This window comes from Andrographis paniculata, unplaced genomic scaffold (assembly GCF_009805555.1).
Source record: "Andrographis paniculata isolate CXL003 unplaced genomic scaffold, ASM980555v1 Contig43END, whole genome shotgun sequence".
Classification (NCBI taxonomy): Eukaryota; Viridiplantae; Streptophyta; class Magnoliopsida; order Lamiales; family Acanthaceae; genus Andrographis; species Andrographis paniculata.
This window is the reverse complement of record NW_026137577.1, coordinates 737,687-881,865: the sequence shown is the minus strand read 5'-3', so window position 1 is coordinate 881,865 and position 144,179 is coordinate 737,687. Positions and strand designations below refer to the sequence as shown.

Genomic DNA, 144,179 nt, shown 5'->3' with positions numbered 1-144,179 from the left:
TAGTGAGATGGGCATACCCGTGAGTATTAGCACTATCTGTTCGAAGATGAAATTCAAGAAAGTCATGAACGCAATAAGTTTTTATATATATATATATCACGAAAGTAACGTAGAGCGGATTTATTTTACATCATATTGGTATTCATTTAACATCATATTATACATATGAATACAACATAAATTTATTGGTTATCCAACAAGTTGGTGGTCGTGTTAGGTGGTATTGAATTATAACCAAAATTGACAAAAAAATACGGATATTCAATAGTATGTTGTGAAACTTTAATTCTACATTATTTATCAAATTCAATTGTTATTTGCATAATTTTTGGAAACAAAAAAAAAAAAAAACACACACACACAAAAACAAAAATATTAAAATTATTTCATTTGGGTCAATTTTAGATTTTATTGTATGTGAGAATAAATATTACTCCCTTCGTCCACAAAATAAGTATACATTTACTTTTGGCGCGGGGATTAAGGAATAATAGTATTTTAATTATAGTGGGTAGGTAAAAGTAGTGAAATGACATTTTTGCCCTTACTTTTTTGGTATAAAAGTAATGATGTGATGTAAAGTAGGGGTATTTGTGGAAAAAATGGGGTATTTAATGAAATGGTTACTTTGTAATTGGACGTCCCAAAATAAAAACATGTATACTTTTTAGCTGGACGGAGGGAGTATGTAATATTTCCTGAAAAATAACTGTCATATTTCATAAATTAATTTAGATTGGATGCATGAATGTATTTTGAACCGAAAAGTCAAATTACTCAAAATAGTGAATACTTTGTATGTAGAGAATATTGCATCATATTGTAATTTATTGAACATCATTGAAGAAATACACTCTAAGTCTACTTTATTATAAAACATCATATTAATAATATGATGACATCATATTTGATAGTACTTATCGGTAAACTATTACCTAGAAATATAAAATCACGATTAATCGTGGTTTTAGAAATCAAAATCAAAATCGATTTTATTATATTATATAACAGACACCACAACATATCAAAACTTAGAAGTTTTGACTTATTTACAATTCAATCTTATTTCTCCTTAAATTAATATAAAATCTAAAACAACTTAAGAGTTGATACGACCTTTAAATCAAACCAAATCTAATTATTTTATCAATTATTTTAACATCAGATAATCGTATAGAATAAATATCTCGTTATATGTTGGGTAAAAAAGAGATTAGTATTTACCTATACAATGTTAATGCTTAATTGACATCATAACTTTATACTACGTATATCAATTCATTATACTATGTGTATAATAATTTACAACGGTGTGTATCATTTACTTCTCTATGCGATGATTACTGGGCGAACGCATCATTTTCAAACCACGATGATGCCTACAAATCCTATTATAATTACGCACATAGTCGGGGGTTTGCTCTGCAAAAAAAAAAAAAAATGTAAAAAAAATCAAAAACGGATCCAAACAAATAAGTACATCTACTTTTGTTGCAAAAAAAAGGGTACAAAACCATAGTAATATAAGATAGAAATCAAACAACAATATTGATATAAATTTGAGTTATCCATAAACATAATAGTTCCATCTACCATAAAACCAATACAGACAATTTCTTTCATCAAGCATCTAAACACAAAGTACTTACGGTCGACATCCCAATAGATTATTAACTTTAAGATTGGATCTACACACATACGAATTGGATTAAAAAAAAACGGAAACCCCTAAAGCATATTCCTCTTATGAAATTCCTTAAGCATGATCCTGGGGACACACGAGACTTATATGTACTTAGTTTTTTGGCTTGGGCTTCACCGAGGGCTCTGGAAGTAGATTCTTTGTTTTGGCCATTGACGGCGGCGGCGGCTGTGTGGTCGATGACAGAATTGGAACGACTGCGGCGGGGTGGCTGGGAATCGCAAAGGACGGTTTCAATCCGGCGGAATTAAGACTCGGGTTCTTTTGGTAGACGATGGGAGGTGAACGAAGGCGGTGGTATGTAATCAACGACGGCGGTGTAGCTGGGAGATTCGCGACGGGGTGATTTCGTATGCGAGTTAGGGCTGTGTGAATTTTTGGGGAGTGGGGTTTTATTTTATCTAGTAAATAGTTGTATATGGTTCATTATAGAAAAAAATTATTTAAGGAATATTCTAAAATTTATATATAAAAAGATCAATGCGAGATTATGATGTTGATTTTCAAAAATAATTTTGTTAAATTAGGTTAAATTTGATTTGCGATTAGGTTTAGAATTTTTAGAAATACATAAGTCAAACTTACTCAATATAATGAATATTTCACTTGTAAAAAATGTTACATCATCTTTCGAATTTGTGAACATCAAAATAATATAATATATGTTAACTCTATTTTACCTTAGACATCATAATACTGATAATATGTCAACATGTGTGAAATATATGTACATCATTATGTTTTTCGAATGTTTTTATTTATAAAGAACTTAATTGTATATGTTTCTAATTTATGTAGGTTAATATTTCCAATTATAAAATAACTAGTTAACATATTTAACTATTTCTTAATTAATTGAGATTTAATTACATCATTCCAAAATTCCTATAACACCCTCGATGAATAACAACCATTAGATCGATAGAAATTTTGATTGGACGGCCGCGATAAGTTCAGGATGGTCCTGAATCTTATATAGGGTCAGGAGGACACCAACCGCTTTATTTTGAAATGACACTCACTTCATACTTATATATGTAATTATTTCTTAAAATATCCAATTTATATTTTTAAAATTATTAAGAGTTATTGACTCAAAGTTATCACATTCCCACTGCATATTATTCGTCGCTTTTAGGAAATGGCGACCGAATATTTGAGTTAGACTTTTATAGCATAATTTTCCTATAGAACCAATTGTGTGTTTGATCTCATTCAATTAGTTGCTAGCGAATTCAACTAACTGAATATGTTAGTTATTTTTATTAAAGTATTTTGTAAAACAACTTGGTGATATTAGTTATTTATAACTAAAATAACAATTGATGATATTAATATTTATTTTTTTTAAATTTTCGATTGTATTCGTTGCGGTTTAGTATCTTTAAAAATTTTTATTATTAGTTATTAAAATTTGTGAAAGTGTAAAATTTGTATTATTGTAATTTGAGGAAACTAATACTCCTTTCATCTGTCAAATTTATACCAATTCTTTTTGTAATTTACAAAAAAAGTAGATATAAATTTGGTGGACGAAAAGAGTATATTTTATTAAAAATATAAATATTTTGTATTGAAAATTATTTAAAATGTAAAAAATGATAAATCATTCGTATATATTTTTTTATATGTTAATTATTGATTACTTCATTATTTTATTATATTTATAATTTTCTATGAATTTATTCTATTTTATTTATTTTTAATATAAAATTTATATAATACTCACTCTATTCACTTAAAAAATTTTTTATTTTTTATTTTAGTCTATCAACTTAAATCTTCTCATTTTTTTTAGTAAAGTTACATCTCATCTAAATATATAAATACCTTCACTTTATCATTATATTATCACTTAAGCACCAATAAGAAGGCAAAATTGTCTTTACATACATCATTTCTACTACACTCCAATAAAGTACTAAAAGAGTATTCTTTTGTGAGTTTAACCATAAAATTTTACTATTTATATTTTTTTCTTCAAAAATAGCAAATCAAACAATTATTATTATTTTTATATTATACTACAACACTAATTTATATTAAAAAACATCACGTCAATATCTATTTATATCACATTAAACAACTATTCAAATTCAACTTTTTACTATTAAAAAATTCAAACTCACGAACAAACACACCCAATATACCTAAATTTGTGTGCCAAAAGTAAACAAAAAATTATTAGTAGACGGAAGGAGTAAAATATTTTATATGAAAATAAATTTATAATATTTGTTTTTTAGTTTTGACTTAGTATTTTACAAATATAATAATTTACACGTAAGAAATTAATCATTTTAGATTTTTAAAACTAATTGAAATTATAATTTATAAATAAAATATATTAAAATAATTAATAAATATTGCAATAAAAATATATTAATATATATATATATATGTGAATGTAATGATTAATTTTTAAAGACAAATAAGACATGAAAAAAAAAATTAGTGAAAAAGTCATTCTAAAATATTGGGATATATAATGTTTCAAAAATTAGTTTTTTGGTCCAATAAATTATTTTAATAGACTAATTTACTAAATACTTAAAGAAGATGTTCGGTTGGTTAAGAATTAAAAATTATTCAATAAATTAAATTCTTTTTAAAAAGCTATTTTCAAAACAACATCGAAGGCTTGAGATTTTCAAGTGATTTGGTTATATTACTACAGTAATAATCTTAGGCTAATAGATTCCATGATTATCCATTCTAGCAATCTATCTACTTAATCTTTACGTAACTTTTTGGTCGGAAAATCTGCCAGATTTTCTATTGACTTCAACTAGTCAACAATCAAAACTTTATTGTTGATCAAATGTCTTATAATGTTATATCTACGTCGGATATGTCAGGATTTACAAGTAAATTCTGTTGTTGCCATTGTTATCATAGCTTAGCTATCACAATGAATAATCACTAGAGGTACTGATTTAGTCCAATATCAAATGTCATCTAGAAAGTTTATAAGTCATTCGATTTCTTCACCCGCTTTACTTGAAGTGATGAACTCCTATCCCATAGTGGATTGTCTAATACACATTTGTTTTTATGCATATCCGCTCGTAGACAATGAGTCTTTCAATCGAATATCCAGTTAGTATCACAATACCCTTCAAGTACTAGAGGATATCTCATGTTGTGTATGGCAATATCGAGAGTATATTTCATATAACTCAAGACTCTCACTAGCACCGTTTCGTGACTTAAATTGCTAGTGTAACGACTCAACTTGTTTACGTGACAAGCTAGGTCATGCCTTTTACAATTTTTTAAGTACAAACATTCAATTATTCTACCACATTCTTATTGAGCTACAAGGTCTTCTATATTCTTACTCAAGTATACAATTAGGTTCATTACCATTTTTGTCGGAGTGTCATTGAAAGCATTAAAATTTCTTTGTATTCTTTTCATATAGTAGGACCAAGTTAAAAATTTTTCATTTTCACGTCCTAGAATTCACATTCCAAGAATAATATGGGTTATTCTCATGTCTTTTATGTCAAAATTTTGACTCAGTGTATGTTTACTCTCATTAATTAGGCTAACCATCTGTAATCATGATTAGTAAGTCATCTACATATGTATAGACTACTTAAAACTAAAAGGTGTTTATTTAATGTAAACATGTTGTCAAATTCATTAATTTTGAAACAATTTGATAACATAATTGTATCAAATTTCAAATGTTATTGCAAAATTGTCATTTTTAGTCCATGAAGAGACTTTATCGATTTACACAATTTCTTTTCTTAGTCTTGAATAACAAATCATTCTTGTTATTATATATATATTTCTTATTCTAATTCACCATTCAAGATTGCAGTGCTTACATCCATTCGTTGAATCTTAAGATTTTTTAATGTTGCAATCGAGAGAAGTACTTGAATATATATTATTCTAGTTCCTCGTGAATACATATTGAAGAAGTCAAATCTTTCGGTTTGTTTAAAGCCAACAAGGTGGGATTTATGCTTATAATCAATAGACTCGTCAACTTTGAAATTTCTTTAGATCTATTTTTTTAATCTGTGAGTATATCAGATAACACCCAAATATGATTCTATATAACACAATTTATTTCACTGTCTATTTTTTTTCTTCCAAAAAGAAACATTAAGACTAGATAATCCTTCTCAATCAACATTGGATATCAATATATATGTAAAAATTTAGACCAAAAGTTTTATTAACTCTTGTCCTTTTTTAAATCTCAGTTTTGTAGCCTCACGATGAGGACTATTAGTTTTTTTTTCTTTTTACCCATTTTCACCTTGTAGTTCTTCATATACAAGTTTAAGACTGAAGTGGACACTTTTTTTTTTTTTTTTTTTTTTATATTGGTAGACATTTCAAAGACACTGCATTCCTTAATTCTATTGTAGTTCGTTCGGTCATCTCAAAGATGTCCAATTTATGAACTATAATATGATAGACATTACTCTTTAGTGCGTATCCAATAAATATACAATTTATCATCTTTGGGTAGGTAGAGACTTGTCCAAAAGGCAGAACTTTTATTTTTGTTGGATACCCCACACTTTCAAGTATTTAGAAGTTGGTTTCTTGTCTTTTCATAATTCATAAGGAATAATTTGCACTTAGCACTATCTCTCCTATAATTGACAAGGTATTTATCATTTTTTTAAGTATTTGATTATTGCATTAACATCATTCAATTGAGGTGAGTAATGAGTCATTTTTTGATGAATTATATTATTTTCCTTATATAATTTCTCAAATTGTGCTACATATTCATCACCCCTATCACATTGAACAATTTTAAATTTATAGCCAAGTTGATTTTCAGCCTCACTTGAAGTTTTTTAAGGCTTCAATTGCTTCATATTTTTTTTCCCTTAATAGATAAATATAGCAATACTTTGTGCAATCATCAATAAAAAGATGAATTAATTTTTTTCACCTCTAGTTTGGACAAATTTTAAATTACATACAACAATGTGAATTAATTGGTTTAATATTTTTTTCGACATAAGAAAATTGTAACGTAGTCATTTTTGCCTTCACATGAATTTCACAGCGGTGCTCGACACACAACTATTACATCTAGTTTGAATAAACCATTAGTAAGATAAACTTTAGCTAAAGATATCTCATATTTTGATCAGATAAATTTATCAGCTACAAAGATTAGTTTAAAACCATGTCTTACAAATAGCAAATCAGATACAATAATTTTCTAGATATTAGACACGTGTAAAATATTTGTCAATGTTAGCTTTTTGTTGGAGATCATTTTTAGCATCACGTTTCCCACATCTTTAACCTTGGAAGTCACATGGTTTTCTATGTACATCTATTGTTCTTTAGTCTCATTATATATAGAGAAACTTGCCTTATCGAAACAAATATGATAAGTGACTCTAGTATCAATTAACCACACATTTGGATTCTCAACATGATTAGTCTAGTATACCATAGTAATAAGATCAACATTTATGAGGTCACAATCAATTATGTGGTACATCTTTATGAAGTGAGAACATTAATTTGTCTTCCTTTTCTTAGACAACATATAGTCATTCCCCAGGTGTCCTATTTTCCCATAGTAAAAAATAGTTACTTTTCAATTTGGATTGTTTATTACACATATTGGAAGACTCTCCTACTAATTTGGCATTGACGATAAATCTCCATTTGATGTTGTGCACTTTTCTATTGTCCTTCTCGATAGGATTCGAAGAAACAAATCTTCAAGTCATACCTGCTTCAACTAATGCTTTAGCCCGGGTTTGAACTTGCTCCAACTCTGGGACAACTTTTCCTTCATCACATCAGTGATGAACGATTTAGGTAGCACATTATGTTCGTCGAAATCATGGTAGACAAAACGATGAAATTTTCCACATGTTCAATGATCGAATAACTTTCTACTTTTCCATTGTCCATAAGCTGGTCAAAAATAATTATTTTAAACGCAACATACTTGGACTTAAATTTATTTTTTAATGGAACAACATAGCCCTTTAACAACCTTAATTTAATGATATACATTATATAATATAATAGAAATATTATCAGAATTATCTCGTAGGCTATATAGATTTCATGAGCCCTAATGCATCATAATGGGTGAACCATTAAAAATATTCTAATGTTAGATTAGCATGGATTTGAGTTACTTTATCGGTATTAGTAGAGACGATGACAGTATTTTCGATAGCATTAACGATCTTGTAAATTTGCTCGGACAATATCCCACAATATAATATTAGAAAATATAATATAATTTATCTTGAGATTTTTGGAAAATAAATATACTATTGCAATGCAAAATAATAAATTAAATAATAATAAATAATACAATAAAATTATTAACAACAAAGTAAAGAGATGCTTTCGAATTGGAGGATGTGCTACCAAGAACTGAAGAAAAATTGGATATATGGAGAGGATATGCAATTTAATATAACAATATATTGCGGGAGGGCTGTAAAATGAGGAATAAAGTTGAGGCGATGACATTCTCTGACTGCAAGACAACTTACGATCCGGTAGTGCCTCAAGTAGTGTCGTATTGTCTTCAAAGGTAAAATGATTTTTGTCTCCAGTTTAAGTAGCATCATAATATATCGGAGCTTTAACAAACAAAATTAAGGCTATGAACTAAGTTGTGGAGGACAAAGATGCTACGGAAGAAAGATAAAAATGCTACGGAGAGACAACCAATATATTGCATATAAAATAACGATATGTTTGTAGCAAAATAGAAAAAATATCTTAAAAGGGGAGGAAGATATATACTTGTTTTTTGTGCATTTGACAACCGATCAACTTTGACAAAAGAGGACAACACTATTAATAGGAGAGCTTCACCAAGGAAGTTATAAGACCATGAATGACATGTTAAAAATACCAAATAATGATCATAATATTCAACATATAACTTATGATATACTGACCATTATTTGAGCTATGAATGCTATATTTTAAAATTCAAACATAGTCATTGTGTAATATATTACACATGCTTATATATAATTTCATAATAAACTTGGGCTTCATGATAAAAAGTCATATTTCACTTGGGCCATGAAAATAAATATGTAGTTTCACCAAGGCAAATTCAAACATCTGATTTCAAGCCTACGGGCATGACCACAACTCACTTTGAGCATATGCATAAGATCAAAGTTAAATTTATTCTAGTTCAGGTTCAACTCTAATCCACGGACTATGGGCAACACACACGCGTGTGTGGCTTTTCTTGTCAAACACTTTATAGCCTCTGTACAAGTTCGATTTAGTCTAGTATAATTAATTCACTTATTAATTAACATCAAGTACTAATTAACTAATAATTCAATCAGTTAATTATTTTTTCATAGCCCATTACATTTCTCACTTCAAAAATATCATCTTATGTATTTATTTGGGTAAATTATTTTTTTAGTTCCGTAACTTGGACCCCTTGTCATTTTAGTTCCGTAAGTGGAGCATGTAGCAAACTAGTTCCATAAGTGAAAAATTTTCGTTATTTTAGTCCTCCGGCGCCAGAGATGCCCGCGTGGCTCGCCGGAGGTGACGTGTCCGCCAGGTGTCGCTGACCTGGCGGACACGTGGATTTTTTTATTATTTTATTATTTTTTAAATTTTTTTAAAATTTTTCTTAATTTATTTTAAATTTTATTTGTATTTTTTTTATTTTTTTATTTGGTCCAATTAAAAAAAATAAAAATAAGAAAAATGAAAAAAAAAAAAGTAAATCCACGTATCCGCCAGGTGTCGCTGACCTGGCGGGACACCTGGCGGACACGTCACCTCCGGCGAGCCACGTGGGCGTCTCCGGCACCGGAGGACTAAAACAGTTAAAAACTTTTATTTATAGGACTAGTTTGCGACAGGCTCCACTTACGGGACTAAAATGATAAAAGGGTCCAGTTACGGGACTAAAAAAACAGTTTACCCCTTTTTTATATAAAAATTGTTTTTTTTAAAAAAATGATAATAAACAATTTTAAAACATCAAATCATAAATATAATTAATTTAAAAAATATATAATATTGAAACAAAATACTATATTATAATTTATAGTAAATTAAAATTTAAAATAAATAATATTGTATTTCAATTCAATTAGCATATATATATGTGAATGTAAATGCTCAATTTTATAATTTGCATACTGTCATTTACTAACAAATTTATTTTAATAAAAAAATAATGTACTTTGTATCGGTCAATATTTATCAAGATTTTATCTTTATCATCCGTATTACATATAAATAAAAATAATTAGAAAAAAAATATACCAAATAAAATTATATAAGATGTTTAAACTATGTTTATGCTAAATATTTATACTTAACCTTCAATATCATTTCCATCCGTTGATTGATTACCGGCTTTAAAATTTATACTTGGTAGATCTCCGAATACAAAATGTCTACGTTGTTGCTCTATAAATTCTATATTTCTGCTTCGACTCTTTTTAATTGTTTTCTTTCAAGAGTATCTATCTCATATTCATTTATGTTAAAAAATTCATCTTCTTCCTCATTAGAATCATCTTCCAAACGAATGAAATTGTGGAATGCTTCTATTTTTTTTTATATGCTGCTCGCATACTTTTTTCTTAGATTAAGTGTTTTTTAATAACTCCCTTACACATTTTGGAGCTCTAATACATGCTTCAACTTGATCCGTAACATATGCAATATGTTGTTTCAATCCCAATAATTTCACTGTAAATAATTATTCCACAATAATTGTATTTTGCTTGTTTTCTATAGTTGCTAACATTAGTAGATTGATCTCAACCAATATATTTATGTAATATCATTTTACATAAACTCCGCAATTAAATAATACAATTGTTAAAACATTTAATATTTCATTTATTAATTGAACAAATTACACATATTCTCTTATTAATAAATCAAACTTATACAAAACTTAACTAGATAACTACTTCGTTTATATAAAAAATCTTAAATTATATGCCTTAACATATATTAATTATTTTAGAATATAAAACCTAAGCCTAAACCAATTATATTCAAATTTATAATTTTAAATTCTAAAATTAATACCCGAGTAATTATAAATTAATAATGAAAATTCATATTTTAATATATTTTATTTATTAGATTTAAACTTGAAATATATATATTTATTAAAATTATATATATAAACAAAGTTTGATTCAATTTTTATGTATTGATAATTTCACAATTACTATAAAAAAATTTATAAAAAATATAATTTTATATAATAAATTTACAATAGTACAAATCTTGTTTAAAAACAATTAATTTTAAATAATAAAGTTATAAATTATTCTAAAATATTAATTTTAATAAAACTCAATTTATATAGATTATACAAAAATAAAATACAATCTGAAATAATTAAACATATCCATTAAATAAACAAATTAATCAAAATAATTTATCGGTAATTTCAATCCACAAATTAAGTAAAATAAATTAATGTTATACTGTATTTATAAAAAATTTAAATTAATTAATATAATAATATAGTAATTAATTACGTAACACAGACTTTCTTCCTCCCCAAATCTTCAACAGGGCGATGGACTGTCGTTCATCCTCAACACACCGATCGGCGGCAGACGCAATTTTCTTTCGACACAACACCGATAATTTTTCTTCAATACGGACGAAATTTCTTCTCTAACTCTTCCTCGATGCCGAAGATTCCCGAAATCCACCTTCCCAATCCCAAATCGACAATATCCAAAACCCACATTTTTCTCCAACCTACGACGAATAGAGAGTAGAAAATGTGTAAGGAGAAATATAAAAATGATATTTAGATAAGATTTGTATGAAATATTGGATATTTTCATTGAACCGAACGGCTGAGTCGGACCGGACTCGGCTGATCCGGCGAACCATGATATCTATCTTTTAAAAAAAATTCAAAATTAATACTTCATCTGTCATCCAATTGCGTGCTTATTTGACCGGACACAGATTTTAAGAAAAATAGATAAAATAAAAAAATTTACTTTTTAAGGTAAAGAAAAAAATAAAAAGTCATATTTTTTTTTACTAAAAAAAGAAAATAAATTTAAATAATAAAAAAAGATAAATTATTTTTTTAGTCCCGTAACTGGACTCCTTTATCATTTTAGTCCTGTGTGGAGCCTGTCGCAAACTAGTCCCATAAGTGAAAAAATTTCGCTGTTTTAGTCCTCCGGTGCCGGAGACGCCCGCGTGGCTCGTCGGAGGTGACGTGTCCACCAGGTGTCCTGCTAGGTCAGCGACACCTAGCGGACATGTGGATTTATTATTATTATTTTTTAAAAAAATTTTAAATTTTTTTTTAATTGGACCAAATAAAAAAATAAAAAAAATACAAATAAAATTTAAAATAAATTTAAAATAAGTTTTAAAAAAAATTAAAAAATAAAATAAAAATAAAAAAATCCATGTGTCCGCCAGGTCAGCGACACCTAGCGGACACGTCACCTCCGGCGAGCCACGCGGGCATCTCTGGCGCCGGAGGACTAAAACAACAAAAAATTTTCACTTATGGGACTAGTTTGCGGCAGGCTCCACTTACGGGACTAAAATGATAAAGGAGTCCAGTTACGGGACTAAAAAAAAAATTTACTCTATTTATTTTATACTTAATAGATTGCATTTAAAATTATTTTTTATTTAAAATATCATACTCCCTCCACCACAATTCAAAGTATTTTTACCATTTTCGTCTGTCTCACTCAAAAGTATTCATTTATTAGTTTAGAGAAAAAAATCATACAATAATACAAAATTCCCTTTAACTTTTATTTAAATTACAAATATATCATTATACATTCAATTACTTTACATAAAGTCAAAGGGAAAAAAAAATATCAAAACCTCTTACACATTTTACTAACCAATAAATACTAGTATTATTTTTTAATTTATTACAAAATCTCAAATGACCCCTTTCAATTGAGCGGAAAGAGTATTAAATATTTCTTTATATCACATCAAATAATTATTTCAATTGAAAATTTTATTGTTGTCAAAATATACCAAAACATACAAAACAGAACTTTCATATTTTCGTTTTGATCGATTCACAAACTTATCATAACATAATTTTGAATATTTTGGGGAAGTGTTGCATTACATATGTTCAACGGCTAAAAAGATATGTGATTCTTGTGAACTTTGAAAATTTTGGAGAATAATAATAAACATGAGGATCCTTTTATACTGATTTATAAAATGAAATAAGTATTTAATATAAAGTAAACTGTTTTTTTTTTTTTTTTTTTTTTTTTTTATCTCGTAATTAGACTCTTTATCATTTTAATCTCATAACTGAAGTTTCTCACAAATTAGTCTTGTAAGTGAAATAATTTTGCAATTTTAGTCCTCCGGCACCGGAGATGCCTAGAGGACTAAAAGTAAAAATTCACGTGTCCGCCAGGTGTCGCTGACATGGCAGACATGTGTCCTCCGACGAGCTACACGAGTGCTATGTAGGCATATCCGATAACGGAGGACTAAAATTGAAAAAAAAAGTCTATTTACGAAACTAGTTTGCGATAGACTCCAATTACAGAACTAAAATGATAATGTGGTCCAATTACTGGACTAAAAAATTAGTTTACCCAATAATAATATTTATTTTTTAAATTATTATTATAAATACATTCTGGTAAATATAATTTTAAAATTTATGTAAATGGAGCCTTAATATTTTTTAGGACGCCCTTAGCTAGCTAAATTGATATAAAATTGTTAATGGATGTCAAATTAATCACTACAAAAAAATAATATATTTGTAACGGAATTCCGTCCCTAAAGCTCACGTAGCTAACGTAATTCTATTCATAATTCCGCCTCTAATGTCATTAGTAATGGAAAAAGTAGATTTAGAGACAAAAATGTTTTGTTTCAAAAATGATTTTTTTTTTGTAGTGAATGAAATTGAATTATATATGAAAAACAAATTTCAAATTTAATATTACATCATCATTGAAATATGTTCTTAATATTTTACAAAAGAAATAAAAACAAAATTGGATGACGAATGTATTTTTTATTATATTTGAATCTAGAACATAATTGAAATTGTTGATGCTGATTTCAACAATTTAAAGTAAAATCCGAAAAAATTAATTTCGAACTTGACTACAATAATATCTGAAATTGTAAATTCCTAGACACCGTACAGAATATAAGAAAAATAAAAGCAATAGATACTGAAAGATAAAAATGATGATCTCCAACGCGAATTTCTCTGAAATTGATGTTGATTGAAGATGTCTTTTGCCAAGTGCGAGGTGCCCATTATACACCTCCCAAGTCGGTTATGGGATCGTGTACGCCGGATTACCGGTCAGTTGCAACCGCCCTGAGGAACCGTCTTGCGTTTGCAACTGCCTGAGGAACTGCCTTACGGTTGCAACCGTCTTTACTGATTGTTCTGATGCTACCAACCGACCAGACATGCTACCGACTGGTGGATCGGTCCCCTTAATTGGTGTGTGGAAACTCATCCCCTTTTTGGGTGTTTTGATGCTACCAACCGACCAGGCTACCGACTAGTTGATTGATTCCCTTAATTAGTGTGTGGGAAGTCCACCCCCTTTTTGGGTTTGTCTGCGGGCCCAAGTTTTTGAGTCCATCTATAGGTCCAATAAAACCCTAAAATATTTTAATACCTAACGTAAACAATACAACATGATTGGGTAATATTTATATTTTCTCATAATTTAGTAATCATTTATAATTATTCCATAATGTGAAACAAACCTATTTGTGTTTTATGGAATTTTGTACAAATCTTTCAACAATCGCTTCAATTCTTGAGCAAATTTTTCATTATCACCTCGTAAGAAAATTTTCATATGCTGTCATATCCTTGTTGACGATAGAGTATATTATATTATCCTTCTTTCACTTGTTTAACAACTACACAACCACCTACCATTTTGTAGTACATAAATCAAGATCTAACATTTTGTACCCAACATTCTAGGACTTAAAACATTTTTCTCACATAATTCTTTAACAATTTTTATTTAACAGTATACCTTACATAATGTATTAGAAATATTATTAATATTATCTTGTAGGCTATATAGTGGTCATAGACCTATGAAGTGTCACATAAAAATGTAAACCATAGGAAATATTGACATACCAAGATTGGACCAACATGGATTTGGATTACTTCATCGACATAATTGGTGAAGATCATGATGGAATTTCAAAATCATCAATGGTGATGTAAACTTGCTCAAACACCATCTCACAATGTAATATTATAGAAAAGTAATTTATCTTGCAATTGTTGAAAAATAAGAATAATAATGCAATATCAGCGGGGAGATGCTTTTCTAGAATAGAATATATGCTGTCGAGAAATAAAAAATAAAAAAAAAATAAAAAAATAAAAAAATAAAAAAAAAATTATGTGCATAGAAAAAATATGCTACATGAGGTTTGTTTTATTATTATTATTTTTATTTCAAATAGAAAATTTTAGTATTCAATCCAAACAGTTTATAATAAAAATATATTATTTTATTTTACAAAATATTATATTAAAATACTATTTAAATTAAAATACAAATAAAACACTAAATGTTTATTCCCTTGTTTTGAATGAATTTGTTTTTTTTATGTTAAATATGAAAAATTGTGTCCGTAATATAAAATATAATGTTGTGTTGAAATATTGATTTTTTGTAAGCAAATAAAATATATATATATTGTGTTTATAAGAGTATATTGTATTTTTTACTTCCTCAGTCCAGCTAAAAAATACACTTCTATTTTTGGAGTGAAGTTGAAAAAATAATACTCCCTCCGTCCCGCATCTCATGTCCATATTTCCATTTTCATCAATCCCATTTATTTTCACTTTTTTTTTTTAAAAAAGAATTATACACTTTAATATTATTTTTAAAAATTTTGTTTATAATTTTTTTTAATTCTAATTATACTAGTCAATTATCTTAATCTAATATTAATCTATAATTATTTTTATTATACTATAATTATTTTCACTACATTTTTAATTATTTACTGATTATATTTCTCCTAAATTTCTGTGTTTACAGTGAAGCGGACAAAATATCCGGGACGGAGGGAGTAATATTTAATTATAATAAATTGTTAAAAGTAGTATAACAATAATTTTGGCCGTGGTTTTTGATATAAAAATAATGATGTAATGATAAAATAGAGATATTTGTAGAAAATGTATTTTAAAAACGATTATTTTGTAATTAGACAATAATAAAAATATGTATATTTTTGTAAGTTGAAGGAGGTGGTAGAATATTTAAAATAATTGTGCCAAAATAGTAAAATTTTAAATTGAGTAGATATTTTGATATAATATTTTAAATAAAAATATTAATTTTTAATATAATATAAAAAATAAATATTTAATTTAATATTTGAAAAAAAAAATCTAAGACCACGTCCGATATATACCAGAAATGATGTCTCCATCCCGTGTCCCACTATATATCAGCTTTATCATCAATTCAATCCTTACAAATTTGACCAATTTAGGATTGCACCAAATTTGTCACACATGAATGTACGTAAGGTTTGTATGGTCCTTTTCTGTTACTTAGCTCTTGTTTTCATTAATCTATTATTTAATCTTAATAGTTTTATATTACTATATTTATTTCAGTCCCAAAATATACAATTCAATCTCAAATACTCTAAAATTTGAGCAACAAATAATACTTCCTCCGTCCACACAATAAGTATTTTAAGTATAGTGGATAGGTAAAAGTAGTATAATAACATTTTTGCCCTTACTTTTTTGTATAAGAGTAATGATGTGATGTAAAGTAAGAGTATTTGTGGAAAAAAGTGGGGTATTTAATGAAATATTTACTTTGTAAATATTTCATTAAATATGTATACTTTGTAGCTGGACAGAGTGAGTAATAAATAAAGATTCGAGATTGTACGTGCTCAAAGATGTAATTCGAGAGCGAGGAAGTAATATACAAATACCAATTTTCCAAATTTATTAATAGTACTTTTGTCCGGCTCTAAGGGTCTCATTTATTTTTTATGTGTTATTCTTTGAATATTAATTATTATATCAAAACACAGTACAAATTAAAAAAATATTGCAAAAATACTTCTATCAGTATCTTATAATACTAATAGAATGACATTTGTATAAAAATTTATACAAATATAAAAATATTTTTATTATCAAATATAATGAATGACGAAATAATGTACAAATACCAATTTTCCGAACTTCTAGGCAGGTTTTGTTTTTCCTCAAGTAGCTTTTGTTGCTCTGTTCCTGCGTGATTGTATAGAATCTAGCAATAGTTGCATTATATTGTACTGCAGATGAAATCAAATTTTGAAAACGAATTATCTATAAAGAAAAAAAAAAAAAGAAAAAAAAAAAAAGAAAATGAAAGGTCCATAAAATAAACAAAAGAAAATAAAATTTAAAGATGAATTAAAGAGAATGTATTCAATCATGATTTTATAGAATTTTGATAAAAAAAATTATAAAAAATTATATAGCATAAAATCTGCAGATATTTTGATGTTATATAAGGGATATATAACTAAAAATATATTAGTGAATTATAATCAATTTTTTTTTGAAAATATAAATAATATTATTATCATAATAAACATGTATCATTATATCTTTTAATTTCTTTTAATTATCGATTATAATATCCGTTAACTTATATTTATTTATTTATTTAATTAATTATTTTTTTAAAAAAATCGTAAATTATGTTCTTGTTGGGACTGGGCCAACTGATTTATTTTTGAATATTCTCCAAAAGCCTCGTAATAGTGGAGTTCATTTAGGATTTATAATAAGGTGTGTAATTTTCTTCGTTGGGTTTGCACCCCGACAGTTTTTTGATTTTATTTATACATTTATTTTTCTATGTAAAAACTTTACATAGATAATACTAATAATAACTAATAAAAATATAAAAAAACTAATTTGAAATATTTAATGATAAAATAATACTAAAAATTATAAAATTAAAAATATTAATATACAATTTAGTCTCAATATAAAAAACTCATCAATTTTAGTCTCAATATAAACAATTTCAATCAATTTTGGTCCCATTATAAACAATTTTAATCAATTTTGGTCCCACCGTTAAAAAACTAACGAAAATTGCTGACATGGACATGACGGAGGTGACGTGGCAGTCGAATATAAATCCATAAATAATTCAATTAAATATATACTTTTTATAATTTTAAAAAATTTATTGAAATCTCAATTGAATAAACCCTCGAAAAAAAAAACAGATTTTTTCTACAAACGCCAACCAAGAGGAGAAAATACTATGTATTACAAAGTAATGACATTTTCTTTTTTTAAACTGTTGCCGATAATTGCCGAATAAATTTAGACTTGTCGAAAACGAAATCACTTGAGTTCCTTAACCTCCTTAAGAAATTGATGTGGGATTGAGACAATGCAACTGCAACTAAATAACATGAAACCAAATCTAATCCGATGAAATGAATATAATTCCGGGAACTGAACTGAATTGAATAAGCTGAAACATAAAGAAATTGGAAAGACACAATAGATTGAAATATAACGAATAAGCTGCAAAATAAAGGCAATAAAATTCGAGGAATTAGAAATGCATTAATAAAATCAATTGCTGAATTGAACAAGACTTTAAAGAAAAGGCAAGAAAAAGAAAGAAAGAACAAATAAAGAGAAGGAAAAAAAAAAAAGAAATTTGAATTTTGTTGGTGCTGGCCATCTCTTTCTTTGATTCCTATACCCGTATGTATATCTCTATTTTGTGCTAACTTTCCACTTCATCCACTACCAAATGTGATCAACTCTTCATCCAGCTTTCATGTTATTTGGGCAGAGCTACTATATTGGGTCTTGGTTTATCTATTTTGGGATTTGCTCTTTTTTTTTTTAATAGTAACGTGTGAATCTGCAACCGCTATCTCTCAGGTGTATTTTGGGTAAACTCCGACCAAACTTAATAGCATGTAAACTACGCTCAACAAAGCAAATCATACTAAACAAATTATGTATAACAAATAAGACCTGAAGGTGTGAGAGTTTAAATCCATGACCTCACCATCACAAGTCCATCCCACACCACCAGTCATCATTTATGGGACCCATTTTGGGATATTTTATTATTTTAGTGATAACACAAACAAATATATATATATATATATATTTCTTTATTGATTTTGTTACAGAAATTCTAGGAAATCAAGAAGAGACAAACAAGGATACAAGAACATAAAAATTTGGTAACCAAGTTCGATCATAATGATCTACGTCTGGGGGCGCTGCAAAGTCAGAAATTTTACTATAAAGTACACAGATACATGTTAAAGTGAGAAGATATGAATATTTATAGGCTAAGCCTATGCCAATAATATCTAAATCATATCCCTAAATTTTAGGATATAGTCAGGCTTCATATCCTAACAATCTCCCATTTAAAGATTGATTTCATTTTCTACTTCAACATTTTACTTCATTAGCAACGACAACGCCAAGCCTCCTTCTTCACTCATCAAGGCCACTTGAGGTTGAACATAACCTCAATTCATCTAAGGTCACCACCTTAGAGTGTCTTTTAGGATTGTTCATAAATCGGCTTACTACTTCCACTGCATGTGTTTTCCACCTTAAAGGTATCAAAAGCATCATATTCACGCTTAAGGAAATATACTCATACCTCCCATTGTAGCGTCGGCAATGAACGCGTGTAGTACTATGAGCCTCCAATGGTCGATACAAGAGTTAGTCCCCAGAAGTCCGTTTTGACCAATTCTAATTTTTCCTTTTCCAAGCCTCTCCCATCTTTTGAGAACGCCACCTTTCGCTGCTTTTCAAAGATACAATCCTCACATACTCCAATATCGACGGACTTGAGACCTGACAATCCTCCCTTTGAAATGAGCTCCCTTATCCCCTTCTCGCTTATGTGGCCGAGACGAGAATGCCATAAATTTTTATCATTATTTTTAGCCATGGAACCGATTCCGTATTCCATGTTTTTCGTCATGTAGAGAGTTTCATCTCTTCTCCCTTGGGCCACCACAATGGATCCTTAAGTTACCTTCCACGACTTAGTTTAAAAAACTGTCGAGTAACCTACCTCATCCAATTGTTCAACGGAAATCAGATTCTGTTTCAGACCCGGAACATGGCTCACGTCATTCAGTCTCCACTCCCCACCATTCGGTGTATAGATTCGAACCATCCCTTTACCTACAATTTTCAGTGTCTCATCATCTGCAAGATAGACAACACCAAAATAACCTATGGTATAGAATTCCATGATTCCCGAATCACTGTATGAGTGGAATGACGCTTCTGAGACTAAAATCCATGACTCAATTGGACCGCTGACGCTCAGAATCAGTGCATTGGATATCTCCTCCGCTGCGTTTGCCAAACCCTGATCCTTCTCCGGCGCCCTGCACTGTTGTTTCAAGTGCCCTATACAGCCCAACATACCACCTGACTTGCATCTTCCTTGTCCTTGTTCTTTGGCTTCAACTTTGACCATTCTTGATCTTTACCCTTTCCTTTTGCCTCAGATCTAAATTCAGTCAAGATATTCTCCCAAAGAGTTAGTCGAACCGCACTTATCGTCTTCCTGTCGATCTTCTTGTATTTGGCTTCATCCATGTCTTCGGGTTTCTCTTTCAATACCGCCTCTAGATCTTTACCATACATGTAATCTTCTATATGCATATTTCAGAAACCGAAGTTCATACTATTGAATACCTTGACAGCATGACGATCACTCATTTTAACTCTCACAAACAAACCCAATGCTCACTTGATATGAGAGCACATCGGATATCTCCTCCGCTGCGTTTGCCAAAACCCTTATCCTTCCCTATCCACCTTGCACCGCCTATCACAAAGGGACCCTGACCTACAAGAACTGTCAGAACCGACCCAACACCGCCACCGCCAGGAGACTTTCGACACAAGGCACTTCCATAGGTCACAAGGGATTTCCACAACCACAATTAATATCTGATGCCTCCCAATCCACCTTACCAACGAACCAGGCTCTGATACCACTTGTTACGAAAATTTCAGAAAATCAAAAAGAGACAAACAAGGACACAAGAATTTGGTAACCCAGTTCGATCAGAATGATCTACGTTTGGGGGCGCTGCCAAGCCAAGAATTTTACTTTAAAGTACGCAGACACATGTTAAAGTGAGAATACATGGATATTTATAGGCTAAGCCTATGCCAATAATATCTAAAAATCATATCCCTAAATTTTAGAATATAATCAGGCTTCATATCTTAAAAGATTTCAATTTAAAATTAATACTAGTATTATTTATTTTATAAAATTTTTAATAAAATATATTATTTTCTCTCACAAAATATTATTTAAATAAAATTTCAAATTAACACTAACCAAACAAACCAATTGTATATATCGATATGTAAGTGTAACTCTTGGGGTGTAAGTGTGTTTATTTATGGAATTTTTGTTTTGAATAATAAATTTTTGAATTGAAACAGTTATTTAATGTGATATATGTTAGAAAATTACTATATAGTGAGAATATCAAACAATTATCGAAAAATAAAATTCAATAATAAAAATAATTTAGCAAAATAAATTCGATAATCTCGTCGAATCAAGGTAAAAACTTCTTTCCGAAAAACGAATATTTCTTGGTAGTGTCTCCGGTTCGTGGTGTAATATTTCAAAAGATAAAATGATGTATCGTACCCAGATTAGGTGGCAACCTAATATTCCGGAACTCCGACAAACTAAAATAAGGAAACTTGAACTGCATCGGAAGGTTAGGACGAAAGAAGAGTTTCCGGAATATATAATCGGGGAGAACTGACCGAAAACTTTTCCGGAAATAGACAAGGAGAATAAGAGAGAAAGATAGGGAGGTTTGCTTTTGGATTATATTGAGAGGGTATGGAGAAGGTTTTTTATAAATACTTTCACTATGCAGGGCAATAAATGCCCGAGTCGAAACCGTCAGTAACTGACAATGATTAAATATCGGTAACGTCCAGTCATAAACACTAGGCTTAATTTCAATCATAAAAATAATACTCCATCATTTTGTCTTTAAGTGTTTCGTTTACCTTTTTGCGTCATTGTACTTAACATTTAAAATATCCTTATATTTGTATAATTTTTTGTACAAATGTTCTTCTATTAGTATTATAAGACACTAATAGAAGCATTCTTGCAATTTTTTCTTAATTTTTACTACATTTTAATATAATAATTAATATTCAAATATCAACACGTAAAAAGTAAATGAGACACTTAGAGTCAGACGGAGGTAGTATTTGAATTTTTAAAATTTCAAGTAATCATGTATGCATGCGTAGAATTTTTCGGGCTAAAATAATTTATCATTTTGTATTGGAAAAAATAATATTTGAATGGAGTCCATTTCATAGTTTTCGTGTCCAATCCGGACGGACAACGCCCGTGTGGCTCATTGATACAAAAAAAAAATCGTGGCTATGTAATTTGTACAATTTCACAGGGAATTTATATTTGAAAACCAGTGGGTGAATGTTTATAGAAAAGCGGTCAGATATAGTAAAAATTGTGGTTGTAGACCCTGAGTAGTTATCACAACTATTTATACTTTTTTTATTGGTGAGTTTCCAAGTTGAACATAGGGATTTTAAGTCATGAATTTCGAAAGGTATAGATCTTGAAAAAGCGACGAAAATTGCAGTAAAGAGCGGATCCAAATTTCTAATCTATCAAAAGTGGTAAGTAAAGCGGTAAAGGAGTGAGTGGAAGCGAGCGAAGCGGAGGCGTGTGATGAAGTGCCAGCGGTAACCGAGTGAATGGGACATAAGCGGAAGCAGTAATCGAGTGAGCGGGACATGGATGAATGAAGGTCACCGAGTGATCGGGACATAAGCGGATGGCACAATATGTATATGTATATATATATAAGCGGCGGAGGATGAGAGAGGGGTGTTGTGTCTGACTTGTGCGTTACTAAATGGATAGATTTCCTTAGATGTAATGAACGAGCGGTGTAAGTGTGTTAACAAAGATATATGTATATTACGGAAGCGATAGAAGGAGATAATGTAATTATATAAACTGGAATGTAAAGAATTCTTAACACTGGAATTTGACGTTAAGGGATTTACAATAAGACTTCAATGACACCCAGAATCGGAGTATTATAAGAAAAAAACCCTACTGTCACTAGAAATTTCTGTGACATAATAGACCATCGTCTATGTCCCATTAATTATCCCAACTTGTGCCTCATTAGTGACTTTACCCTTTTGTTACCTCTTTTTAATCAAAATTGAATTCAGAACAGTAGTTAAGCAAGTCGACAAGGCTCCTGCGTACTTAACTACATTGAACTACCTTGAAAACGCTTTTGGCAAAAGACAAGGCTCAGATAATCAATTCTTCTTATGCTCTAAACCAGTGAAATGAAATTCTTTAAATTCAAAGTTTATATAAGTGCGGATAAAGTGTGGAAGAGATGTAGATGAAGAACTGAATGATATTTCATTACTTACTACTAAAGTTGGAAAAACTAGAACTACAAAGCTGTAATTGAAAGCAGTAAGCTAATCTAAGAAAGCGATAAGGACTTGGCCAAGAGAGAAGGGAAATCCCTACTCCCTTGGCCATTCTTGTGGAGAATCCCCTTACAAGGTTGGAGCTCTCAAAGACAGGAAGACAACTAGATTACGCGAAATTTAATTGCTAAATACTCCAAAGTCGAAGTTATTTACATAGAGATATCTGGCCCTATTTATAGTAGGTGAACTGGAATAGTTACAAGCAGTTGCTGGGCAGTTCCAACCGCTAGGCAATTAGGCGGTTGATGGCAGTTATTCTGTTGAAGCAGTTGCTAGCCATAACTCCTAGGTTGCCCGCTTCACTTGCATCGGATTGTAAAGGCTCAGATCTTCCTCGCTTGCCGGAGGGCTGGAGGGCATCAGCGCAACTAGGAGTGATTGGGCTGGCTGGAATGGAATGGTTGTACTGCGGCAGTTAGGACACTTCGTCAAAATTTGCTATCATTCTGCAGCAGTGGGTGTCTGGGCTGTCGCTTGCAAGCGAGAGAAACTGCCGCTTGCAAGCGGTGGAAGCTACCGCTTGTCTCCCTTGCCTTAGTCTTTTCTCACTGATGCAATGGTCGCTTGCGAGCGGTGTTGGTTGTTGCTTGCGGGGTCTGCCTTAACTTTTCTAGCACCAAAATACTGCTTAAAAATGCCAAAAATCGTTAATAATCTCAACAACGACTCTGGATCATGCCAAACGATATAGATCAATAATGTATGCATTAACAAGTTATTATGATGGTTTTGTTATAGAAATTCAAGTAATACACAGTTGTATCAAGCAAAGAATATGCTCATATTTGGAGTCATCACTCACTGACATGACATGCCTTAGCCAAACTTTATGCCCTACTTATAAAGTTGTATTTAAATACAATTTATTTGTGTTACAACTTCTAGTAGGAGATAAATAATTAATTAGTTAATTGTCCTTTGAACACTCATAGTCCAATGACTAGCTGTGACACCCGGCTCGCAAACCACGCAAAGTCAAACATGTCGGGATCGTAGATTAGCCCCACATGTTAACATTGGTCCTTTCAATGTGCTTCTGTCCTCACTCACATGCACCTTGGGAGACTTTTCAGGGGGTCACCCATTCTCAAATTACTCTAGGTGTAATACCCCCATAGTTAGGCCGGTGTTATGCCAACTCCCGTGGATGAGCTGGTGCTAGGACATCCCAGGTTGAATAGTAATTAAATGGATTGAATAAACTACTCATGTCAATAATATGTACATTCATTTTCGGGAGCCCTACTGAAAGAACTTTAGAGTTAAACTTAACTCTAGAGTAATTTGAGGATGAGTGACCCTTAAGAAGTCTCCCAGGGTGTGCGTGTCTGAACACAAAAGCGCGCTGGAAAGACTCGTGTTGACCTATGAAGTCAGTCTGCAATCTCGACACGCCGGCTTTGTGTGGCTTGCGGGCCAGGGTATCACACATCGGCTCATCCATACTCCAAAGTTGGCTAATCAATAGCTAAAATCCGGAGTATCACACTAACCCAAGTCCAAATAGCTTATATTAAATCCAAATTAATCCAAATAATTTGGTCTATCGACCCGTAACATTTTCATTCGATTGATTGATTTTGAATATTATGATTTTAATTTAAAATTAAATTTCACCGATTAAGTAATTAATCGATTTTTCAATAATATATATTGATGTGATATTTTAAATATAAAAGTAAATTTTAATTTTAAAATATAATAAATGAAAAATAAGTATTTTAATTTTGGCAAAATTGTCCATAACTCGAAACATGCAATTATATAAGGAATTTATGGTAGGATCGAACCAAAGACTTAATCCTCAAGCGAGAGATGTCTTACCGTTTGATCTAAAAGGGTTTGTATTTTTCAATTTCAATTTTGGTTACCATGGTTTTGGTTAAAAAATTGTTGGTTTATATTTATTCAGTTTTTTATTTTTTACTTTTTTTATAAATTTGTTTTATTTATTCTATTTTGGTATTTTTTTTTGAAATAATTTGCATAAACTTACACGTAGTATAATGTATTAAATATTGCCTTTGTTCAACTCGAAAATTCATATTTACTTTTTCACTTAAATTAAAAAAGTATGTTAATAATAATTGATAGATATAATAGTATAAAGATCAAATTGTCCTTATTTTTAGATATAAGTGTATAATAAAATAAAGGTAAAATGGTAAATACTTGTAAAAAAAAAAGAGTAGTTAATGGTAGGGTCCACATTTACTTAAAAAAAATACAAATCTTTAAATTCGACCAACCAAAATAAAAATATGTAAACTGGACGGAAAGATTATATATTTGCATCAATAGTTCCAAGTTGAGTCCATGAAAAGTCATCTAAATCAATAATCCATGAGTTTGTAAAGTTTTAAAAGATTTATATAAATCAATAGGAAGAGTCGGTTCGGTGGAAGTTGTTCATTTTCACTAAACTCGTAAACATAAATGATGACATTTGGCAAATAAAAAAGTTTATTTAATAAATAATACTCGTCTATCCCAATGATATGGGTTATTTAGAATTTTATAGTAAATTAAAAAATCACAATACTTTATTGGTTAGTGAAAATATGTAAAATAATTTTGATATTTTTATTTTTTATACTTTATGTATAAATTAATTATATGTATAATAATATATTTGTAATTTATGTAAAAATTAAATGGTATTTTGGTATTAGTGTGTGATTGCTTTTTATTATAAAAGAAAAGAGACTTTTGAGTATAAGATAAGAGAATGAGAAAAAAAAAATACTTACGGAGATAATGTATTAAGAAATTCATTAGTAAAATATAATCATGATATTTAAATTGCTTCTTCATTTATCATGACAAATAACTATTTTATATTGATTTTTATTCTTTATATTAATAAAAAGATAATTTGAATTTAAACTTTTTAAGCACATAATTGAATTAAAATTACCAAACATTTTTCTTCTTCTTCCTGAAGAATATATATTTTTTTGTTTCATCTCCTTTCTTCAATAATTTTATTCCAAGAAACTTTGAATAAAAATCAATACCAGTTTGAGTCTTTCTCACTATAAGAAATTATCAATTTTGTAATGAGATTTTTTCGTTCATAAATTCACTTTTTTTGTTACTAATGATATTAGAGACGGAATTATATATAGAATTACGTTAGCTACGTAAACTTTAGGAACGGAATTCCGTTACAAATATACTATTTTTTTTGTAGTGTCTATCGATGGGTTTCGTTGCTTTATATAGGTGGAAGTTATTTGTAAACAAAACATTGATTCTATTGCCAATATTTACAATAAGGCATTGCATTGTTATAAAGGTTGGCGTTTTCTCCATTTGCTCTTGAAATTTCCCCTCTAATTTTAAAGGCAATGTCAAATATTCTATTGAAAGAATTTTAATTCCCCACACTTTTTTTTTTTTTAGTACAATTGCTCAAGGAAGCTTCCAGACAAATAATTGATCTTATTACACAAGACAAAATAATGTAATGATCATATGATGGCTGTGCTTCTTAGCTGGAATTGATTCGAGAGTAATGTATTTATGCATATTTTATTATAAAATGAATATTGACTTAAACACTACAAGTGAAGTTGCTGTTTAGTTTGATTTAGATAACTAGGATGATAAAATTATAAGATGTCTGTGAATCGAAGAAATAAAGCATAATTTCTTTTTTTTTTCCTTGATATTAGAGCAAAGAAGGAAGAAAAGAATCAATATGCACGAGAAAGCTTCGACTATTTATTCAGTAATCGAGTTGGGCGTTAAATAGCCACTACAAAAGAAATAGCAGTTTCAAAAAAGTCTCAACAGACTCAACAAGAAGACCTATTCTACCGGTCACTTATTATGCAGAAAAATAAATAAAAGATCCACCCATAAATCTCGTTGACCCTTCAATCCCTCCTTTAAACTGAATGCGGCAGCAAGTAGTTTATCTTTGTTGCTTCAATCATTCCAAGCATTTTCTTCAGCTTCACGAATTGCTCTACCTTTATCGGCTTCGTCAGAATGTCTGCAACCTGTTCTTGTGTTTTGCAATACTTGAGTAGCACTAATCCCTTATCCACTAGCTCTCTTAGAAAATGGAACTTCACATCTATATGTTTGCTTCTTCCATGAAAAGCAGAGTGCTTAGATAATTGAATAGTCGAAGTATTATCACAATTGATCACAGTACCTCTTCTTCCATTTTCACCAAGTTCTTCAAGCAAGTTTTGAAGCCATATGCATTGACTTGCACAGTATGCAGCTGATATGTATTCGGCTTCTGTGGAGGACAATGATACTACAGGTTGTTTCCTTGAAGACCATGATACAGCTCCTTTTCCAAGCAAGAAAACATAACCGGATGTACTTTTCCTATCATTAAGATCTCCAGCAAAATCACTATCCGAATATGCGTCCAATTTACCTTTTCTTTCATTGCAGTAGAAAATTCCAAGCTGAGTAGTTCCTCTAATGTATCTCAATATCCTTTTTGCTGCACTCCAATGAGTTTCTGTTGGAGAGGACATGAATCTACTGATGAGACTAACCCCATATGTTATGTCTAGCCGAGTAGCGGTTAGGTACATGAGACACCCGACAACTTGTTTGAACATTGTTGGGTCAACTTTTGGACCTTTCTCATCCTTCAAAAGTCTTGTTCCTGGCACTATGGGGTTTGCTACCACATTACTGTTTTCCATTCCAAAACGAATCAGCACCTCCTCTGCATATTTGCGCTGACAAATGAAGATTCCCTGATCATTTTGTATAACTTCGATTCCAAGAAAGTACTTCATTCTTCCCAAATCAGACATGTCAAACTCACCCATCATTGAACGTTTAAAATCTTCGAGCGTAGCTGGATCATTCCCTGTGTAGATTAAGTCATCAACATAAAGACTTACTATTAACCGTTCACCTCCCTCCTTCACTTTAATAAACAAAGTGTGTTCATTTGTGCATTTCTTGAATCCTTCACGAGCAAAGTAGGCTTCAATTCGACTGTACCAAGCCCTCGGCGCCTGCTTAAGACCATACAATGCCTTGTGTAGTCGATAGACTTTCTCTTCTTCTCCTTGCTTCTCGAATCCCATTGGCTGCTGCACATACACTTCTTCCTTGATATCTCCCTGAAGGAATGCACTCTTGACATCAAATTGAAGTACTTCCCACTTGTTCTTTGCCGCTATAGCTAGAATAAGCCTGACGGTATCCAAACGAGCTACTGGGGCAAAAACTTCTGTGTAATCAATTCCATATTGTTGCGCATATCCCTTAGCCACTAATCTTGCTTTGTGTTTCTCTATTTCTCCTTTTTCATTTAACTTTGTTTTGAACACCCACTTCACTCCTATAGCTTTGGTCTCCTTTGGTAGTGTGCACAACGTCCAAGTGCCATTCTTTTCAATAGATTTCATTTCCTTTGCCATTGCTTCTTTCCACTTCTTACTTTTCACAGCTTCTTGAAAGGTTACAGGGTCATCTTCTATCATCATCATGACTGTTTCGTCCTCAGATAGTTCTCCCCCAGAAACATAATCCACCATCCATGTGGGAGTTGTGCGTGGCCTTCTTTCCGGGGCACTCGGACTAGTGCATTCCTCCTCTTCTCCTGAACCTGTTTCTTCTAATGAGGTTGCTGATTTTTCTGCTGGTATTGTGCCAGAATTACTTTCTCCTTCCGATGAGACGTCAACTGGCCTTTTCTCATCATCTGCGTCACCATTATCTCCACATGTAATTGCATTTGGGATCACCTCAGCAGTACCCTTTTTCCAGTTCCAGCCATTGTTTTCTTCAAAAACAACATCTCTGCTGATACATATTTTGTTTGTTGTCGGATCAAAGAGACTGTATGCTTTAGACTCCTTGCTAACACCAATGAATATGTGAGGTCTGCTTCTGTTATCCAATTTTCTTCGTTTTTGATTTGGAACGTGTACATGTGCTAGGCAACCAAATACCCGAAAATAATCAACTTTTGGTTTATTGCCACTCCAAGCTTCTTGAGGCGTCATATTTTCTACAGCTGACGTTGGGCATCTATTGAGAATGTGAGTGCACCAATTCACGGCTTCTGCCCAAAACTCTTTTGGCATTTGTTTTTTATCCAACATAGTTCGAACCATATTCATTACAGTCCGATTCTTCCGCTCGGCGACACCGTTTTGTTGAGGTGTGTAAGCTGCAGTTAGTTGCCTGTTGATTCCTTGGTCTTTACAAAATTTGGCAAACTCATTTGAGTTGAATTCACCTCCTCTATCTGTTCTAAGACAGAGTATGCTTGTTCCGGCTTCTTTTTCAACACGTACTTTGAAACTCATAAAGACATCAAGAGCTTCCGATTTCTGATTCAAGAAATACGTCCAAGTTTTGCGTGAGAAATCATCAATAAAACTCAAAATATACCTCTTGTTGCCATTTGATGTTGGATTAATGGGACCACATATATCTGAATGGATCAGTTGCAGCTTCTGTGTTGATTTCCACGCGCTCCTTTTTGGGAAGCTCTCCCGATGTTGCTTTCCTACCAAACAACTTGAGCATAGCTTTTGTGGAAATTTTATCTGGGGCAACCCTTCCGCCATTTCTTTAGTTGATAAAGCAGTCAACCCTTTGTAGCTTAAGTGTCCAAAACGGCAATGCCATAGGTGTGACACTTCTAAAGACTCAGCCTTCATTAACATGGGGAATTGTGTTTCCATTTCAGCAATGAAATAGAACATCCTGTTACCACTCATGTCTGAGTTCATAATCACTCCTCTCTTTGGATGGTAGACCTTGCATGTTCCATTCTGAATTAGCACTGACAAGCCTTTCTCTTGAAGCTGTCCTATACTCAACAAGTTGGTTCTAAGTTCAGGTATATAATATACATTTGAAATGACCTGAACATACCCGTTTACTTTCATGCGCACACTCCTTTTTCCTGTAACTGCAATGCGGCTATCGTTCCCTAATTTCATAGTGTGTTTGAAATCCTCGTCCAATTCTGAAAAACACTCCCGATTACCACTCATGTGGTTGCTGCATCCAGAATCCAGAAACCATACCTCATCTCTCGTGGCCTTGTTCCCTTCAACACATGCCATAAGGAGCAATTCTTCCTCAGCATCAGTTTCAATGAAGTTTGCCTTATTTCCCAAAGTAGGACACTCATATTGGAAGTGTCCTAATTTGTGGCAATTATAGCACTCAATGGTCGCTTTGTTTACCGGGTGCCTCCATTGTCCTTTTCCTCGGTTGTTTCCTGTCATACATCGACCTCTACCTCGACCTCTTCCTCTGAAATTTTCATTTGTCACCTTTAGTACTTGTTCTTCCTCCTTTATTTTCTGCGAAATTTCTGTTCATGTACAACTAAAGAGCTTTGTAGTTCATCAACACTTAGATGATCAATATCTTTTGACTCTTCAATGGACACCACAATATAGGTGAATCTCTCGGTGAGGGTTCGCAATATTTTCTCGACGATCTGAGTATCTTCCAAGCGTTCGCCGTTGTTGCGCATATTGTGGGCAACCAACATCACCCGGGCAAAGTACTCTGTGATTGTCTCGCTCTCCTTCATTTCGAGAATTTCGAACTCTCTTCGCAATGCCTGTAATTGAGATCTTTGTACCCTTTGAATTCCCTGGTACTTTTTTCTCATTGATTCCCAAAGTTCCCGAGCCGTCTCCTTCTGAAGAATTGTCTTTAGAATGCTCTTGTCAATGGCTATGAATAAATAATTCTTAACCTTCAGATCTTTCAATTTCAATTCTGCTCTTGCACTTTTTTGTTCATCGGTCTCCTTGGCTCCTTCTGCAGGTTCCGTATAGCCAGGATCGATAAGATGCCACCATTCTTTTGATCGGAGTAGGTTCTCCATCAGCATCTTCCAATGGTCGTAGTCGCCGTCGAATTTTGGGATCGTCAGTAGGTTCTGCCCTTCATTCGACATCTCTCTCTTTTCACTCGTGTATTCCTCATATTCTAATCAAACTTGCTAACTTGGCTCTGATACCAGATATTAGAGCAAAGAAGGAAGAAAAGAATCAATATGCACGAGAAAGCTTCGACTATTTATTCAGTAATCGAGTTGGGCGTTAAATAGCCACTACAAAAGAAATAGCAGTTTCAAAAAAGTCTCAACAGACTCAACAAGAAGACCTATTCTACCGGTCACTTATTATGCAGAAAAATAAATAAAAGATCCACCCATAAATCTCGTTGACCCTTCACTTATATGCTCGTATGAAAGAATTTAGTGTGAAATAGTGAAAAAATATTTATAGTAGAAAGCAACAAATTGGAAAATGATATTATTGTTCTTGTAAAAGTGAAAAGAACAATAAATAATTTGCAAAAAAAAAAAAAAAAAAAAAAGCAATTATGAAAAATAAGTTCTTCAGAAAAATCTTTAGAGAATTGCAATTTTTAATCGGAAACATAATAATTCTTTGTGTGATCCGAATGATGCTCATTTGTTATGTTCACAATGCGGATTTATAGAAGAGTATGTAATTGAGTATAGTACTTTATGAAATGCCAGTATGCAACTCACAAAAGCATATAAGTGGAGTAAGACCATTACTCATGGAGAGATAGATTTGGGGTTCACGGAAAGAGACGCAATTGATGAAACTATTCAAAAAGGGGGAAAAAAAAATTGACGGCGGTGATGCAATGGTTCAATAAGGAAAAAATTAATTCAAGAGTCATACTTTTATTGAAACATGGAAGTAGTTGATGATGATATCACGATGTTGAACTTGTTTTTTTAGAGATTCTTATTGTCTAGTTGATTATGCTTACTTAGGGGATGTCTTACTTTAAACAACACGTCTCGTACAAATAGATATGGGTTTATGGGTGCCCCTTTCATTAGTATTAATTATCATAATAAGAATATCATGTTTGATTTTGCATTTTTTACAGATGACACACACAGATTATTTGAATGACTATTAATATATTTTTTAGACTATGGACAATCGCTAAACTAGCGTGATTTTCACCGATTAAAGTTAGGCAATGATGAATGCAATATAATGTAGGTTTCTTGATACTTGTCACAGATTATGCCAATGACATATTGGAAAAAAAAAAAAATGCTCTTTTACACTTTAGAAATTTAAATAGTGATGTAAAGTTCAAATCTTTGTAGAAAGAGTACTTATATTTCTGTAAATATGAAGATGAGTTTAAAGCAATATGAAAGATAATTTTGGTTTATTATAGTGTTGGAAATAAGAAAAATACTAAGAAATTTAACGTTAAATATATTTAAAAGAGAACAAATTTCAAATCCTTCAAAAACATATACAAGAACATTTGATTTAGAATTCTATTGAGCCAAATCCATCCAAACCAATAGTCCCTGATGTTTCCCAAGTTTGTGTTCATTAAAGATTTGGTTTCTCAATCATTTTTCTTGGACTAATTAAGAAAGTAACGGAGGATGCTAGTCAACCTTATATTTTTCTTTTATTAGAAATATCTGATGCATAAATTGTTAAACAATTTCATCTGAAAAATATAAGATGAAACTAATGCATGAACCTTAATTCTAAAAAAAAAAAAAGATAAATGAAAATTAATCACCTAAGCAAAGGAACCGAATTGGAGAACATAGATATTTATGGAGAAGGATTTGGTGCTGATAGTATAAACATCAGCACCCATGCTGATAGTTTAGAAAAATAATTATATTAACTAATTTTATTTATAATATAATTAATCTAGTTATGTATGCTAACATTAGCACTAATCAGCACTCAATCCCGTACCTTTATAACATAGGTACAATCATCACCATATATATACACCATCAAATGCATAAGAACAAAACTTGGAAATATTAAACCAACAAAATTTAAACCTAAATCTACAAATTCCTACCAAATTAAAAAAGATCCACCAACATTAACAACAATAACCGTTATAGTTGGTATCTCTAATGCATTACTTTTTTTTTTTTTTTTTTTTTTTTATCTCTTTTATCCACATCAATATTCAATTTATCCGTTATAGCATCATCACTTTTACCTATTATTTTTACAATATTATAAATTTGATAATAATTATTCATCTTTAAATTTTTATTATCAAATAATATATAAATAATATTTATTAGTATATAATATTATACTCTATCCGTCTCATAGGAAGTGTAGTATTAATTATTATATCAATATGCCGTACAAATTAACAGGAAAATGAAAAAAATACTTCTATTGATCTCTTATAATACAAATATGATGACATTTTTGAAGTAAATTATACAAAATAAATGATATTTATAATGTTAAATACGATGACGCAAAAGACAAATGATGTCATTCTTATGGGTTTGATGTAGTATTTTAATTTTAAAATATTAGTTTATATAAACTATAATAATATTATGTAATTTTTTTTTATATTATGAAATATTAATCCAAATTTATAAAATTAGTGGCATTTAAAATTTGGAATTATTGAAATAAACTCGAATTAATAAATTGCCACAGTAATTTTTCATTTTCGATAATTTTGTTAAAGAACTAGTTGAAAGTATATGAAAATTTAAAAAATTTAAAATATTGAAATTGAATATATAAAAAAAATTGAAAAATATGTAGGTGCGTCGTGATCTTTTAAAATAAAATTGAGTTTGTATTTGTATAGATAAGTTATTGATAAATTTAATTTTTTTAAAGTTAAAATTTTCAAATTTTCAAGTTATAATTAATTAAACAATTATTTATTTATTATTTTTGTAGAAGTAATGACTTCTTCATCAATGCAATATATGATTATTAAAAGCATTTCTTATTAGAGATAACAAATCTTGTTATAATAAAAACTGAAAAAGTAAAAGATGATGGAGAAAGTAATGGTAACAAATACTCGAATAATAATAATAATAATAATAATAATAATAATAATAATAATAAAAGCAAAACAAGTATCGAATGAAGTAACTGCGTGTTAAGTAGTCATGCATCCAAGATCCACAAAACCAAAAATGTCACCAAACTCTACTTATATTATGACTAATTTTTATTGTGTTAATTATGTTTAGATTATTAAATTTTATTTTTTACTATCTAACTAATTCGTAAATAATTTTGGTATTGAAAATCTTCAACATAAAAAAACTAAAACAAACATTACTTCTATTTTGATTTTATTTTTCATCCAATAAAATAAAAAATAAAAATTAATACTCTATTATAAATATTATTTAAATTAAATCAAATTAATTAATTATCTCATTCAACACCTTTTAACTTGGATAAAAATAATACACAAATAAATAAATCTTGTGATAGTAGAGTATGTTTTGTAATGCCTATATACAGGCCTTTATTTTGATGATTAATAAAATAATTTTATAATTTTTCTCCAAAATTTCTAATATGGTATCAGAACCTATTTTTCTAATGTCATAGATATAGTCTACCAACCTACGTTTCTTCGGGTACATTCAACATGGGATGTACCCGGAGGTCGTCTAATTTTGAGATTTTTTCGACTCTAATTCAGTTTAGAGCATTGTTTTTTGCTTTGCACGGTAGAGCGGCGGCGGCAATGGCGGTAGAGCGACGGCGACAACGACAGACAAGCAACTGTTATTTTTATTTGCGTCTGTATTCAACTTTCTTACCAAACTCAAGTTGGTTTCTGTTATACCATTTGAGTTTAAGGGGATGTTGAGATATTTAAAATTTTTAGTACTCCCTCCGTCCCATAACAAAGTATCCATTTTTCCTTTTTAGTCCGTCCCATAACAAAGTATCTATTTCCGTTTTTAGTAACTGTACTTTCTACCTAACATTACAAATATCCTTACAATTTACAATATATTACACAAATGTCATTACCTTTATATCACACATACTAATAAGGTTATTTTAGTCATTTCTACTTTATTCCTACTATATCCCAATATAATACTAATATTTCTAAAACCACGTGTAAAAAGCAAATGGATACTTAGTTTCGGGACGGAGGGAGTATTTTATTTAGTATATTTATATTTAGATTTGGTCTTATTCATAAATTAGATTACTTATATTTGAGTCTATCGAGTTTCTAACAAAATTATACAAATATAAAGATATTTTTAATGTTAAGTACAATGCCGCAAAAGGTAAATGAGACCGTTAGAGCCGGACGAAAGCAGTATTAAATTTATTTTAAACTACCAATATAATTAATTACATAAAAAATAATATAGTAAACTGTTTTTTTAGTCCCATAACTGGACCCCCTTATCATTTTAGTCCCGTAAGTAGAACCTGTCGCAAACTAATTCCATAAGTGAAAATTTTTCGCTGCTTTAGTCATCCGGCGCCGGAGACGCCCGCGTGGCTCGCCGGAGGTGACGTGTCCGCCAAGTGTCCCGCCAGGTCAACGACACCTGGCGGACACGTGGATTTATTTATTTATTTTATTTTTTTAATTTTTTTTAATTAGACCAAATAAAAAAAATAAAAAAATGCAAATAAAATTAAAAATAAATGAAAAATAAGTTCTAAAAAAATTTAAAAAAATGAAAAAAAATAATAAAAAAAATCCACGTGTTCGCCAGGTGTCGCTGACGTGGCGGACACGTCACCTCCGGCGAGCCACGCGGGCGTCTCCGGTGCCGGAGGACTAAAACAACGAAAAATTTTCACTTATGGGACTAGTTTGCGACAGGCTTCACTTACGGGACTAAAATGATAAGGGAGTCCAGTTACGAGATTAAAAAAACAGTTTACCCAAAATAATAAAATAATATTATAAATCACTATTAGTAACTAATTAAATATCATTATTTTAAATATAGTTTACTAATAAAAAATCAATTATTCTGAAATGGAGGACTATGGGTGTGCTTGTTTTGTGAAATTGTTGAAAAAAAAGAAAAAATTTTTGTACATGAAATACAATGAATTATTGTATAGGGAATATAAAAATAAAAATGTATCTAGTATATTAATTTTTTTGAGGAAATATGTGTGAAAAAACAATAGAAATAACAAAGCCTACATAATTAGATTACACTCTATTATTTAGTTATTAATATATTTAAATTTAATTATTTTGAAAATTTAAGCTGCATTTAGTCCGATCCTATTTGTATAGGCCCAAACACAAATTTTCAACCTGTTTGGTTGATTCAGTTAGAAGATTTATCATACTTGCTTATTTTATTTATTTATTTATTTATTTATTTATTTATTTTTATAATATGAGAATACGGAAACTGTTACCTTCTAAGTGTGTTTTGGATAAACTTTCGGCTAAATATAATAGCTTGCAAATTAGTGTTTATTTTTTCATATTAGTGAGGAATAGGGTTGTAAACGAATCGAATCGAAACTAATATCACAATGTATTCGATTTGTATTCGTGAAACTGTTTGAACATTCGATAAGTTTCTAATATTAAAGTGTGATTCGTATTCGATTCCAAATAGTATTTGAATTATTTGGTTCGATTCGAATATTCGATGCGATTTTTTGTTATTCTTTCTTGACATCAAATATTCGATTTGAGATTCGATTCATTTTTTATCCAATTCGATTCAAAACTATTTGATAAAATTTTTTATAAAACTAAAAAAATTGAACATTTCATTAAAAATACTACCATATACCATTTATCAAATTTATTAAAATAACATTTCAAGCTTCTTCCCTCCACCATTCACAAAATTCATCAAAATAACATTTCAAGTTCACATATCCAATACTTCAAGTTCATTAAAACAAATAAAAAAATAATTAAAAAAATTGTTATTAAGTTCATCAAAATAATTCTGTAATTTTACAACCATTCACTATCCATCACATTTGCAAAACAGACTCTTTCTTCGTCCTATTAAAATTAAATTACATTAGAATATGAATTTATAAAAATATTAATATATGCAATCACTTAGCTTCATTTTAAAATTTTAAAATTCATAGAACTTACATGTTTCATATTTCATAATTCTATAAAGTTGACTTTGTGACATGTCGCGCAGTCAATCAAATATTTCACCTAATCCGTAATCACAATTTAATGTAATACAGGGGAATGGATCGTCTCCACAGGGATTGTGTGATTCACTCTTTCGTATTCTAATGCAGTAAATAAAGGGGGATTTTTCTTTTATTATCTAATTAAAATAAAATAACAAAGCAATTAAATTAAAGGGAACTGACTATCAAGGGGATGTCTGGCTCAAGGGATGATGCAGTTATGACATCTGTGTTTTATCATAAATTCAATAAAATTAATTCTTATTAAAGTATCAATAAATTGGTTATAGTTATCAACAAGCTCTGACAACCAATTTTTCCTTACAGTGTAGGTAATTAAGGTACGACCGTTAACTACCCCTAATTAAGCAAATAAACCTAGGTGCGCCCATAAGAATATTGCCTAACCGCATTCCAATCTAGAAAAACCCAATTCAAAACAATTACTACCTAAGAGGAGCAATTAGATTTGATTGTCTAACCCCCGGGAAGGAACTATTCAACCCGGTTGTCACCTATTCAAGTACGAATACAATTACGGATATCCTACCTGAATTGACTTTAGATTATCAAACTAATTTAAATATCGGTACCAAAATATTCAATCAATCTAACAATCACAAACGCTATTCTCAGAATTAGACAAATATTGATAATAAAAAAGAACTTTTATAAAGAAAATCAAGAATCTCCAAAACAAAAGAACCGAAACATTATTACCCCTCAAACCAGAAAAGTGTCTACTCCATAATCAAATAACAAAGAACAAAAGAGAAGGATAAAGTCATAGTGGGAGGTCTTCTCTGTCGATTTGCTCCTGCGCGGTCTATGAATCTGTCAGTCTCCTGCTCCTGTGCGTTTCTACCCTAGCCGTTCTCTCTTGCCAAATAGGCATGTCTTTTTCTTTGTTATTTGATTTTTGCCCTAATTATTTTGTAGATGGGCTTTTGAGCCTTTAATTAATTTTATTTCTTTTTTCTGCCAATTATGCCAAATTTAATATTTGTCCACTGCACACAACAAATAAACAATTCGCATATAAATTAGGTAGAATCCAATCAAAATCACCCAAATATCGCATATGATATGAATATAAAACGCATGCGATTTCTAACTATCACTTTGCGTGCTTCCCACGGTTATCAATTTTGCAAACTGACGTAAAGTTATTCTTCCTCCTAATAAAATAAAAATATATTAGAATATAATTTTATATAAATATGAGTATATGTAATTATATATCAATTAAAAAAAAGAACTTACGTGTGTCATAATTGGTTTTTTTATTCCATGAAGTTAGCGAACCCAATTTGCTCCATAAATCAATACTTCAATCATATTCTAGGATAACTTTGAATGATAATGATTTAGCACTCGAGTTCCTGCACTGAACAGAGCTTTTGATGCCACCGTACTGATAGGAATAGCTAACACATCACGAGCTAACTTTGATTAAACCTTGAATTTTAATTCTTGAGATTTCCACCATGCTAAAACATCAAAATAAAGTAGCTACACTAACATCTCCATATTGATATCTATAAACTCTCTCCTCTAAGTAGATATCCAAATCTGATTTAAAAGATCCATCAATTTCAACATGCATTCAAATAATCATCAAACATAGCTAACACATCACGAGCTAACTTCAATAAAACCTTGAATTTTAATTCTTGAGATTTTCACCATGCTAAAACATCAAATCAGTAGCTACACTAACATCTTCATCTTGACATCTATAAATTCCCTCCTCCAAGTAGATATCCAAATATGATTTAGAAGGTCCATCAATCTCAACGACATTCAAATAATTATCAAACATAGATAAATCAGAGGGAATCAACTTTCCGTGAGATGTCAATTTTACAACAACATGAGATGTTTCTGTAATGATATCCTTCTGAGATTTCGCATGATCAACTTCAACATACTCAAAATACAAGCTATATAATGCATTATGAACCTTCATCACATTAGTACGTGCATCACTCTCATCATATATATTATACTGAAAACAAACTTAATTAACCTCATTTTGGATCTAGGACAAGTATCGCTCAAATAGCCATTAGAAGGTGGCAACATCCGCAATATTTGTTAAACTTTTGTTTTATCTTGTGAATCATCACTTTAATGAACTCGTCACTGTGATTTTCTTTATAATTCAAGACATGTTTCACCCTCCAAATAACAACAAGATAAAATTTGAAGTAGGATAATCAACTCCAGAAATTACATGAGTAGCTTCATAGAAAACTTATAATATGTCAATAACATCATTCATGTTATTCCAATCATCAAGGTTAGAACAACAAGTGTACAATGACTCTCTTTGTTGAAATATAGGGAATGCATCATTAACTCTAAATGCTTCAACTAACATTTCATATGTAGAATTCCACGAGTTGGACAATCAATTAACAATCTTTTAACCGATATTCCCAAATGATGCACGACATCAAAAAAATTTCTCAACTTAGACTCCGACTAACATATAAATCCCATACTATTTTTGACATCTTCAATCATATGTTTAATCTCAGAAAGACCATCTTGAACCACAAGATTCAATATGTGCAGTACATCGAACATGAAACAAATGAACTTCCAATGACAACTATGATATATATATGTGTATTTAAGTGGTTTCTTATATATTACATGTATGTGGAGGAGGGAGAGGCCAAAAACTAAGAAGTCACTTTTGGAGCTGCCAATGTGAATCGACAAAGTGGTCAGTAACACACATAAAAAATGTTTTGCACTTTTGACTTCCAAATGTCTGTAATAAAGGATTTATTGACATATTTCAACATCAAATACAACTTTTTCTTCTCTATTTCATAAATATTAATAACATTCTTTTTTGCCATAACATGAGAAATCTTCCGAAATTGTGGTTGGTTTATACTTAGCATATAAGTAAAACTATAGTTCTCCATAACGTTAGATGGTTGCTCATCAATCAAAATCTAATGGGCAACAACTTCTTTTTGCTTCGAATGATCATATCTACCATCTGACAAAGGATTTATCTCAATTTTTGATTGGATGAGCTGAAGTTGCAATGTTTTTTGTTTTCCATTATAAAGCTTCTTTTGCAAGCACCTCCTCAAGTGATTCCAAAGATGAGATATTGTACCTGACACGGCCCGACTGTGTATAATTATAACTTGTAAGCCGACCACGTATAATTATGCCCATAATAATTTCCTTAGCCACAAATTTTAATAGAGAACCAATGGTTCAGAATATAGGTGAAAGAAGGGAGAATAAAGAAAAAAGGATAGCGCAAAGAATGTGAATTAACATGGATAATAACCAACCACGAGAAAAAGTCTCGGACCTGAAATCAAAACCATAGTTAAAATACAAACAATAGGCTAAATCCCGCTGCAAAGGATTGGAAGTCACGAACCAATGGAATCACTCTAAAGACCCGATTTTAAAGAATGGAGGATAAAGAAGAAAAGATAGTGCAGAGAATGTGAATTAATATGGATGATAACCAACCACGAAAATAAGTCTCGAACCTGAAATCAAATCATAGAATAAAACACAAACAATAGGCTAAATCCAACTGCAAGGGATTGGAAGTCACGAACCAGTGGAATCACTCCAAAGATCCGATTTGACATATCTAAAGGGGAGGAAATCACATCCTATCACTAGACAAATATTGAGAGGGAACAATAAAGAAATTTTATTTAAGATTGACTATATTCTATTACAATGATAGGCAAGGACCTTATATAGAGGCCCTTAAGAAAAAATAAAATGCAACAAATAATAAATGAAACAAACCAAAATGTTAGCCTAACTATAATGAAACAAATAATAAGGAAAGTTCTAAATATAAAATTATACTATATAGAAACTTATAGTAAAAGGTAGTATATAATAGGGTAACTTTGAGATTCTTCCATATTCTGTTGTCTTAGTCTTGAAGTCCCGGTTCTTGTGATCTTGGCCTTGGGATGACTCGGCTGGGTGACCTTTGAGTTGGATACAAATGAATTTTAATGTCTATCACAATCATCTTCAATAATCATTTTTCGGAGCTTGGACGGCCGTGTCAGTACCCAATGTTGATTTAGCCAGAGAAGTCTTACAATGTATACATTGAAATTTTGTATTTCCATCATCCAAAGCTACTTCAATAAAATCTGTATAAGCTTTTGAACATTTTTTTCTCTTTTTCTTTTCAAAATAATATTTCTTTTCCTCGCCACAATTTTCTTTATCACTTTTTCGATCATGTTCCTTTTCATTATCATTCTCTTCGTTAGTATTTATATTTTCTACTTGTCTGGCTCCATCACTGTCATTCAATGAAAAATCACCTCCACAAAAATCATTCCCCTTCTTTCGAATACTATCTTCTCGAATGACTAATTCTATTTTATTTGAATTCTCCATAATCCTGCAATATAAATTTAAATGCTTAGATAATATAGAATTTTGTTGTAAAAATAGAAAATATACAAATAAGTAAAAAAAATGCAAAATAACATAATAAAAAATAATTAAGTAAAAAAAATAAAAAAAAATACCAACCTAAAAACCGGTGGGAAAGTTGTTGATAAATTATTGGAAAACGGAATGATTTAGTTTAATATTCTGTTGAAAAAAAAAAGAAAAATACACATTAATAAAAATTTTAAAGATAAAAAATTTTTATAATCAATTTGTTTTTTCGAGACTTTGATTAATATAACATAGGAAGTTCTTTTATCCATATCGAATTCAAATTGGAAAAAAAAAAAAATAACAACCTAAAAGCTAAGATAATGAAAAAATATGATTTTTATGAACTAAATAAAAATAGGAAGTTATACTCTGAAATAAATAAAGAAAAATACAGATTAATAAAAAATACTACAAAATAAAAACACTACCAAATAAAAAAAAATAACAAAAATAACAAAAAACGAAAAAGAAAAATAATGATTTTACTAGTCACTAAAATAAAAAAAAAATATGTCAATGAAATAATCAAAAATAGAAAAATAATTACCGTCAATATAAGAGAGCAAACAAATAGCAACCACATTGTTGAAAAATCAAAGAGAATGTAGGAAAACAAAACGGGAGAATATAGGAACGATATGACATATTTGACAAATTAAAGTTTTTTATGGTTTGCAAGTAAAATTGGTTGACCGCAGTTACATATTTTGAATTTATTATTTTTAAAAATTATATTATATATTTATTTGTGTAGAATTTAAATTGTAATATTAAATATATTTAATTAAATATATATTACTTTACAATATATATGGAATTATTTATGTTAATATATTATTTTTATTCATATTAGTTATACATTTTTTTTAAAAAAATAATATTATAAATAATATTTTTTTATTTAATAATTAAAATAAAAATATTTAATATGTATAATATATATAGTTGAAAATATATAGTATTATTTATGATCGAATAATACTAAAAAAAAAATTTTTTCAAAAAGATTAATCTAAAATAATAATACTAAATATATATATATAATATACATAATTGAAAATATATATTATATATTATCGAATCGAATATTTACGAATATCGAATCGAATATTAAAAAATTTATATTTTTTTATTTGACTAATATTCGAAACAAATCGAATATTTATAGTTGAATCGTAAATTTTCGCATACGAATATCAAATCATATTTTTTCTAACAATTTTAATAGTAATTTTTTTATATAATACTCTATTTTTAAAATTTTTTTTTTACATATTTAACACTTATATTCTTATTATAGGTAAATTTATAATTTTTTTAATCTAATGTTTTATTTATTGTTTGAAATTTGTTGTATTAAATTAATGTAGGAACAAAATATATTCTTTGTCCGAATTTGATATTTGTGTAAGTTTTATATAAAATAAATTTAAAACATTTTAAATAATTATATTTGAATAATATAAATAAATAAATAATTGATTGATTCTTATTTTATAATTTTTATAAAAATTAGATACTAATTCATTTCAAATAAATATTAAAGGAATGATTGATAAATTATTTATTTTATTTAAATATACTATTTAAAATATTTTATAATTTTTATTTATATAAAATTTGTATAATTAAATACTCCATCGTCTCTTTAATAAAGAATCAATTTACTTTTTGCGCCCTTAAAAATATTTTTATATTTTACACAAATATCATTGCATTGCATTTGAATTATACAATACTAATAGAAATATTTTTATTTTCTTCTTTTAATTTGTATTACATACGAATATAATATTAGTATTCAAAGTTAAAAATAAAAAAAAAACAATTAGATACTCCTCCATCCCATTGAAATGTTGTCATTTTCTATTTTCTTCCGTCCCAAAACAAGGTTACTATTTCCTAATTTAGTAATGGTACTACCTACCTAACATAATAAACACCTTTCCAACTTACATTATATTACACATGTCATTACTTTTATATTACACAATATTAATAGGGGCATTTTTGTCATTTTCACTACAACCCATTATAATATTTATATTAAAAAATCTACGTGCAAAAAGTAAACGGCAACCTTGCACCGGGACGGAGGGAGTACTTAATTATTGAACGAAAGTAGCATATATTGATAATCAAAATCAATTCCGAACGAAAAGATATTTTTGTATATATTTTAATTTAACTTTAATTTTATACTTACTCCGTATCATTTGTCCAATTTTTCTATTTTCGCCTGTTTCACATTATTTGTCTTTTTTTTTTTAATTTTTTAAAAAAATATAATTATAATCTTTAATCACATTTTAAAATTTCATAGTTAATAATTTTTTATTTATTTTAATTAAACTATTTAACAATCTTATAATTATTTTTATTATACTATAATTATTTTATTAATATATTTTTTTAATTATTTATTAATTACATAATACCTAAAATTTTGTGTCCTAACTAAAGTCCAAATATTACAGCTAAAGAGGAGAAATTAGCTGGCACATAGATAGTAATTTGTTATTACAGTAAAAGATATGAGTATTATTGGTGTGTTTGTTTTGTGAGATTGGTGGAAAAAAAAATTATATGAGGTATAGAGAATTGTGTAAGGAATATAAAAATAAGAAAAAAAATTATTTTTGGTCTCATTAAATATCATAATTATTAATTTTGGTCTCGTTAAAATTTTTTTATTAATTTTGGTCCCACTCAAATGAAAATTTGTCAATTTTAGCCCGACTGGGACTGAACACGGCCGTATTGGCTTGAACACGGCCGTGTTGGATGACTCAGAAGGTAACTGGGCGTCCGAGGCCGCCAACACGGCCGTGTTGGGCTCAACACGGCCGTGGTGATTACTATGCACTTCTGAACACGGTCGTGTTCTTGTCCGTGTTCTGAATATAGTTATGTTCCTGCCTATGTTCTCAACACAACCATATTTTTAGGCCATATTTACGACTTTGTTCTCAACACAACCATGTTTTAGACTATATTCACGATCATGATTTTAATATAAGTATATTGTAGGCCATGTTTATTATTATTTTTACGTCTGGATTAAAATTATTTGATATATATTTATAATTCAATAAAAAATTTTTTTATATTATTTCATAATATAAAAAATAATTAATTTTTAATATTTTTAAAATATAATTGCAAAAAAATTATAATAATGCTTCAGGTTGACAAAGGAGGATTTCATTGCTTGATCATTGGTTACCTACTCTTTTTTCTCTGGTTTCACCAAATAGAGTAGGTTGTTCAGTCAAAATATGAGCTCACTGGGTTTTTGGGGTGAGATAAATTGCTTTTGATCGTAGCTGTGCTGTCCAGGGCTGACACTTTGACCTTTCAAATAAAAGGATAATATTATATTTTTTTTTGTAATTATTTTTTTAAAATATTAAAAATTGGCTATTTTTTATATTATGAAAATAATTATAAAAAATATTTTTGTTGAATTATATATATCAAATAATTTTAATCCAGACGTGAAAATAATAATAAACATGATCTACAATATACTTATATTGAAAATATGATCGTGAACATGACCTCAAACATGGTTGTGTTGAGAACATGACAACAACATGGTTGTGTTCAGAATACGGGCAAGAAACACAACCGTGTTCAGAAGTGCATGGTAACAACACGGTCATGTTGAGCCCAACATGACAGTGTTGGTTGTTTGGGACGCTCAGTTACCTTCTGAGTCATCCAACACGATCATGTTCAAGCCAACGCGGCCGTATTCGGCCCCAGTCAACCATCTTGAGACTAAAATCTATAAATTTTCATTTGAATGAGACAAAAGTTGATAAAATTTTTTGAATAAAATCAAAATTAATAATTATGATATTAAATAAGACTAAAAATAATTTTTACTCTAAAAATAAATGTAATGTATTAATTTTTTATTTATTTATTTATTTTTTTTGATATATTTTGGAAAACCGTGGGGTAAAAAGTAATTGTAAAAACAAACCCATTCCAATTACTAGTTTCCTCTTTCCTCCGCCCACCTAGCTTGACGCCTTGCTCAGTCTTCGTCCCTTCACCTAGTCTTGCCTTGAAGATCCTTCCATTCCATTCCATTCCTTCCAGCACCATCTGCATATCCTTCTTCTCGTCTCCTACATCTCTCGCGCGCGGTTTGGCCCTCTCCTCTGACCCACTTTTCCTAAGAAATTAAGGAGAACACCCTTAGGCCTTCCTTAGATGATCTCTGCTCTGCCCATTGTGTAAACAGATCTGTGAAATTCAACAGCCACCGTGTCGATCCACGTCTTTTCCGTGCAATTTATCGCCCCCACGGCCGACGACGTCCCTCAACTGTCGGAATAACTCACTAATCTCGCCGAATTTTAAGGGAATTGGACTCCGTCGTCACTCAACAGGTTTGGCCTTCGACGGGAGACGCAATTCATTGCGATGGGCGTGTCTCCTGCTTCCGCATAGCTTCCCGATCCGAAAGGAATACCCTAGGTAAGCGTTTTGTTGTTTGTATACGAAAACAGATTTGGCATGAATTGAATTGAAGAACTCCTGTGATACTGTAGCCAAATTTTAGCTGAAGCAGCAGGTGTCGTCTATATATCTATATGTCGCCATACTTGATGCAATGTAACTTCGGTTGTACTTGTTTGTTATATTTCTATGTATATTGTTGGTAGACTATATCATACTCCAAAATCTGTGTTCATCTTTAGTAGATTGTACTAATATAAATGTCATGAATGAGTTGATAAAGTGATTTTTTTTATTATTATTTTGGCACGAGAATTTACATAAGTAGTATTAAATAGAATAATTTGAAAGAAAAATGTATATTTATTTGAGTAATGTGATCGAATAAAGTGTGGGATAATGATTAAATATATTCAATTATTTTATATTTTAGAAATATTGGAAGATGTTTAGGGCAAACCAAAAAGAAAATATTGCTGTTGGGAGTATATTAGACACAACACATATCTCCTTTTTAAAATTATCGACGACGAGGCTGTTGGTAGACTATATAATATGTAAACTAATGATGCATATTCGTTTAAGTTTTTAGATGAGATCGTCATATAACATATTTGATTAATACTTTGTTCGATTGGTTGTGGTGCTTCATGTAGTGTATGATCAAAAGCTCACTGCATCCGTAGGGGGTGGCTGGTGAATATACGACCATAAGGTCATGTGTTCAAATCGTCCCAAATTAGAAATAACAGAAATAACAGCAAGAGATTTGCGACGGGAAATGTTACATCATGGTGCACGGACTCCAAATAAGCGGGTATCTACGAGCTTGTAACACTCCTCTCCTTTCTCTCTCTATCCCTACTCCATAACTTTGTGCTTATTCCGCTATAGATGCCTAGGAAAAGGGATAACATAGCGAGGTACAGTTACCGAACGGCATGCGCTTTGACGTCCATTATGTGGCATCGATTTTGTGACGGGGAGTTAACTTCATCGTCGATTTCCCTGGAAATATGGGACCAAGTTTCTGCACAGCTGTTGGCCGAGACGGGCCAGATGTATTCGGTGAAACAGCTAAAGGGCAAGTGGAATCGACTTAAGGCCGAATGGATGGTCCTACAAGATCTATTGCAGAAAAAAACGGGGCTCGGCGTAGACCCGGAAACCGGGATGGTCGATGCGTCTACCCAGCTTTGGAAGGAATGGATCCAGGTAAAGAAACAACAAAAAAGTCTTGAGTTTCTATAGATGTTTTGGAGTTTTGGAAAATTTTGGTAGTAATAAAAAATTAAGTATTTGATGTAATATTTGGTGAGATTATAATAGTATTTTGAAAAAGTTTGAGAGTAGATAAATGAAAATGTTTTCATTTTCTCTTGTTTGTTTGAGTAAAAAAAATGGAATTTGAGGGGAGAAAAATAAAATTTGTATACCTAGTATTTTTATTTTATTTATTTATTTTACTATTTAATTTTTATAATTTTTTAAAAAATATATTATTCCGATTTTATAAAATTCATGTCAAAATTATGATTACTTTATTATTATTTCAAAATTACTAACTAAACATGGCAATATTTATTCAAAAAATTTTACTTCATTGAAATTCTCTTTTATTGATCGTTTTCTGTAATTGATTCATTTCCTTATTTTTTATTCTGTAGTATACAATCTCATTTAGATTGATTCATCCAATTTTTTGTTTTTTGTTTTTTTTTTTTTTTCTTTTGCATTTGTCAGTATAAATTCTCATTCTATGTTCAATTTATGATGTTTAGAATTCTTTTATACAATTCCATTCTCTTCACCAAACCTTGCAAAAATATTTGGATACATAGAGCCTTAAATATTACTTATACACATCCTATTTTTTTGATAATTAAGTTCGCATATGCTTTGTAGGCTTATCCAGCGTACGCACATTTGCGCACGCGGCCGTTCCCGAACTACCACCTATGCAGCAAAATGTTTGCGAGCGATACCGAAGCTAAAGAACATGCACTATCTTATATTCAACAGAGATCTCGGGAAGCCGAGCCATCGGGTGCTGATGTGCCATCTGGTCCTGATGATTCTCCTATGGGATTGGGAGTCGAGGGAGGTGGCCCGGGCACAGGTGCAGAAGCAGGCAACAATCCTCCGCCGCCTGTGACTTGGGCTCGGGGGCCTGCGACGCGGAGTGGCCGGCGCAATCGGTGGACTGTCCAGCAGGAGAGGCTGGACGAAGAGGCGTCCACTGTCCAGCCAAGCCACGAATCGATTTCACATGAGCAGAATGAACGATTTAGGGTGGAGGAAGCGAGCCTTGATCGAACGATCGAGGCTTTGGAAAGCATTCCCGACATCCCGGACGAAATGCTGTTTAGAGCGCATGATAAACTAGTTTCCCACTCTCGTAGGCGACTGTTTTTGTCGCTCTCAGCTGAGAGGCGCCGGAATTGGGTTCTTTCATTACTCGATAAGTAGTCTGGACCATCTTAGTTTATGTTTTCGCGCACATGGAACGATTTCTTTGTTTACTTTGGTTATCCTTGACCTTTTATTTTATGATGTCCTCGGCGATGTTATGATTTGGAGGCTGATTTCGTAACTGAGTTGTTTGTCGGATCTCCGATAGAATATAGAATTTGGTGTGTGATTCTTTTCTATTAGCACATTTACAAAAAGAATGCTAAGGTGATTGGTATTTGTTAACAAATCAAAGCAATGAAATAAACTAACAATTATATTATGGGGAGTGAGGAACGTCTACACTCCGAGTGTCATTTATTGACAAGTATTCTGGTGTGCAGAGGGCATCGAGTATTAACATGACATGCCATAATCACAAAGGATCTACTGCATAAAGCAACACATGAACAAATTTTAGGAAAGTCACATTGTTATCAAAGGAAAACTTTCATGAATATTAAACTAGCTCAAAAACTGTAAATCAGAACAATAGCTCAAAAGTTGTAAATCAGAGCAATACAACCTAAACAATGATCATCCAAGATCATAGATCATTAATGGTGCTTTCCAAATACCTCGTACACCAGTTATCAGTTATGAACCTCAAGAACTCACAAAATTAGGACAAATATTTACGAAAGAAGGAAGAGCGAAAGAAAGAACTAAAAGCAAAAGGTTAGTGATAAAGAGATGAGGCGAAGTGAAGGAATAATCGATACGGAGACCGATTAGGGAGCGAGAGAAGCGTGGACGAAGCGAGATGGTTCAAGTAACTATTAAAGAGTGCTCTGTGTGTGAGAGGATGTGTATGGATGTTGGTGAAGACGTCGATGGCGTGCACGGTGAGAGCCGTGTGTGAAAGTAGGGCACAACAGCGGCGGAATCAGAGTGAATGGATGATCGTGAGTGATTGCTGGTAAAATCAGCTAGGTAAATACATATATATATGTGGATATTATCCACAAGGAAAGAATAGGGTGGGCTCAGCTCAGTAACTCATACCTGGACCAAGAGTGAGGTGAATGCTAGGTCCAATTTTTAACACCCCTCCTCACTCGAAGGGCTAGCATTAGCAACCTGAAACAAATCAAAAAACCTATTAAGAGTACAAAGACGGTAAAGTGACTTATTGTCAAGACTTTTTGTGAGTAAATCAGCACGTTGCTCATTTGAGGGAGTAAAATGTGTCGAAATGATGCATTTGGAAGTGTAATCCCTTACCATGTGGCAATATACCTCAATGATAGCAGTAGTATTATCACAATACAACTCAAGAGCATGCCCATGATCAATATGTAAATCACGAAGTATGCCAAGAAGCCAAGTTACTTCCGCACAAGTTTGGGCCATGGCTCTATATTAAGCTTCAGCAGATGACCGAGACACGGTCGACTGCTTCTTGCTTTTAAAAGAGATTAAAGAGCTCCCAAGAAACACACAGAAACCAGTTATTGGCTTTCTAGAAATTGGGCAAAAAGCCTAGTCCGAGTCACAGTAAGCTTTCAAGGTCAGATTTTCATTTTTAGAAAATAGAAGTCCTTGCCCAGGACACCCTTTTAGGTACCTTAATACCTTTAGGGCTGCCCGCTTATGAGATTCCTTGGGCTTATAAATGAATTGACTCAAGACTTGAACACTAAAGGCTATATCAAGACTTGTTAGAGTTAAGTAAATCAACTTCCCAACCAATTGTTGATAACCAACAACACTTAATATTAAAGGATTAGCTTCACTAACAACATTATCAAGCATTATCAAGTTTTAGATGTTGTTCCATAGGAACTAACGATGGTTTACATCCCAACACTCGAATTTAGAAATTAATTTAAGGGTATATTTTCGCTAAGAGAAAACAGTTCCTTTATGATATTTACTAGCCTCTATTCTTAGAAAATAGTTCAAAACTCCTAAATCTTTGATTTTAAATTTTCCATTCAAAAACCTTTTGAACTCTGTGATCTTCTCAACATTATTTTCAGTAACAAGGATATCATCAACATAAACTAGAGCAATGATAATCATATCAGCTTCAGCTTTAACAAACAAAGAATAATCATGGAGAGACTGTTTGAAGCCAAATTCAATCATTGCAGATTTTAATTTCTCATTCCACTGCCTGGGGCTTGTTTCAAACTATACAAAGACTTTTGCAAAAGACAGTGTTTGTTTTGGAACATTTCTGAATACCCCTCAGGCGGCGTCATATAAACTGTTTCATGGACATTACCGTGTAAGAAAACATTGTTCACATCTAATTGAAAATTTTCCCAACCATAGCTAATAGCAACAGAAAGAACACACCCAATAGTGGGCATTTTAACATTTTGCAACAAGTCTAGCTTTATACCTCTTAACTGTTCATTGAAATTGTATTTTATTTTAAACACCCATTTACACCCAATAGGTTTTCTATCCTTAGAAAAAATACAGAGTATCTAGGTTTTTTTGTTAGTGAGGGCTTTCATCTCAAAATCCATAGCTTCTTTCGACTTAGGATCGAGGATAGCTTTTTTAACACTTTGAGGTTCAACTGACTTATCTAAATTAGTTGGTAGGCACAGGCTGTCATTATATAGATCAGCTAGATGATGACACACTATACTAATGGTGCTTTCCAAATACCTAGTACACCAGTTATCAGTTGTGAACCTCAAGAACTCACAAAATCAGGACAAGTATTTGCGAAATAGGAAAAAGCGAAAGAAAGAACTAAAAGGAAAAGGTTAGTGATAAAGAGATGAGGCGGAGTGAAGGAATCATCGATACGGAGACCAATTAGGGAGCAAGAGAAGCATGGGCGAAGCAAGATGGTTCAAGTAACCATTAAAGAGTGTTTTGTGTGTAAGATGATGTGTATGGATGTTGGTGAAGGCGTCGATGGCGTGCACGGTGCGAGCAGTGTGTGAAAGTAGAGCACAGTGGCGACAGAATCAGAGTGAATGGATGATTGTGAATGATTGCTGGTAAAATCAGCTAGGTAAATACATATATATATATATGTGTGGACATTATCCACTAGGAAAGAATAGGGTAGGCTCAGTCCAGTAACTCATACTTGGACCAAAAGTGAAGTGAAGGCTATGCCCAATTTTAACAGTATTCGGAGTGACATGAAAGCGAGTTTGAGAATTGATATTTTGAAGATTTTTGCAATGAGTATGAGATTTCACATGAGGTTTTTGGAGAACAATAGAATGTTGATGATGACGAATGACAGTGGCGAGATCCGTATATAGATAGAAGTCATAATTCTGATATCATATTAATAGATTGTCAAGGTTAAGCTTAAAGAAATATATAAATTGGGTTTACTTATGATCGAATACACACTATACATCGTATGAATATTGCCGTGGAAAGAAGTCAAGAGTGCAATAGTACTTCTACATTTTTGGATGCAAATGTCATATCTTAAGGGATAAAAATTCGTTAGAACAAGATTGATTTCAAGTCGGATGAAGAAATATTTATTGGTTAACCAATAGTTAAGCTTATCATGTATTTAAGGACAAAAAAATTATAGTAGGAGATTTGAAGATGGAGTTGAATCTAATGCATTGACGAGGAGGTCATATCTTAACAAAAAATCAAAATTCCACCAAAAATATTCTTGATTATGAGATTGTTCTAAAGAAGAAGGAACAAAAGTCCAAAAAAAGTGTTGATAAAATAATTGAATTCGGAAAATATTTCAGAATTGGTAAATACTATTCAATTGATGATAGTATTGGAGATTCCAAAGGAGACGAGTTACAAAAGAGGTATATAAATTGACCTATGACACATGTTGTTCTTAATTATTTTATATCTAATATTGAGCCAAATAATATTGAAGATGCTCTTAGTGATGAGTTATGAATTGTCGTAATGCAAGATAAGTTGCTTTAATTCATATGAAATATGGTTTGGAATTGGTTGAACTACCATCAAACATCAATATTATTGGAACAAAGTGGATATTCTGAAATAAAATTGATGTTAAGAGGAATATTATCATAAATAAGGCGGGATTAATAGAACAAGGATACACTCAATTTGAAGGTTTGGATTATGATGAGACCTTTATGTTTGTTGTTCGAATTGAGGTGGTTCGATTGCTACTCTTTGTTTCTTATACCTTTGAATTTACCTTGTATTAAATAGACGTGAAGACGGCCTTTATGAATGGAGGGTTGAAAGAGGAGATATATGATGCTCAATCGAAGGGGTTCGAAGATCCAACACATCCGAAATATGTGCACAAATTGTACAAGATGCTTTATGGATTGATGTAAGCACCTAGGGCATGGTATGATAGCCTTTATTTTTCTATCCTTTTGATAAGAATTACATTCAAAGGTGATAAAGACTTTATTTACTCGAGAGGGAATGTTATGATTGCCTAAGTGTACGTGGATGACATTGTCTTCGAATCAATATCTAATTTCTAAAAGATGAATTTGTTGCTTTGATGTCTAAAAAGTTTGAATTGCCCGTGATTGGAATGTGAATTACTTTATGAGTCAAAGTATGTATGCTAGAATATTGTGAAAAAATTTAGTCAGGACATGATTGCAGTGTTATCCGGAAATTTTTGGTACAACATAAAAAAATATCGAATGATGCATCTGGAAAAATAGTTGATCAAAAGATATATCGAAGATTTATTGGTAGTCTATTATATCTTACAACTAATAGTCTTGGAATTTCTTTTAGTATTGATGTATGTACAAGATTTCAAGCCAGTTCAAAGGAATCTCGTTTGGAAGTCATCAAAAGAATTCTATGAATGTTAAGGCCACTTCTGAATATGTTTTATGGTATTCATGACATTTATCATTCACATTAGTTAAATATATTGATTCCTATTGAGAAGACTATTGCAATGATAATAAAAGCACTTCAGAATGATATTCTTATCTGGGAAACAATTTTATAAGCTGGTTTTTAGGAAAAAAAAATTGGAGGATTATGGCGTTATCTGTTTTGATTTATTTATTTATTTGACAAATCCAATAAATCAATATTTCAAAAACTCCAGACCAACATAGTTCAACAAAGTATAGTGATATATGGTACCGTTTTATATGAAAATTATTAAATAATGGTACTAATCTATGTTATATTCAAATCAAGGTCCAACATGCCAACATTCTGACCAAGACATTAACATTGACCATTTCAAAACTCTCAGGTGTGATTTGGGTCTTTGCACTCATCACAACTAAAAGGTCTATTCTACCGTAAATTTGTAGTAGTTTATTTTATACATTCATTACGTAAATTGATATTTGATTGGGAAAATGTGAAGAAAATAATAAATGAAGGATATATGTAAGAGAACTTATTCTAGACATATAACATTTGCCTATGAAGGAACATTTCTCAAATTTGCTTAAATACTGATTTGTTTCCTTTGTGTTGTTGAAATTTTGATTAGATGATAAATGACATTATATACTTCAAGTGGTGCATAAATACACCAATACTCTCATATTCTACATAGTGAAATATACTAGAACTAGGAGGTAAAGAGATTGTGAGATTATTATGGATGAATTGTATTCTTATCTTTAAATAATAAATTTATTTTTTCCATCTCACATAATTTGATCTTATTTTCCTTTTTGGATTGTCCCAGATAATATGCCCATTCTATTTTTTTTGGACACTGATTAATTATATTTATATCTACTAATTATAAAATTAAAAATTCTAATTATACTAATTTACCCCCCACCTACACACCCACCCCACCACAAATTACACACATTATCTCATTCTCTTACCTATACACCCCAATCTCATTTTTCTCTTTATAAATCTTCTTCTCATTTCTTTGATCCGTTGAACCCGCCAGAGTCCGTCGCCCTCTCTTGCGGAATCAGTATCAATTTATGCCGAATTGCCCCCCTCCGCCATGGATCGGGCCGTCGGAGTCCATTGCTCTCTCACTGCCGCTCCTCATCGCCCTCTCCGCCGTACCCTATCGTTCTTTTTCCGCCATCCTTCTCAAATCTTAAATGTGAGTCATATGGTCTTTGCCGCAACTGTACCTTTTATTTTATCGTGTTTCATTCTTTTGACCATGAATTTGTCCAAAAAAAGGCCGTCAGAGGGAGATCGATTCACCCTTGTTGGTCGAAGTTCAAGCCGCCTCCGATCTGTACCACAACTCCGGGTATGAGCTGGCAGTGAGTGATGGTGACAGACATTGGGTGCCAGACATGGAGGAACCATTTGACTTGGACTTGGATGTTGATTTCTTCGGTGGACTTCACGGACGGAGGCCAACAACACCTCGACGTCCATTTTTCCAACCATAGAAGAACGCTGGGGATGAAGGTGGTCCTCCGATGTCACCGAAAAATAGAGATATTTGGGGGAAGTTGGGCTATGTTCCTGATTTGGAGGACGAGCATGATAAAAATTACATCCCCACCCCTTCCCGATTCACATTACCATCGCATTCAAGTCCTCCATAAGGAAGTTGGTGAGATCCTTCCTAAAACTTAAACTAGTTGAACTTATATGTGGGTTATCTATTGTCTGTGGGTTACAAATATTAGTAGACATGCAATTCATGACTTCATTAAGTGTTTTAAGCATGAATTAGTTTTTTTATGCCCTGCTAATAGTGTTTTTTAATTCAAAATTATTCTTGTTAATACAATCATGCCAGCGATGTTCACTACTTTGTTTTCCAAATTACGCCGTGGCTATTTTGTGTTTTATGTATTCTGTTTGGGCATAATTTTGTTGCTATTTTCTAACATCTATTCGTAGAAAATAATTTCCACATACAAACTAAATTTGTTAAGTACTAAATTGAGGTAAATTAGAGAAACATACATTTTATTCATTGCATTTCATTAAATGCTAAACACTTTTGATATTTACAGCTGTATTAATGAATCATTTTCAGACAAAAAATATCAAAATATTTTCATTTAAGCCACCCAATATGTTTACACTGTAAGCCGGAACATTTTTTTATAAGCTTACTAAAAACACAAATATTTACAAAAAATATGTTTAAATCATATTCCTATCTCTAATATCCTAAATCAACAATTACATTTTCAATCCCATTCATATATCCTTTTTCCATAAGATATTGAATGCATTCGTGAATCAGCTCTAGTGGAACAGTGAGCTGTGTTAGCAGATTTCTGTTTTCTAACTAAACTATCTTTTTTAAATGTGGTCTTTTGTACAAATTATCTTATTTTATCTTCATTACTTCAATCAAACAATTTTGTAAACCTAAAAATACCTTATTCAACGTTCTGGTGTTAATGCGTTAAAACTTGTTAGAACTGTTTCAACAAACTCTTCCACATTCTTGCATGCCTTTTTTGTTTGTAAACTTTGAATCACTCAAAATCATCCTTAGTCGTTGACATTCATATATGGAGAATTAGGTAGTTGTTGATTGAGAACAATATGAAAACCATATCTAGTTGCTGCATTTATGAATTCGGCATCACCCCCCTTAATGTGTGGCTTCGCAATTTCTTGCTAGATGAAAATATGTTTAAATTTATGATGTCACTTTTATTTGATTTCTAGGATAATTCGCAAAAGAATAAAACCGGGATTAATTAGATCTTTGAGCTGTAAATGTCTATAGAATGAGATGCGACAGTAATGACAAGAAAATGTTAGGTCTTCTACTCTAATTAAGATAGTAGAAGACTTCCATAGTTAGTTTTCTTACTTTTAATGATGTTGAAAACTAAATTTTTTTTTAACCTGATTAATCAAATCGTTTCTTATAACTTCTTTTGTTACGGATTGTATTAGTTCTGTTTCTAATGTGTCAGTCACACGATTTTTGCTTGACTGCATTGCTGGAACTTTTTCAGTAAATGGGGAAATTGAGATTTTTCCATCAAACAAAAGAGTTCCATCCTTGTCCCATATTGGTCGCGAAACAACACACATAAACGTAATCTTACAATAAATTTTTTACTTTTGCATGTTTTGTGTGGTTAATTTTCTATTGTGGTAAAATAAAATCGATGGCTAGCCTTGGACATATAAAACCATTTTTCATTGATATGAACTATGTTTTCCATACTTTGTAATTGTGCATTTTCAATGCATCGAAAACAATCTGGAGCTTGTAAGGGAAAAACATAACCTTGGAAATTTACTAGCATGTATAAGTTTTGGCTTAATCGTACTTGTATGAGCTCAAATTTGCTTTTCTATAACCCATCTATGCACCGTTGACTTTGAGCATTGTATTCCATTTGCTAGGGTTCTGATTGAGGATATCTACAGCACAGACAACCTCTCGATTGCCGTAAAATCGGGTATGATCTTGTTTTTTCTGACAATATTTTTTTCCTATACGAAAAAAATATCCTTTCTCTTATAAAAATATACGAAATAGATCTAAAGTTTTATTAACAAAATCGAGTTAAAATAGAAATATTAGACTTGTTTTGGTTAGGCTAAGGCCCTAACCACTTAAAACAGTAAATCGACACACAATCAGACAATCACAGCAAGAAATTAGGCAATCAAAGAAAATATATAACCTAACTATTACAACATACACTCGTGACTATTCAACCGAGGTACTCGAGAACCACTCACAAAGTGAAGATCGAAGTTTTAGTAACTTTGGTTTCACAATAGCCTTTACAAAATTATTTTTGGGCGCAAAAATTAAATGCATAAATTAAAACAGACACAAAGTAGTAAAAATGTGAGTTCAGGGGTTACCCTCGTAGCACAACAACAAAAATTTATATTCCTACAAAACAGTAGGAAATAGACAAACAAAAGACCTATTCTCTTTTGTAGAAAATAAGGGTTAGCCAAAACTAAAATTCACAAAAAACAGAAACCAAACACAAAATTTGTTTCTCTTCTAACAAATTGTTAGAATCCCCAAAACAGATCGAATATAACACACTACCGACCAAAAAGGAACACTAACAAACAAGACTTAAAGATTTGAAGATTTCAAACGAGATTTTAGTCTGAAACATATAAAGATCTTCAAAAAATATTTACCAACTTTTAAGATTTACAAAACCTTTTAGATTTTGACTCCCAGTGAACAAAATCTATACAAAACAGAGGCACTTTACCCTATTTACACCTTTTATTTAAAGGAGGTTTGAAATACAAAACCCGTTTATTAAAAGTAAAACGGTTTTGTAACAAACTAACCAAATTTAGACTCAAACTTAACCAAACTACATAAATCTGTAGCGATTAAGTCATGTTTCAACACAAATCGCACATAACCGAGGCTAAAAAGCACGGATCGAGTGAGATTTTGGCCGGTATCCAACAAATCTACTAGGAAAAGAATCGAAACACCAAAAAAAGTTCGATTCAACCAGATCCTTTCGTAGATCTAAAGACTTACAGCAAAAAAACCTCAAAACTGAAAATATTACTCGATTTCGAAAACGAAAAAACACCAAATAGCTCTGATACCACTTGTAATAGAAATGTACGAACAAGATCTAAAGTTTTATTAAAACAGAAATACTAGACTTGTTTTGGTTAGGTTCAGCCCCTAACCACTCAAAACAGTAAATCGACACACAAAATCCACCTAATTAACGACTACACACTTTTAACCGGCCCAAAACTAACACGACTCACACAAAATGAACCCCCTCAAGAACATACAAGGCGAAACAAACAAAAATAAAAACGCCTAAAGGTTGAACGAGCCCTTTGCGGCTACGAACAAAAAAACAGATGGTGAAACACCGCGCCACAAGAGCTCCACAAGTTACAGGAGGAAGGCGCCGCTAGAAACTGCCGTGAACTGCCGGAAACAGTCACCGGAAAAGGTAAACATAGAGGTTGAGAGAGAGAGGCTAGAGAGTGGAAAAGTTAGAGCGAGAGAGTGTGAGGGAGAGATGAGAGAGCTGCACCCTCTCTCTCTATGTATATATACTCAAGGTAAGTAGGGACGAACGGCCAGGATCAAGATCCATAATGGACGGCCAGGATTGCGTCTAGCAAAAGACGCGGATCCTAAGCGGGTCACAGGCACGGGTCGCGGGCACTGATTCAGGTAAGGGTGTGAGTAAGCGGGTGCGGGTCTGGCGGATCACGGGTTGGCGGGTGCGGGTCGCGGTCAGGACCAAGGTTTAAAGCGGGCTGCATAATTAAGTGTGTGTCTTATACTGGGGTGGATCTAATTGGATCAAAAATTCCAACACTTGCCTTTAGCTTTCTTCTCTTCGACTGATTTCCAATGCCTTGAAACAATTTTCTAACTGCAATTAAATTTTTTTGCAGTTTCAAAAAAGACTCCACACCTTGGCTGACCCGAGGCATCACATCTAGCAGAAATAAATGCCACGAGTTTAATGTGATCTTCCTTTGTAAGTGAGGTTTAGACATTTTGATTCATGTAATCTATTCGGGTGAAGTTTTAGGAGAGGGTAAATTAAAATATATTTTTTTAATGATTTATCTATAGGTGTTGATTAGGAGGGAATATTTTTAGGTGTAAAATTAATTGGGGGAATTTTTTTTATCATGCGTTAATGTTGATAGTGATATTTTGATAAAAATGAGAATTGCTTTTTAGGTGTAATTTTATTTGAGATGGAATGATTTTAGGTTGTGTTTTGGTGGGATAATGATGTGTAATGTTACACATTTTGTGGCTTGTGTTAATTTTGGAGAATTATTTTTAGGTATATAATAGTGAGAAAATTATGTGTCATTTTTGCTGTAATAAACTCCCACGTGAAATGATGTAATTCTACAGCTTTTCAGACCAATTCTTTGACTCATGGCAGTTCTTTTTTTACCATTTTTTTTCCTTAATTATTCTAACACTACCATTAAACATATCCCTATATTTACTAATTATATCCTGACCTACATTCTTGAGTATTTTTAGAGAAATTTCTTGAGAGGAAACCCATGTATATTGAGTGTAGGAAATTAGGAGAGATTTCTCTTATTTCATTTGGTTGAATAACTGTTAGTTGGTGCTTGAGTTTCAGAAGTTATGGATGATATTCGAAGAAAACCCAGTTTGCCCGATGGATGAATGATGGTGAATCTTGAAGGATTTGGCGAGGCTTTCCACATTTGAAGAAAATTCATCTCGAATTAACAACAAAAAACAATGCACAAATTATAGAGGTTGACGCTTGCAATTTAGCCTTTAAAAATGTTGTACTTGTATTTGGTAAGAGAGACAATAGTATTTTACTTGTCAGTATTTGTTTGATTGCGATTTGAAATGAAGTATTAATTGAATTTTTATTTAAATATTATTTTAATATAATATTTTTTTTAGATTGTGTTCTTTAGTGAATTTTATCCAAATTTTATTATTTTTTTATATTTTATTATAAAATTATTGTACATTCAAAATATTACATTTAAGCGTCTATTCAAAAACTTTTTTACTATTAAAAATCCAAACCTACAAACAAACACACCCTTATATTTTAATTAGAAACTATGAAGAATGAATAGCGAGTGATATTTGAAACTCAAATGACAACCAAATACAAGTGTCTGGAGTTTATTTATATTTTCTTGTAGTTTGCTCTTGCCTATTTCCCAGTAGAATGATTTACCTCGCCTGGCCTCCCCTCTCCGCCAATGTAGGCCTTATTGTGGACTGAACTAAGTATATATATAAATCTTGTGTTTGAATTTCTTCACAATTCTAAGTGTTTATACTATTGTGCACATTTTATCCAAACGATTCAGACATGTATGAACACTAACAAACTCATGGTGTTTCTTTTGTTTATTCCACTTATTACTTTTTAGATTTAGAGTCGGGTTGTTTTTGTCCTCAACTTGCATAGTTTGGGACAGACAATATAATGACAAAAAAATAAATATATGATATAATATTTTTTTAAAGTATTAATGTAGATGAAAAATACCACAAAAGTGACTTTTAATATGGGTAGACAGAGGGATCTACTATAAATTTTTCAAGAATCTAAAATAAATTGCTAATTGTTTGTCGAGATAATCATTTAATTTGTTGTTGCAACAAGAAATACCATATAAAAATCTACTTTCATATGATAAAGCCCTAGACATCATTCAAGAGCTTGCATCCCCCGAAGAAAGATGGCCTTGCTCGATCAATGATTTGACGCAATCATCAAACATCTCTTCGAGTGATCGGAATTTCATTCCCAAGGCCTTTAGCTTGAAGACATTCAGATCATAGAATGGTCTTTCGAGGTTTTCGAACCTGAAACATTCATGCATCCTTGTATCAAAGGCAACCTTGGCATTTAATAAGAAATTTTTGGTTATATATAAATTAAACTTTTGAGAAACCAAAGAAGTTGTGAACAAAACAAACATACATGCTTAACCTATTTGTCTAAACTTAAGTGATATCCCCTACGAAGGTTCTTTGCCATTAATTTAATTCCACATCTAGTGAACACACACAAGTGTTCTTGGTCAATTTATTTTTAAAATTTTATAGGAATCTATGTTTTTAAAAGAAATGCCAATTTCATGACCAAAATAAATTTCAAGACGAATTATGATGGAATAATTTTGATATATTATTTTTTCAAGGATCGACCTTTTTGGAATGGGTAAATTAGGATAGCGAGCTGCTAATATTGCGGTGAGCTCATCATTGTCGACGACAGTTGAGCTGCAAAGATATCGACCTTTCGCGCTTTCATTCTCGTATAAAAGAATGTGTGTATATGCAACATCATCGATGTGAATGTATCCCATTCTTCCATGCCACTTAAATTTCTCGGTTTCACCTGATGTTTTTTTTAGCGGTTAAGACAAGAAGAAGCATGCATATATAAAAACACATTCGAAGAAAATTGAATGTCAAAAAAAAAATCATTTTTCATTTTCTCATAATGTAATAAATTCAAATAGCTATCATATCGTAATTTAATTAAGGTTGGTACAAAATACATCATAAGCTTTAGCTTTTTTATTTTTATTTTATCCTGGTAATCATTTGCAATAATATTTTAAGTGTTGTTTGACTCCCATTTGTAAATTAATAAATAATATGTATCCCTAATAGTTTGTGATTTTAGATAAATCGGTTATTAATATCATTTACCATGATACCAGAGCTTTAGATGAATCTTTCTTAATGACAACCAAAAAGTTGACTTGTTATTAGCGTTGAGTTCTAAATTGTGCAATTAAATTCAATATTCATTATATTACAAAACTAAAATATAAAAGCAAAACACTTTTTCTCGAGGATAGTTTCATGGCAAGAAATGTTAATGCACCTTTAAGCAGACCGAGAACATCGGATGCAGTCGAGCATAAAATAGGCGGCAAACTTGGCCCGATGACAAATGAAGGAAGAACAGTCACCAGATCGATGTTATTGTCCTCACAGAATTCCCACGCCGCCTTTTCAGCTAGAGTTTTCGATAATACGTACCATATCTAACATCAAAATAATCACTCACACATAAGACAACACTTAATCAAAAAAAAAAAAAAAAGTCCCTAAAGAAAATTTGTTTCATTACAAGCTATGTAATAATCACATACCTTGAGTGTCTCACACAGCTCCTCTGAACTCCAAGAAGATTCATCCAACTCTGCATTAGATGCAAGATCATGTCTTACCCTAACCGTCGACGAAGATGAGGTGAAAACCACACGCCTTAGCGAAGGATTCTTCTTGCAAGAACGCAGCACGTTGAGTGTGCCATCTATAGCCGGTTGTAATATTTCCGCCTAAAAATACATAATAAATCAAAATATAAGTAAATAGAACCAAGACTCCAAATATATCCCTCTCAAAATACATGCTTCTCAAATAAGGACTCTTGTTAAAAATAATCGTGTAAACCTTTATGTACTTTTAAAGTTTCGATTTAAGTTTGTATTTTAAAAATAATATAAAATTGAATTGATGGTTTTGATGGAAAAAAATTGATAAATAATAGTTTATCAGAATCTGATCTTAAAAGAAACCTAAACCCCAAACTCATCAAATCCAAATCTTAAAATAAACACACACATTTTAGGCTTGTTCACTAAACAATTTTTTCTTGATACTATTGTCAATGAATATTAATAAAAAAATACAATATATACGCATATCATAAATAATATGTATACTCTATTACTTCACAAAAATTAATATTCATCACAAAATATTATTTTTATATTATCGATATAATTTTTTATACCTCACATAAAAAAATACTTCAAACTAAAAGACTAAGCAAACACACTGTACCCTTTGTTTTTGTTATTCTTTTTAGATAAAAAATAAAAATTCCAAATTTGGAGAAACCTAACCCTAAAATGAAATGAGAGTGAGAAAATGGTGGAGAAAGAGTAAGTAAAGGGTGTAAGAACATGCCCTAGGATCACAATTAGGGTGTCCTAAAACAGGTGAAGCAGTGTGGAAAACTCCTTGACAACCCATAATTGCTGCATCAAAACTGCCCTCCTTCATCAAGTCTGCCCTCATTAGTTGAAGCCTTTCTCTGGCTCCCTCCAGCCTCCATAGATGTCCCACTTTCCTCTCATCACCTGCAACTGCAAATCAGTCAATACATACACATACAAACATACATGCTCTCTTTCATATATACAATTAAACAAATTAATTAATTTTATAACATATGTTTAATCTATTGATCGACCTGGATCTCGGACAGTGCCGATGACATGGTAGCCGCATAAAAGAAGGCGCTTGACTAGCCACGACGCGAGAAAGCCAGCTGCACCAGTCACACATACTTTGCCTTTCAGCTTCAACTCTCTATCCATTCTTTGCAATTTTAATTTGTACACACAAATACTCCAAACATATGCATGCCCTCTCTCTATATATAGGGTGTGAGATTCATATAGTTGAGAATGATAATCGAATTATTATCTTTAAGATATTATTTATTATCAAAGGTAATTTCATATAAGTATTATATTTATAAAATTGTGCTCACTTTCTTTGTAAAATACAAATTCAAAAGAAGTGACCACACTTTTGTAGGACAGGAGGAGTAATTAGTTAAATTTTTTATTCTTTTTGTTTTTCAAGAAACGCCTTTCAATTTGGCTTATTAAGAAATTTGAGATTTATTTGGTTCATATTCGAAAAGTAGAGCCCTCTATTCCCATATTATAAAATATATATATATATATATACAAATAGTATATAGTAAAAATTACAAAAAATATCTTTCACATATATTTAATTATCACTTGTGTTTTTCTCTGATTTTGTTAGCAAAATATATCATATATGTTTACAAAAATATCATTTATGTTCTTTGGTCGCACGTGATGGTCACACAACCGCTATCCCACATGCGGCCAAAGGACAAAAATAACGACTTTATAGGATATATTTTATCAATGAGATAAATAAAAGATAAAAATGATAATTGAATATACCGATAATATTTTTTTGTAATTTTTCCATAGTATACATGATACATGTATTTTAATATAAATACATAAAATAGTTTTCTTTGACTACTTAATAATTAAAAAAAAAAAAATAGTTTCACTTCAATCTCGATATAACCAATATTTTTACCTGAGAAAAAATGCAAAATCAAAGTTGTGTGCTAATTTGTGTTTTTATTTGCAGTTTATATCTTCTTCTTTTTTATTATTATATCTTTATTTTCGTGTTTAGTTGTCTAATAATAATTATCACAATAAAAAATATGGGGTGTGTTTACTTGTACGATTTTTGTTTTAGTTTTACTATTCCAAATTTTTTTTCCTTACAAAAATATCACATTAAATATCTATTTTTTATTTATTATATTACACTAATATTTAATTTGACATTCAAATTATCACATCGATACATATTTATATCACACTAAACAACTATTTCAATTCAAAATATTTATTATGCAAAACCAAAATCCCACAAATAATATATATAAGTATTTGTTTAATTGAATAGTATTAGTTAAAAATTAAAATAAAAATAATTTTTCTAAGGCAATCCAAACTATTTACCAAAAAAAAAAATATTTCCAAAGAAAATTAAAATTAAAATTTAAACACATTCTTGAAGCCAATCCAAAGTGTTTATGGAGAAGGTAAGTCATGTAATGCATGCAATTTGAACATTATTATTATTATTATTAGTTATTAGGTAAAAGATTAGATGGTGATTCGTTGAAGATGATGCAATGTGTGAGTTTTTAAGCAGAAGGCTGGGCTGATTCAATTATCTATTAATTATATATACGAACCAATAATGTCTCTAAATTCCGAGTAATTAAGTTGCAATAGTACATTTGAGTTAAAGGTATTTCAAATGGTTCTATCAAATTCAATAATTTTATTTGTCAATGTGATTGATTATAAATTTCTAAATTTAGTTATAAATTTCGAATTTATCTTCTTTAATATTATATATGTACTCTGTATTATTTATTTCAAATATTAATAGATTTTAATTATGAAAAAAATTTAAATATGAAGTTTCTCAAATATATTTATTTAAAATTGAGTGTCAAATCCATATATATCCAATCAAACAAGATTGTATAGGTTAGTTTAATTAATTAATTATATTTTAGTATTGATATTTAATCCAAATATCTGTTATGTACGAAATTTATAGTTAGGGTAAAAGGCCCAAAATAGGAGGATATGTGGGCCCGTCGTTAGGCCCACCAGTTGGTTAAACGGTTCTCAAGGGAGTCGGTTAGTCTGCGGTCCGTCTAAGGAGCCTGGGGTTATTGCTGGGCGGTTGAATAGTTGTTCGGGACCAGTCGTCCATTTAAGGAGGTAAAGTGGCCAGAGGCAGTCAGTCGAGCCAGTTAAGTCCTGTAATCGGTAGGGGCGGTTGGCGAGATGGTTAATACACATGTCAGTGGAGGGGGAATTGGTGGGCGGTTGATAGCGGTTGCTGTAACCGACCAGACGACGATTCAAAACGTTTCTTTAAGGAATATTTAAGGATTTGGGTTGGCAACTGGGAAAGAATCTTCAATCATCTTCAATCGACATCAAATTCAGTGAATTTCTTTTGGAGATCACCATTTTACTTTTACAGTCTGTAGTATTTATTTTTCTTATTTTACTTATATATCGTACGGTGTCTAGGGATTCTTAATCTCAAACATTTTTTTTTATCAAATTCAAAGATAATTTCTATTTTTGGATTTTATTTTTTATTGTTGAAAATCGGCATCAACAATTTGGCGACCACAGTGGGAGGAAAACGAAGATAGCTAATCCTACTTTCAATAACGACTTCATACGTTTACATTTTGGGCGAATTATCAGTAGAAATACAATGGCAGACACACAATCTCAGAACAACACCACCGGTGTCGGAGTTTCTACAAAGACATCAAATCCAACCACAGTTGTTCCTACTACAAGAGGGACATCCCAAGTGCAACCTGAATGGTTGACTTATGTTCAGCAATTGAACAATCAACAGATGACTACCATACAAACGATGTTGCATGATCAACAGAATCTAATACAAAACATGTTGGATCAGGCGTTGTCCAAAGTCACACTACATTCAAGTACGCCTCTAGCCTTGTCACCTTCTCGCTTTCATGCAACTTTTCCAGGATCAACGTTTGCAAGGCCTTCATACGTTGATAGTACACTTCCAAGCGCCACAACTTTCAACCGAACAGATAGGGGAAAGACTCCTCTAACTTTTCCAAATGTTCCTTTGGGACCAAGAGTTGATAATACTCAGCCGAATATCGTAAGGGAAGACAGACAAGGGGGACATATACATGATCCCATTCATATCCCTGATCATCAACAACCTGGTTTAGATCCTGAAGAAATTGCGCATGTTTTAAGGGTTCATTTTGGCTTGAATCCTCATGTGGCTAACCGCTCTGCCTATCATAGACCTTTTCCAAAAAGGATCATTAACGATTATCCGCTCCCAAGGAATTATCGACCACCCGACTATCATGCTTTCTCAGGAGAAGATGGATCCTCCACCATAGAGCATGTGGGTCGGTTTACAGCGCAGTTAGGAGAAGTCGGTAATAACCCTTTTTAGAAATTGTAACTTTTTGGTTTGTCTCTTACCAGGACAGCTTTTTTGTGGTTTGTCAACTTACCACCTGGACAAATACAAACCTGGGAAGGTTTAGAGATAGCATTTCATGCTAGATTTTTCAACCCTTTACCAACCATCTCTCTTACCGATTTGTTGGAAATAAAACAATGTCCAGAGGAGTCAGCCTTGCAGTTCATCGAAAGGGTACGATTGATGAAAGGACGATGTCCTACAGTAATCAATGAAAAAGAGATGACCAATTTAGTGGTACGCAATATGCATGTTCGCCTGAGAGAGGCACTCACTGTACATGACGTAGAAGATTTGGCAAGTTTGGCATCCAAGGCTGGACGTTTAGAATATCTCTTCAGAGAAAAAGATCAAAATTTTAGGCGTAATAAAGTCCAACATATGGCTAGTATGGAAACGGGAACATATAGCCCTGATTTTGATCAAACAGAAGAAATGGCAGCCGAAATCATCTCTGGAAAGCCTTATGTGTGCTCCAAATTAAAGCCATTACCAGGAACTGAAGGAAGAGACCAACCCACATTCAACAGTTCAAAAGCTGACGAAATCTTTGATATTTTGTTGACAGATGGTCAGATCCAAATTCCAAAAGGGCAAAGATTGGCTACTAAAGAAGAAATCAAAGGAAGACCATATTGTAAGTGGCATAATTCCTTCACACACAATACAAGCCAATGCACACACTTCCGAAAGAAGATTCAAAAGGCTATCAAGGCAGGACGGCTCAAATATATTACTCTAGGTGTAGAACAACAACCTTTTCCAAAAGTAACCACAACAATTGTTGACATACGAGCAAGTCCCGGGTCAAGAAAAACAGATCAGTCAAACAATTGCCAACAAAAAGAAAGATTCAAGATTTATGAAAAGCCAGTGGCAGCAAAATGGGATAACCAAGACGGTTCTTTTGAGGTGGAGCTAAAGGAAAAAGTACTGGTCCGAGACCATCCGACTAGAAGGACCGGCCTAGTCGGAGGCAATTGGGTTTGGAATAAAAAACCTCTACCAGTTGATATTGACCCTCGATTTCCAGGTATGAATCGTATCCAAATTCATAATGCTAAACGTAGGTACGCTGCAAGGTACAGGAAAGGAATCCCTTCAACAAAACAGCCAAACGACTTCCAAGTCACTTCTGATGATCCGACAAGAGGTCGGTCTATACAGAAGAGGGGTAAGGAAGCATAAGACCAAAAATTTGAAGGTTTCAAATGTCAGTATTGTAAACAGATCAACATCAATCCATCCCTTGAAAAATTTCGTTTAGAATCACTGACAGCCGAACCCAGAAGCGAAGCAAGAGAAGAATTTTGTTCAACATAAGGAGATTCAAGATCTGTCAAATCTCGGCTAGGTCCACGAGTCCCATGCCGAATGATAGAAGTTTATTGGATTGAAGAAGAGCCTTTATGGGCAAGTCTGGTGGATAATTCTATAGAAGAATCAAAATGGGAAAAATTTTCAGATCCTAATTTTCAGTCAGAGGTTCCTCCGATAGTTTTCCCTCCTATCCCAGAAGGTACAACATCCCATTTGAAGCCTCTGTATGTTAATGCACATATATACGGGGAATCGATTACAAAGGTTTTCATAGACAACGGAGCCGTTTTCAATGTTATGTCGTTGAAGACCCTCAAGAAGTTAGGGAAAGGAATTCACGATTTGTCTCAAGTGGATTTCGAGATGACTAGTTTTACAGGGCAACCGACCAAACCAGAAGGTATGATGGTAGCCCCAATTGAAGTTGGACCGAAAAAGATTTCTTCCGTGTTATTTGTAGTGGATGCAGACACTACATACTCGGTCCTACTAGGGCGAGACTGGATTCATGCATCTCAATGTGTGCCATCATCACTGCATCAGCAATTAATGTTTTGAGAGGGTAATCATGTCTTTAAAATGAAAGCAAATGACAACCCTTTCGGCGCATCGGAAAAGGTTGAGGAATCAGTATTTTACTACAGTCATCTACCCCCAATGTCTCAGGCAGTTATGGCTAATGAATACCCAATGAAGGGTTATAGATTCACCAGCCAGAATTCAATGTTCTTCTAAAAAGAAAAACCCTCATATGTGGCTCGCAAGGAAGCCAAACCTATCTTATAATATATTTTTTATGGATAGTACAAATTCGGAAGATTGTAGTTTACTTATTAATCAGTTTTACTTAAATCAGCTTTTGGAAAAGGCAGAAAAAATTTAAAAAAAATGTATGATGTTCATTACCAGGAAAATGAGCAATTTCGGTGGCCAGATTTGTTAGAAAAGACAGAACCAGCCTTTTCAGCTGAAGACCCTTTATTGGAATTCAATTTAGGAACCGACTTGGTTCAAAACTAATAAGGATAAGTGGGTATTTGTCTAACGAGCAACAGGTAAAGATACTGGAGATTATCAAAAACAATATTGATTGTTTAGCCTGGGATTATTCAGAATTGCATGGTCTGGAAAGAAGTCTGATAGAGCATCGGTTGCCTATCAGAGAAGGTTTTAAACCTTACAAACAGCCCCCAAGGCGTATGAGTCCTGATTTGATGCCTCAAATCAAAGAGGAAATCCAGAAGCTTCTTAAAGTGAGTTTTATTCGGCCTTGCCGATACGCAGAATGGTTGGCAAATATTGTACCAGTGGTTAAAAAGAATGGTAAGATCAGGATTTCTATTGATTTCAAGGATCTTAACATAGCCACTCCTAAAGACGAATATATTATGCTTATGGCCGTTATGCTGATTGATTGAGCAGCAGGACATAAAATCCTCAGTCTGATGAATGGTTATGCAGGATATAATCAAATCTTTTTGGCAGAAGAAGATATTCATAAGACAGCATTCAGGTGTCAAGGAGCTTTAGGTATTTACGAATGGACGGTTATGCCATTCGGTTTAAAGAATGCTGAGGCTCTTATCAAAGGGCCATGAATTCAATCTTTCATGATCTTATTGGCAAAGCTATGGAAATATATATTGATGATGTTATCGTCAAATCTTCCAGTTTCGAGGAACACTTGAGAGACCTGAAAGATGCCTTCAAACGAATGAAGAGGTACAAGTTGAAAATGAATCAAACTAAATGTGCTTTTGGTATATCAGCTGGAAGTTTCTTAGGATTTTTGGTACATGAAAGGAGAATTGAAATCGATGCCAATAAAGCCAAGGCAATTATGTCCATCCGATCACCCAAAACGGTCAAAGAAGTACAAAGTCTTTTGGGTAAGGTAAATTATCTTAGGAGGTTCATTTCTAATGCTGCAAGAAAGGTCAGGCCAATTACTAAATTATTAAAGAGCGGAGCTAACGCTTTCGATTGGGGGTCAGATCAGCAGACAGCTTTAGAAGCTATAAAGCAAGCCTTGATTCAACCACCTGTGTTAGTGCCTCCCAAGGAAGGTCGGCCCCTTAAACTTTATTTGGCAAATACACATGAAGTGGTCGGCTGCTTACTAGCACAAGATAGGTGATGATGGAAAGGAAAGGGCAATTTATTATTTGAATAAGACCCTCACAGGACCATAAATAAATTACACTGCCAGAAAAAATATGTTATTCATTGGTGTTTGCATGCGCCAAACTTGAGCACTATATGTTGCCCAGGAGAATAGAGGTTTTTTCAAAGGTGGATCTTATCAAATTAATTTTGTAAAGACCTACCATGCAGGGCAGACTTATGAAATGGGCCATTAAATTGGCGCCTTTTGATTTGTAACATTCTCCATCAAAGGCAGTTAAGGTCAAGCAATAGCAGATTTTTTGGCAGACTTTTCGGGGGATAATCAAGAACAAATCGGATGCATACCTTATGTAAGTACCCGAAATTGGTTAATGTTTTTCGATGGTTCTACTTCGGGAAATAAATCAGGTGCAGGGGTCTTATTGAAAGGACCAGATGGCCAAAATATCAAATTACAGCTACAATTAGAAGTCATGACCCATAATTCGGCAGAATATGAGGCTTTAATCTTGGGATTGAAAGCCTTAATAGCCAAGAATGTTCAGTTGGTGATTATAAGGGAAGATTCTCAATTGGTAATCAATCATGTAACCAAGCAATATATTTGCAATTATCCTCATCTACACAGATATAGGGATACTGTATGCCGGTTGCTATCAAAAATCTCACAGGTGATAATTGAGTACATCCCTAGGAAGGAAAACCAACTTGCAGACGAGTTAGCTCAAAAAGCTCATAAAGGAATCCCAAAAGATATCTGTGCAGAGATCGAATCAGAAACAGAAGATGGGACCGACTTGAGGACATAAATTGTCACGTATCTACAGAATCTAGGAGCGAATGTGCCGATAGAAATACGGTTAAAGGCTCTACGATTCCATTTAAGGTGTCTTATACAAAAGGACGTTCGACGGATTACTTTTAAGGTGTTTGGGGTCTAAACAGGCTTTGAAAGTCATGACAGAAGTACAGAGTGGGATTTGCAGAGCTCATCGAGAAGGCTTGAATATGAGATAGGCTATTCATCGTTTGGGTTTCTTTTGGCCAAAGATTTTCGAAGATTGTATACAATTTGCCAAAGGTTGCCAAGAATGTCAAAAACATGGATAGTTGAGTCACTTGCCAGTCACTAAATTGCAAGCTATGGTAAAACCATGGCCTTTCAAGTCTTGGGCCATGGACATCATTGGTAAAATGTGTCCCCCTTCGTCCAAACATCATTGTTTTATTTTGGTTGCAACAGACTATTTCACCAAATGGGTCGAGGCGGTCGCTTCAAAAATTGTGGATCAAAAGAAGGTGATTAATTTTGTGCTGAATCAGATTATTTATAGGTGTGGTATTCCTTGTTCTATAACCACCGACCAAGGTTTGGTATTCGGATAAACTATTCTTCGCCTTATTATCCCCAATCTAATGGGCAAGCAGAGGCGGCCAATAAGATTATTATTGGAATTATAAAGAAGATGGTTGAGGGGAATCCAAGAAAGTGGCATTTACTGTTACCTCAGGCCTTATGGGCACACAGGAATAGCAGAAGTTCGGCCATGGGATTCTCACCTTATCAACTTACTTTTGGACAGAAAAATGTTGTGTTACCAGCCGAAATTTAGGTATCATCTGGGCGTACAAGTTTTACTACTAGAGAGTTTACTGAAGAATATCAACAAGTTATGTTGCAGGAGTTGGAAAGTCTGGACGTCAACCGACTCCATGCAATCGATCAGATTGTAAAATAGAATGAAATCAGGGCAAAGACTTATGGAAATAGAGTCTTTTATAAGACTTTCCTAGAAGGAGATTTGGTTTGGAAAACCATTCTTCCTACGTACAAGAAGATTGTTCAATTAGGAAAGTGGTCTCCAAATTGGGAAGGGCCATTTATTATTCAAAAAGATATTGGAATGGTGTCTTTATTATAACAAATCAAGAAGGTAAAAGAATACATGATTGTATTAATGTTAGATATCTGAAGAGGTATTTTTCTGCCTTTTCAGATAAGAAGAGTGCATGAAACAAGAACTTTTTATTCAGAACCCAAAACATAGAGGTTCGGACCTAAAAAGGGGGTTCATTCATTATCAGATATTGATATGTGCGGAGGACCTTCTTCTTCTGAATCAGAGTCTTCATCCCAGTGATTAGATATTAATTATGGTTCCTCATCGATAAGGTCTTCTAAATCAGGTCGGTACCTTTCCCATTGATTTTGCATTTCTTTTAGATCATGATGTGTGCGAGCCCTCATATCTGTTATGGCCTGACGTTTACGGTCAACAAGAGTACGTAGTCTCGAAAAGACTGTACACTGACTGGAAAATATGTTATCCCAGCCAAGGTCTAGAAGTATGGTTGTTACATGATGTTCAATCAAGTCCATATTGTGGTCAATATCAGGAAGGCGACTTAGGATATCACAAAGAGTTTCATATCCTCCCAGAATGTTTTCCATCAAGGGAATAACACGATGAATGGTCTTTCTTCCTCGTTGTGCAAATCTGAATTTGAAATCCAGTTGTTTGAGTATGTGTAACAAGTCTTCAGCATGGCCACCGACGAGATGGTTACCCACAAAGAAAGGTTGAATGATACATTCCCAGTTTTTTGAAGGAACATGGGGTCGATTGTTTAAAATTTTAATTAATACTTCAGGTATGTCCCAATTTTAGGTTTTCTTCGAAGTTTGTTTGTTGTACCGCAATGGGAAATGGTTTTTATAAGGGAAGTAAGTTTGATTTGGTCCCTGGGGATTCGGAGTATAGAAAGCGATCCTTGTCGATATGAGAAACAAAATATTTACCAAGTCAGAATTTACAAAGAAAAATTTATTACAAAAGTGCCCACAGGGCAGTCTTGATCTGAGACCATTTGTCTTCTACCCTGGACAGCCGTCGATTATTAGCAGACACCTGATATCGTCTGATAAATTGAGATCGGGCTTGAATCTTTAATTCTTGATCCAAGTCGGCCTCATTTTTCTTATATCGCTCAATTAGGTACTGCTCGTCGGCCACGTGGCCCTCCAGGACGGACTGTTCTTGACGAAGCGCCCTCATTCTGCCTCCTTCTTCCGGATTGACTCATCTATTTGAGTCTTGGCATTAAGGAGTTCGTCCAGCCTTCCAGTGGCTTACTGAAGGGATTCCTTGGTTTTAGCCAAAGAAGCCTCCAAGCTTATTTGATCCGAACTAGGCTGGGAAGGTTCAGCTTATAGGAGTCGGGTGAGTAAAATGTCATTTCGGAGTTCGGTTAATCACTCCATCAGCCGGTGCAGAATTGGGACGGCCGCCGATTCTGACGGGGTTTGAAATAGAAGACCACCAACCACCTGAAGGAGATTTTCTAAGAAGTCTGACCCCAAGTCGGGGAAAGGTCGGTTAACGGCCTGAGCAAATGTGGCCTGAATATCCGCCGGAATTGGAATAGCCGACAGAGGGGCTAGATCAAGATGTCCCTGAAAAGAGGATTTTTATGGATTAGGTTTCATGGAGAAAAGATTAAGGATTATTTATAGGAATTTTACTTACTTCTGGGAGGACTGTCGTTACGGAGGGTGCAAGTAGCGTCGTCGGTCGGGGAGGACGGGCAGCTGGCACTGCAATAGCCGACTCTTCGGCTGCTGTGAAATGGTCGCTGTGGCGCTGACCTGGGCCCCTAAAGGTTGAAATATGAAGTGTTAAATGTTTTATAGAAGGGGTATTTCAATAATGTAATATCGAAATGAGGGTTTGAAGATTTTTACCAAGTTAACAGAGGTCTCCGAATCAGAAGAAGAAATTTCTTCTATATCTTGGGGAGGGCCTCTTGGTTGGGCAGCCGCAGGTGGTTCTACTACCCGTCCTGCCGCCTCTGGAATAGGGACGGCTACCATCGGGACAGCTACATCTGGGGCGGCGGCGGCCAGCGCATCAGGTGCGACTTGGACAGCCGCATCTGAGACATCTCTGGTAATCGGAGCGACTGCGATGGGGGCGACTGCAACAAAGGCGGCCGCAGCAAAGGCAGCTGCGGCAGGATGGGCCACGATGGAGGCGGTTGCAATCGGGGCGGCTGCAGGAGGTGCGATTGGCTCCTCATTGAGAAAAGACGAGTTTGAAGCCGCATATGGCAGCCTGCCCATCTGTGAAGCAGTCGCCTCACAATCAGATGAGACCCCTGCTACTGCCGGTTCAGGTGGTGAAGGCGTCTACAATAAATATGTTAGATACTTATTTCAAGTATGAGTTTTGAAGTGTTGAAAATGGGGTGTTAAGGAAAATTACCGGGTCTTTTGGCGGTGCTGGCAAGGATTGCCTCCTGGTCGGGGCCTCTTCCCGACCACTCATCGGCTGAGATGGAAGGGATTGCCTCCTAGTCGGGTCCCCCTCCCTAGTGATCATCGGCAAAGCAAGTATTGGTGCTTGTGTTCGGATGGGAATAGTCTGCGATGGAATGACATAGGTCAGTACGTGAAGTGTTAAAGTATGAAAATAGAAAGGAAATTAATAGACATTAGTCGGTTACTTAAGGCTGGTTGGCTGGTAAACTTGGTGGTTCGGCCGGGGCTAGAGTCGGTTGGACGGTCGGTACTGCCGAGGTCGGGCCTGATAGCAAGAGTGATGTAAGTTAAAATGTTAAGGAAATATCAGAATAAGTCAGGATTTTTGGCATCCAAACTGATAAAAAGTTCGTCGGGGCCTGCTGGTCTGTTCCAGAGGTCGGGACTGTTTGGATTTGAGGAGCTTTCCTCTTCCTTTTTGGGGTGCTTGATCCGGCTCCCGGGGTGGCTATTTTTCTTCGGGCGCTGATATGTCGAGCCGCCCCAAACACTAAGGCAGGCTGGGGCAGGAGAACACCCAACAACCGATCCTTTTCAGGGACAATTAGGGCCCAAGTGACCGACCACCATTCGCGGAAGGTTTCGACGGTTTCGGGAGAAGAGTGGAAAGGAATGTAAGAATTGGAAGTTATGTAGGTGGTAAGTTGGGAAACATAAGGAGAAATTAATTCAGTGATGACCCGCCCGTCCGGACTTTGAGGTGTTAGGTGGAGACGGGCGATGGGGCCAGGTAAGCCTTGGTGGCAGCCAAATTGGCGTGCCAAAAATTGAGGCTGATAACTAAAAGTATAAAATAATTTTTGGCCATTTTTATCAAATTTTTTACTAAGAAAGAAAGACCTGGGTTTAAGGGTTGAATCCCAGGGTAAAGAATAGGTTGGATGAGGAAGAGGGTCAGGTTCGGTCATTGGTGAAGACACAGGAAAAGGCCAAAAAAGATCAAATGCGTAACCGGTATACTTCCTATATACGTAAAATCGGGAGTTGTTGCGGTCGTCGGCTAGAATAGCGGCTATGATGGGGTCGGATGATTGGAGGTTGTTGTGGCCTAGGCAGAGTCGATTAAGGGCTAATCCCAAAGATTTGTCGGGTGTTAGGGAAATAGAAGGACGGCCAAGTTGGAAAGCGTCGGGAAAATAAAGACGGATCCAAAGTTCCAAGAACCAAAAAGGGCCCGACGCGTCGATATCAAATTTTTTACTATCACCATCTACAAGACGGGTACTAACCCTAGAAAGACCTTCAAAAAGATTGGCTAAGAAGATAGTGCAAGGAAAGAAGAAACGACCTGAAGCTATATGGATAGCCAGGTCGAGATGGGAAGAAAGAACGCATTTGGAGGGAGAAACAATAACGTACCTACAAAGCCAGAAAATGAGAAAAGTGACATGTTCGCGGTCGGTCACAGGGGTTCCTGCTGCCCCTTGCTGGTCGGTCGCAAACTTGGTCCAGCCCCACTCCTTTACGCCAGCTAAGGACCATCCCAAGTGGTCCGCCTCTGGCTCCTGTCCATCCAGAACTCCCATCACAGGGTCTTCACCCACGACGGGGAGATGGGGGCGATCATGGCCACATCCATAAGAGTTGGGCCAATGGGGCCCGTCGGCAGGAAAAAGACACCCATCTCCAAGTGCCAAAACGCCGCCATTGCCAGAAGCACCTTCTCGTGCAAGTAGAATGGCAAGGTGGAAAGGAGTATCGCCTGGTCGATCTTTTGGCGTTTCCATTGTTCCTGGAAACGTTCCGCAACCCTGTTGTACCAAGTACGATATGGGTCTTTGGGGTCTGTTAGATGTGTTCTGATACTATCATGAATTTTGATAGCATTGTAGCTTGGATTATTGACGGCAAGGGGGTTTCCAGCTTCAAGCACCTCCCTCATCCGACTGGAGTCTTCAGGAGTAGTACAGTACGGGCGGATGGTGGGAGTCAGTACCTTTGTGGCAACAAAAGACACCTCTGGGTCGGTGCCGTCGAAAGGGAGTGCAAGCACATATTGGTTCGCCATGATATATGACTTGCAAAAGAGAAACACCAATGAAGAAGATAAGAGGTTTTTCGGAAAGTATTTTGCGATAGTGGATGCGTGAAATGAACGAGGTTTGAAGGGGAGGTTTTTTAAAAGAAATATGGGATAATGATTTCAAAATGGGGTATTTAAAATCCCATTTATGTGACGGGAAAACAGAGTCAGACCGGCACTGTTACATAGGTTGCAGAATTCCAAACGTCTTGTCATACGGCGATCGATGAGTGACGTTTGAAAGTCCGATTGCGGCGGAGCAAGTTGTTACGTACGAAATTTATAATTAGGGTAAAAGACTCAAAATATGAATATGTGGGCCCGTCGTTAGGCCCACAAGTTGGTTAAACGGTTCTCAAGGGAGTCGGTTGGTCTGCGGTCCGTCTAAGGAGCTTGGGGTTATTGCTGGGTTGTTGAATAGTTGCTCGGGACCACCGTCCATTTAAAGAGGTAAAGTGGCCAGAAGCGGTCGGTCGAGCCAGTTAAGTCTTGTAATCGGCAGGGGCGGTTGGCGAGACGGTTAATACACATGTCAATGGAGGAGGAATTGGTGGATGGCTGATAGCGGTTGCTATAACCAACTAGACGACGATTCAAAACGTTTCTCTAGGGAATATTTAAGGATTTGGGTTGGCAACTGGCAAAGAATCTTCAATCATCTTCAATCGACATCAAATTCAGTGAATTTCTTTTGGGGATCACCATTTTACTTTTATAGTCTGTAGTATTTATTTTTTCTTATTTTACTTATGTATCGTATAGTGTCTAGGGATTCTTAATCTCAGGCATTTTATTTTATCAAATTCAAAGATAATTTCTATTTTCGGGTTTTACTTTTTATTGTTGAAAATCGGCATCAACAATCTCAATTTGATTATTTTGGATTATTTTATCTAATTAAACTAATCCTAAATTATAGCCCACTTTTTTTTCTCCCACATCACATTGGAAAAAATTTCGTAAGAAGTGGCAGAAAAATGGTGATGGACGATTGTTTTTAATTATAAATACTCTCACATACGGGTTACTAGATCTACTCTTACAAATCAGAATACACCATCGCTACTTGAGGGCAAGGGTCTGCCAACACCTTCCTAAGGTCTTCCTAGTGTTCCAATAAAGAATAAGTTCTGAAACACATATTTCATTTCAGCAATGGTTGGAGGTTGTTTAATTATCGCATTTACTTCCGCTAATTTATTTGATTTAAGCATGATTAATTGTGATTGTGATGTAAATTTCATGTTTAAATCGTTTTGTAAAAATTTAATTATTTCTAATATTATACACATCTCAAATACTAAATTGGCTTTATTGAACAATCTGTTTGTACTTTGCTACAAGTTTGTTTGAATGCACTTAGGCTTTCATTAGGATTAGCACTATTTATCACTTTTAAAATATATATATATTAAATTAAATATTTATTTTTTATTTAAAATACTATATCAATTTTCTTTTTTTCCTTATTCAAAATTTTATATCAAGCACTTTTATATCACACCAAAAGTATCTTGTTCAAATATCACAATAATATTTTATTATTTTCAACCTCAAACCCCACTTTTAAAATTCAATTCTAACATGTCTATTGTGCTTAGACGTGGGATTGGTTTAGGTTCTAAGTATTTCCATATTTTTGTTCTTAAAAAATATAAAATCAAATAATCAAATATTCATTTCATCCTATACAAATATATTCATTTATTTTTTTATACAAATATATTTATTTATTTATTACATGTAAATTTTAAAATTAATATATGATATATATATATATATATAGTACAATAGAATGATGAATGTACAATTTATCCTTAAAAGATGTTTTGAATGTAGTTACATTGTATTGGAACCGCAATTACCAAAAAAAAAATAAATAAAAATAAATAGGATGAAATTTTTCAAACAAATCAAAATGTCAAATGTCAAAATGGCATATTGATTCTAAATAGATGATGATGGACTATACATATATAGTACATCAAAAATTAGTTTTATTATTTAAAAGTCACATAAAATATTTATATCATGTCAATCATATTTAAGATTTTATTATTTATAATTACAAACCCATTTATTTTAAACGTGCATAATATATATATGAAGTGTATATCTTGTGTGTACTATGTTGCACTGGCACTCATTTTTTAGATATGCGTCTTGTGGTGCTTATGAGAGAATGCATTTGAAGTAATGATTGTAGGGTGCAATGATGTATAAAGATAGACCGTGTATATCTATGTGGTGATGATGTATCTTATTTTTTTATCACTGTTGAAAACAAGGGTATTATGTTGTTTGTGTGTTTTTTGTTTTGTCGAAACAACAAAATCGCAGTTAAATGATTGAGCAAGCTGCGGAAAAGGATAGTGGTATAGAGTATCTCATTAAAGGAAGAATATTTGTGAATATGTCTGTTGTTTTTTGCCACTGAAAATGATCAGAGAGCATGTAGCGAATGATTTTAAAATATTAGTGATTTTTTCATTAGGTTCGTTATTAAGGATTATTTCGGAAAAGAAAACGAAAAGAAAAAAAAAAGAAACAGAGAAGAAAATGTGACAAAGTATTTTGATTGTAAAGAAGATTGTGCATACAAAACTATAAACGGAAGAAATATGAATGTAATAATGTTTGGGGAAGAGAAGGGACTGCAAATATTGAAACCGAAGTTGAAAGCATAGCGTGCATGACATAATGAGAATCAGATTAAATAATATAGCGGTTATAGTGACTTGGTAAGACTATTTTTAATATCGGCCCATATTTTGTTGAGATTGTCGGTGTTCTTCGCGAGTGCAATTGATATATTTGTCATCTACTTTGCTATTTTATCTTTACTCCAATGGCTTGCCTACTCTGCATCGGAATCTTGTAGGCTTGTGAGGCTTTGATGCCCACGGTCAAGGTCATTTTTGCTCTCTATCTACATCAGTTGAGCGTATTTTTCCTTGAGCCTAGTGTGGATTTTTTCCATTTCATGCTCTTCTTTCGATATGTCTTCCAGTATATTGTCTTTAGTTGACAAAGACACATTGATTTCGGTTCTAGTCCTATCAAGGTCAGCTTCAACCAAATTTATTGTCTCTTTAATGAAATTAGGGTGAATGGTTGTAGAATAAGATTCTTCATTTTGTAGTGTGTGCGACCATGCGTGGTATTCTACTCGCAATTCCATTGTTTTCTCTAATGTGTCCCGCCAAAGTTGTGTCTTATATGCTCTTATGAATTATCGTTTAACTAATTCATTAGAGCCGTAGCCAGCTGTTAAATGTGTGTGTTGGTCATCTCGCTTAACAACTTTTTTGTTGCCTCTGCAATGATGTGATGGACCTCCAAATCTCCAATGACATCCCCTTTTGTCACAATGGTTAGTATTTGTAGGATGTAAGACTTCATTCTGAATAAATACGTTGAGGGAAATGGTTACCTGTGTAATGCATGAGGTGATTGCAAAAGACGGTTTTTCAGACTCCAGAATGATAGTTTCTATTTTTTGTGTGTTAGTTGGGAATGTTAGAGTGGATATGTTTGATGTTTGAACTTCTACGTGTCCTATATCTAGATTTCGAACTTCTTCGATATGAGTGTCTTCATCCGTTGCAAAAATTTCATGTGTAGTATTTTAAAAATTTATCCATGCATTTTACCAAAATAAGGAATAATTGGGAAATTTTGTACTTACATGTCTATCTTTTTGTTGTGGGACACCTAAGACATCATGAGGAATCTTGGAAGGATTCACAGGGGTTTGGGTTTCGAGACATGCATCCTTTTGATTGTTAATATCTTTCTGTATTATTGTTTTTATATGGTGTTCGCTGCCTTCTGAAAGAGGAACTGGAGTGGTAACAGAAAGTAGGCAATGTTCTATATTGTGTCTCTCGTCTATACTTTCATCGCATTCCTATTGTATGGATACGGAAAATTGAAGTTATTTATTGAGAGATATTTATTGTTATGTAGAAATTAATCATTCCATTCATACAATCGTGTGTTTATGTATTTTTTTTTCTCTTAGTGGAATTGTTGATGTCTTATTCTCAGTTTTTTTAGGTTAGAAAGATATGAATTTTTTTTTAAAAAAAAATTAAAGTAAATGGAAATTAGTAAGTGGGGAAGGTTTTACCGTGAAAAAAACCAATGCATTGTTGGTCTGAAGGGTTAGAATGTATCACATATATATGTGGGTGGCACTACAAATATTGAATATGAGTATCTTTGAATGTGTAATCTTTGATGATTACGTTAATGTCTGATAGGGATTCCATAGCTCACCTTGCTTCCGAACGCACATGTTCTGTGGTTTCCTTAAAATTGAATGCAAAGCAAACAATTAAATATTGAGTTTTATTTATCAAAATAAAGAGATTTGGAGTTTAAAATGTTATAGAATGAGTAAAATATTGGAGAACAAAGAATTTGGAACATAGGAATTATAGAGAAGTCATTTTTAGCTATTATAATAGACAAGTCATTTTTAGCTAGTAAAAAATATAGCCAAATAAGATATGTTTAAGGAAAATAAGTAATGGAAGAAGCAACTTAAAATAGGGTCTTTAAACCTCTGTATCGTCATGAAAATGCTATGAGTCTTCTACCTCGGGGTGACTGGATTACTGTAAAGGTGAACATGGTGTAGATTATGGTGATTTTGTGTCCAGTGCGGGTCCAGCCGAGGTGGTCAGGATCGGTGCATTCGTTACAACCTGTGATACCTATGGAATGTGTACTTTTGTGGTATGTTCCTATGTCAATAGTTATAGAAAAAACCTCTCTTCAGACATGGTTGTTGTGGAGCTTTCTCCAATGACCGCGATCGTCTCTAATTTGGTGCTCCTAGTTTGTTCAATGGAATTAGACTGATTATCTCATTCAGACTATTAACGAAGTTGGTTATGTAGGGGGCAATATTACTTGTGATAACTATTTGTATATGAGAACGAATCTGTTAACGAAGTTTTATCTTGCATGAAATATTTGCGATCTTTACTTTCAAGGCCATGGTTTGACCTCACAAAGAAAAAAATGTATACTTTGGGTTTGATCTGTAGGTGCTAACAGTTGTGAAAATTGAAATTGTAGAAATACATGAAAGAAATTTACTGGATAGAGACTATCATATATTACACCAATTAACGAATTTGCGTTCATGAATTGTATTGGCTTGTTTGAAAATTTATCATAAGAAAAAACAATAGCTATTATACTATTCTGATTTAATTAAATTTAGTAGAATGAAAATACTGCGTTATTGTTTTTTTTAACAGAGCACAGTTAACAGTCTCAAAGGTCATATTTCCATTACTATCAATAAAAGAAACACTTAATATATTATTTATGTTTCTTGATATTTTTTAGTTTTTTATACACTAAAGACATTGTATGCAGAAGAAATCGATGGTCTATAGAAAAATCAGACGCAATTACATCAGCGAACATGATTATTTCTGCAGATTTTCTTGCGCTACCAGGTAAGTAAAAATAAATGCATTTACAATAGAACTAAAGTTTAGGCAAAGAATGGAAATTTGTTTGATTTGACAACATGCATAGTAAAACCTATTTACATGAATGAGCCTGCCTCCAAAAATGTATTCCATTAAAGCTAAGAACGCCTAAAATATCATTGATTTGGAAGGGAAACATTTCTAGATGGACAGTGGTACAGATACGTCATAATGTGAGAACTGTTGATGGATAGTGGTAGAGATTAGAATAATTGAGTTAGTGTTCTTTGTAGGTCAAGAATGGCTTAGAGTATGAATGTGTAATAAATGTAGGTTGTAACAGTGTTGAAATATGTTCACATTTATAAATCCCAGTTTGGTAATTGGTTTTCGATTACCTCATACTTGTATTAAGTTTTTAGAAATTAGTACATATCGTAGATGTTTTCCTTTCTCCCATAAAGAACCCATTTCCATTTTCCTTGTGTGTGAAAGACTCTGCACGAAAAAGCGATGCCAGTGAGGGATTTAACAACAGCTAGCACGAATGCGTACTATGTTAGTTTGGAGAACTACACGATCCATGCTATTGTTGTGCGATTAGCTTGAGAGGTAGACCAATGGTTTTCATATATTGGACAGGTAACAGGTTTTTATGAGTGACAAAATTGTTGGAATGGACATGGAATGGCTGCCGAATAGGTTGCCCACAGATGATCATCCAAATCCTTTACACGGATTACATCCCACTCTAGTTGATGTTGTTCATGGCAAACCAGCGTAATATATTTTGTGGCGTTAGGATAGATTGGCGTTATTAAGCTACGCCGAGATCATAGCATTATTGTGGGTAGATATGTGGATTTAAATGAACTTCACTGCAAAGCTACATGAGGAGCAGATTCGGTAGCGCATAATTATATGGGTTTTTCTATTCTGAAAAAAAAAAAAAAAAAAAAAAAAAAAAAAAAAAAAAAAGTTGAACAAACTAGTGCGTATAGCAACCAACCAGTGGGATCTAGCAATGTTAAAGCCTAAGAAAATCGAATATGTTGCGTTAGATACTTTTGTGTCATTGCAGATATGATTGCATCTATTTTCCATTATTTCGTCTAATGTTGTTCGCCCGTGTTTCCTATTTACTCCCTATGTTGTGTACACTTGTTTTTAGGAGATACTATTGATCTTTAACTAGTAATGCAAGCATGTTAAAAGCTTAGGCAGAAGGATCAAAGAAATGTACATAGGATGTAACACTTGTATAATTGATCCGAGTGATGAACAATATGTAGTCATTGGTTCCAAGAGCCCCAACCTCTGGGAGGATTTGGAAGAAGACGTATGAAATTAGTATCAAGAATCCGTTTACCACATACCAACAAAGTGTGATGATTTATGAAAAATTGATAGTCGACGGACTAGACGATATCGGAGTGTTAAAGGTAAGAAGTTCTACGATGACAGGGTTGAGATTCTGTATAAATCGGATGCTTTCGTGAGCCTCCAGCCCGGGCGTAGAAGTATGGATGTATACAAATAATGTAGTTTTAGAAAAGAAAAAAAAAATTGTCATATATGGATATTTATGTGTAGAATGATTGTAACTATATGTTACGTGATCGTTCAATACTTTTATAAATTTACTAAGAAATCTATTTATCGATACATACATGTAAAATGATTAATGAATGGGTGTTTATGTTTCAAGAAGACACAAACGTTTCAGAATCTTGCTGAAAGCATTGATTTGTACTAAAAAAAAAAAAAAAACTGGAAATGATCCACATAGAAATTCCGAAATTAATATGCACCATCTTCATACTATTTTTACTATAGACGTGACGATAACAATGCATGCAAAACATTCTGAACTTCTAACCAGTTTTGAGTTAGTTATTCAGTTCATTGGTCAGTAATAAAAATAGTTTGTTCCTTTGCTGCGCATATTGCATCAATGTTTGTCAAATCATTTTCAATCATGTTGTCAGCTTTTTAGCAATCAATGCAAAAATCTTTTCAAATGGAGATTTTCCTGTGCATTTCCAAAAGCACAGCGTTGTTGTTCAAGCTACACATTAAATCTCGCCATATTATGTTCTATTTTCTAGAATATCTACCACGAGGCCTTCACAAGATGACCAAAGAATATGCAGCTCTGATTTTGATCTCTCCACATCAGCTATCGCCTGACATAATTACTATAAATGTGAGATTGTCTCAAACACATTTATGGTTGCCCCTTGAAATTCTACGCTATGCGACAAAACCTGACTATCATTTTGCAGCTCCATAACTTTCTTAGACAAAGTAATCAAGCTCTCTATGTGATGCTTATTAGTTAAAGGATTTTTCAAAATCATCATAATTGAATGAGGTAATTGACCTAGATCAAATTAAGCTAAATCAGTTGCCAAAACATGGATTTAACTTCAAAATAGATTTAACTTTATTTAGATTTAACTTTATTTAGCAAAACATTAGGGGCAAAAAGAGCGTATTCTGAAGCAACATTCTACACATACATAGGTTTACCAAATGAATTCTTTTCCAAAAAAGGCTAAACTATGGGTTTCATAAACAACAAATACCTTATAGGCCAGAAAAAATGACTAAATGACCTCCGAAAAAACACTTGTTGACTTGGATCAGCATTCTCTTAAGCAGTAGTACTTTATGCAGCCTTCCATTGTCAACAAGACAACGATGGTTAAATACTCTGGATATGAAAAAGTACTATAATCAAATCGAATGTGTAAAGGAAAGAGGGCTATGAACTAACACAGTAGTATCTACTTCATTATCCACAGCAACCTCAGGTCTATCTTATTTGCTTTGACTTTCAACATTGGCCGGAATTACCGGTGACTCTGCATGGAACAAATGATGAACAACTATTTGAACTACTGTATGAAAAACAGATAGAACAGTTGCATGTAGCTACTTAAATACTTGCACGGGCTCTTGACAATAAGATACAATGTGATATCAAGATAGTGCCCATACCAAATGTTGCATGAATATGTGCACCATGGAGGACAAAGTGAATACACTTTGTCTATTCAAAACGTGTCTAGTATGGGTTTTGGATGGTTTAACAGATCATTTCTAAGAACACAATTGCATTAAGGATAGAGACATAAACTGAGCAATGGCCATTAGCGTATAATGAATCGTCCTAGTAATTCCCAACCTTGCCATAGGATCCAACTAAAGTGACGAATCTATAAATATAAACAAACTTTGGCATAGGATTATCAACCTTGGCGTAGTATGATCATCAGATGGCCTATCTGAAGCTTTACGTGGAAGCGGCGTTGAGGACGGAAGAAGGGTGTGGATGACACAAGATTTCCACCCTCCACCCCCTCAACAAGCACAGAGATGAAGAAAATATGGCCGGCAACAAAAGTGTTGCATAAGCAGCAGCCCAACACTCAAGGATCGCGTCCTGTGAACAGAAAATATGACGAAGATCAATTAATAGTGTCGAACCTTGTCATAGGATAGAAAGTAAATGTAAAACTCATAAAACAAAACCAACTTTGCATAGGACGATCAACGTTGGATAGTATGATCATCGGATGACCCAGCTATAGGTTTAGGTGGAAGCAACGTTAATGACGGAATAAGGGTGTGGGCATCACTGGATTCGTAGCCATCCCTTAACGATCACAAAAATTGGCAAAATATGCCGGCAGAAAAATCGACATATAAAAAGTAGTCCAACATTCTAGGATCGAGTCCTGGGAATGTCAATTATGAGGAAGAAGAATTATTCAGGACAAAAGGAATACGTAGCAAAAAGTGTAAAACGAACCATAAATGGACCAAGAAAATACTCAAAACTATAAACGAAGCTAGGAATAGAATGATTAATGGTGGTCTAGAATGATCATCGAATAACCCATGTAAAAGTGTAGGTGGAAGCGGTGTCGGAAGAGGGAATAATGATTTGACGGTGTCTTCGTCAGCATCCGATCAAAAAAATGTTGTTCTCATCACGCGTCGCTGAATGCTGAATTGATTTCATACACGTGAAAAAGAAACCATGCGTAGCTTCCAAGGCAGGGCACATTAGTCAAACGAAGAAGATTGTGACAGGCTGAAAATATCGATAAAGTACATGAGCAAAGCTAGAATTTCATGCGGCAAAACTTTGGCTTCGATATTTATTTAATATATATATATATGCGAGTCGTGTGAGAGAGCGATTTACGAATTTTTTATCAAACTAGAAATTTGAGCAATACTTTGCCATTATTGAATGAAATTTTATCTAAGAATTTGTGGATCTTGAAATTTACAATTAATCAATTATCTAGCTATCTACTATTCTTCACGTTATGAATAGTATTTATTATCTATTAGTCACTCTTAATAACTCTTTCATCATATGTTTATTTCATACTTAGTCCTTATATATATATATGTTAGATTGGGTTTCTTTTACGTGTTATAGCCCAACAATTTATTAAAACTCAAAAGTTATGAGCCCATATCTTTATAGCCCATATGTTTATTTTGTGTCTTAATTTCATTATTGCATGGTTGACTTTTGAAGAGAACAAATGGAGCCACAATTTTAATCAACACGAAAATCAATAGCAATGGAGGATTCCTTTAATTTGGTTCCTATCAACAATTTTCTATCATCTTAAATTTTTTAAGGTATCATTGAATCTTAAAAAATTTATTTATATGGATTCTTTTAAATCTTGTTAGGTTGTGTTTGTTTGGGGCTTTGGATTTTGTATTGGGATTTGAATAGTAAAAAATTTCAATTTGAATAGTTGTATGATGTGATATAAATAAGTATTGATGTGATATTTTGAATGTAAATTTTATTTTTAGTATTATATAAAAAATAAAAAATAGGTGTTTGATTTGATGTTTTTGGGAAAAAAAAATTGAATGAATAGTTGGATTTAAATTCAATCCTCCAAACAAACACACCTTTGATATTTTGGAATGAGTTATTTTATTATTGAGAAATCTTTTGCAATTAAAATTTGATTTGTTGTGGAATCTTGTAATAACTTGTGATTTGAGTTTTTTTTTTTTTTTTAATAACTTATAGTTGAGATTTTTTTTTTTTTTAATAAATTGTGATTGAAGTTATTTTCAATTGTACGATTGATATAATGAAACTTTATTTTGGTCGTGTGACAAATCTTATGTTTTTTTTTTTTTTTACAAGTGGTTTTCATGTAAAAATTTCAGTGTCTATATTTTTATTTTCATGATTTTATTATTTTTGTGCAAAAAAAAATTATGAAGAAAAGTTTTAGGGGAACAAAGTACATGATTCTTTGAGGTTAGAGCACCCACAAAGCCCACATCACCAGTTTTTCAAAAAATAAAAAATAAATTTTGACAAAGGAAATCCTGCAGGGAGCAATCCTTCTTGGGCCTAGGTAAGTTTTCTTTTATATAATATATCAATAATTTATAAGATTTTATTTTATTAAAATATTATATTTATATTTTGGTGTATAAAAATTTTATTTAATATTTATATATTTTTTTAATAATTATATCTATTAATTTAATCATAATTCTTGTTTAAAATAAATATGTTATACAATGGAATATTTATCGAAGCCAAAAAGTGGGAAGACAAGCAACATTATAAAAAAGCTTGGAATGGGCGTCGCTCACACCAAGTTTTATTGAGGCTATCCTCACTTTTTGACTTCTATTATTATACCATTGTCTGTGTTTTTTTATGAAAATACGTTACTAGGGACAAAGACTGCAACAAATTCAGTCATTTAGGTGTGACCACACTTTACATCTATTTTCTTAGATTCACCGTGGGTTCTTACATATTCTCATATACTTTTTTCCTTTCCATTTTTCCCAACAGCGTGACATCATCTAGACGCTAATATGTTATAAGAGGTTTCAATAAACAACTTTCATATTCACTCTCTCTCAAATAAAGACATATTGTCACTGTAACTATTCCCTTTCTATAAAATTTCCAGTGATTGTGAGTAGTCAAGAATTTCTAGAAACAATTTGGGGATAATGATTGTACAAGGGAACTAAATAAAACAAGAAACGCCATAGAAGCCAAATAAAAGGGAACTGAAGAAAACAAGAAACACCAAAGAAGCAAAATGAAGGCCATATATTACAAGGAAGCAGTAAACACATGATGGTAGTTAGACAAAGCAGTTTGTAAGCCAAACACAAATTAAGCAAAGGTTACGTTACTCGTTACTACGTTGTCTGAGTTAACTTTAGAAAACACACCTTAAATGGCGTCATCCTAATCAAAAAGTTCAATGCCCCAACAATTGCTACACACGGCCATCCCACAAACATTGAGCATTTACTTTGGTTGCTCTAAGCAAATTTTCGACTTCCTTAGGAGGGTGTAAGCCTAAGGTCTTGGCACGTTCCAATCGCTCGAGTCTGCTCATTCCTAAGCACGGCCCATAAGCCATGTTCATGTCAAATTGACGTAAAACCTCCTCGTTGGCATCATAGTCATCTGTGTCGAAGTCAAACAAACAAAAATAAACTACTGTAAAAATAGCACACATATTCGTTTATATGCTTATTCTTGGCATGGAAATCACACAAAAGCTCCTAATAACCGCCTAAAACTTCACAATACAGTATGGGTATTAAGAGTTATAAATGTACACTTGATAATACCCTATATCGGCTAAATTCACATATAAATACAGAATTGATCATCACTATTCTATCAAGTAAAAATAGATTGCATTCTATGATTACATGTTAAAGTTAGGAGCTGAAATTGACAATGCGAACACGAAGAACCTCACCAGAATCAAGTGTAAAAGACAAATTAAGTCACATGAAGAAATCATTAAATAGCTCAATCGTGTCAATTCTAATTGTCTAAATCACGCGGGAGACTAAGTTGATTATTATTACAGCTAACACCTGAAAATGAAATTGAACATCCATGGTTTTTCTTTTTCAACCACTTTTTTGTTTATTGATTGCGACAAGAATGTCAGTATCCGGCAGTAGTTTCCACAATGAATTTTCTACAAAAGACAGAATGCATTCGCACACGTATTTTATTTGGCCCTAACTACATACTGAGGCAGAGTATTCGATGAAATAGTTCTACAAGATTTTTATCCTATCCATTGAAATAAACAAAACAGGAAAATATATATATATATATATCTAAAATAAGGACAGAGAGGACCTTGAAGATCAAGAGAACCATGGGCGAAGAGAGCAGGAGGCTGGGCGGCTGAATTCTTTGACTTGGATGATTTTTTTGATGAATTCGACTTGGATATGCCGGATTTCTTCTTTTGCCTGTAGAAACCCTTCATGTCTGACGCCATTAAATCCTCCCTGCAGAAAATTTGTAATTCGAAATATGATTAGAAAGCGCATAGTGCAGAGGCTGCACTGCAGCATTGGTAGCCATCATCATCTCATACGCCAAACTAATTTCCCCTTTTTTTATATTTAACACACGTCAAGAAACTCCTGGAATTGAGAATCAATGATAGCCAGCCCGTACGGCCCCAATCACGAACCAACCAACCAAAAAGAATAGAGATCCATCGTTCCCAACTTCAATTAATCAAAACAAAAAAAGTTCAAGTGAAACAGCAATAGACAGGTATTTTAAATCAACCACCGGAATCGGGCAAAAGCGAGATACTACATTGTTCAACCACAATCAAATCCAAGTTATCTATTAAATAGCCCAAACGGAAATCGAATAACTCACTTAGGGCCGAGAACCGTCGAGCAGCGATATCACACAATCGAAGAACAACAGCCCCGACCGAAAGAAGACAGAAAGAGAGAGAATTGGGGAGAATGCTCACCGTTGGAATTGGAGTCTTCCTGCCAAAGAAGGAGGGAGATGGTGAACCGTGGCGGCGGTAAGAGAGAGAGACGGCGGCGATGATGCGGGGGTGAAAGGGCAACGAAACTAGAGAAGGAGAAGGGTCAGAAGTAGAAGAGAGCCTGTTTTGTTTTTAAATTACGGATAAACATTAAGGACATTCAGCACAATGCTCTTCATAGATTTTATTGAATTATTTGTTGATTTATTTGAATTTTATTAAAATTTATAAATTTGTTACTTAATATTTTTTTTATTAATTGATATAATTTTAAATAGATGGAGTATACTTATGTGTATATATATATAATTCAAATATTCAATAAAAATATTTAAAATACATTAATTGTCAAAAAAATATATTTATTAATATTATTATTCTTATTTTTATTTTTATTTCAATAATAAAAATAATTTTAAATTTATATTTTTTATATTATTATTTTGATCGAATTTATTATATTATTATTTAAGGTGATTATTTTTTTTATAGCAGCCTATTTAATTGTTATTATTATTTTTTATATAATTTTTTACACAAAAAAAATATAGGGGTGATTTTAAATATCTCTGACACATAATAAGTTAATATTCAGTCCTTTTTTTATAATAAATTGATTTGCGGTCCTATTTTTTTTACTTGATTTGTATAAACTCCCTATTTATATTTTTGTCTTTATTTTAATTTTTAAATATTAAAAAATAAGTAATACTTCGATGTTATATATATATACCCATATAACTATTATATATACTCATAACTCTAAATATATACCTATGCTTGTTATATACATGTATTTTGTAAAAAAATAAAAAATAAAAAATGAAGAACAGTTATAAACTTGTTGACAAGATATAAGATAGTGGGGTGAAGAAAAATCAATACTCACAATTTTCATTCGCAAATAAAATTTTACTGAATTTTCACAATTTCCACCCGCTGTCGATTGTTCTTATTTTCACTCATTGTCCGACGAACTGAAAAACATGTCGAAGAAGAAGTTGGAAGCGAGCCCATCACTCTGATGCAACGTGAAGAAATAAATTTTATTTTATTCTTCCTAAAATTTTTATTTTATTTTAACCCTAGATTGTGTGTTCAATTGCAGTTTAAACTTCGGCTGCTATATGGTATGCCTCCGCTTGTCTACAAGAAATCCTTGTTTTCCGGAATATGTGCTTAAGCATAGTCGTGTGTTTAGGGTTTCACATTGTACATTTCCGAAAGGTTCTATGGGAAGATGAGTTCAATTTGACTACGATTGTTTACTTTTACATGTTGGTTGGTTGTTTTAAGAATATTAATCATGTATGGGTCAATATTGTGTTACAAATTAAATCGGCTAAGAATCAGTTATGATATTATTATGTACCTATAATTGCATCTTTTAAACCTAGTATGCTATTTGATATACTTACGAAGGTTATATATGTACCTGAGTTGTGTTTTGATGGGCTCTCACGTATACTTGATAAACCTATAAAGTATTTTGTGATACCACTGTTACGGACTGATATTTATTTTTTCACAGAATGGAAAAGGAGAATAAATTTGTGGTTAGCCCGTTTGTCATTCCTCACTTTTATAATAAGATGGAAAAGCTTAAGAAGGAAATGTTAGATTTTCATATTAATGAAATAAAAAGGACTCCGTTTAGACACTTTCTCGATTGTCCAAAAATGAGACTCATGTGGCATCGATTACTGGATTGGGTCAATAGTTATTAGCCGGACAACATGGCCTTTACTATTTGCACGGACTTAAAGTTGTTGTTTTCTATGAAAGAATTTTACGTGGTGCTCGTACTATATTGGAAATGAGTGTACATTACGGAATGTCATCGTTCAATGCGAGAGTTTTGTCCATATTTTTAAGGGAAGCCACTCTCCCTACCTCGGTTCGAGATTTTGGAGAAGTTGAAAGAGGCTCTAGCATAGGGGCGGGAGCCTCTAGCTGATTCTGACGTTGCTCGCTTATATATATATATATATTTGTAATATTTTATTTGTAACAACAAACTATTGTGTCCCAAATTTTCTTTTGGGTTATGTTGATGACCTCACTTGTATCAGTGACTATGCGTGGAGAGCAGCATGTCAACAATATTTATTAGGAGTGTAGTGAATGAGAAGAACAGAGTAGTGGTATGTAGTTTATGGTTATTCTCTAGCCATGTAATGATTACTCATGTTCATATCAATAATTCCAACAATAACACATATACTGACTTAAGACTATTGCACATACCCTCGCTCATAGAGAGAGTGCTCCCACGGAGTACCTTAATTGCCTCCATCATCGAGGAATTGACTTATATCGACCATATTGAAGAATGCTTGTAACTATACATATAATAGTTACGCATTCGTTATTGATACTTAAACACATATTAGTTTTGTATACATTACAATATAATAGATTGATTTTCCACAAATACTTTCAGTAACAACATGTGTACCAACTTAACATTTACGTATATACCCCTATTGATAGGAGAAGTGCTCACGATGTAATTCAAGGAAACTTGTTGCCTCATATGAAATTCTAATTGGAACCACCAATTAACACAAGATTGTATACCCCCAAAGCTGTGATTACGTACCTGCAATATAATTTCAGATGCTTCAGTAACATGTATCTACACCTTGGTTATCTATGGTTCGGAAACAGGCCATTCTCGATTCAAAATTTTCAATTGATATTGGTAAGCATGGATAAATTAATCACGATTATTTTCTTGCGATACCCCAAAGTGTATGCAACGGTAACTAACACATGTTTACTATAGATTGTTAAACAAGTCATAAGCGACTAGGGTAAGTTATGCTGATTGTTACTCATATATCACTGCTTTCATGGATTGATTGGTTATTGGACCTATTATCCAGTAATATACAATGTAGCACACAAAACAATCTTCGGTCCACCAGGGTTGAGAGAGGAAGTGTTTTCACCGAGTTTACACATTGTGAGATTGACTAAAATAAACTATATTTGAGGATACCTGGTACTACAAATTTAATGCCTACGAAATCATTATTTATACCTCCTACATCAAGGTTTGTAGTCGGATCACATGGTTACATTCCGGAATCATAAATGTAGATACCCTAGATAAGATATTACGTACCTACAATAACAATCAAATATACTTCAGTTACGATTACATATGCCTTGGTAACCTGTGGCTAAAAAACTGACCTTTTCGCTTAAAATATTTACTGAATGATGGTAATCATGAATGAGTTCAACCATGGTAGTGTTTCCCGAGACACCCCGAAGTGTATGGAAAGATAACCAATATGTATTTACTATTGATGATTAAACAAGTCATAAATAACTAGTTAAGTTGTATGATATATGTATAATCATATTTCAACATTCACTTGTATATGGCTAAACAAGTCATAAGTGAGTAAGTTTAATTATGTTGATTGTTAGTGTAAATGATTGCTACCATAAATTGAAAAATGTTAGACCTATTACGTATTAATCTACACTGTTTCATATGCAACAATATTCAGTGAGGGATATACTTGCATAGTACATGACTTAGCTGGGTAGACAAGTAATCCAGAAAGGGTATGCCATACCCCCAAACTTGCATGTTGTACAAAATTCTAGTACTTGTGTACCTCTTGTAATCTTGCGTGTAAATGAACAATGTAATCTTATGGCAGGGTCTTCGAACTGTGTACCTTCATAGCTCTAGTTAATGTCTGTGATGATTTAGCATAGGACCTTGATAGATTCCGAAACAAATTAAGACTTAATCCTCATATGTATATTTCTAACGAATGTGACATGATGCAACACAATATGTTCGTGTACTTTATGCCACTGCGATTATTATTTATCAAGACCTCACTGACATTGTTTGGACAGTAATACGTTACCACTAGATGTGCTTCGAGAGATAAAATAAACACATCCCAGATAATTTGTATGCCTCTATTCATTTTTTTTGAAACCTGTGTCATTAATTATTATATACACACAAGAACTGTCACATACCTGCTGTTTCTATTCATGTACCATCAGAATATCTAAATTACAACAACAATTCTATACAATTGGGATCTTATTATTGTATATTTACCTACCACATTACTAGAGCCGTCAAAATGGGTTGAGCCCGTCGGGTTGGCCCGCCCCGCCTTGCTTTTAAGAAGGGTTGAGTTGTGATTTTTTAAGCCCGTTAAAATGCGGGCCTAAATGGGCCAACCCGCATGGGCCGCGGGTTGAGGGTGGACTAGCCCGCAGTGGGGCGGATTAGCCCGCGGGTCAAGTAAATATAATAATTAGTGTTCACTCGTCTAACTAAATGTAGTTTTTTTACTATTTTTTCTGTCATATTAAATAATTATAATAAAACTAATCGAATATTAATATAAAAATATTTTTTAATTTTTTATAAATTACAAACATACCATTATAAATAAGTTAAGACGAATAAAATAAAATTTATATTATCATTAGCTTAAATAAATTATTAATATTGTCTACACTTTGTTTTTTTTCTCTAACTATGTTATTAATAACATTGTTATTTGTTTCAATTTTTCATCATTTGTTTTGTTCGTCTTCCATTTTATTATTTTATAATTTTACAAATTCATAAAATTAATTATGATTTATTTTTAAAATGAAGTATTTCATATTATTAATTTTTTTAAATACACCAATTAATAATATTTAGAATTGAGCATTTTTATATTTTTTATTTATTTTAAAATATTTATTTTTTAAATTCTACAATAAAACTATTTTTAGCTATTTTTAAATATTAATTACGAAAATATTTATAGTATTAATATTCTTTTAATATTTTTAAAAAGCCCGTAGGCTAACCCGCTTAGTTCGCCACCCGCCGGTGGGTTGGGTTGGACTGATGAAATTTTGATCCGTCCCGTCGCAAGTTGGCCCGCAAACAACCCGCTTATTTGCTCGTTAGTATGGGTTGTGGGTCAATCCGCTCCACTAACCCGTTTTGACAGGTCTACACATTACATTGCATCAATCATGCCAAAAGTAATTACACACCAAAAATGATATTCAGGATTAAAAAAAAAATTACACCTCCAAAGGCCTACAGTACTGCAGCTTTACAATTTCTTTTGATGTGCCTAATACGATAATAACTACCACATTTTCGTGATTGTTTTATCTATTGAGAGTCATACCGTCGTTTCTTCGGACGGCCTAGTTGCACATAAAGAGATGTTTTGTTGCTCGCTTCTAAACCGTACACTCATGTCCACAAATAGTACATTTAACATTATATGCATTCTCCACGTATTCGCCACATCATCATCGCACAACAATGTCACATAGTTTTTCTGGATAGGTGAAATATATTGGAGTTTTACATGAAGCAAGTTTGGTATGAACTAGTGATTAACAGTTTCTGATTGCTTTCATCCATTTTCATCTGACCTAATTAAGCCTATACAATTAATATTTTTGCCTCACCATCTACAATTATATTATCAAACTAACAAATTTAACTATAAAAACACTAAAAACCATATTCTTATAAACCGCACAACCGAAAATACACTACTTTGTGTATAAACAATCGATCAAAAATTTTCTAAATAAATTTACACTATTTCGTCTATACATAATGCTCCCACAAAAATTCCCATCAAACAACTGGTTTTATGCCTTACTTAAAATCTACTCATTTCAAATTGAGTTACTAACCTTTGAAATTTCTAAGGTCAATTGTCTTTTTGCAGATACATGGTGCAGCCGCCAGGGAGGCGACGTCCTCGCCTGAAAAAAAAAATCACTTTCAATTTATACGAAAAAATAAAACAAATACAGTTCGACGGCGGAAGAGTTGGATGTTCAAGATCGACAACTTGGAAATGAATGGGTGTTGAAGATTGGAATAGCGTGGACAACCACCGGTGTTTTCTTGATAATTATGCTCGAAAAACTGTCGAAGAAATTTCTGTTTTTTTTTTTTTTATTATTATTATTGGTAAGGTACGGCTCTGGGGAGTTGTAAGGAAGGGAAGAGAATAAATAATTATGAAAAGTAGGAATTGCAGCCAAAACTTTTATTTGGGGACTCATGGTAAATAAATTTTGACTGATGGAAATTTAAACTCAATTATGCCAAAAACACATTTTTAAATAAAATTACATTAAAATTACTGTTTTTTTAATTAAAATTTTAAAAATAACATAATTTTAAAAAAAATAAAGATAAATGTAAATCAAAATCGATAATTATTTAACTAAAATCGACAAACTGAAATTAAAATAAAAAAAAAGTAAAATTAAAATTATTAAAAATTTAATTTTGATTTGACCTTTAAAAAAATTGAGACCCATGATTTTGATTTCAAGCATCTAAGCAAACTATTTTGTCATTTTAACTATATATAATTTTGATTATATTTTTTAATAATAAAATCTATGAATTTTTAAAATATATAATTATTAAATACACCACAATTTGTTTAAAAACTTTTAAAATCATATTTGAATTCAAACGAATGAAACTTAAAAAATTTTATATTCTAAATTAATTTAAAATTACCAATATAATATTATAACTTAATATTATTATATTATTAAATTTTATTTCGTGTCACAAAAAATGTTGATTCATCGTATGGAGAGAGTATTATAATAAAATTAAAAATAATAAAATAAAGAATTTTAAATAGTAATAATAATTAAAAAAAAAAAAAAAAACTGGATGTTTGCATATTCTTTTTTTGGTTTGATTAGGATTTTTAATTTGAAATTCGAAAATTTGGATTTCTGTCATTTGATTTCCATTCCTATTGATTTTTCTTAAAAAATCGGCTTTGATTTCGCAAATTCCGAACAAATTCCGAATGAGGAGGAGGAGAATTATTTCTCTCTCTCGAGGTTCTGCTGTTTGCGGTAGAATCTCCCTTTGGGTCTCAATGGCTATAAATTCATTTGATCAGTAGACTACCATTTTGCATAATTGCAGGTATTTTCATTTCTTTTTCTTCTCGCGTGATTGATGAATTCGCAATGATTGCTTTGTTACCTTCTCTATTTAGTGATCTTTATCTACCTTAATCCCCCTCCCTTTATCGGGTAGTTTGGAAGCACAAGTAACTATGCTTCTGCGAACTGTGTTGAATGGGACTACTGGATTGAAATCGAGCTTCTTGCGGGTGACGAAGAGGTCGTTGTATGTGTCAGGCTTCGAGAGGGCTTCGAGAGATGGGGAGCTCAGAGTTTTCGTTGTTGCTGGAGAGGTTTCTGGCGACATTATTGGGTCGCGTTTCATGAACTCTCTGAAGAAACTTTCTCCTTTCCCTGTCCGTTTTTCTGGTGTGGGAGGGTAACATTTGGCATATTACTTTTCTCAGCATTGATTTTCATGAATTGTTTCTTTCGTACATGCCTTCATTTGTGGCTCATGCGACGGTTTGTTGAGCCTTTACATAGCATGATTTTTCTTATCTTGAATAAAAGGATAGATGAAATTGCTATGGAACTGCTTCATCTAAAAGTGTTAACCTATGAGATGCTTCATTATTGAAGCTGAAGACTTGCTGTATTTAGTGGAACTTAGCTAGAATTGTCAGAAAAATGTGACCCTACTGCAACAATACACATGAAATGAACTCAAGCAGACGGTTTGTTGAGCCTTTACATAGCACGATTGTTCCTATCTTGAATAAAAGGGTAGATGAAATTGTTATGAAATTTCTTATTCTAAAAGTCTTAGCCTATGAGATGCATCATTTTTTAAGTTGCAGACTAGCTGTATTTAGTGGAACTTAGCAGCTTGAATTGTCAGAAAAATGTGACCCTACTGTAACAATACACATGGAATGAACTTGTCATTTTGCTAATCTAGGTGATGCGTAGACAATGAGCTCAATTTACACAATTGTGGCTTATGTTGTAAATATCCTATGTTTTTCAAATCCTTTGAAATATTGCAATTCCTGCATGGTTTCAATTAATTTATTATGATGAGCGCAAACCTCTGTATCTTACCATATGCAAACCTAAACATTTACTTGAACTGAAGTATTTGTATTCCAATTTAAAAAATTGGTTTAATTTCCTTTAGGTTTTTCAAGATCTCATGCTTTGGGCGGTCTAAACCTTACTTATAAGAGGACAGAACATGTATACTTTATGCTTGAGTTATGTGGATGAAATTTTGTATGCTACTTTATCATCCTATTCTCATTAGCCATCTGCACCTGAACAGACCATACTTATTTCTCGACAAAGAAAAATCATAATAATATTTTACCTGGTCGATAAGACTCGAAGTGGGTGTCAAAGTTTGCTTTATTTTTCTGAAGGCATGGACATTGTGGTGCTAAAAATTAAATACCTATGGAGTGGAGTGATTGAGTTCAGCTCTGAAATGGGTGCATTTTCCGGTCTGCATACAATGTAGATACTGCAACAATGAAGATCATTTTACGGTCTTATATCTTTGCAATTCTTCAGATTGAAGATGGCACAACAAGGGTTAAGTTCGATATTTCCAATAGAAGATATCGCAGTAATGGGCATCTGGGAGTTGCTGCCTCATCTCAACAAGTTCAGGGTGAGGAAGCAATATCAAATTGTATTTGAACATCTCAGAATGTTTCTATGCATCATGTATTATGCAATTTGGAACTGCAAATTTTTAGGTCAAGTTGAAAGAGGCTGTTGAGTCAGCTATTACTTTCCAGCCACATGTTGTGCTAACAGTGGACTCTAAAGGGTTTTCCTTCCGTTTCCTGAAGAAATTGCGCTGTAAAATTTTTCTTCCTGCTTCAAAATCTTATTATAACCTCGTACTTTCCTTTTATGCAAGTGTCAATGATTTTGGCAGCTTTGTATAGTCACCAAAAATTGACCAGTCCTCAGCATTTTCACTATGTTGCACCGTCATTCTGGGCATGGAAAGGAGGTGAAGCAAGGCTTAAAGGTCTTTCTGAGTTTGTTGATCATGTCTTCTGTATCCTTCCATTTGAGGCAGCGATCTGTAGATCAAATGGATTAGCTGCAACATTTGTGGGACATCCAACATTAGAAGATGCATTGGAGCTGAAGGTAGCAATTTTACGTCTTTAATGCTTTCTCTTGTCCTCATAAAGAAGGGTTACATACACAATACTGCCTCTGAAATTTAACTTATTGATTTGTCTGCTTTGTGGAATTAATTTGCAAATAACCACTTGTTTCTATACAAGAGTGTTATTTCACTTCCATGTCTATTTTATTTTTTAAAGGCAAGGTGGTTGCTGGCATTTTTTTAAAGTAGTGTCGTTAAATATTACAGGTTTCACAAAGGATATTTTGCAGTTAACCTTAATCAAGAACATTTTAAAGACCTGATGAGGTCTTTTAAATAATTTCTCATGACTAACTCTTTTCATTTTGCAGATTAACAAATGCATAGATGAGTGGAGAGTTGATGGCAATGGAGATGCATTTCGGGAAAACAATGGGATATCTTCAGGTACAATTAAACCATTTTTGCATCTTAGACAAAGTGCTGCTGCTTTGTTGTTGTGAGCTTCTTTCATATGGGCATTTGTGTTGCTATTCTCATTTTACACATCTGAATGGCAGTTCAATTGATATAGAGAAAAGGTGTCACCGTAACATCTACATTAGTCTATGACCCTCTTCCACCAAGACATTTCTGCAATTTGTATAAATTTGGATTTGGGTAAAACTGTGCTTTTCATACATTTAAAGATTTAAAATCATTTTCTTCTATAAGTAGAAGATGACACCATTGTATCTACTCAGTTATTGTGGCATATGATTGTATTTGATATCCTATTCTTTATCTTACATGTCTACATTCACAAATAGGAGTTCTATGTATCTTTGAAATGTGATAGAATTATAAGAGAATAGTATGATGTATGTTAGCCAGTACTTCATTGTGTCTTAACCATGTGTAGAATTTTGATTGTAAGGATCAACAATCATTTCTGTGCTTCCTGGAAGCCGACTGCAAGAAGTTACACGTATGCTTCCAATATATTCACGCACTATGGAGCTGCTCAAAGGCACCTTCTCAGAATTGACTGCAGTTATTCATGTGGCACCCAATAAACAGGTTGAAGAGCATATCAAGAAAGCAGTCGATGAGTGGCCTATACCAGTTATCATGGTTGGAGGTGAATCTGCATTATTGAAATACAACTCCTTTGGTGTAAGTCTTTATCATTGCAATAATGCTACTTTTTATATCTAAATAAGTCCATGGCCAAAATCTGAAATTAATTGGAATTAGTAGTTGGAATTTGCAAATAAATTTAGAAATTGGAAGAAAAAAAAAAACTATTTAATATTTATGAACTTGGAATAAAAGTTATTCCAAAATTATATATTGTTAACCAGATTTGTTTATATAAATAGTATATATGTTCACGGGTGCTAATATTGTTTTATTAGAGATTTGTCTAAATTAGTTTATTTTAAAAACCTAAGAACCGACCAATGAACTTCCTGCATCTAGATTTTCGGCCCCGTCTTTCCCTCTTTTTTTTGTAAGCAAGCACGACAAATTTTATGCTGCTCATTTATTTATATCCTTTTTAGATATATTTAAGGGTGTCATACTATTACATAATATATATATTTTTTTATCCACACACTCACGCGCTCTACGGAGATTGAACCTCTAACCTCAAGAATGCCAAGGAGTGCTCAACCTTTTGAGCTACACCTCCTCGACATAATATAATGTGCCGAAGCAAATAATGGCATCGAATCTTGTTATTTTTCCTTCAGAAATTGGAGTTGTTGGGATGCAAATCCAAGTCCCACATCGAAAGTTGTGAAGAAAATTTCACACCTTATAAGTCCCAAGTGAACTCCACTAGAATGAGGCCTTTTGGAGGATATTCAAAAACAAATCCGTGCGGGCTCAGCCCAAAGCGGACAATATCATACTAGTGTTGAGTTGAACCCAGTCCCAACAGTGGTATCAAAGCTCGGTTAGATGGTGAAGTGGACTGGGTGGCATTGGTTATGGTGGTGGGCGGGTCCCTTTGTGATAAACGGTACAAGGTGGGCAAGGAAGGTCCATTGGTTGGTCCTTGGTTTGAGGAGAGGATTGTTGGGGTGCAAACCCAAGTCCCACATCGGAAGTTGTGAAGAAAATTCCACACCTTATAAGTCCCAAGTGAACTCCACTAGTATGAGGCCTTTTGGAGGATATCCAAAAACAAATCCGTGCGGGCTCAGCTCAAAGCGGACAATATCATACTAGTGTTGAGTTGACCCAGTTCCAACAATGGTATCAGAGCCCCGGGTGATCAATCGATTGCGAAATTGAAAGAAAATTTTATTATTGTTTGTATTTCAAGACTGTTAAAAACCAACCTATTTATCTTCTCATTTACGTTGATGATATATTGATTATTAGTCTATGTTTAAAGCTTATTGATCACGTGATTAAGTGTTTATGTAATAATTTTGACATGAAACTATTGGGTGATGCCAAAGTAATTTTGGGTATGTGTATCACTAGGGATAGAAAAAATTCAAGACGGTTTTTGAATCAGTCTACTTATATTTCGAAAATACTTAAGAAATTTTCTATGAGTGATGCTAAATTTGTTTATATTCCTATGACTTCTAATTTCGTGTTAAGTAGGGATCAATGTCCCAAATCAGAATCTGATTTTGAGTATATAAAACATGTACCATATTCTAATGCAGTAGGTTACATAATGTACTTAATGGTTAGCACTAGACCAAATTTAACTTATGCTATTAGTTGTTTAAGTAGATATATGTCGAACCCTGGTTTAGAACATTGGCATGCATTGAAATGAGTTTTTAGATACTTAGTTGATACAATAAATATTGATCTTGTATTTGGAAAACATACTGAAAATATTACATTAGAGGGTCTTGTGGATTCGAATTATGCAAATGATAGGGATAGTAAGAAAAGTACTACTTCCTATGTTTTTACTTTGTGTGGAACTTGTATAAGTTGGAAATCTCAATTGCAATACATTGTTGCACTATCCACTATAGAATCTGAATATGTTGCAATTACTGAAGCTTTAAAAAAAGCATTATGGTTAAAAGAATTAATCAGTGAATTAGGTTATATACAACATGTTGTTACTATTTTCTCGGATAGTCAGTCTGGAATCCCCTATATTTCATGATAGAACCAAACATATTGACGTGCGTTTTCATTTCATACGTGATATTGTATCTAAAGAAATTTTAAAATTAGAAAATATTCCATCTGAATATAATTTATCTGATATGAGTACTAAAGTTTTGTCTGCAAATAAATTTGTATTTTGTATGAAATACATACATTGTGATACCTTTGATTAGCCTTATACTACTTAGAGTAGTAGGTAGGCTAAATTAATGTTTTGTTAACATTATGTTTCTTCTTGTATGCAGGCAAATATATGGGCGATGATGTATCCCTTTACCATTCAAACAAAAAAATCAGGTGGGGGATTTGTTGGATTTTTTTATCCAATTAGATCCATCCAATATAAGATATTAAGTGTGTGTATCATATATTGGGGTGGATCTAATTGGATCAAAAAAATCCTACAAATCCTCCATCTGATTTTTTGTTTGAGTGGTAAAAGGGTACATCATCGCCCATATATTTGCCTGCATACAAGAAGAAACAAAATGTTAACAAAACATAAATTTAGCCTACCTACTACTCTAAGTAGTATAAGGCTAACCAAACGTATCACAATGTATGTATTTCATACAAGATACAAATTTATTTGCAGACAAAACTTTAGTACCCATATCTGATGGAATTTTTTTTAATTTTAAAATTCCTTTATATACAATATCACGTATGAAATGAAAACGCACGTCAATATGTTTGGTTCTATCATGAAATACAAGGTTTTTGCACAATTGGATTCCAGACTAATATTCGAGAAAACAATGTTGTAAATAACCTAATTCACTGATTAATCTTTTTAACCATAATGCTTCTTTTAAAGCTTCAGTAATTGCAACATATTCAGATTCTGTAGTGGATAGTGCAACAATGTGTTGCAATTGAGATTTCAACTTATACAAGTTCCACACAAAGTAAAAATATACGAAGTAGTACTTTTTCTACTATCCCTATCATTTGCATAATTCGAATCCACAAAACCCTCTAATTTAATATTTTCAGTATGTTTTCCAAATACAAGATCAACATTTATTGTATGTATCTAAAAACCCATTTCAATGCATGCCAATGTTCTAAACCAGGTTCGACATATATCTACTTAAACAACTAATAGCATAAGCTAAATCTGGCCTAGTGCTAACCATTAAGTACATTGTGTAACCTATTGCATTAGAATATGATACATGTTTCATATACTCAAAATCAGATTCTGATTTGGGACATTGATCCCTACTTAACACGAAATTAGAAGCCATAGGAATAGAAACAGATTTAGCCTCACTCATAGAAAATTTCTTAAGTATTTTCGAAATATAAGTAGACTGATTCAATTACAGTCTTGAATTTTTTCTATCCCTAGTGATACACATGTCCAAAATTACTTTAGTATCACTCAATACTTTCATGTCAAAATTATCACATAAACACTTAGTCACGTGATCAATAAGCTTTAAACATGGACTAATAATCAACATATCGTCAATATAAATGAGAAGAAAAATAGGTTGGTTTTTAACAGTCTTGAAATACAAATAATAATCAAATTTTCTTTCAATTTCGCAATCAGTTGATCACCCGGGGCTCTGATACCACTGTTGGGACTGAGCCAACTCAACACTAGTATGATATTGTCCGTTTTGGGCTGAGCCCGCATGAATTTGTTTTTGGATATCCTCCAAAAGGCCTCATACTAGTGGAGTTCACTTGGGACTTATAAGGTGTAGAATTTTCTTCATAACTTCCGATGTGGGACTTGGGTTTACACCCCAACAATCCTCCCCTCAAACCAATGGACCTTCCCTGCCCACCTTGTACAGCCTATCACAAAGAGACCCGCTGCCTAACCACCTCAATTGGAACCGGCCCAACACCGCCAGGAGACTTTCGACACAAGGCACATCCGCAGGTCACGAGGGCGAGGCGAGCCCACCACCACAACCAATGCCCAATGCCACCCAGTCCACTTCACCATCTAACCGGGCTCTGATACCACTGTTGAGAATTTATTTCCGGATCTTTTTGGATTTATCGAATAAAACCTCGTATACAAAAATACGACAATGAATTAACGGAAGCGAATTCGAATAAAACCAATACAACATTAAACCGAAATCAAACTAAAACTTAAGACTGAAGACACTTTGGACCGATCTGGTGGGTCGGGCTACAAAGTGGGCCAACTAATTATTTATCGAGGGATTTGTCGTGTTAGGCCTCGAACGGCCAAAATTCCCAACAGAAATAAAGCATATTGTTTTGTACGTATTTGGTGCTAAGGGTTATTTTAGGAAAACTAAAATTTTCTTCAGAAATTGTTGAATGGCTGTTGGATATGATGTTTTTTAATACATAATACTCCCTCCATCCCATAAATATAGTCTTAATTGGGTTGGGTACGGAATTTAAGGAATATTGATAATTATATTGGTAGTGGGTAAAAAGTATGGATAAAAGACTTTTTTGCCCTTGTGAGTGTATTAGTGTAAAAATTAGTAGCAATTGTGTAATAAAAATGAAAAAATAGGGGTAGTTTTATGGTGATATGGCTATTTATAGAAATAAGACTAATGTTTTGGGACGGACAAAAATGTTAAACAAAACTATTGTATTGGGACGGAGGGAGTATGCTTTTCTTTTATATGCTAATCTTAAATGAAAAATACGTGCTTGAAAGATTTTATTTATTTATTTATTTATTTTTTGGAGGGGGGTGGGGTGATGCATCTGTGAAAATGTACATGTACTTGAACACAAGTAAACAAACCTTCATTTTTAGACAGTTTTAATAAATATTGTAAGCATACTCATGGCTAACAGTTTGCAATTATATATATACAGGCAAGTAAAGTAGCACTGTGCACATCCGGGACGGTTGCAGTGGAATTGCAGCTTGCACGTTTACCTTGTGTTGTTGCGTATCGCGCCCATCGCATAACTGAATACTTCTTTCAATACAAAGCAAAAGTGCCATACATCTCGTTGCCTAATATCGTTCTAGATTCACCTGTAATACCAGAAGCTCTTTTCAAGAAGTGCACTCCATCAAAGCTAGCTTCATTGCTTGTGTAAGTTCATTTCTCTCTTTATATTTCGCACGCCATGTCATAAATTTCTGGATGAAAGAGAGAATGCTCTTTTCAATATTCTCCATGTTCTTTAAATTAAAGACTTCTTCTATACAAGTTAAATTACTGAATGAGCCTTGTGAAATCACAATATATATTCATGTTTGTCTATCACTAGTACGGGCTACTTACTTTTGAACTTATACAATAGAAAACTTACTAATATGTAAATATGTGTGCCTGTTTAGTGTTTTATTTTGGTGTATTTTTTTTTTTATGTGAAGTATAATGAATTGTGTCGATAATATAAAAAATAACATTTTGTATTGAATTATTAATTTATTTGTGTTTGATAAGTAATATAGTATATATATATATTATTTATATTATGTTAATATGTGTATATATTGTATTTTTATAAATATTAATCGGAAATTGTGTCAGCAAAAAACTATCGAGTGAACAAACAGTAATTTATAAATTATCCCTTGTAAAATATGAATTATTCAAAACATGTGTGTAAAAAGAACCACAACCTCTGTTGGTTTGTTGGACAGATATGGGTTCTATACCACATTTCTTGTTAAATGTCTCATTTTTTCCCTATTTTATCAAGAACACATTAGTTGTTTGCTTACCTACAGTTCCAAACCAGTGGGACTCGCAAGTTTTATTAAGACAAGTGCGTCGATTTATATATGTAGCGTGAAGCATCAGTGCTGTAATAAGTCATTGTCTTTTCTTGATTACATTGTCTTTTACATGTATATGCACTTTTTGTGGCTCTAAAAAAATGACTGATACCGCATAGACAACGGGTACTATAACATCTTTTTGCACGATGTCTTAATACAATTCCATTGATTGAGATGATCAGAACTCTTTCTATTTCAGGGACTTGATAAACAATGATGGTCTTTGTCGAAAGCAGATTTCTGCGGCTGGCAAGTTTCTGAAATTACTCGATCCTCAGAATTCCGTCCAGAATGAAACTCGACTTATTGAGGATAAAGCCCCGAGCATGATAGCTGCATCGGTGGTTTTAAACTGTATGAATTTTGTAGCTTAACAAATTCTTTTATGTTTTGAAATGTTTGTGATTAAACTAACAAATCATTTTTTATGAAATGTAAACTGCAGTCGTTACTCTTTGAGCGAGCTCTGAGTTACCTGAGGTGTGGCTGATTTGAATCTATGATCTCATGGTCATGAGTTAAGACATTCTTGTTTTGTAGCAATTTAATTGAGTTATTTTTGTCGGTATAGTATGAATTATTCCCTCAGTCCTAATAAATTGGTCCGGTTTTTCTTATTTGACTGTCCCACCAAATTGGTCATATTTCTTAATAAAGCAATAATTAACAAACTTAACTACATTTTACTATTACTAATATTTTTGTCTTTAAATTTTATTTGAGCCATACATTTTAGAATTGAATATGATGTTTTGAATAATAATATTTTAAATTAGAATAATTATTTGAAGTAATATAAATGTGTATTAATGTGATATTTTAAAATATTAAATTAATTTTTAATACTAATATAAAAAATAAATGTGTGTTTGTTTGTTCGTATTTTTAGTTTTAGATATTTTTTTATGTTAGAAATGAGAAATGTGTTGGCAATAAAAAAAAATAATTTTTTTGTAAAATTCTTATGTTTTTATAAATGTATATAGTGTATATATTGTTATCACCTAGCGTTTTTTAGATGTATGATATTTTGTGTTTGATATGAAAAATTGTGTAAAAAAATATAAAATGTATATTATTTTAAGTTAAATATTTGATATTTTGTAATGAATATTTGATTTTTTTTTTTACTTTTTTACTTTTATAAAAAGTATTTCGTATTATTTATTATTATTTTTTATAATCGCAATATATTTTTTACTTGGGCGGGTGTTGATAGTTAGAAATCGCATGTGTTTTATGTACATATCATATGCGATATTTGATTGATTTTGATTGGATTCTGCGTAATTTCGATGCGTATTGTTTATTTCTGACATGCAAGAAAAAAAAGACAAATTTGGTGAATTTTGAGAAAAATAAAAGAAAAAAAAAATTAGCATTGCACAGTCAAGTTAGTCATGACACGAGAATTTAATTAAAGGCCCAAAAGTTCGGCTACAAAATAGTTAGGGCAAAAATTAAATAAAAAGGGGATCGCCAGAGCACATACGCACAATAGAAGAAGAGAAGAAGACCGACAAACTCATAGATCGCGCAGAAGCAAATCGACAGAGAAAATTTTCCCTCTCCACTATGACTTTATCTTTATCTTTTATTCTTTGTTATTTGATTATGAAGTAGATATTTTTCTGGTTTGAGGGGTGTTAATGTTTTGGTTCTTTTTGTTTTAGAAATTCTTAATTTTCTTTATAAAAATTATTTTTAATTATCAATATTTGTCTAATTCTGAGAATAACGTTAGTGATTGTTAGATTGATTGAATATTTTGGTACCGATATTTGAATTAGTCTGATAATCTAAAGTCAATTCAGGTAGGATATCCGTAATTGTATTCACACTTGAATAAGTGACAACCGGGTTGAATAGTTCATTCCCGAGGGCTAGACAATCAAATCTAATTGCTCATCTTAAGTAGTAATTATTTTGAATTGGGTTTTTCTAGATTAGAATGCGATTAAACAATATTTTTTATGGCGCACCTAGGATTATTTGCTTAATTAGGGGTAGTTAACGGTCGTACCTTAATTATCTACACTGTAATGAAAAATTGGTTGTCAGAGCTTGTTGATAATTATAACCAATTTATTGATACTTTAATGAGAACTAACTTTATTGAATCAATGATAAAACACAAGTGTCATAGCTGCATCATCCTTGAGCCAGACATTCCTTAATAGCTAGTTCTCTTTTAATTTAATTGCTTTCTTGTTTTATTTTCATTAGATAATAAAATAAAATTCCCCCCGATTATTTACTGCATTAGATTACGAAAGAGTGAATCACACAATCCCCGTGGAGACGATCCCTTCCTCTGTATTACATTAAATTGTGATAACGGAATATGCGAAATATTTGATTGACTATCAGCTGTTGAGAAAACAAGATATTATTATTAAAAACATTGATTGGTAGTATTTTATAAGATTGAACAAATTCAAAAATTCGTTTATCACGTTTATCGCCATTAATAATTAAATTTAATTTATGTTTTCATTCTTCCCATTTATTTTTGGAAAAATATTACTCCCTCCGTTCCATAACAAAGTATTTATTTTTCCATTTTAGTCTATTCCATAACAAAGTATCTATTTTTCTATTTTAGTCCATCCCATAACAAAGTATTCATTTTCTTTTTTAGTAACTATACTTTTTACCTAACATTACAAATATCCTTACAACTTACAATATATTATACAAATGCCATTACCTTTATATTACACATATTAATAAGGTTATTTTAGTCATTTCTACTTTATTCCTACTATGTCCCAATATAATACTAATATTTCTAAACTACGTGCAAAAAGCAAATAAATACTTAGTTTCGGGACGGAGGGAGTATGTAAAATACTATTTAAATTAAAAAATTATATAATCACACTATGTTTTATTTTTTAATTACGTTTAGATTATTAAAATTAATTAGGGTTTGTTTGTTTAGTGAAATAGTTTGAAGAAATTTTTTCATGTGAGTATAGAAAATTTTGTAAATAATATAAAAATAATGAGTGTATGTTTGTTTGAAGGATTTGTGTGAATTTTTACTATTCACACAAATTTTTTTCCCCAAAAACATCAAATTAAACACATATTTTTCATTTTTTATATTATACTAAAAATCAATTTTACCTTCAAAACATCGTATCAATACATATTTATATCACATCATAGAACTATTCAAATTCAAATTTTTTATTCATTACTACTTTACAATTGATATAACATTAAAAAAAAAAATCAAATATATAATACTGAGCATAAAAGATTATTTCAATTTTTATTTTAATATTTTATTAAATAAAAATAATCAAAATAACAATGCATCACAAATATTACACAAACTAATTAAATTAATTAATTATTTAAACTAATATTTCTTAAACTGTTTACCCAAATGAAACAAGACTAATTTCGCGGGATGTAATTTAAGTAAACGTGTTTGTTTTATTTATATTTGCCTAAATATGGATCTGGATTTGAGGTTTTGGCCATGGCAGAACCTACTGATTCTTGGTTATCGAAAGGACGAATGACTGATTGTCTACGTATGTACAGGATTGTAAATTATTTAAATAATTTTTTTTAATTTGATATCCGACTTGAAATAAAAATATTTTTATAATTTTTTCTTATAAATATTTTAGGTAACAATTCGTAAAATACTCTCACTGTGTTTAATTAAATTTTTTATATATATTTTTGTATGTTTAACCATTGATATTTTTCTATTTTTATAAATTTAAAAAATTAAAATATATTTAATAAATATAAATCAATTTTTTTGTTTCTCTCTCTTGGAAAAAAAAATGAATTTTTAAAACTCTACCTCATTAATTTCGGTGCCCACTCCCAATAAAACATCTTTTTAACATCTTTTTTTTTTTTAGGGAGAGAGCATAGTGGAATGTAATATTGTAAACCAAATCAATTAGAAAAAGAATACAATTGATAATTAACATCCTTTATATGTTAAAATATATTATAATTTTTTGTATGAATTCCCACTGTATTTCTTTAAGTTAAAAGACTCAAAATTTGAACTTAATCTACCAAATTAAGAATATATATATTTAATCTACCAAATTAAGAATATATATATTAAATATAATAAGCAAAATCAAATCTATTAGAAAAACATACATATACAATAAAAATATATATAAAAAAAGTATCATTATATAATTCTCAAAACTATATTCATTAAAAAAATATATTGTATACAAATAAAACATGTTTTTATTTTGTTATTTACTTCTTTTCTTTTGGCGATCCTTTTTTTTTTCTTATTTTTTTGGTATCGCGATATAAATAAGAGAATTCATTGTTGAAAACTAAAAAAAATATAGAACAATAAGAATATTAAAATTAATATTACGATAGTTAATTTTTCACATAATCGAGTTTAAAATTTTAAAAACAAAATAAAGCATTTTACTGTAAAATTTCACTATATATTAATAGAAAAATGATATGATAAACAATAACAAATTATATTCGCAAATAAAATATGAAATGGATACGATAAATTTTAATATGAAAAATCTTTCAAGATAAAGAAAAAAAATCATGGGTTAGCCAGATAAAAAATAAAAATATACTATTATTAAATTGTATACAGGAATCTTTCAAGAATGCATATAAATACGTCTCATTTACCACTCAAATAATCAACAAAAATAACAAATTTAAGAAAAATCAAGATCAAGAAAAAACCCAAAAAATATGTTATATTCAGTAACATTCTAGTCGGACTACAAATATCCAATCGTAACCCACCAGTTGATTGAAAGAGTAACGAATCAAGAACACTTCCTAAAAATTTAGCTTAATCCGCGGTTAATGAAGTGGAAACCGATATTTTTCAAACCTGTGTAGTCTTGGGCGAAAATAACTTTTTCACTTCTTTTGTGGACGCTTAAAAACATATCGTAATATAATACTCGAAACTATAATATTTTTTTTAAAAGGTAAAATAGCAAAAAATTCCCCTGTGATTTTACGAATTCGCTGAAAACCCCCTGTGATTCTAAAATTCCAAAAAACCTACTTGTGCTTTCCAAAATGTTGCACACTCTCCCCCTTTTTAAATTTGACTAACATACGTTAAATTTTATCAAATTTGACAGTTATACCTTTACTTATATATTTTTTAATTTATTTCTCTCTTTTCTTATGTTCTTTCTTCTTTGGTTCATTCTTTTCTCTTCTCCCAAACTTCTTTTTTCCATCTTCTTTTCTTCCCCAAATTCTTCTTCACACATTTTTTCCTCAATTTTTTTTTTCTTCTTCTCTAATTCTTTTTCACGCCGCAGTTCCACCCGGTTCTTTTTTTTCTTCTTTTTCCCCCAATTTTTTTTTTTCTTATTCTTCATCTCCAATTCTTCTTTAAAAATGAAGAATTGGAAAAGAATAAGAATAGAAAGAAGATGACGGGCATAAGCGGCTGGAGTAGGGAAGAAGGAAGGAAGAAAAGAAAGAGAAAAAAGAAGATAAGGAAAAGAAGAAGAGGAGGAAAAAGGGGCTGGACACCAGTGTTTTTTTTTTGTCCAATTTTTTTTTTCTTTTTCTATTTCTTTTTCCCCAATTTTCTTTCTTCTTTATTTTTTCTCTCCAATTCTTCCGTACGTCGTTGCAACCAGAAGCAAGCAGGTTTTTCTTTTTTCTTTCTCTATCTCTTTTTCCCCAATTTTCTTTCTTCTTTATTTTTTCTCCCCAATTCTTCCGTACGCTGTTGCAACCAGCAGCAGGTTCTTTCTTTCTTTCTTAGATTGATTTCAAATCTTGATGTCAAATTGATTTCTTAAATTTTTGGGTTTGCTAAAATAAAAGAAGAAGTATTTATGGGTCTTGTAAAACACAAGAAGAAATATTTCTGGATTTGGTAAAATAGAAGAAGATCCATATCCGGTCGATTAATTGTGATAAATTTGGGATCAGTTTCAAATTTGGTTGTGTTTAGCGAATTTTAAATAAAAAAAAATGAATTGAGATTAAATTATGAAAGTATGGATAACAATAAGAAAGAAGAAGAATAAGGAAGAAGAAGAATGATGGAGAAGAAGAATAAGGAAGAAGAAGTCATTAGGGTATTTTAGTAATTTTACACAGAAATATATCACTTTATAGACAAAAAATCGCATTTCAGGTGCGTGATATACAACTGCCGTTAAATCCTAACGGAGGGGGGATTTTTTGCAACATTTTGGAAACCACAAGTAGGTGTTTTGGAGTTTTAGAACCACGGGAGGTTTTCAGCAATTTCGAAAAACCACATGGGGTTTTTTTTGCTATTTTGCCTAAAAAATATACTCCCTCCGTCCTTTAACAATCTATCAATTTTTCCATTTTGGTTCGTCCCATAACAAATTATCCATTTTTTTTCTAGTAATTGTACTATCTACTTAACATTAAAAATACTCTTCCAACTTACAATATATTACACAAATATCATTACTTTTATACCATACATTACTAGTAGGGTTAGTTTATTCTTTTTACTTTTATTTTTACTACATCTCAATATAATACTCCCTCCGTTCCATAACAAATTATCCATTTTTTCATTTTAGTCTGTCCCATAACAAAGTATCTATTTCCTTTTTTTAGTAACTGTACTATTTACCTACCATTACAAATACCCTTACAACTTACAATATATTATACAAATGTCATTACATTTATATCACACATAGTAATAAGGTTATTTTAGTAATTTTTACTTTATTCCTACATCATCCAAATATAATACTGATATTTCTAAAACTACGTGCAAAAAGTAAATAGATATTTAGTTACGAGACGGAGGAAGTAATACAATATGATAGTTAATTTATGTATAAAGAAATTTAAGATTTTAAAAATTAAGTAAAAAATTCTACAGTAAGAATTTCACAGTATATATTAATAAAAAAAAATGTTGCCCGATAAACCAAAAAATAAAATCTATTGTGATAAAATTATATATAAGAATCGTTATTTATTTTGTACCCACACACAAGCACACACTCATGCACCCTACGGGGATTGAACCCTCAACCTCAAATATGGAAAAGGAGGGCTCAACCGCATGAGTAACACACTCTCGGCCTTTCATTGGTCTTTTGTTTGTTATCTATGTAATCGGTTTAAAATTTATCAGTAGTTCTATATTTTGATTTTGGCTTTTGAATAAGGTTGTAAAAATGAGTTGAGAAATTATAATCTCTATGTAAATTCCACTTGATGAATACTACTTCCTCCGTCCCAGCTATCGTGTCCACCTTACTAGATACAAAAATTTAAGAGTGATATAACTAGTAAATAATTAAGAAAGTATAGTGAAAGATACACTATAATAAAAATAAGAGTAAACTATTCTTTTAGTCCTGTAACTAACCCTTATTATCATTTTAGTCTCGTAATTGAAGCCTATATTGAAATAGTCCTATAAATGGATTTTTTTTGCACATTTGGTTTCCGGCACTAGAGATGCCTGCATGACATACCAAAGGACACATATCCGCCAGGTAAACACCACCTAATGAATATGTAGAAAATTAATTTAAAAAATTTTGGTGTATTTTGAGGTTTTTAATTATTATTATTATTTTAATCTCAAAATACACCATTCTTTTTTCTTTTTTTTTTAAAGTTCAATTTTCTACGTGTCCGCCACGTAATGCTTATCTGGTGGACACGTGTCCTCCGGCGTGCCACTTGAGTATCTCCGGCACCGGCAGACCACATGTGAAAAATAATTCACTTACAGGACTGTTTCAATACAGTCTCCAGCTACGAAACTAAAATTATAAAGGAATGTTAGTTACGAGAGTTAGAAATAGTTTACCCTAAAAATATTATTAATTAAAATTAATATAATCAATTAGTTTATTTAAAATTTTAAAATTATAATAACATTTTTTAAAAAAAAATTAAAATATATAATTTTTCCAAAAAAGAAAAATAACATAAGATGTGAGACGTATAAAAATGACAATGTGAACATAATACGTGAGATGAAGAAAGTACCACCGAAGTATGACGAGAAAAGGACGTTGAGTTAAATGTGTATCATTCTTAACTTAAATGTGAAAATGTCATATTATATGGTAAAGTTCATTTTAAGTTGGTGAAGGTTGTGGGCACCGTATGAACTTTATTTTCTTATCCAATAATATTGCTTAAATTTATGGCTTGCTAGCAATCATTTTTTGTTCATACTATTTCTATTTTTCTGATATATAATTCATTTTAGGCATACCGTCAAGTATGATCAATATTTGAAGACATTTAAATTTATATAGTTTATATTTTCCAAATTGAAATTTTAATTGTACATCTCTCACTTGCACTTTCGTAGCTTCGCTCACATTGTGGGTTTCTTTTATTTTTTTTCTTATTCTAAATGCTCCTTGTGTCAATCTTTAACCTAAGAAAACTCCTCGTCATGTTTGTGTGTTGCACTATTGGGGGCAACACTATTTTTCTGATGCATGTTTAAATCAACTTTTGCTCAATACAAAGTTGATCCATCATTAGATATGTGCTACAAACATATGCATAGAATTGATGATCCAATTTTCACCATTTTTGTAGCATGATTGGATGTCCATTTGGTGAGAATTGCCACTTTTTTCACTATCACCTTGGTGGCTACAATGTTGTAACCTAGCTGATAAATATCCATTCACCATTAGCTGTCAGAACACCAGCAAAGCCATTGCATGTACAAAATGGTACAGCTAGAATTGGTATCAAAACTAAGCTATACAAACAATATGACATTGTCTCTGGGTAAACCCCGATCGAACCTAATACCTTACAAATCAGGTCCGACAAGGCAAGTCACGCTAGACGAACGTCGGATTCGAACCCATGACCTCACGATCACAAGTTCACTCTCCATACCAATAGACCATCTCTTACGGGACTAAGCATCATAGTTATTGATTCATAGATGTATTGTGCATCAATAGAATATTAGTTATTGAATAATAATCAAATACAAAATTTTAAGGAATTAATATAGCATATTAGTTTTCCAACATTGAGTGAGGCTCTTGCTGTCATCAAGACAACTATATCTCTTCTTAACATCTTTTACAAATACGAGTGAACATAATCAAAGTTTCATTTCAAACTACTTAATGTCGCTCCATGATCCATAAACCAAGGTATATGAAAATAAAAAATATTAATAGGCATAAGTACTTACTAAAATACTACAAATCACCCAAAGATGCTGAGGTACTACATGAAAAAAAAATAATAATAAAAAATAAAATCCCACAATGCTTGAACTTATATAGATGTACGTACTTAGTACTTGAGGGAAATATAATAATTTTTATTCCATTAAACCATGGCAAGCAATATAAAAAGTACCTCAAATAATTTCATGAAGTTCAAAGCATAACTTGTGTCACTGAAGCATTGAGAATGTATGGTTGACATTGAATTAAGTATGTCACTCTATAATTAAAAATATGAAATAGAAAAATAAAGCACAACTAAAAAAAAATAAAAATAAAAATAAAAAAGGTAAAGTACTAGATTAAAAAAAATAAAAAATTAAACCTATTGTAGGATTGGTTCTATTGTCCTAACACATTCTCAAGTCTTATTTATTGATGGTTGCGCAAGGAATAATATATTTATATTAACATCAACTAATTAAAAAATAATAAAATTAATGCATATATATGTACTTCCGTATGTTTATTTCTTGGATTTTTTCTCAAACGTTTTGCAACTACAAGAAACAATATTATCTAAAGAGTTAAATTTTACAATATGATACTTTAATTTTCCCAGATAATTGAAATGATATCTAGTTATTGTTCCATCCGTGCCAGTAAAAACCCTCCATGTAATCGTAAGTTTTCTCTAGTTCCTTTTGTTTTTTTTCTCTTTTAACGTTGTGTGTATGCACACTTGAATCATGTTTCAAATTTGAAAGATTATAGGAAGGACTTAAGCACTTGTATTTGCTTTGAAATAAGCCGTCAGCTCTTCATATCGGCGAGAATCATTCAAAATACTTGATTATCCCAAATTTGAGAATATTTTCAACTTGCAGAATATATTTATTACTTGTATTTTGTGTAAAAATCATCTATAACATGCTTTATTGATATATTTCTCTTGATATGATTCATTAGTCCTTAGATAAGATCTACTAACTTTTGAGACCAACTTAAGTGAAATTCAGACCTAAATTGTCCAGACTCAAGGAAGCAGCAAGGGAAAACCAAATCAACAAAAATTATGCAGCATCAAAAATATTTTCCCAATCTATATTCTACTTAAGTTCCAACATCCAGTGATTTTTCATTGTCTCAGAGACACCATTCCCAACAAAAATCCGAAATACCTCAGCGAAAGCACAAATTAAGACTGTCAAGCCATCCATCCCAAACTCACTATGAAGACCTTCTAATGTAGATTTACTGTTTTTTTTATTGAAATAAAATATTATTCTCTTCTCTATTTATTTTGCTTACACACTTCATGCTTACATTTGAATTATTTAATTTAAGGTGTGTTTCTCCGGCCCAGTTTTGGGCTGGATTACTCTGCTGGGCTGTCGGGGTTTGGGGGAGATGCTGGCAGCATCCGTTTTTTTTTTTTTTTTTTTTGGAAAAAAATCAATTTTCGTCCCAATATAATCAAAATTTATCAATTTTGGTCTCAATATTAAAAATTCATCAATTTTAGTCTCATTATAAACAATTTCAATCAATTTTGGTCAAATTAGAAATAATTTTGATCAATTTTAGTCCCACCGTTAAAAAACTAACAGAAATTGTTGACGTAGACGTAACGGAGTTGACGTGGTAGCTGACCTGGAAACTACACTGCCATGTACAATTATACACGGCTATATTGTCACACGTCCATGTATATTTCAGTGTACAATTATACACGACCATATTTTCACACTGCTATATATAATTCTACACGGCTATTTACACAACCATGTTTTCACACGGCCTCCAGTTTTGGGCTGGATTACTCTTTTGGGCGGTCGGGGTTTGGAGGCGACGCTGGCAGTATCTGTTTTTCTTTTTTTTTTTGGCAAATAATCAATTTTCGTTCCAATATAATAAAAATTTATCAATTTCCGTTCCAATATTAAAAATTAATCAATTTTAGTCCAATTATAAACAATTTCAATCAATTTTGGTTCAATTATAAACAATTTCAATCAATTTTAGTCCCACCGTTAAAAAACTAACGGAAATTGTTGACGTTGACGTGGTAGCTGACCTGGAAACTACACTGCCATGTACAATTAATTATACACGGCTATGTTGTCACACGGCCATGTATATTTCAATGTACAATTATACACGACCATATTTTCACACGGCTATGTATAATTCTACACGGACGTGTATATTTATGTTTTGATCTAAAATTTTTTTTGTTATATTTTTTTAAAAAAAAGATGTATATTTCAGTGTACAATTATATACGATCATGTTTTCACACGACCATGTATAATTCTACACGGTCGTGTACATTTCTATTTTGGTCTAAAATTTTATTTTATTGTTATATTTTTTTTGAAAAATATTTTGAATTTAGAATAGTTGATATAGTTAAAATTGAAAAAAAATCAATAGTTTTCATAATATAATTAAAATATATCAATTTTAATTCAAATATAAAAATTTATAGGATATATTTTTTGAAAACGTTTGCCTAGAATATTCATCAAAATTTTTTCTCTTACAAACATTCAATTACACAACTATTTTTTTTATATTATATTAAAAATTTATTTTACATTTCAATAAAATTTCAAATAATTTCACCGTAGACATATATAATTGTATTGAAATATAAAATTAAATTTTAATACTATAATATAAAAAAATAAAAAATAGTTTGGTAATTGAATATTTTTAAAAATATTTTTTTTGGTAAATAATAGAATTTTAGACAATCTTCCAAAAGAGTTAAACTAAAATTGATACATTTTAATTATATTAGAATTACTATTGATTTTTTTTCATATTACACTATATCAACTATTCTAAATTTAAAATATTTTTTTTAAAAAAAAATATAAAAAAAAAATAGATAAAAACATAAAGGTTTACGGCATGTAGAATTATACATGGCTTTGTAAGAACATGACCATGTATAATTGTACACTAAAATATACATGACCGGGTGACAACATGGTCGTGTATAATTATACATTGCCGTGTAGTTTACAGGTCAGCTGCCACATCAACTCCGTTACGTCTACGTCAACAATTTCCGTTAGTTTTTTAACTGTGAGACTAAAATTGATTGAAATTGTTTATAATGGGGACTAAAATTGATTGAAATTTTTTATAATGGGACTAAAATTGATGAGTTTTTTATATTGGGACCAAAATTGATAAATTTTGGTTATATTGAAATCAAAATTATTTTTTTTTCTTTTTCTTATTTAGTTTTTTAAAATTATAAATATTAAAAAATTATAATAATTATAATTTAATAAAATCTATACAATATATACGTCATTTTGTAGAGAATATTTTTTTTTATAATACAAATATATAAAAATTTAGAAATATATATGTATGCATAATATAAATTTATAATCAAATTATACAAATTAATACACATTTATAGGGAAAATTGGAAAAAATATCTCACATGTATACACCATTATCACTTTTGTCCTGTATTTATCTCGCTGGCAACATATATCTCACATGTTTGCAAAAGTCGTTAGTTCTATCATTTGGCCGCGCGTGATCGCGCGTAAGGGCGCGTGGTGTGAATGTCACGCGCTGGCAAAAGACATAAATAGCGATTTTGTAAACATATGAGATATATTTTGTCAGCGAGATACATACAGGACAAAAGTGATAATATAGTATAAATGTGAGATATTTTTTGCAATTATCTACATATTTATATTATTATATTCATTATCATCGAATCAATACACATCAAAACTCTCTAAACCTAACCCAAACCTAAACACATAAATTCAAACTCACTTCAAAATTCAAATTAAAATCAAACTCAAACCCAAATTTACCAAGAAACCCCATAAAGAAACACACCCTTAGATTCTTGATGAACTCAAGAAGAGCGAGAGAAAGATTAACAATTTAAGACTATGAATTCATAGCATCTAAGTACGTGACAGTTTTTTCGACTTGTTTAGTATGTGAAGTAAATTTAATCTTGATTAAAGAAATGTATTAAAGATGTATAACTGAAATAATTTTTAAATAATAATTGATTAAACATAGGTATTTACCTCATGTATAAGAAATATCAAATGACAATTATTTTTTTAAAATAATATTTTAAAATATGAATTTGAAGTCTCGTTGTAACTTTTAAGGTCAACGAAAAAGAATAGTGGCATGATTTCAATTGATGGTGAGAGTATTTTTTTTTAAATTACCGGCACAATTTTACATTCTTTACATCAAAAAAATATTTCAAAATAAAAAACTAAATAATACACACATATACTCCATCTATCCTAATTCAATGTATTCATTTGTTTTTTTTTTTTTTTTGTATTAAATTAAAAAATAATACTAATATTTTATTAATTAGTGGAAATGTATAAAATATTATTGACATTTTTGTTCTTGAAAAAATAAATATTTTTATAAAAATTAGAAGTATTTTGATATTTAGATATAGTTAAAAAATATACTCCCTCTGTCCCAATACAATAGTCCTATTTACCATTTTTGTACGTCCTAAAACAATAGTCTCATTTCCATAAATAACATATCACTATAAAACTACCCTTACTTTTTCATTATTATTACATAATTGCCACTACTTTTTACACTAATATGTTTACAAGGGCAAAAAAAATTTTTACCCGTATTTTTTACCTACTACCAATATAATATCAATATTCCTTAAATATGGTGTCAAACACAACCCAAACTATAGTTTTGGGATGGAGGGAATATATTATATGCACAGACATTGAGTTAGTATTGAAATAGTATATTTATCAAATTGTAATAATAAAAAATATTAATGAATTTACTTTAGATATTATATTAAATAAAATTTTATTACAAATATATTTTAAATTTATTAATTATAAAATATCACAATAATTTTTTATTATATAATAAATATTATATTAACATATTTTCAATATAACAAATATAACATTTCATTATATTTTCGTAATATAGAATATAGTTATTATTATAACTATAAACTTTATATAATATGTAATAAAATTATTATTTTATTTTATATTTGCTAATAAAATAAATGTAATAATAATTTCATATTTATTATATTAAAGAGTATATTTAGTATAATAATATATTAAAAATTATAAATATAATATAATCATTTTATAATTATAAATAAAAATATTAAAATATTTATATATTTTAATATATTATTTTTAATAATTAATAAGTATATATATATAAATAATTTCTTTCTCCCTTCCAAATTTATATTCTTGTTTGATTGGACAGAGGGACTAAAAAATAATAATATATTAATATAAAAATAAAATAGATAAAAAAAATTGTGATAAATTTGTTAAAGAATTAATAAAATATTGTAGAATAAAAATAAAAAATAATGATAAATATATTATTATTTGTAAAAATAAAAATCATAAATTATTTATTATAAATAAAATTATAATATAAGGTACAATAAAAAATATTGATATATATATTTTGAACTAAGAAAGTATAATTTTTATAATGTATCAAATATTATTTGTATAAATTTTTGTAATATGCATTAGAAAACTATTATTTTATTTTATAATTAATAAGTTATTTATAAAATAAAAAATAATTTTATTTAGAAAAGTTAGACTCAGTTTTTTTATATATACTTTTATAATTAATAAGTATATATAAGAACATGGAACTAAATTTATAGGAGAGTATATAAAATGTGATTTGCAGTGCAGTATAAACCAACTTCGGCCAAGTTGAAGTGACGATTTGCATTATTTATGTCATTATTTTTTAAAATATATATATTTTTTTAATAATTTATCTTTAATATTATTTAAATAATTGAATCAAAAGAAATAAAATCTCAAGGATATATGTTTATGTTTAATAGACAATTAGCTGATAGTTGTTAGTTGATTCAAATATTTGGTTTGATTAGTTGATATGATTAGTTGTTTATATTAAAATGTTTGATAAAATAATAGTTTGATATTAGTTGTTTATACGTAAAATGACAATTGAGGATATTTATATTTTATTTATTTTTAATATATTCAATTGTGTTCTTTTGAGTTTAAAATGTTTGAATTTTTTTTTATTAGTTATTGAAAATTGTAAAAATGTTATAAAATAGTAGTATTTCTTTTTATTATAGTTAGATTTAAAAAATAATATATTTTTATTGAAAAATATATATAAATAGTATTTTCTATTGAAAATGATGTAAAATATAAAATAATAAATTTTTCGTGTATATATTTATTATGTTAATTATTGATTAATTCATTATATTTATAATTTTCAATAAATTTAATTTATTTATTTATTTTTAATATAAATCTATATAATGTAATTTTAATATAAAAATAAAGTATTAATGTTTATATTTTATATTTTGTGTTGATTTTAATAAATGTATATATTTTACAATTAAAATAATATATATATATAAATTAATTATTTTAAATTTATAAAAGTAAAACTATAATATAATAAAATATTCTAATATTAATAAATAATCAAAATATATTTACTTGTGTAAAATGCATAATAAATTTTTAAGGGTAAATAAAATTTAAACTGAAAAAGCTATTTCAAAACGTTGAGTAAGTTAGCTTTTCAAAAATTAGCTTTTTGGATCCAAAAAGCTATTTCAAAAAGCTAATTATCAAACACCTAAATTAGTTGTTTGACTGGTCGTCAAATAATTAAAAACTGTTCAATAAGTTAAAAGCCAAACACTCTCTAAGTTTGAGAAACTTGAAAATCATAATAGTAGAAATAAGACATAAATTATAACAATGATTTGATATAATATAAATAAGTATAAACAAATCTTTTAAATATACAAATAATTTCTAATATTATATAAAAATAAAAAATAAATATTTAATCTCATATACATATTTTAAAAAATAACTCTAATTCGCTAAAATTACTTCAGTATTTTTTGTAATAATTTTTATTATCTACATTCTATTTGTAAGAATTTTTTTTTTTTATCTATTCACAAATTTATTAATTTTATTTTCATTTTTTTTTAAAATTGGAGTAGGTATTTAAATATTTTAAATACTATCATTTTGTAAAATATAAAATTTTATATAATATAAATATAATATATAAATTTATTTATTTATAGTTAACATAAATTAAATTTTTATGAATGATATAGAAATGTGTAGCATATGTAATATATTTCAAATTCAATAATTTAACTTACATTTGTTAAATATGTCAAAATTGTTAAATTTATCAAAATATGAGTTATTTCACTACAAAAAAAAAAAAAAAGAAAAATGATCATCTCTGGACAGAAAAAATAATTATTACTAACTTTTATTAAAATTTGTAGCAAAAAATTAAAATACATAATTAAATATGACGGATAAAATGATAATTTATCACTATTTTTTATTTATTTGATCAATTTATTAATAAATTTTTTATATATTATTATAATATTATTATTTTTTATTTTCGGAACCGAAAGTAATAAAATAGTAAAATTGAAGTAAAAATTCCCCAGCATTTTCTATAATTTTTGGACCCAAATCTACCCATCTAATGTGGGCCGAAAGCGGGTCCGGGCTCAAGCGGTCTCACTTGCCGTATAGAACGAAATGACAAGAATACCCCTCCACGCTGTAAATTGCAGTAATATGTGTTTTCACACCCTCAAGTTTTTTCATCGGTCAGTGTGCCCTTTCTTTCTTTATTATATGCATAGAATCCCTCTTCTCTTCCCTTCTCTTCTCTTCTTCCGCTCGTCTCTCTCAATTCTCTCGCTCTCAGATTATCTCTGAATTCGATCCCTACCACCGATCCGTCGGTGCCAAATTCATCTCAATGACTCTCCTCACCCTTCCCCCAATCGATGTACGTAATTCGGGCTGTTTGGTTTGTCCATTTCTTGTGCGCGAATGTGTATGTGTGTGTGTGTGTTTGCGTGTGAGGGCTGCGGCTTTTGTGTGATTGACTTGTTGAAATGGTTGCTTCTTTCTTTTTGTGGGGGTGTATGCATGGGTAATTTTGTTTTGCGTTTGATTCAGTAGCTTGATTAGCTGTTTCTGCGGCCGTCATGCGCTTTTTCTTTCCTAGGAGTTGAAATTTGAGTTTTTTTGAATTTAGGGTTTGAAAATTTTTGTAGGAATAGTGAAGTTGATTGATTGATTTTACGGATTTCAATTGGGAAACTGTGCTGTTGGGTGGTTTTATTAGATCCATTGGTTCTGACATTTAGTTTCGTTTCTTCCTCTAGCCGGCGGTTCCTGAAGAGATGCTTGTCACTCATGAAGATTGCCCCCCAGAAGGTCCTCAGCCAATGGAAGCTATGGTCATCTCCTTGTACAAGAAGAGTGCGATTGCTTTTAGAATAGCGGGTCTGTTCTTTTGTTGTTGCTCTTGTGTGAATGCCTGTGTTTTATTTTATTTTTTTATTCTCCTTTTTTTTCTTCAGTAATTTCTTGTAGATTTTTTTTTTAAAAAAAAATAAAATTATTTATTTATTTATTTTTTACTTCTACTTCTCTCCCTCTACTCTTCTCTTCTCTACTCTTCTTCTTCTAGAATTTAATTTTTTATCTTCTGTTTCTACATTTTACTTCTTCTCTCTTCTTTAGTTCTTATACTAGTTATTTTATTTTTCTTCCACTCTCACTCCCACTCCCACTGCTTCTTCTTCTCCGTCTCTTCTTCTTCCTCTTGTTTATTTTTTCATCGCTTGTCCTTTGTTTTTCTTCTTCCTCTAGTTTATTTTTCATTTTTTCATCTTCTTCCTCTCTTCCTTTTCTTCTTCCTCGATCCTTTTCTCTTCATCTTCCTCTTCTTCTAATCTCTTGTTCCTTGATCATTTTTCTTTATCTTATTATTCTAGTTTCTTGTTTCTCGATTTTTTTCTTCTTCATCTTTATTTTGTCTTTCTTGTTCCTCAATTTTCTTCTTTTGTTTATTTTTTCATCTTCTTCCTCTCTTCCTCTTCTTTAGGTATTCTTCCTTCTCTTTCCTCCAAGGAAACGGTATCAGCCGAGATATTAGAATGAAACTAACATCAAGACTTGGGGCCGGTCTCAATTTCTTTCAATTCAACTTCTTTCTTTGGAATCAACTCACACTCAAAGAACAAAATACAAATCGAAACATCAAACCCAGCAAGAGAAAAGAAAATAAAAATTACCCAGTACCAAGCCCGATCTTGGATTGCCAGATCACAAACATGTTTTCTTTTGTGAGCGATCTTAATCGCTACCAATTATTTATCACTTATTCCAATCATCTCTTACAATGACGTCCTCTTCCAATAGTACACATGACTTCATGTTCGAGGAGAGCGTTGTCTTCTACTAAGGGCTTCATGGTTTAAACCTGTAGTCGTCAAACTGGACCAAGAAGGGACGCTGCTGCAGCTGCCGCTGCCTCCTCTTCCATGGATGACATGGAGGACTATTACTATGACCTCTACGAGGATGAACCGGACAGAAATGTCGGTGATATATACCTCATTCGTAGATCCTCAGGTCTCCGCATTGGGAATCGGAGGTGGGGCGACAATGGCTATGTCCGAGCAGGACGGCAAGAAGCAAGGCCTGTTGTTCGTTCCACCTCTGCTGGCTCGTCCCAACAGAACAAGCAGATCACTTCTAAGGAAGTTGTCGGCCGCCGTGCCAAGAGGGCTCTAAAGCGTGAAGCGACAAGGCAGCGGTGGTTAAGCATTTTGCGAGGTTTTGCCAAACCTCGCAAGACTGCCATTTCCTTGTCGGAGGCTTCACCCTTCGGAGCCCTCTTGGCACTGCGGCCGAAAACTTCCTTAGAAGTGGTCTGCTTGTTCTGTTGGGATTAGCCAGCAGAGATGGAACGAACGACAAGTCTTGCTTCTTGCCGTCCTGCTTGGCCATAGCCGTTGTCGCCCCATCTCCGATTCCCAATGCGGAGACCTGAGGATCTAAGGAGGTATATATCACCGACATTTCTATCCGGTTCATCCTCGTAGAGGTCATAGTAATAGTCGTCCATGTCATCCATTGCAAAGGAGGTGGCGGCAGTTGCAGCTGCAGTCTCTTTTTGCTCCAGCTCGACTACAGTTTGATGTGAAATCAATATTTTTAAATGGCGATTTAAAGGAGGAGGTTTATGTTCCTCAACCTGAATGATTCATAATTGAAGATAACGAGGAGAGCTGCAACAAAGCCTTGTACAGGTTAAACCAAGCTCCGCGTACATCATATGGAAAGATAGATTCCTATCTTTGTGAAAATAGATTTGAGCGAAACAAGAATGAACCCACATTATACAATAAAAATAATTTTCTCATTCTTTGACTTTATGTTGATGATATGATTTATATGGGTTCGTATCTTTTTCTCATTGGTAGACTTATGCAAGTTGCAATAGTGTTTGGGTTGGAAGTGAAGCAAGGTGACGATGGAATTTTTGTGTCTCAACAAAAGTACGTTGTTGAAAATGTTTAATATGCTGAATTGTAAGGTTGCAGCAGCACCTATAAATTTGAATGAAAAGTTACAGATTGATGATGGTTCTGGACAAGCAAATGAAAAACAATTCAGAAGCTTGATTGGGATGATTGATTTATTTGACGCATTTAGTTGCAGACATTGTTTTTATTGTGGGAGTACTTTCCACGTTTATGTATTGTCCTTAATTCACAAAGCTAATTTTGTTGGAACAATTCAATTTCGAAAATCAGGACCAAACAATTTTTATTATAATCATTCATTCTTAATAGTATTTTCAACCTATGCAATTCATTACCCGGCTAATTAACATGATATTTTCAAATTTCACCACAAAAATTTTAAGATGTTAAAATTCATTTATTCTGATGAAAGTATCACTACTACTACCATTACTACTACTATTATTATTATTATAATAGTTGTTGTTGATGATGATTATATATAAGATATAAATAATATGATAATGTTTATTAATAAGATTATAAATATTTGATAAAAATTAATTTAAAATTAAAATATAGTAGCAAACTATTCTTAATTTTTTCTGAAAATATATATTTTTATATAATAAATATAATATTTAAAAAATATTATTATTATAATAAATATGTATTATTATCTTCTTTTATATATATATATATGATTATATATGTATATATAATACAACTATGCAGTCCTCCTTTCATATTTTATTCTCTTATTTATATATATTCTTTAACATATATACATATAATATTTATATATATAGTATTAAAAAAATAATTAGAATAGATAAAAGATATACTAAAATTTTATATATGGTGTATTTGTTTTTTTTTTTTTTTTTTGAGATTTTGAATTTAAGTTTTGAATAATTAAAAAAAAATAAATTTGAATACTTTTTTTAGAATATAATAAGTGTTATGTAATATTTTTAATGTAAAATTATTCTTTTAGTAAAAATAAAAAATATAAGAAAAACTCCAACAAAACACGTAGGAAAAAAAATTTTCAATAATTTATTTTTTTCGAAAATTTTTAAAATTAGCTCCCCCTCTCGTCAAATCTTAGTTCAGCCACTGATTGTCCGTAGATTTAACTAGATATATATTTTTTTTCTTTATTAAAGTGTTAGTTATATTTATTTACTTTTTAAATTTTTTTATTTTTTTGGGCAAAAATTGTAAATACAGTTTTTTATTTTATATATATATATTTTTTTATTTAAAAACAATAAAAGTAAGAATAATAATAATAACTAATAATAAATATAAAAATAAATTGATATATCGAAGGATAATATAATAAAAATTAAAAATATTAATACACAAAATAATAGAATTATGTTTTTACATAATTAATAATTATATATTATTTATTAATATTAACTTTATTCTATAAAAAGATAAGGTAAATTGTCCATTACTTTTTTGTGATTACGAAACTCGGCGTAAATATTTCTTTACTTTAAAAGTTGCACTGCATCTCTTTATACTTTAGAAAATATTGTATGAAACTCTCTGTAATTTCAAAACTCAGCGTAAGTCCTCACTTTATTTTAAAAGTTGCATGGCTCTCCTTGTACTTTTAAAAACATTGTATAAAACCCTCCCACCATTCAAAAAATATAAAAAATCTTCTCATCACACAAGAGAAGTTTCGTGGGGTAGGGTTTCATGCATAGTTTTTAAAATATAAAATGGATGTCATGCAATTTTTAAAGTATAGAGATATTTTACGCTAAATTTCGAAATCATAAAAGAGTTATAAGCAATTTGCCAAAATATCATAATATATAATTAATTTTATTATATCATAATTTTATTTTATTATAATATCCATGATATTTAATTTAATTTATACATTTAATTTTTAATGCCTACAAAATGCCCCATCGAGACTTGTTTAAGCCGAAGCAAAGCGTTTAAGGTGTGAACAAGTCTCGAAACAGTAAATCAGTCTTTTTTTTTTTTTTTACTGAAATTTCCTTTTTTTGCAATTTTTTAATGGAGTTTTTTTTTAATGGCCTTTTTTGCAATTTTTTTTTTTTTATGGCGTTTTTTTTGGCCATGTTGTTTCTGCAATTTTTTTAATGGTTTTTTTTGTCATTTTATTTTTTGCAATTTATATATATATATATATTTTTTTTATGTTAGTTTTTTTTTTTTTTGCCTTTTTTTATACACATATCATGTATATATATTCTTTCATAATTTATTTTTTCTTTTTTTTTATTTCCTTATATTCTTCTTTCTTTACGTATTCCATATGGCTCAATTTTTAGGCACTATATAAACCCCTCACCATGAGAGAATTTTGTCATTCTCAAATTCTCGTAACTTTGATTTCTTTCATTCTAGTGTAGGCTTTTTTATCTTGTGTTGTTCTATTTTTTATTTATTCACAATAGGCCTTCTCACAGAAAAAACCAAGTCCACAATTTGAAATGATCGTTATTTGACTTTTTTATTGTAAGCTCGACACAAATGTGCTTGATAACACTCTAATATTTGTTGAGCTTGTAGTCTTCTCTCATCGAGAGCCTTTAGCTCTTCGAGTCTTAATCGGGCATTTTCTTCGATTCTCAATTCTTCTCAAAATTCTGAGAATCAAAATTTTTAAGAAAAGTGGAGTCCACATTGAGCTCTTTTATATATATATATATGATTACCTCTACTTCGTTATCTCTTTATCTCTCTCATATATATCATATTCAACTGAACATTTAAATTACTTTATTTATCACTCATTATAGAGGGGTGTATTCAATTAGGATTTTAATGGATTTTTTTGGATTTTGAAAAGTCCGTGGACTTGAGTTTAATTGATTTTGTTTATTGATTTATATGGATTTTGATAGATTTGATTGGATTATTTATTGATTTCCCTAGGCTTCTTTAGACTTTATAAATTTGTAAATTAAATATTTTTTATTGATTTATATAATTTCAAATATATGTCGTACACTTGTATGTATATAAAATTTTTTAAATATTTAATAAAAATATTAAAAGTACATTAGGTCTAAAAAAATATTTATTATTATTCTCATTTTTCTTATTTTAATAATAATAATATTTTTAAAGTTATATTTTTTGTTATAGTATTATTTTGATCTGATTTAGCATATTATATATATTCAGCGTAATTAATTTTTATTTTGTAACAATCTATTTAATTATTATTATTATTATTTATATGAATTTTTATTAAAAAAAATATTTATAAATAAAATCACATTAAAATTATAATTTTTATTAATTAAAATTAAAAATAAAATAATTAAAAACGAATAAACATAAACTAACATTGTCAAATATAATCGGTGGTTTTTGAACCGATGGAACTGAAATCGAAATAATAAAATATAAATTAAAATTATGAAATGTTTAGTTTTGATTTGACATTTCCAAATATTAAAACTGATAATTTTATTTGAACCATTCGAGCAAGTTTATTTCTTATTATATATATAATTTTAATATTATTTCAAATATATTGAATTTTAAAATATTTGTAATTTTTATATTAAACATTTAAATTTTCTTATCTTATTGATATTATTATATTAAAATAATAAATACATATAAAATAATAAATAGTTATTAATGATATAAATAAAATAATATGTATGTTTTTATTAATTTTGAAAATCCATTGAAATCTTATCTTATAACAAGAAATTCTATAGAGTGTAATTTGTTACCAATTTTATTAAAGAATCTAACAAAATCCATGGATTTTTAAAGTTCATGAATTGTTGAATACGGCCAAAATTTTAAAACACTTTTAAAACTTTGGATTGAATACACCAAAATTTCAAAAGACCTTTTAAAATATGGATTGAATACACCCAAATTTTAAGAGTCTAATAAAATCCAATAAAATGTATATTGAATACACCCCCATAGTAATGTTCAATATATTACCTTTACTATTTTATAGGATCCACACTAATTTATTTATTTATATATATTTTTATTGCATAATATATAAAAATTTTATTTATTTATACATATTTCTATATATTTTTATTGTCTACTAATATTTTTATATAATATTATATTAAATTTTTAAATTTTAATCTATATAAATTTTAATATATTGAAACATATAATTTACTATTTTAAAAATTGAAATTATTTAAATAAATCAACATATATATTAGATAATTTATGTTTAATTGATAATTTTAATTTTTTTAAAATAATATTTTATTATTTTTCTCTTTTAATTTTTGTTGAAGTAACCGGTTTCTTGAAAAAGATAATAAACATTGAATAGTTGTATCTTTTCCTAAAGGTAATGAGAAAAGTAACTGGTAGTAAAAACTGAAATAATAATTATAAAGGTAATAAGAGAATCTGTTAAGATGAGTGTCTACTGCATTATTTCTTTTATATCTCTCCTCCACATCATATCCACGTCATTATTCAAATTACTTTTTTGAACACCCGTTATAATATCATTACTTTTACCTATTACATTTACAATTTTATAAAATTCATCATAATTATTTATTTTTATATATTTGTATTATCTAATAATATATAAATAATATTTATTATGTAATATTATATTTTATTTTTAAAATATTAATTTATATTAAATATAATAATATTATATAAATTTTATATTATGAAATATTAAAATTTTCAAATTTGTAAAATTAATGGCATTTAAAAATCTGAATAATTGAAATAAACTCGGATTAATATATTGCCCAAATAATTTTTCGTTTCCGACAGGTTTGTTAAAGAATTAGTTGAAAAAAGATTGAATATAAAAATTTTAAAAAATTTTAATGTTAAAATTGGATATATAAAAAACTTTATTGAAAAATACATAGATGAGTCGTGATCTTTTAAAATAAATTTGAAATTGTATTTGTATAGATAAATATTGATAATTTAAAATTTAAATTTGAAGTAATAAATTGATATAACTGTATTTTCTAATAAATGTAACACATCTTGTTATAATAAAAACTAAGAAGGTAATCAGAAAGATAATGAAGAAAGTAATTGTAACAAATGCTCTAAAGAGGAGACTCTAAGAGATGTTCTTATATAAAAAGTTATTTTAATTTATTATTTTAATTATTATTGTGTATGTATTTTATTAACTATCTATTGTGTTTTTTTATTGGGTAAAATGATTTTTTAGTCCAAAAGGACCCTTTCACTTTTTTTAGTCTGGAACTGAAGCATGTCGCAAACTAGTTCCCTAAATGAAAAATTTTTACACTTTTAGTCTTTCGGCGCCGGATGCCTTAATTTTTTTATTTTTTTCTAAAAAATTATTATTATTTTTTTATTTTGTCTTTTTTGTAAAAATTAAAAATTTAAAAAAAAATTAAAAATTAAAAAAATAAAAATCCATGTGTCCGCAAAGTATCGCTGATATGGCGGACATATGTACTCCGGCGAGCCACATAGGTGCCATGTGAGCATCTTCGGCACCGGATGACTAAAATTGCAAATTACCAGTTACGGTACTAATTTGCGACAAACTCTAGTTACGATATTAAAATGATAAAAGGATCCGTTTAGTTTACAAGACAAAAAATAAAAATAAAAATAATTTACCATTTTTTTAAGTTTACTAATCAATTTTTAATTGTTATTGCATATGTGTTTTTTCTAATTAATTTGGTTATATTTTAATTTTGTAAATTATATTAAATTTTGAATATTTTGATTTAAAAAAAAAAAAAGAAGATGTTTTAAGAACTCCATACAAAAATTTATAATTAATGTTGTATTTTAGTTAGTAATTTCATTCATATCTATTTTTTTTAATTGATTTGATTTTGAGTATTATAATACTTTCGCAAAAAATATATTTATTTGGTTATTTTGGTTACGTTTTTTTAATTTTGTTCATTATGTTCGAAATTCGAGTCTTTTGATTTGAAAGAATATTTAAAAAATTATACATTAAAAAGTAAGATAAATTTTAACATATAAAATAAAATTTTATTATGATGCACAAAAAATAAATTTCTCTGGACAAGATCATTAAAATATTCCACGCCAAGGTCTTCCAAACTTTTATCTTCTTGCATTCTTATGAAATCTTCATCAACCCATAATCTGATTAGGTCGAGATGAATTTTAGCATCTCCACGAAAAGTTCGACTGTATAGGAAACAAGGCTTAAGATATATAAGCAGAGTATTATAACCCAGAAGTAATATATTGATGTTCGTCGTCACGTGCATTACAAAATGAACTTACATTTGTTGGAAATAATTCTTATTTTAGTTAAGTGGATGAATATTAGTTTGAGTCAAACAATTGATTTTAAATCAAAACGTGTGTTATGGTATTGTTTTGGAAATTCTTTATTTATGCTTTGTTCTATCCTTTAAATTGTAATTCATTTTTGGTATAAGATTGAAGTGAATTAAAAAATTACCAGCAGTTGCCTCTTCCATTATTATAGTATCAGGGGTATCAAAGCCTAAAGCCATGAATGGCTTGACGGTCCAGCTCACGGTTCCGTCCTTGAAGGAAAAAAAAAATTCAATCGATTGATGACACAAATGAGGATATTGCTTGATTATCATAAGTTACTTAACATTGTGGAAAATGGTGTTCCGCCCTGGCAGAAAATGCAAAGGCCGAACAACAGGCCATTCACCGAGATCTAAGGAAGAAGGAGAAAAAGGCGTCATACATATATATATATGTATATATATATATATTGATAGCGTAGGAATCCGCAACCGCTATCCTTCGGGACTAGGGGAGCAACCACGGCAAAGCAAGCGTGGGACTCGCTGATGACGACATACAAAGGTGACGCCAAGGTTAAAAGTACAAATCCACACCTTGCGGGGCTAGTTCGAACTCCTACAGATGGAATCTTCTGAAAAAGTGGCAGAATATATAAGTCGTCTTCTTTCATTGACAAACCCAATGAATGTCTATGGAGAGACGTTAATAGATCAAACAATAGTTGAAAAATTATTTAGATCCTTAACCCCGAAATTTGGGTATATTGTAGTAGTCATTGAAGTGTACCAGGATTTAGATTCAATGACTATTGATGAGGTGTCATTAACCTTACAAGGCCACGAGCAACGTATGAAGGAGAAGCACCAAGAAAGGCCACTTGAACAAGCCTTTTAGAGCTCGATCTCCTTAAGGCCACATCAAAAATCTACCGAATAAATAAGGAATCCACACTCTTGGGGGCGAGGACATGGTCGTGGTGGCCATCATTGCAATAAAAATAATGGTGTAAATCAACATCAAAGAAAAGGTAATAGTAGTCATCAGAATCAACCTGGAGCAAGCCCACATCGCTATCAATACTCTCGCGGCCGAGGTCGAAGTTGTGGTCGGGGAAGGTATGATAAGTAAGAAATTGAATGTTACTCCTGTCACAAATTTGGGCATTATGCTAGTGAATGCAGAAACACACAATATGCTCAAAAATCTAATTGTGTGCAAGAACATGATGAGCAAAAGCATGACCACACTCCTTTAATGGTTGCATCTATTGATGAAGTGTCAAATTGTCACACATGGTTTCTTGACACGCCATGTACCAACAATATCTGTGGTAAAAGAAATCTTTTGTCGATCTAGATGAATCCTTCCGATCTCATATGAAATAGGCAGATGATAGCATGGTACCGGTGACAGGGAAAGGGCGAATTTTGATAAGGTTAAAGAATGGAACCATAGCTTCGTCTCGGACGTCTTCTACCTACCTGCAATGAAAAACAATATGTTGAGTGTCGGGCTGCCTTCAATTGTTGATGTGAAAGGTACTTTTATTCTAAAGACTACTTTGTCCAACAATCGCATGTTCAGTGTTGATATTTCCAGTGAGCATTGTGGATGTCTAAGGGCAACAGTAGGAAATGAGCCATAGCTATGGCATCTATGTTTCGGTCATTTAAATTTTTCAGAGCTCGAAATTACTCTCTCAAATATACATGGTTTAGGGCTTGCCGAAAATAGACCACCCAAATCAAGTGCGCGAAGCATGCATCATTGGAAAGCAAAGCCGGCTGTCATTCAGCACTTGAAATACTCATCGTGCTACTCAAATGGTAGAGCTTGTTCATTCGGATGTGTGTGGTCCGATGAACATCGAGTCTAATGGAAAGAATAGGTACTTTCTGACATTTATCGATGACTCCACCCGAAAAGTTTGGGTATATCATTGGCCAAAAAATATGAGGTATTTACATGTGTTGTGAATTTATATATCCAGGATCGATAGGATTATTTAAACAATACTTTGTATACAAAAATGCATCATATTAGCGAAAACGAATTCGAATAAAACACAAATTAAGTCAAACCATAGTGAACAGAAATTATGCAAAAGGCATAAACTAAATTTCTGGAAATTGAACAATGAAAACCCAAAGAAAGAGGACTTAGAGTGAATTTAAGAATTGAAGCAATTGTTTCCTATTGGAGAGGCAGAAATAGATTAAAACCTGTTCCGATCAAATCACGGCTGAATTACTTCTGTCGATGACAACGGAAATCACGGGCAGCAGTTATTTTGTGTTTTTTTTTAAAAAAAAAAATATTTTGCGTCAACTTCTTCCCTCCTCTTCCTTTTATCTCTCCCTTATACTTTTACATTAATTTGTTCTCTTCTTTTCTTCTCTTTCTTCTTCTTCTTCTTGTACAATTTATTTTATTTTTCGTCCACTTCTACTCCTCTTCTTCTTCCTCTTCTTTATTTTTTCATCTCTTCCTTTTTTCTTCTTCTTCATACATCTCTCTTTCTTTCTTTTTCTTCCTTCTCTTCTTCTCGTTCCTTATTCATTCATCTTTTGTCTTTCTCTTATTCTTCTAGTTTCTTGTTTCTCCATCTTTTTTCTTCTTCTTCCTCATCTTCTTCTCGTTTCTTATTCCTCTTATTCTTCTAGTTTCTTATTCTTGATCTTTTTTCTTCTTTGTCTTTATTGTTCCTCAATCTTCTTCCTCTCTTCCACTTCTTTTAGGTATTCATCCTTCTCTTTTCTCCATCACTCCCAATCTACTATCATGTCTTTACTCTTCCGAATTCTCTGAATTCCTTTCCTCCAAGGAAACGGTATCGGCCTAGATATTAGAATGAAACTAACATCAAGACTTGGAGCCGGTCTCAATTTCTTTTAATTCCAACAAAAACGCAACAGATTGCGGACTAGCCTTATCATCCACCCCCAAATAAAGAAACAATAGAAATTCAATTCAACTTCTTTCTTTCGAATCAACTCAAACTCAAAGAACAAAATACAAATCGAAACATCAAACCCAGCAGGAGAAAAGAAAATAAAAATTACCCAGTATCAAACCTGATCTTGGATTGCCAGATCATGAAGATCTTTTCTTTTGTGAGCGATCTCTTAATCGCTACCAATTATTTATCACTTATTCCGATCATCTCTTACAATGACGTCCTCTTCCAATAGTACACATGACTACATGTTCGAGGAGAGCGTCTGTCTTCTCCTAAGGGCTTCATGGTTTACACCCGTAGTCGTCAAATTGGACCAAGAAGGGACGCTGCTGCAGCTGCCGCTGCCTCCTCTTCCATGGATGACATGGAGGACTACTACTATGACCTCTACGAGGATGAAGCGGGCAGAAATCTTGGTGACATATACCTCCTTCGTAGATCCCCAGGTCTCCGCATTGGGAATCGGAGGTTGGGCGACAATGGCTATGTCCGAGCAGGACGGCAAGAAGCAAGGCCCGTCGTTCGTTCCACCTCTGCTGGCTCGTCCCAACGGAACAAGCAGACCACTTCTAAGGAAGCGTGAAGCCATCGACAAGGCAGCGGTGGTGAAGCATCTTGCGAGGTTTTGCCGGAAGTAGGAGTAGATCTGTCTATCTCTCTTTCTTTCTGTCAGGTAAGACTTTCTGAACAAAAGGCAAGGCGCCATTCCTCATACAGTATTTTCGATGGATAGACTTTTTAAGAATTTTATTATTAATTTTAAAAATTAAAAAAAATATTTATTAAGATATTTATTTTATTATTTTTAAAATATTTTGTGAAGAAATAATACAAGCTTATTGAAAAAAATATATATTTTTCATTAGAAATAATATAAATATAAAAGAACAAAAATCATTATTATATGTATTTTTATTAGATTAATTTTTAATTAATATATATTTATATTAAATATAATAAATATTTAAAAAATTATAATAATTATAATTTAATAAAATATATACAATATATACGTAGAGAACAATTTTTTTTAATAATACAAATAAATAGAACAATTTTTTTAATAATACAAATAAATAAAAATTTAGAAATATATATGTAGGTATAATATAAATTTATAATCAAATTATAAAAAAACCAAGACTATGCACACCCAGGATTCAACTGGGACCCAACCCTCAAACGAATAATGTCTCACCGCTTGACCTACAAGGGTTTGACTGAATTCAAAGTCTCGTTGTAACTCTTAAGGTCAACAAAAAAAATAGTGGCACGATTTTAATTGATGGTGAAAGGTTTTTCAAATTACCTGCACAATTTTACATACTTTACATCAAAAAAATATTTCAAAATAAAAAAACTAAATAATACACACATATACTCCATCTGTACTAATTTAATGTATTCATTTGTTTTTTTTATTAAATAAAATAATAATAATATTTTATTAATTAGTGGAAATGTGTAAAATATTATTGACATTTTTGCCCTTGAAAAAATAAATATTTTTATAAAAATTAGAAGTATTTTGATATTTAGATATAGTTAAAAAATAAACTCCCTCTTCCTAATACAACAGTGTTGTTTACCCTTTTTGTCCGTACTAAAACAATAGTCTCATTTCCATAAATAACTATATCATTATAAAACTATCCTTACTTTTTCATTATTATTACACAATTGTCACTACTTTTTACACTAATATTTTCACAATGGCAAAAAAGACTTTTACCCGTACTTTTTGCCTACTACCAATATAATATCAATATTCCTTAAATCACGTGCCAAACACAACCCAACTATAGTTTTGAAACAGAAGGAGTATATTATATGCATACATTGAGTTAGTATTGAAAGAGTATATTTTATCAAATTGTAATAATAAAAAAATATTAATGAATTTACTTTAGATATTATATTAAATAAAATTTTATTACAAATATATTTTAAATTTATAAATTATAAAATATCACAATAATTTTAAATTTATATAATAAATATTATATTAACATATTTTCAATATAATAAATATAACATTATCATATATTTTCGTAATATAGAATATAGTTATTATTATAACTATAAAATTTATATAATATGTAATAAAATTATTATTTTATTTTATATTTTCTAATAAAATAAATGTAATAATAATTTCATATTTATTATATTAAAGAGTATATTTAGTATAATAATATTTTAAAAATTATAAATATAATATAATTATTTTCTAATTATAAATAAAAATATTAAAATATTTATAAAATAAAATATTAATATATTATTTTTAATAATTTATAAGTATATATATATAAATAAATAATTTCTTTCTCCCTCTCAAATTTATATTCTTGTTTGATTGGATAGAGGGACTAAAAAATAATAATGTATTAATATAAAATAAAATAGATAAAAAAAATTGTGATAAATTTGTTAAAGTAATAAAAAATTGTAGGGTAAAAATAAAAAATAATGATAAATATATTATTATTTTTAAAAATAAGAATCATGAATTATTTATTATAAATAAAATTATAATATAATGTACAATATAAAATATTGATATATATATTCTGAACTAAGGAAGAATAATTTTTATAATGTATCAAATATTATTTGTATAAATTTTTGTAATATGCATTAGAAAACTATTATTTTATTTTATAATTAATAAGTATTTATAAAATAAAAAATAATTTTATTTAGAAAAGTTAGACTCATTTTTTTTTTATATATATTTTTATAATTAATAAGTATATATAAGAAAATGAAACTAAATTTATCGGAGAGTATATAAAATGTGATTTGTAGTGCAGTATAAACCAACTTCGGCCAAGTTGAAGTGACGAGTTGCACTATTTATGTCATTATTTTTTAAAATATATTTTTTTAATAACTTATCTTTAATATTATTTAAATAATTGAATCAAAAGAAATAAAATCTCAAGGATATATGTTTATGTTTAACAGCGTCTTTAATAATTAGCTTGATAATTGTTAGTTGATTCAAATATTTGGTTTGACTAGTTGATATGATTAGTTGTTTATATTAAAATATTTGATAAAATAATAGTTTGATATTAGTTGTTTATACGTAAAATGATAATTGAGGATATTTATATTTTATTTATTTTTAATATATTCAATTGTGTTTTTTGAGTTTAAAATATTTGAAATTTTTTTTTATTAGTTATTGAAAATTGTAAAAATGTTATAAAATAGTAGTATTTCTTTTTATTATAATTAGATTTCAAAAATAATATATTTTTATTGAAAAATATTTATAAATAGTCTTTTCTATTGAAAATGATGTAAAATATAAAATAATAAATTTTTCGTGTATGTATTATTATGTTAATTTATTGATTAGTTCATTATATTTATAATTTTCAATAAATTTAATTTATTTTTAATATAAAATCTATATAATGTAATTTTAATATAAAAATAAAGTATTAATATCTATATTTTATATTTTGTGTTGAATTTAATAAATTTATATATTTTATAATTAAAATAATTTATATATATAAATTAATTATTTTAAATTTATAAAAGTAAAACTATAATATAATAAAATATTCTAATATAATTAATAAATAATCAAAATATATTTATTTGTGTAAAATGCATAATAAATTTTAAAGGCAAATAAAATTTAAACTGAAAAAGCTATTTCAAAACGTTGAGTAAGTTAGCTTTTCAAAAATTAGCTTTTTGGATTCAAAAAGCTATTTCAAAAAGCTAATTTATCAAATACCTAAATGATCCAAAAAGCTATTTCAAAAAACTAATTTATCAAGTACCTAAATTAGATGTTTGACTGTTCGTCAAATAATTAAAAATTGTTCAATAAACTAAAAGTCAAACACTCTCTAAGTTTGAGAAACTTGAAAATCATAATAGTAGAAATAAAACAAATTAAAACAATGATTTGATATAATATAAATAAGTATAAACAAATCTTTTAAACATACAAATAATTTCTAATATTATATAAAAATAAAAAATAAATATTTAATCTAATATACATATTTTAAAAAATTACTTCAGTATTTTTTGTAATAATTTTTATTATCCACATTCTATTTGTAATAATTATTTTTTTTTATCTATTCACAAATTTATTAATTTTATGTTTGATAGTTAAAAATCGCATCCGTTTTATATTCATATCATATGCGATATTTAGGTGATTTTATTGGATTCTATCTAATTTATATGCGAATTGTATATTTGCTATGTGCAGAGGGTGAATATTAAATTTGGCATAATTGGCAGAAAAATGAAATAAAATTAATTAAAGGCCCAAAAGCCCATCTACAAAATAATTAGGGCAAAAATCAAATAGAAAGGAAAAAGACACGCCTATTTGGCAGGGGAGGACGGCTAAGGCAGAAACGCACAGGAGCAGGAGACTGACAGACTCATAGATCGCGCAGGAGCAAATCGATAGAGAAGATTTCTTCCTCCCACTATGACTTTATCTTTCTCTTTTGTTCTTTGTTATTTGATTATGAAGTAGATACTTTTATAGTTTGAGGGGTGATAATGTTTTGGTTCTTTTGTTGGAGATTCTTGATTTTCTTTATAAAAGTTCTTTTTATTATCAATATTTGTCTAATTCTGATAATAGCGTTTGTGATTGTTAGATTGATTGAATATTTTGGTACCGATATTTAAATTAGTTTGATAATCTAAAGTCAATTCAGGTAGGATATCCGTAATTGTATTCGCACTTGAATAGGTGACAACCGGGTTGAATAGTTCCTTCCCGGGTGTTAGACAATCAAATCTAATTGCTCATCCTAGGTAGTAATTGTTTTGAATTGAGTTTTTCTAGATTGGAATGCGGTTAGGCAATATTCTTATGGGCGCACCTAAGTTTATTTGCTTAATTAGGGGTAGTTAACGGTCGTACCTTAATTACCTACACTGTAAGAAAAAATTTGTTGTCAGAGCTTGTTGATAACTATAACCAATTTATTGATATTTTAATAAGAATTAACTTTATTGAATTAATTATAAAACATAAGTGTCATAACTGCATCATTCCTTGAGCCAGACATCCCCTTATCCCCTTGATAGTCAGTTCTCCTTTAATTTAATTGCTTTGTTATTTTATTTTCATTAGATAATAAAAGAAAAATCCCCCTTTATTTACTACATTAGAATACGAAAGAGTGAATCACACAATCCCTGTGGAGACGATCCCTTCCCCTGTATTAAATTAAATTGTGATAACGGATTAGGTGAAATATTTGATTGACAGCGCGACAGGTCAATTTTTGGCGCCGTTGTCGGGGATTGACGCTTTGTTTTACTCTTTTGTGTTATTTTTATTTATCCTCCTTTTTATGCCCCATTTTTCTCGTACATGTGAACTGATATTTAATCTTGAGATCGAGAAGGTTGAGCGAAAGCTACGAAAGGAAGCCAAGCAACGAAAAACTGCTCAGGTTGCAAAGCTGGCAGAATCTTTAAACCATTTTAAAATCTCCAGCTTTAGCGACTCTGAAAGTGATTAAGAGATTGTCATGGCTGAGGACACCCGCACTTTAAGAGAGTTGGCTACTCCCGACTTGGCACAACAGCCCTTATGCATTAACTTTCCCACTCTGAATAACACTATTGCTTTTGAACTGAAATCTGGATTAATTCATTTATTGCCTTCTTTTCATGGACTTGCAGGTGAAGAACCTCACAACATTTGCAAGAATTCGACGTGGTGTGCTCCAGGATGAAACCACCAGGTGTTACTGATGAACAGATCAAACTCAGAGCCTTCCCATTCTCGCTCAAAGATGCTGCAAAGGATTGGCTCTACTATCTTCCACCTAGAAGCATCGACACGTGGAACGATATGAAAAAGAAATTTTTGGAGAAGTACTTTCCAGCTTCCAGAGCTGCGATCCTGAGGAATGAGATATGTGGCATCAAGCAACAATCAGGTGAAACGCTCCATGAATATTGGGAGCGATTTAATAAGCTTATCATTAAATGTCCACAACATCAAATTCTCCCTCAACTATTGATTCAATATTTTTATGATGGTTTATCATTGATGGACAGGAACATCATCGACGCTGCAAGTGGTGGAGCTTTAGTAAATAAGACGCCGGCACAAGCTTGAGATCTTATTGCGAGGATGGCTAAAAACACGCAGCAATTTGGTTCAAGAGATGTTGGACATATGAGCGGAAACAATAACGACCATACCATCAAATCGATACAGCAACAACTTTCTGAGTTGACGAGCTTTGTTCGCAAGATGGTCGTGGAAAAATCCAACCCAAGTGTCCAGGTCAAGGCGTGCGGAATATGCACGTGTACAGGACACTTTACAGATGCATGTCCGACCCTCCAAGAAGAATGTGCAGTGGATGTGAACGCTGCAAACTACGGTATGAATAGTCCTCCAGCGTACAATCCATACTCCAACACCTACAATCCAGGCTGGAGAGATCATCCGAATCTGCGTTATGGAAACACACAGCAGGGTAATGCTCATCAACCATTCGGAGCTATGCAGCAGATGCAACAACCTCGTTTCTATGAGAAACAGCCGCCCCAAGCACCCACAAGCAACTCCAGTCCATCTTTGGAAGACTTGGTGAAGTCTATGGCTACCAGTACCCTGCAATTCCAGCAAGAGATGAAGTCAACTGTTGACAAATTACAAGGTCAGATCAATCAACTGTCAGAGGAGGTGAGACAGCTACGTGAAGAGGAAAGTGGCCTGCTCAGCTTAAGCTAAATCCAGCAAATGTCAGCGCCATCACTATCTGCAGTGATACGATGATTCAATGTTCCTCCCGGCCTAATCCAAAGAATACGAGTGTTATAACCCTTCGTAGCGGAAAGGAATTGGAAGGTCCACCTCATATCTCAAAGGAACAAAATGAGGATCATATTGAGATGGAGATTGAAAAAGAAGCTGAACTTCACGAAAAGGTACTTCCTAACTCTATTTCTCCTACTGAAACTAAATCAACTCCTTTTCTTGACAGGTTGAAGAAACCATAAAAGGCAAACAAACGAAAAGAGATGATGAAAATATTCAAGAAGGTGGAACTTAATATCCCGCTCCTGGAAGCTATAAACCAAATCCCCAAGTACGCAAAGTTTTTGAAAGAACTGTGCACCAACAAAAGAAAATCGCGAGGGGACGAGCATATTATAGCGGGTGAAAACGTTTCTGCTGTTATCAAAAGAAAGGTACCACCTAAAACAGGTGATCCAGGTATGTTTTCTATCCCTTGTAAAATTGGAAAAACTGAGATAACTAAGGCTATGCTAGATCTAGGAGCTGCTATTAATGTCATGCCTCGATCAATATACGACTCTTTAAATCTAGGGCCTCTAAAAAAACAGGAATTATTATTCAACTTGCTGATCGAACCCATGCTTATCCCGATGGTATGATAGAAGATGTATTAGTTCAAGTGAATGAATTAATTTTTCCTGTTGATTGTTATATTCTTGATATGCACGATGCACATTGTTTTAACCCACCGCCTCTTTTGTTAGGAAGACTTTTTATGTGCACTGCAGGAACAAAGATAGATGTTAAAAAGGGCACACTCAGCTTGGAATTTGATGGAGAAGAATTTCATTTCAATATTTTTAATCCCATCAAATGTCCTGTTGAATCTGAATTGTTATATGCAATTAATGTTATTAATTTTGTGGTGCAGGAAACTTGTGAAGTTGGTAATGAGAATAAACGAAGAACTGTGTTGACAAAACAGTTAGAGAAAAGACCAACTGGAGAGAGTAAAAAAAGAAAAAAGACTGTCGAAAAGTGGAGATGGATTCCCAAGGGATCACCATTGCTGGCAGAAAAAAATGTCATAGGGAGAATCAAAATTTTAAGCCGAAGAAAAAGTGTGTGGCCAATAGACATCGCTTCAAATCATACCACGAGGGACCCTCACTTGACCCTATAAAGTCGGCACCCGTTACCGATTTTGATGTTCAGAATTGATGCGAGACGAAGTCTAACTCAAAGACTATAAAGAAAAGCGCTTTTTGGGAGACAACCCAAAGTCATTTAATTGCTTTCTTTAATTTTATTTATTTTTATTGTTTAATTGCTAATAACATTTTTTATAGTTTTGTTTGGTTTAGTCGCTGCCTCCAACCTCCGGCGCCGTCGACTTTTTCCTCCCCTGCTCAGTCATCGCCGATCACCATCTCCGCTCCTCTAAATGACTTGCGTTGGTTAGTTGTTTTCGCAGGACTCAGGAGAACTTCAAGCCTATCTAAAAATCACGATCAAATGAAGAGGTGTTAACAAAGCTCCCAGCTACTACACCCCCATACGAACTCCAGAGAAGTCCCTCTCTTTTTTTATTGCTTTCTTTACATTGAGGACAATGCATACTTTAGGTGTGGGGAGAGGAATTATGCAAAATTTTGGGCAAATTTTTCATTTTTTGTGTTACATTTTATGCCTGATTTGCTGTCTTTTCGCGTGTTTTTGAGATTTGTCTGAAGTGAGTCAAATGTGATTTGTGTGATAGGTTAGTTTGGCATGACTAATGACATTTGATTGGTGATATGTTGAGTCAAGTCGACGTTTGAACCCTGTGAGAATTTGAGCCTATGTTCCAAAAGTCACATTAGAAAATATATTGCATGTATTCAAGCTTTTGAAAAAATTTTTCATGTGTGATTTGTAGTGCTCAATTAGATGACCTAGAACTTGAGTGATTATGCATGCTGAACTTGCAACTATCGGGTCTTGCGTTTTGAAAATGATAAGGGCATTAGGTAACCCATTAAGCCTTTCTTTATTACCCAGCACAATATATTCCCCTAGTTAGCCCATTTGAGCCTTCTTAGCTTATTTTTTCTTTTATAATAAACTGTTTTTTAGCCTCATACCCTTCTTTCGATTGAGCCCTCTCCGATTTGAACCCTATATTAGAAAGAATTACTTTAAGTCCATATTGTGATGCACTTTATTTCTTCGGCACTAGTTAGAAACGAACTTTGGGTACGAATAAGTCATAGTATGAAGGAATAATTATGGGTAGTAAAAGTATATATATATATATATATAAAGACAAAAGCAAAAAAAAAACCAAAAATCAAAAATCAAAAAATCAAAAAAATAAAAACAAAAAAAACAAATTTTTTTTTTTAAAAAAACGAAAAAAAAGTAAACAAAAAAAAATAATACAAAAATAAAAAATAAATAATTATCTTCATTTAATTTCATTATTAAAGTTTGGGTAGTGAATAGAGTAAGAATTTCATTGTTTATGCCGATTTGTTCTTCATGTGCTAGCATCATGTTCTTATTGTGTTCTTTTCTGACATATTTTAGCTTTTGTATATCCTTTTTCCTACCCTGACCATAAGCCCCGTTACAATCCTTATCGAAAGTCCATTTGATTCTTTATGCTAGATTCGAATATTTTAAGTAAGGGAGATTTGATTTTTACTCAAGCCTATAGGATAATCTTTTGTTGCACTACCTGAGTGTTGAGCCAATTATACACTTAATTCCTTCAGAGAGCATGTGCGAATACACTTTATCTTATGAGATTGACTTGGCTTGATGTGTTAAAATTTGGATTGAATTAGTTGTGTTGGATCCTCTTGTCATATCGAGTTGCCTGCGATTTCTTTGGCTTATTT

At 31.4% G+C, this 144,179-nt stretch overlaps 4 protein-coding genes, 1 long non-coding RNA gene, 1 other non-coding gene and 1 pseudogene across 13 annotated transcripts; 4 read left to right on the top strand and 3 right to left on the bottom strand.

The window, feature by feature from the left end:
- Positions 1 to 45,759: 45,759 nt before the first annotated feature.
- LOC127251312 (uncharacterized) lies at positions 45,760 to 48,862 on the top strand. Its single transcript, XM_051274974.1, has 4 exons — positions 45,760 to 46,231; positions 46,870 to 47,030; positions 47,108 to 47,428; positions 48,119 to 48,862. Exons 2-4 carry the CDS (start codon positions 46,932 to 46,934, stop codon positions 48,680 to 48,682), a joined length of 984 nt encoding a protein of 327 aa, XP_051130931.1. The 5' UTR covers positions 45,760 to 46,231; positions 46,870 to 46,931; the 3' UTR covers positions 48,683 to 48,862.
- A 5,643-nt stretch (positions 48,863 to 54,505) lies between these two features.
- LOC127251291 (uncharacterized) lies at positions 54,506 to 59,875 on the top strand. The gene is made up of 5 exons (XR_007838876.1): positions 54,506 to 54,671; positions 54,755 to 55,139; positions 56,912 to 56,967; positions 58,928 to 59,013; positions 59,647 to 59,875. It is a non-coding gene; the product is annotated as an uncharacterized LOC127251291 (long non-coding RNA).
- Positions 59,876 to 60,715: 840 nt separating this feature from the next.
- On the bottom strand, positions 60,716 to 63,409 carry LOC127251231 (tetraketide alpha-pyrone reductase 1). Its single transcript, XM_051274842.1, has 6 exons — positions 63,283 to 63,409; positions 62,997 to 63,169; positions 62,174 to 62,362; positions 61,903 to 62,065; positions 61,215 to 61,407; positions 60,716 to 60,869 (listed from the first exon to the last, which is right to left on the bottom strand). The coding sequence occupies exons 1-6, from the start codon at positions 63,407 to 63,409 to the stop codon at positions 60,716 to 60,718; spliced, it is 999 nt and encodes a 332-aa protein (XP_051130799.1).
- Positions 63,410 to 88,035: 24,626 nt separating this feature from the next.
- Positions 88,036 to 89,924, bottom strand: LOC127251199 (uncharacterized). Of its 2 annotated transcripts, none has more exons than XM_051274794.1 (3): positions 89,657 to 89,924; positions 89,117 to 89,271; positions 88,036 to 88,420 (listed from the first exon to the last, which is right to left on the bottom strand). In XM_051274794.1, the coding sequence occupies exons 2-3, from the start codon at positions 89,259 to 89,261 to the stop codon at positions 88,227 to 88,229; spliced, it is 339 nt and encodes a 112-aa protein (XP_051130751.1). In that variant the 5' UTR covers positions 89,262 to 89,271; positions 89,657 to 89,924; the 3' UTR covers positions 88,036 to 88,226. The 2 variants fall into 2 exon arrangements, with proteins under 2 accessions (XP_051130751.1, XP_051130750.1); XM_051274793.1 differs by having other exon boundaries at positions 89,757 to 89,924.
- Positions 89,925 to 96,582: 6,658 nt separating this feature from the next.
- LOC127251306 (probable lipid-A-disaccharide synthase, mitochondrial) lies at positions 96,583 to 106,299 on the top strand. 7 transcript variants are annotated; one of them, XM_051274962.1, is made up of 10 exons: positions 96,584 to 96,756; positions 96,871 to 97,116; positions 98,250 to 98,349; positions 98,438 to 98,543; positions 98,623 to 98,843; positions 99,177 to 99,252; positions 99,722 to 99,960; positions 104,773 to 104,999; positions 105,894 to 106,048; positions 106,140 to 106,299. In XM_051274962.1, the coding sequence occupies exons 2-10, from the start codon at positions 96,890 to 96,892 to the stop codon at positions 106,151 to 106,153; spliced, it is 1,365 nt and encodes a 454-aa protein (XP_051130919.1). In that variant the 5' UTR covers positions 96,584 to 96,756; positions 96,871 to 96,889; the 3' UTR covers positions 106,154 to 106,299. The 7 variants fall into 7 exon arrangements, with proteins under 7 accessions (XP_051130920.1, XP_051130919.1, XP_051130918.1 ...); XM_051274963.1 differs by having other exon boundaries at positions 96,583 to 96,756; positions 96,871 to 97,050; positions 105,894 to 106,299; XM_051274961.1 differs by having other exon boundaries at positions 96,830 to 97,116; positions 105,894 to 106,298.
- A 16,285-nt stretch (positions 106,300 to 122,584) lies between these two features.
- LOC127251202 (uncharacterized) lies at positions 122,585 to 125,242 on the top strand (annotated as a pseudogene).
- A 15,200-nt stretch (positions 125,243 to 140,442) lies between these two features.
- On the bottom strand, positions 140,443 to 140,549 carry LOC127251317 (small nucleolar RNA R71). The gene has a single exon (XR_007838884.1). It is a non-coding gene; the product is annotated as a small nucleolar RNA R71 (small nucleolar RNA).
- Between the last annotated feature and the right edge of the window lie 3,630 nt (positions 140,550 to 144,179).

Bases quoted from the DNA above. Each gene is read 5' to 3' on its own strand.
- LOC127251231 (XM_051274842.1), bottom strand. From the start codon at position 63,409: ATGGATAGAGAGTTGAAGCTGAAAGGCAAAGTATGTGTGACTGGTGCA. The intron at 62,066-62,173 runs GTATGTGATTAT...TTTTGATGTTAG, and splicing joins AGCTGTGTGAGACACTCAAG to ATATGGTACGTATTATCGAA. The intron at 60,870-61,214 runs GTCGATCCTTGA...TGAATGTTTCAG, and splicing joins AATTTACCCATTCCAAAAAG to GTTCGAAAACCTCGAAAGAC.
- LOC127251306 (XM_051274961.1), top strand. From the start codon at position 96,890: ATGCTTCTGCGAACTGTGTTGAATGGGACTACTGGATTGAAATCGAGC. The intron at 97,117-98,249 runs GTAACATTTGGC...GCAATTCTTCAG, and splicing joins CGTTTTTCTGGTGTGGGAGG to ATTGAAGATGGCACAACAAG. The intron at 98,544-98,622 runs GTAAAATTTTTC...TGATTTTGGCAG, and splicing joins TTTCCTGAAGAAATTGCGCT to CTTTGTATAGTCACCAAAAA.
- LOC127251199 (XM_051274794.1), bottom strand. From the start codon at position 89,261: ATGGCGTCAGACATGAAGGGTTTCTACAGGCAAAAGAAGAAATCCGGC. The intron at 88,421-89,116 runs GTCCTCTCTGTC...ACTTCGACACAG, and splicing joins TGGTTCTCTTGATCTTCAAG to ATGACTATGATGCCAACGAG.
- LOC127251312 (XM_051274974.1), top strand. From the start codon at position 46,932: ATGTGTTCAAATCGTCCCAAATTAGAAATAACAGAAATAACAGCAAGA. The intron at 47,031-47,107 runs GTATCTACGAGC...ATTCCGCTATAG, and splicing joins CACGGACTCCAAATAAGCGG to ATGCCTAGGAAAAGGGATAA. The intron at 47,429-48,118 runs GTAAAGAAACAA...TATGCTTTGTAG, and splicing joins TTTGGAAGGAATGGATCCAG to GCTTATCCAGCGTACGCACA.